This window comes from Lotus japonicus, chromosome 3, assembly GCF_012489685.1.
Source record: "Lotus japonicus ecotype B-129 chromosome 3, LjGifu_v1.2".
Classification (NCBI taxonomy): Eukaryota; Viridiplantae; Streptophyta; class Magnoliopsida; order Fabales; family Fabaceae; genus Lotus; species Lotus japonicus.
Genome location: NC_080043.1, coordinates 76,143,602 through 76,275,125, shown reverse-complemented (window position 1 = coordinate 76,275,125; position 131,524 = coordinate 76,143,602). Strand labels below are relative to the sequence as shown.

General features: G+C 36.4%; 10 protein-coding genes across 23 annotated transcripts in view; 7 read left to right on the top strand and 3 right to left on the bottom strand.

Annotated features, from left to right (window-relative positions):
- Positions 1–33,706: 33,706 nt before the first annotated feature.
- LOC130744742 (stem 28 kDa glycoprotein-like) lies at positions 33,707–34,987 on the top strand. Its single transcript, XM_057596902.1, has 2 exons — positions 33,707–33,930; positions 34,709–34,987. The coding sequence occupies exons 1-2, from the start codon at positions 33,707–33,709 to the stop codon at positions 34,887–34,889; spliced, it is 405 nt and encodes a 134-aa protein (XP_057452885.1). The 3' UTR covers positions 34,890–34,987.
- A 4,797-nt stretch (positions 34,988–39,784) lies between these two features.
- Positions 39,785–42,239, top strand: LOC130744741 (uncharacterized). The gene is made up of 3 exons (XM_057596901.1): positions 39,785–40,487; positions 40,641–41,507; positions 41,707–42,239. Exons 1-3 carry the CDS (start codon positions 39,785–39,787, stop codon positions 42,237–42,239), a joined length of 2,103 nt encoding a protein of 700 aa, XP_057452884.1.
- Positions 42,240–50,808: 8,569 nt separating this feature from the next.
- On the bottom strand, positions 50,809–51,261 carry LOC130744740 (uncharacterized). The gene has a single exon (XM_057596900.1). The coding sequence runs from the start codon at positions 51,259–51,261 to the stop codon at positions 50,809–50,811; it is 453 nt and encodes a 150-aa protein (XP_057452883.1).
- Positions 51,262–61,518: 10,257 nt separating this feature from the next.
- LOC130745972 (protein IQ-domain 26-like) lies at positions 61,519–65,102 on the bottom strand. Of its 5 annotated transcripts, none has more exons than XM_057598443.1 (4): positions 64,770–65,102; positions 63,236–63,641; positions 62,426–62,632; positions 61,519–62,331 (listed from the first exon to the last, which is right to left on the bottom strand). In XM_057598443.1, exons 2-4 carry the CDS (start codon positions 63,626–63,628, stop codon positions 61,747–61,749), a joined length of 1,185 nt encoding a protein of 394 aa, XP_057454426.1. In that variant the 5' UTR covers positions 63,629–63,641; positions 64,770–65,102; the 3' UTR covers positions 61,519–61,746. The 5 variants fall into 5 exon arrangements, with proteins under 5 accessions (XP_057454426.1, XP_057454427.1, XP_057454429.1 ...); XM_057598444.1 differs by having other exon boundaries at positions 64,775–65,102; XM_057598446.1 differs by having other exon boundaries at positions 64,780–65,102.
- A 2,724-nt stretch (positions 65,103–67,826) lies between these two features.
- LOC130744739 (uncharacterized) lies at positions 67,827–68,678 on the top strand. The gene has a single exon (XM_057596899.1). It carries the CDS (start codon positions 67,827–67,829, stop codon positions 68,676–68,678), a length of 852 nt encoding a protein of 283 aa, XP_057452882.1.
- A 7,133-nt stretch (positions 68,679–75,811) lies between these two features.
- On the top strand, positions 75,812–82,232 carry LOC130745971 (nuclear poly(A) polymerase 4-like). 4 transcript variants are annotated; one of them, XM_057598442.1, is made up of 12 exons: positions 75,812–76,385; positions 76,476–76,553; positions 78,131–78,238; positions 78,450–78,512; positions 78,606–78,767; positions 79,090–79,203; positions 79,308–79,370; positions 79,499–79,828; positions 79,928–80,092; positions 80,231–81,043; positions 81,504–81,580; positions 81,678–82,232. In XM_057598442.1, exons 1-12 carry the CDS (start codon positions 76,272–76,274, stop codon positions 81,700–81,702), a joined length of 2,112 nt encoding a protein of 703 aa, XP_057454425.1. In that variant the 5' UTR covers positions 75,812–76,271; the 3' UTR covers positions 81,703–82,232. The 4 variants fall into 4 exon arrangements, with proteins under 4 accessions (XP_057454425.1, XP_057454423.1, XP_057454422.1 ...); XM_057598440.1 differs by having other exon boundaries at positions 80,231–81,061; XM_057598439.1 differs by having other exon boundaries at positions 80,231–81,061; positions 81,675–82,232.
- A 3,748-nt stretch (positions 82,233–85,980) lies between these two features.
- On the top strand, positions 85,981–92,436 carry LOC130745970 (hexokinase-1-like). The gene is made up of 9 exons (XM_057598438.1): positions 85,981–86,335; positions 87,128–87,278; positions 87,442–87,624; positions 88,544–88,618; positions 88,746–88,901; positions 89,020–89,118; positions 89,192–89,322; positions 91,411–91,492; positions 91,731–92,436. Exons 1-9 carry the CDS (start codon positions 86,067–86,069, stop codon positions 92,067–92,069), a joined length of 1,485 nt encoding a protein of 494 aa, XP_057454421.1. The 5' UTR covers positions 85,981–86,066; the 3' UTR covers positions 92,070–92,436.
- A 3,973-nt stretch (positions 92,437–96,409) lies between these two features.
- LOC130745968 (auxin-responsive protein IAA26-like) lies at positions 96,410–100,080 on the top strand. 7 transcript variants are annotated; one of them, XM_057598434.1, is made up of 5 exons: positions 96,410–96,600; positions 97,075–97,485; positions 98,075–98,361; positions 98,853–99,048; positions 99,745–100,080. In XM_057598434.1, exons 2-5 carry the CDS (start codon positions 97,145–97,147, stop codon positions 99,797–99,799), a joined length of 879 nt encoding a protein of 292 aa, XP_057454417.1. In that variant the 5' UTR covers positions 96,410–96,600; positions 97,075–97,144; the 3' UTR covers positions 99,800–100,080. The 7 variants fall into 7 exon arrangements, with proteins under 7 accessions (XP_057454417.1, XP_057454416.1, XP_057454418.1 ...); XM_057598433.1 differs by having other exon boundaries at positions 96,411–96,600; positions 97,063–97,485; XM_057598435.1 differs by having other exon boundaries at positions 96,466–96,600; positions 97,063–97,485; positions 98,904–99,048.
- An 18,353-nt stretch (positions 100,081–118,433) lies between these two features.
- Positions 118,434–122,706, bottom strand: LOC130745967 (uncharacterized). The gene is made up of 7 exons (XM_057598430.1): positions 122,388–122,706; positions 122,082–122,295; positions 120,562–120,728; positions 120,314–120,438; positions 120,047–120,107; positions 119,347–119,395; positions 118,434–118,742 (listed from the first exon to the last, which is right to left on the bottom strand). Exons 1-7 carry the CDS (start codon positions 122,541–122,543, stop codon positions 118,663–118,665), a joined length of 852 nt encoding a protein of 283 aa, XP_057454413.1. The 5' UTR covers positions 122,544–122,706; the 3' UTR covers positions 118,434–118,662.
- Positions 122,707–129,619: 6,913 nt separating this feature from the next.
- LOC130745966 (lysM domain receptor-like kinase 3) overlaps positions 129,620–131,524 on the top strand; it is an 8,031-nt gene continuing 6,126 nt past the window's right edge. The window contains exon 1 of the mRNA XM_057598429.1: positions 129,620–130,797. Coding sequence (XP_057454412.1) covers positions 130,194–130,797 — 604 coding nt within the window. The 5' untranslated portion in view covers positions 129,620–130,193. The remainder of the gene's footprint in view (positions 130,798–131,524) is intronic.

Below are 131,524 nucleotides of genomic sequence, written 5' to 3'. Positions count from 1 at the left end.
TAGGCTTAAATAACGCTTTGGTCCTTGAAATTGTAAAGGGAATCAAATCTGGTTCTTGTAAAATTTTCGCATCAAATTGGGTCCCAAATTTTTTTTTTAATCTAATTAACTACTTTTGCTTAATTTTGACCGGTCAATGGTTCAGTGACAAGCTTAGTCAGCTAAGGACGGTCACGTGGACTTTTTCACATCAATTTTAGTCCCTTGAAAAGTATTTTAATCAATTTTAGTCTCTGTTCTTCCACCTTCATCTTCTTCCTCTTCCACCTTCATCTTCTTCCTCTTCCACCTTCTTCCTCTTCCTCTATAACTCAAATCCCATAAATTCAAAAGGAAGAACAAGGTGAATGTGATGAACATATAGTTTTTTTAGGGTTTTGAATTTCTAGATTTAAGGATTTGAGTTATGGAGGAAGAGGAAGAAGGTGGAAGAGGAAGGTGGAAGAACAAAGACTAAAATTGATTAAAATATTTTTTAAATGACTAAAATTGATGTGAAAAAAATCCATGTGGCCATCCTTAGCTGACTAGGCTTTCCACTGGACCGTTGACTAGTCAAAATTGAGCAAAAGGATTTAATTAGATTAAAAAATCAATTTTAGGGACCCAATTTGATGTGAAAATTTTACAGAGATCAGATTTAATTCCCTTTACAATTTTAAGGACCAAAAGAGTATTTAAGCCATATTTTTATCTATGTTTCATTAGATTTTTCATGATTTTTGTTGTGTTTTTTCTCATATCAAATTGCTTAGAAGACCTTTCTGGAATTGATTTTTGATTATAGTTCCACATTATTAATTAGCATTTGTACGTATGCTGTTTTTTTCTTCTTCTGGCTTAAGGGAAGCAGTTGCATCCTATGCCCATTTCTTTATCCATAAGTATTGTATAATTTTATTTTGTTTATGTATGCATTGTTTTACATTGTGATACTTGATAGGTCTTTTAAGTTTCAATCCCCAGATCAATGTGTATAACAAGTCTTCGATTGCTAATTAGTATGATGAATGAAAAAGTAAGATGTTGGGCCTGATGGGTTCTTTTAGTGGCAAATTATAAAGACGTTTGTGGCAGTTCAAAACTGCCACGTTATATTTTTATAATCATTTTCATTTGCGGCGGTTTCTTAACCCCCGCCAAATGCAATGGTTATCTAAATGTACATATTTATTAGTGACGATTAAATAGTCACTATTAATATTACATTTGTGACGACTTAGTTTTGTCATTATTGGGTATAAATATTAGTTGCGATAGTATCGTCACAATAAAAATCAACATTAGTGACATTTGAAAATATTGTCACTAATGTATTAGTGACTCGAGTATTACTCGAGTATTAGTGACGACTAGTGACGATTACAAATTTCGTCATAAAATACTCATAGTGACGATTTTTTAAGCTCTTAATGACGAAAATGATGGTCACTAAAAGCATTGTTTCTTGTAGTGTGTGAGATGGGGGAGCGATGGGAGAAGGGAATGAGGAGAGAAAAGGGGGATGCAGAGTAGGTGGAAGATATATAAGGGGGTGAGGGTACGTAGGGGAAGAGGTGAGGAGGGTGAGGAGTGGAGGAGGGAGAAGGGGTGGTGGTGCAAGGAGAGCAGTGGGGGAGGAGAATGTTGGTGGGGTGGGAGAACCGGAGGGCATGGAGAATGGTGGACCCAAACTCTAATCGAACTCAAATCTATTCTTACTAATCTACTAGTATCTTAAGTGGCATTACATGTGTAATTTCTTTCTGAGAAAAAATTTAAACAATGACACGTGTCAAATTCACATGGTCTTCCCTCAAACTTGGATAGAAAATTTAACGTTCAAGACTAATAATAAAAAGCATTAATTTTTAGGGGTGTAATAAGAAAATTGCAAGGACTAAAAATGAAAGTGAGGTGTTGTTGTGTGCTTGAGGCCTTCAGAAACTTTCCTCTCCTCTCCATATTCTCAAAGCTACCAGATTGACCCCCATTTTGGTGTTGTTGAAGTCACGATTTGGGCCTCCCTTGATAGTCGCACATTACAACTCTGGCAGAGCCGAGTTATTAAAATGGAAGCGCTAATTAAATAGGAAGTTAAGTCAGAATTCTCTCCGCTCATAAGTTTCCCGACACCACATTCAAGACACAAATAACAGCCAAGAGCTCTACTAAATAAGCATCCCAGGGCCTTCAAAGCTAAAGAAACCATCAACCCACTCGCCATGATAAGCTTTTATATATTTATAAGAAAATTTGATAAGTTTGTTGAAATAAGTTTAAAATAAATTATTAATAGGTATAATGGTAAGTATTCTCATAAACTATATAATATAAGAAACTTATGAAAATAATTTCTAAACAATTTAAGTATTCTCATGAGTTATTTCAAAAACTAGCATAGACGTTTATGCTCAAGTTATTCCAAATGATAAGTAGTTAGTAATTTGTAGTGTGCATCTCATGTATATATACTTAAAGTAAAAAAAAAATTAAAATTGTATGAACACGGACAAATGCTTTTGAATTTTCAAGGAGCAGAGAGATAATTAATTATAATATACACAAAGCACATGGGTCACTTTTTAATTATTTTACACACCGACGAATTATGAGATGTGCCTATATAAAGAACAAAACCCTTTCCTACAAAATGCAAACCTTTCTTGAGCTAGCTATCAAGAAACTAGAAAGCACCCATACATGAGGATGAAGATACTTCTTGTCCTCGTTGCTACAATTTTAGCAACATGTCATGGCTCCTCAGACCATGGGGCTTCCTTCAAAGTCTTCTCTCTCCGGATTAAAACTGGCTCCGGTGGCCATTACATTCCTGATGTATCTTGCGCTAGTTGGAGGCTTGGTGTGGAATCACACAACATCATTAATTGGAAAACCATTCCACAAGAATGTGAAGGATATGTATGTTAGAATTTTGGGTCACAAATGTAACTTTTAATTGTGTTAGGGCCATTATTTAATTAGCCAAAACTAAAGTGGTCTATTTAATATTGATCTTATGGCTAAGGGCATATGTGTTATGAAAAGGTATTGTGCGGATACCATAAGGCAATATTCTAATTTGATGGGGCCAAATTAGAAATATTGAAAACAGAATTGTAACTGATGCAGTTACTTATAGGGTTATGGTCCCCAATTGTAGACACAACAACGTAACAACGTAAAAAGTTTCTCCTCATCCCCATCAGAGGAGAACATCAGGAAACCCTAAGGGTGATCTACAATTGGAAGATCACAACCCCAGATCCTTCAGCGATTCCCATGGCTCATTCAGGTACGCTTCCGCTCTAGATCTTCATCATGTTTTTCGGGTATGGGTTAATCAAGTGTGGTTTAGGATTATGCTCCTATTTTCTATATGGGTAGAAAAACATGTGGTTAGGAACAAATCCTTATTTGTTAGAAACCTACAACTGGTATCAGAGCCACCCATGCCTGATTCATGTATGACTTTGGTAATTCTAAAAATTAGGGTTTCAATTTTCGGTAATTGATTCTTGTTTGCAGTGTCGGTTTTTATGAATTCAGTCTTTTCCGATCATAATCTTTGTCCGGTCATGAGTTTTCTTAAATTAACCTTCGCTGCAATTTGTTCATACGGTCCAAGCAATATGTGATTTAAGCTTCAATTCTATTTTTGCCATTGCAAGAAACCATCGATTGATTATATAAGTGTGAATTTAGATTGAAGTCGAAACTGAATTTGAATTGATGTTTTGTATAACTGACGGGAATTGTATTCAGATTGCCATTTTGTTTTATAATTTCGTATGGTTTGATTTGAATCAAAATCAATATAAAAACGAAAACTGCATGTCTGTTGCTCTCTCAGGATATTAAATTGATACTATAGTATTAGTATTTGTTAGTATATTTTTGGGCAATAGAAATTTGTTTTCAATATGGATATATGGAAACTATATGGAAAATTATTAGTGTGTTCAAATTTTGGTTATGGTTTGTATTTTTATACAATTGTTTGATATTTTAAATGAGTCAATTAAAATAAGAAAGTCACAAAAGTGACATCTTTTTATGGAGATTGCTCATAAGAAATATTAAAAGTTTGTGCGTGTGTATGTTTATTCATGCGAGTATTAATGGACCCCAAAGGAAAAGTTAATGCTTGGCTGGATTTCATACACACCTGTGATGATAAACATGTGATAATTTTAAGGGTTTACATGTGAATGATAAATCAATCCAAAGAAGGGTTTGTTATTTGACATGATTTATTATCAATGTTTGATCATTACAACAAGAGTACCACTAGCAATTAGTATTACTGTCAAAAGACATGATATTGATGGTGCACTAGGTATCTTGAGATGGGTTATGCCATTATTTGAACGTATTGATGATTCAATTTTTCTTAATGTGAGTATATTTATAGCATTTGTTTTTGTTCTATTTTCAGCTACTATCGGTTCGATATCTGCTAATCTGAATTCGGTTCCGATCCTTGATGGAACAAATTTTAAGGATTGGAAAGAGAACATGGAAATTGTTCTTGGCTGCATGGATCTTGACCTTGCACTAAGGGTGGAGAAACCCGCTTCTCCTACGGAATCTAGTACCTCTGAACAGAGGAAAGATTATGAGAAGTGGGATCGCTCCAATCGCATGAGTCTTATGATCATTAAGCGCGGCATTCCTGAGGTCTTTAGGGGTACTATCTCGGAAGAGATAAAAGGTGCCAAAGATTTCCTTGCTGAAATTGAAAAGCGCTTTGCAAAAAGCGATAAGGCGGAAACAAGTACTCTTCTTCAGAACTTGATTTCCATGAAATATCAGGGCAAAGGAAATATAAGGGAATACATTATGGGCATGTCAAATATTGCTTCAAAACTTAAGGCGCTAAAGCTTGAGCTGTCGGATGACTTGCTCATTCATTTAGTATTGCTTTCTCTTCCTGCACAATTCAGTCAGTTTAAGATATCTTATAACTGTCAAAAGGAGAAATGGTCTCTTAACGAGCTCATTTCATTTTGTGTGCAAGAAGAGGAAAGGTTGAAGCAAGAAAGGAAAGAAAGTGCTCATTTTGTTAGCACCTCTAAAGACAAGGGCAAAAGAAAGAAAACTGTTGAGCCCAAGAATAAAGCTGCAGATGCTCCAGCACAAAAGAAACAGAAAGAGGATGATACCTGTTACTTTTGCAATGTGTCTGGGCATATGAAAAAGAAATGTACTAAATATCACGCTTGGCGTGCAAGGAAAGGTACATTTTTTGCTTTGGTCTGTTCTGAGGTCAATTTAGCTTCAGTACCTAGAAACACTTGGTGGTTAGACTCTGGTGCAACTACTAACATCAGTGTTTCAATGCAGGGTTGCCTAAGCTACCGGAAGCCAAATGATGTTGAAAGATACATCTATGTTGGAGATGGCAAGACGGTGGAGGTGGAAGCTATAGGGCATTTTAGATTATTATTGTGTACTGGATTTTATTTGGATTTGAAAGACACTTTTGTGGTACCGTCATTTAGACGGAATTTAATTTCAGTTTCTAATTTGGACAAATCAGGTTATTCATGTTCATTTGGAAACAGTAAAGCCGAGTTGTCTTTTAATTCAAATATTGTTGGAACCGGTTCACTTATTGGATATGATAATCTGTATTTGCTGAGCACTGTAGCCACCTATAGTGAATCCCTGAATGTGGAATCACGTGGTACTAAGCGTAAAATTGATAATAACGATTCAGGAGCATTATGGCACAAGCGCCTAGGTCACATCTCTAAAAATAGAGTTGAGCGGCTAGTGTCAGATGGAATTTTGGATTCCATTGACTTCACAAACTTTGATGTTTGTGTTGAATGCGTTAAAGGTAAACAGACCAAAACAAAGAAATTTGGTGCATATAGAGCTACAGGCGTCTTGGAATTGATACATATGGATATTTGTGGACCATTTCCAACACCTTCTTGGAATGGTCAACAATATTTTATATCATTCATAGATGATTATTCGAGATATGCATACTTATTTCTTATACATGAAAAGTCTCAATCATTGGATGTGTTCAAATCATTTAAGGCTGAAGTTGAGAACCAACTCAACAAAAGAATTAAGAGTATCAAATCTGACCGTGGTGGTGAATATTACGGTAGATATGATGGTTCAGGTGAACAACGTCCAGGGCCTTTTGCCAAATACCTAGAGGAATGCGGAATCGTCCCACAGTACACCATGCCAGGGTCACCTAGCATGAATGGTGTGGCTGAAAGACGAAACCGGACTCTTAAGGATATGGTAAGGAGTATGATTTGTCATTCTACTTTGCCAGAGTCACTCTGGGGAGAGGCACTAAAGACTGCAGCTTACATTCTAAATAGAGTGCCAACTAAAGCAGCTGCCAAAACACCTTATGAGCTTTGGACTGGGCGAAAGCCTAGTTTGAAACATTTTCATGTATGGGGATGTCCAGCTGAGGCAAGGCCTTATAGGCCAAATGAAAAGAAATTGGAATCCCGAACAGTGAGCAGCTACTTTATTGGTTATTCTGAAAGATCCAGGGGCTATAAATTTTATGATCCCAAATTAAAGACAATTTTTGAGACGGGAACAGCCATGTTCTTTGAGGAAATTGAGTTTGGAGGGGAGAACAAGATTAGGGACTTTGCTTTAGAGGAAGAGTCAGTAACAATTCCAAAACTGATTCATACAGTTGCTTCTGATGAAGCAAGTACGGAACCTCTACAAGACATTGTTGTTGAATCTCCTCCTACTCAAGATGATATGGTGGTTCATGAAGAACAAACTCAAGATCCTCAAGAACAAGTGTTACAAGAACCAATACCTTTGCGGAGATCCACTAGAGAAAAGAGAAATGCTATTCCAGATGATTACATAGTCTTTCTCCAAGAACATGAGGAAAATAATGGTATGATGGAAGCTGATCCAATCAACTTCCAGCAAGCCATGCAGGATTCCAACTCTGAAAAGTGGATTGAAGCAATGAAGGAAGAGTATAAGTCCATGCAAGACAATAAGATTTGGGAACTTGTCCCATTACCGGAAGGTGTGAAACCCATTGGTTGCAAATGGATATTTAAGACCAAGCGGGATTCTAATGGTAATGTGGAGAGGTATAAGGCTCGTCTTGTGGCTAAGGGTTATACTCAAAAGGAAGGGATTGACTTTAAAGAGACTTTCTCTCCGGTTTCATCGAAAGACTCTTTTAGGACAATCATGGCTCTTGTTGCACATTATGATTTGGAACTCCATCAAATGGATGTCAAGACAGCGTTTCTCAATGGAAACATTGATGAGACAATCTATATGGTGCAACCAGAAAACTTTGTGTCAGGAGACCCAAAGAATACGGTTTGCAAATTGACAAAATCCATTTATGGACTAAAGCAGGCATCTCGTCAGTGGTACCACAAATTTCATGAAGTAATTCTCTCATTCGGTTTTGAGGTGAATGTTGTTGAAGATTGTGTGTATCACAAATTCAGTGGGAGCAAATATATTTTCCTGGTTCTGTATGTTGATGACATACTGCTTGCCACTAATGATATAGGCATGTTGCACGAAGCCAAGAGATTTCTATCAAGAAAATTTGAAATGAAAGATCTTGGTGACGCTTCCTTTGTATTAGGAATTCAGATACACCGAGACCGATCTCGGGGTATTCTGGGATTGTCACAAAGGAGCTATATCGAAAAGGTACTTAAAAGGTTTGGCATGCAGAATTGTACATCAGGGGATACTCCAGTTGCTAAGGGAGACAAATTTAGTCTCAGTCAATGCCCAAAAGGAAACTTAGAAATTCAGGAAATGCAAAAGATTCCTTATGCATCAGCTGTAGGGAGTCTTATGTATGCCCAAGTTTGTACGCGTCCAGATATAGCGTTCATAGTTGGGATGTTAGGCAGATATTTGAGCAATCCAGGAATGGATCATTGGAAAGCAGCCAAAAGGGTTATGAGGTATTTACAGAGAACAAAAGATTATATGCTCACATATAGGAGGTCAGACCAATTGGAGATCATTGGATATTCTGACTCTGATTTTGCTGGATGCCAAGATAGTAAGAGATCCACTTCAGGCTATATCTACATGTTGGCTGGTGGTGCAGTTTCTTGGCGTAGTGCCAAGCAAACTCTCATAGCTTCATCCACCATGGCAGCAGAATTTGTAGCATGTTTTGAGGCATCTAACCATGGGATTTGGCTGAGGAATCTTGTCACTGGGCTGCGAATTGTGGAAGGAATTGAAAGACCGCTTAAGTTATACTGTGACAATAAATCAGCCGTCTTATTTTCCAACAATAATAGGAGCTCGACCAAGTCAAAACATATTGACATCAAGTTCCTAGTTGTTAAGGAAAGGGTACAAAGTGGACAGATTTCTATAGAACACATAGGGACAAACTCCATGATAGCGGATCCTCTTACAAAAGGTCTTCCGCCCAAGGTCTTTCATGAGCACACTGCTCACATGGGTGTTTTGCAGTGTGAGGAATGCTTAGTTTAGTGGGAGTTACTCATATATAAATTTTGTGTTCTATGTTTGGTATTATGCATGCATACTCTAGTATTTGGATATTTTTTGGTTAATTATAAAGTTTGATATTCTGTTATTTATGCTTTGTACAATAAGGTTATTGAATGATCTCACTAAAGTAAAGTAGGACCAGTTGAAAATTGACAAGTACAGGCCACCTTCTTGTGATTTTCATGCTGCACATTTCATAATGAATCTATGTCATTTAGTTATGTCAGTACTAGTAATCATTGATGGGTTTAGTTATGATTGATATAACGAAAATCACTTTGGTTCTATGCACTGGCATGGCTAATGGACGAGATTATTTGGATATGCTTAAGGTATATAATGGCATTTTTGAGCTCATAAAGTCTAACACATGTGTAGAGTTACATATGTGACCAGTGGGAGATTGTTAGAATTTTGGGTCACAAATGTAACTTTTAATTGTGTTAGGGCCATTATTTAATTAGCCAAAACTAAAGTGGTCTATTTAATATTGATCTTATGGCTAAGGGCATATGTGTTATGAAAAGGTATTGTGCGGATACCATAAGGCAATATTCTAATTTGATGGGGCCAAATTAGAAATATTGAAAACAGAATTGTAACTGATGCAGTTACTTATAGGGTTATGGTCCCCAATTGTAGACACAACAACATAACAACGTAAAAAGTTTCTCCTCATCCCCATCAGAGGAGAACATCAGGAAACCCTAAGGGTGATCTACAATTGGAAGATCACAACCCCAGATCCTTCAGCGATTCCCATGGCTCATTCAGGTACGCTTCCGCTCTAGATCTTCATCATGTTTTTCGGGTATGGGTTAATCAAGTGTGGTTTAGGATTATGCTCCTATTTTCTATATGGGTAGAAAAACATGTGGTTAGGAACAAATCCTTATTTGTTAGAAACCTACAATGTAGGGAACTACATGATAGGCCAACAATACAGATCAGACTCCAAAATTGTGTGTAAGGAAGCCTACTTTTATGCTAAGAGTCTCAATCTCACTCGAGATGGCAAGAACATTTGGGTGTTTGACATAGATGAGACTTCACTGTCTAACCTCCCATACTATGCTGAACACGATTTTGGGTATGCTCTTTTCCTCCGATTTATACTTACACTCTTCATTTTTTGTGTTAGCATTTAGTTATGATAAGGTTTTTAGTTCTTATTTCTTAGTTAAGAACTAAGAACTGAGTTCTTAACCATTGGAGGAGATGACGTGAAAATCTTAGTTCTTAAAAATAAGAACTAGGTTCTTATATAAGATGTTTTACTTTTTGAGTTCTTAGCATGAAAAGTTAATTTTTTCTCTCTCATTCATCAATTGATTTAATTTAGGTATTGAATTAGCATTTAAATTTAAATCAAAATTATATGAAAGTAAAAAATATTACTACTATAATGATATTGTGGGATCAAATGAATAGTGCTAAGCAGTGTTATAAAACTCGGACCGGACCGGCCGGTTCGACCGGTTGAACCGGGAACCGGACCCCTGACCGGTCCGAGTCATTAAATGGATCAGCCATGCAATTCAACCGGTATGAACCGGTTTGGACCGGCCGGTTCAAGGGATAAACCGACGACTCGGTCGGTTTTTCTTTGGACCAGTGAGTTTTTTTTTTGTCAAAACTGTTTTTCCTTGTGATAAATATAATTTAACAAAAAGTATCCCAGATAGGATTGGAACTCAGTCCCATGAGAATGTAGGCAAGATACATAACCACTTGACCAAGTTGCTCTATGGTCAATCTTGTACACATTAAATTATTAATAATGTATAATTATAAATGGAAAACACACAAACTATAAAAATTTATCATACCTAGGAGTTGAACACAGGACCTAGGGGGAGGAAAGCTATCAAAATTTCCACTAAGCCACTTTGCTTCTTATAAAGAAAATGCTTATTATTTTATATATATTCTATGCTAAGGTTAGTTTTATAAATTATATGATTTTTTTAATATGAACCGAGTCAAACAATCGAACCAGTGACCCAGTGGTTGAACCATTGACCCATTGACCCAGTGCCTCGACCGAGTCGATCACCGGTCCGAGTTTTATAACACTGGTGCTAAGAACTAAGAACTAAGAACTCATGGTTGGAACATGAAATTCTGGTTCTCGCACAAGACAGATGTCGAACGCGATGCTGAGACAACCGGTTCGACAACTGACTAACAGTAACAACTGATATGCAGCACAGTATTAAATCAACAAAAACAATAAAGAACATAGAGAATTGTTAACCCAGTTCGGTGCAACATCACCTACATCTGGAGGGCTTCGCCCAAAGAAAGGAAATCCACTATATCAAGATTTAGGAACTAAAGACACTCATGAACACCTCAGTTCATAGTTCTTTTCCTAATCTACCCAGTGTTTTTCTACTTAGTATATCCACCTAAGTATGAGAGCCCCTCTCACTTTCTCTCAATCACTGCCACAGTGATTGGTAACAACAATCAACACATGTTTGAAGAGATTACAACTCAACTAAAACAAACCAACTCTATGCCATATGAAGATCAATGGAGGCAGTAGAGTGGTGTACAAAATAACAGAACAAGGACTCACAAAATACAATCCTAAAACCCAATCTTGGGTGCCCAAGGCACCCTTTGCAACTAGGGTTAAGCCTCCTTAAATAGTCGTTCTTCTGGTCTTGATCTTCAATGGGCTTGCACGAAGATAGAGTCCATAAAACAGATCTGGAACAAATCTTTTAAACCAGTAACAAATCTTATCAAATAAGATTTGAACAAAAGATAACATCTTTCACAATTTAAACCAAATCAAATCTTCTTCAACAGATTTGATTCCACTATATTATATTTCAGATAACAAATAGAAGCTTCTTCAATAACCCTAACTTGATTATCACGAAATCAATCCAAAGCTTCTAGAAAAACCAGTCAAACACACAGCAGATCCGCAGGGACAAATGTCACAGCACGATGTTACAACATCTGCTTCGACATCAGGTTGTTTTTGAAAAAATGCAGACAACCAAAAGTAACAACAATCTCCCCCTTTGTCAAATTTTGTCTAAAACAACTTGAGATTCAGAGAAGATAAGCATAGCTCCACCTCAGCAGCGGAACTCCCCCTCAAACGGTGCACATCATTGGGTTGCATATCAGAGGCACAACATAAACAGCAGCAGATACATGAGATCACAAGACCATATCTATTTATTGATCTCTCTTCCTTGGCATTGTCCATGAAACCAGAATATATTCCCTGGAGCTCACCCAACAGAATACGGTGTCTGCTCTGATACCAATTGAAATTTTGGTTCTCGCACATGACAAATGTCGAACGCGATGCTGAGACAACCGGTTCGACAACTGACTAACAATAACAACTGATGTGCAGCACAGTATTAAATCAACAAAAACAATAAAGAACACAGAGAATTGTTAACCCAGTTCGGAGCAACATCACCTACATCTGGAGGGCTTCGCCCAAAGAAAGGAAATATGTAACGCCCCAATTTCTCAACTAAGGAATCACATTAGTTATCTAACAAAATCTAAGGACTATTTCGTAATCCTAAGAAAACACGATATATTTTTTTCTTTTTCGAGACAACTAAACATAGTTGAATACATAACATAGACTTTATTAAACAACCCGTTCCCGACATATAATAATAGTGTCATACAACATTGTAAGCAGGTTACCAAAATAAGTACGCTCACTGAAACAGTGGCGAAAATAAGGTTTAAACAACAGAGTTTTCAGATGGAGAAAGAAACGCAGACATAGTCCACCAAAAAGGGAGAAGCAACTGCTTCATCCATCTCTACTCGACCGCCCACGGTCACGGTCTCCAACTCGAACGACTAAGCTTCAGCGGAAGGCTCACCATCGCCTAATAGCGTTAAGCGCCCAAACAACAAATAGCAAATAGAAAGGGTTAACTCCATGCAACTACCATGTATAAAAGAGAAAATCATGCTATTCGAACTTAATTACCTAACATGGTAAATAAACTAGCAACATAACTAAATTCATATATCAACAACTTAACATATAACATCAAATCAGATATCAAAAACTTCAACAGTATAATATCAATTCAGATATCAATAAACCAATAACTAAAATCCAACAGCATAGGGTCAGGTGTTAGTTCCCTATAATGCAACTATATGCTACTACCAAAATGGATCGATCAGCAACGTCTCTCAAGACGGGACGATCACGTGGGACAATCACCACCACACCGCCACTTAACGCCACTACGGACGGGACAATCACGTGGGACAATCACCACCACACTGCCACTTTAGGACATCCCGAAAGATGGGACGATCACGTGGGACAATCACCACCACACCGCCACTTTATAACGCCTTAAAAGACGGGACAATCACGTGGGACAATCACCACCACATTGCCACTTTAGGACATCCCGAAAGATGGGACGATCACGTGGGACAATCACCACCACACCGCCACTTTATAACGCCTTAAAAGACGGGACAATCACGTGGGACAATCACCACCACATTGCCACTTCAAGACCAAGCCCTATATGCCAAGTCAATCAACAACAATGCCCAAACCAATGATTTATTCAGAGTAACCACATGTTATTCCTATTATTCACGAACATAACTCAATTCAATTGCATACCAACTCAGTTCAAAGACAGAAACCAGTAAACGGCCGAAGCCTCTCAGAAAACGGAGACACACGTCTCAATAAGTTTACTCGGCCGAAGCCTTCAGAAAACATTTGGCACAAGCCTCAGAAACAGTCAATATAAGCAAGCATACAACATTGCAAGCATAATAATCATAATCCAATGTCAATCAATATAAACATCTTCATCCCAAACGCAGGCAGCGTAATAAAAGCATGCAAGACTCAAGGACACTCTAAAACTGAGTTACCCTTACCTTCGTGAGTAGAAGTTGGGCATGGAAGTTGTGAACCTAGAACAAGGAAACACAATCATCAACACAAGCCCTACTAGAAGTAACACTATCTAATAAGGCTAATCGAAACCGGAAGAAAGCTTTTAAAGCTTCAGAGTTCCTCTTAAGACACGAATTGACAATAGAACTTCGTTCGCTAAAACGAGCATAACTCGAGCTACAGAACTCGGAATGACACGAAACCAACGCCAAAATTTCGACAATCGAAAGAGCCACGCAATGGCTCAGGTCATAGAGGCCCAAAAATTATTTTTGGACACGGTAACTTAAGCAATAGGTTTCGGCCACTATGTAAAATAGGGTTTCCGAACTTTTTCTTCGATCTAAATCGATTCCTAGGTATTCTTAGGCGATAACTAGGCCAGGGAAACTCTCAGAAAAATTATCGAATCGAAAACTGTCGCAGGGGTATTTTGGTCAATATTTTTAGCTCGAAAACTCAAAATCAGAATTTCGAAAAACAAATTAGATGGGGTTGATACCAACGACGATTATGACGACTAATCTTACTAACGCTAAGCTCAGTCGAGGGTTTTAAGCCCAAAGGTTGGAACTTTAGCCAAAAATGGGTATTATGAGCAGAATTGAAACTCAGCGGCAATTCGGCGAGAATCGGCGAAATGTAATCCGCTAAACATGCTCATGAGCACGCAGAGAATAGGTTTAGATAGAAAGATGAAGTTATTTGGATAGTTTTGCAAAAAGCTCAAAACTTGGAGCACAGAAAAGCATAGAGAAAAGCGCTAGAATTTACGATCAGAAGTAAGGATTATCATCAGTACCTTGAGGCCTACGAGTAACAGCGAACTGTGGGACTGTAAGACCCAAGTTTTTAAGTTATGCTAAGTGAATAAAATCTTATTCACGATTAGGGTTGATGTATTGTGAAAGGAAACCTGAACAAGAGTTTACTAAATGAAATAAATTTATGAAGGGGAAAGTTCAGGAAAAGTCTAAGGATTGCATCATGATCGATAAAAGTTATAGCACGATCGATATACGCTTAGACCTAGGGCGAAAACCCTAGTAAATAGCTAGTTTACACTTAAAGTCGCGATGGAAGCTAATTCCAAAAATCTTCAGAGAAATGTTAGAACTTCTCTTAATCCATATATAACAAGCGTTTCAAGGCGAAACCCTAGGATCTACGAACGTCCGATTCCAATCATCGGAAGTTTGCCGAAACTAAAACCCTGATAGTTCAAGAACCCTAGAATCAACCGACGATGAAGACTTTTTCTATTCGGAGCTTCAAATGAAGATTCCACACGCGTACACCCATTTCTCTTGATGATTTCAATCTTTCTTCAGAAGGAAGTTTTCTCTTCCGACATTCGATGCAAAAAGTAACTTTTCGGGTAAAATAGTTTTACACCGACTTTGCATTAGTCGCCTAAAATACAAGGAAACCTCTTTTTAGTTTTGGAATTCTTTCGCCAAAACCTATCTTAGAATTCACAGAGAATGAAGCCGGAAAAATCGGAATCGCGAAACTTTCCTTTTCCCGTGTTTTTCCATCCTCTATATATAGCAAGAAAGATGAGAAAAATCACAAAAGTTACCCATTTCTTCCCACCAAGGCCGCGAGCTTCACAAGAGGAGGAGGAGAAGAGATTTTCTTCATTTCTTGCTTGATCGTTGATTCAACAATTGCTACTTGAAGGTATCGAGGTATAGTCGCTAATCCTTACCTCTGATCGTCGTTTCCGTAGCTTTTCACTATGTCTTTCTGTGCTCATAATTTTGAGGTTTTTGCAAAACTATCCTGAATACTTCATTTTTCTATCTAAACATCTTCCCTACCTGCCCAAGAGCATGTTTAGCGAATAATACTGCGCCGATTCTCGAAAAACTACCGTCGAGTTTCAATTCTGCTTCAAATACCCATTTTTGGACAAAGTTTCGTCCTTTGGGCTGAAAACTATCGTCTTAGCTTAGTGCTAGTAGGATTAGTCGTCATAAACATCGTTGGTGACGTCCCCATCCAATTTGCTTTTCGAAATTTCAGTTTTGAAATTCTGAGTTAAAAATATTGACCAAAATACCCCTGCGACAGTTTTTGATCCGATAATTTTTCCGAGTTTAGAATACCCTTAGTTACGACTAATGATAACCTAGGAACCAAGTTTGATCGAAGAAAAATCGACCCACCTAATTACCAATAGTGGCCGAGAGCTATAGAGGAGGAGGAAAATTTCTTTTTCAAAAACTTGTCCTTTCGCGCTAGATTATCGTACCTCGGAGTATGTACTACTTCGTGAAACCTTAGTGAGTATTGATAGCTTAGTTTCCGATAGATTTTGATGGAATTCTGTGGTTTTACTTTAAAGGTTCATTTGAAGAATTTCCTGAAGATCAAGGAGTTGATTGTGTAGGAGCATTCGAAGAGAATCCTGGAGAATCTACAGGTGAGGGCTTCTCACTGAATCCTTAGTTAATGCTTAGGTGTCGATGCTTTCGACTTGATTTACTGTTTATGCACTTGTTTGTGTTTGACTGGAAAAATGTTTTCTGAGGCTTCGGCTGACAATGTAGATGATTCATCTACTGACTGTTTTTGAGAGTGACTTACATGTTATGTGCTAAGTGGTTAATCTAGGATGTGTGATATCTGCTTATATGCTAAGTGCTACGTGGTTATTCAAGAATGTATTGACATATATGACATGTTGGTTGATTGTGCTGAATTAACTATGCCTTTTCATATATACTGTGGTACTAAGGAGTGAGAATAACGGGCAGGTCATGCCGATTTTTTTTATGAGAGTTTTGAGGAAGTTTGACAGGACGAACGAGGATTCGGGCCTAGTTTTGTTTCTATGGATCGAGACTTTCTCTGGAAGTTATTTGGGATTAGGAGATCCTTAAACTTATAAGATTTACGATAAGACAAAATGGAGACTATTTTATAAGGAAAACTCATAAGACATTAATCAACCTCTAAATCTTTAAATAATGATAACAATCTCGAAGGAAAGCTTAGGAGTCAAATCTTAGTTCTGGAAAACGAGAAGTGTCGTCGGATCCAAGTGTTGAGAAAATTATAAGTTTTGAGTATGTTGGTGCTCTTGTGCTCTGGGAGCAGTTGTGTTGTTGGGCTATCTGAGAGATAAGCCGGGAAACAGGTAGTTTCCGAGTATGTTGATACTCTTTGCTCGTTGAGCAGTTTTGACCATCGGATGGAGATGAGTCGGATGATTTGGAGATCATCATGAGAGAATGTGTTGTTGTAAAGAAGTGTCTTTTGTCGCAGAATCGACTTTACCTTAGGGTAAGCTTTTAGAAACATTAATTTAGCTAGAACGCGTGGCGACGTGTCGAGTGAGGTCGGAGACGTTGTTTGGCTAATCATTTCGCATTCATGCACCATTAATGAGGTATTAACACGAGACGGACTTCGGACCTCGGTGGATTCCAAAATGGTCATAAGACCCGGATTTCCGCGTAAGAGCGCTAGTAGGCGACTCTTAGTAGCAGACCGAAATGGCAGACCTTCGGATTTACTGCTGATCTGACTACCGTTGTTGTTGGAGTAAGAGGCACGCGGGCCGAAATGGTCCCACCGTGGCTGGTGTTAGGGCTGATCTGTTGATGTCCATCCGTTCCGGAATGCATTTGGTTAACTGGGTTAACCGTCATCTGCATTTCATGCAACATGCATACTGACTTAGTTGCTGAGTGTGATTGATAATTGTTAATCCTATTTGAAGCATGTTAATTGTTATTACTGTCATTTATATTCATTGTAGAATATACAACCCTAGGATGCTATCTCTAGCTATAAGCCTAAGTGGCTATTCTCTTATCTGTACCTATTGGGTTTATTACTTACATAATTCTTTGGAGTTGACCATCGCGTCTTCTGTGTGTGCTTTGGCGGACTACGCCTATTGTCAGATGTCTTTAGCGGATTGGTTCACGATGGTCCACCCTTCGGGGGGGACTAGATATGAGATGATAGATCAGGATGACCCCGGCGTCTGGGTGGTTGACCCCGCTAGCCATCGAGCGACGTACTCGGGGAGGATCATGGAGGATCGCGTGGACAGTGGAGGACACTTGATGGAGGGTGTGCTGAGGAGGTGCACTGTCAGTTTCAACTTGCCGCCCGGAGTGCACTGCGGACCAGGATTAGGAGCACCACCATCACCGTCATCTTCTGATGATGAGGACCCCTCAGAGGAGGAGCCTGTGGGAGTGACTTCTTCAGAGTCCAGTTCACCCACCGTTGCTATAATAGATGATCATGGTTCGGGCCCTAAGCCCGTGAGTCCAACACCGGAGCGCATCGCGGTTCCGAGGGGAGGACGGATAGTGTTTGTAGACTTGGTCGTTCTGGATTCAGATTCAGACGACGATCATGCTAGCATGTAGGTTTTAGTGCTGGTGTGAGCTCCTCGAGATAGGATTAGTGTAGGAGTAGAGTCTTAGCTCTGACTGTCATTTGTTTCTTTGGGGACAGGGTAGTTTCCCGCCTATAGCTTTTTGTGTGGTTTCTTTACGGGGATCACAGAGAGTTGGTTGGACTTAGGAGGTCTTGTTTTAGGCCGTTTGGGCCAACTTATTCTCATTTTTGAAGGTGTGTGTTGCGGACACTCAACCTTTCCTGTTGGTTTGTACATATTGCCTACGGGCGTTACTTTCTTTTACTTCCCGTCACTGGAGATTTACTCGTGACGTGGTTTGCTACTTACAGCGGGGGCTGTAATTATTATTGTATATTAGTTCTGTTATCTTTTGTTGTTGAGTTTCATTTCTTTCAGTTTATGATTCTATTATCAAAAAAAAAAAATATTCACGTTTTTCCGCATTAAGTTCTTTTGGTTACTAAAGTGGCGCCACCGAAATCGGGGTGTTACAGGGACGATCAGGCAAGAATCGGCGAAAAACTCTTCTCCTCCTCCTTCCTCCTTGGCCGCGGGTTTGGGTGGGTTTTGGGGATCTTTGTTTGTTTTTTTTCATCTTTCAAGCTACAACATATATATAGTGAATGAAATGGAAAGATATTTTGTAAAGATCAGATAAGGATGGATTGGTGGAGGGATAAGGATGGATAGATATTTTGAGAAGATATTTTGTAAACCGGTACATATTTGTTTAGATATCGGAGGATTTAACTCATAGAGTTAAGATAAAAATATAAGAGTAATATATTATATAAAAAATTATGGGGAACTCTATGAAATGATAAAATATAAATTTGAATCACTTTGAGCAAAATAAAATGATCTATGAACCAAGAAATGAGTAGAAACTGAGCTAAGTACAATTTATAGGAAATGGAAAACGCGGAAAAATGAAAATTTCGCGATTCCGATTTTTCCTGCACATTCCTCCGTGAATCCTAAGATAGGTTCTCGCGGCGGAATTCCAAAACTCAAAAGAGGTTTCTTGGAATTAAGGTAGACAATCCAAAGTCGGTGTAAATCTATTTTACCCGAAAAATTACTTTTTGCAGTGAATGTCGGATGGGAAAACTTCTTTCTGAAGAAAGATTGGAAACATCGAAAGAAATGGGTGTACGCGTGTGGAATCTTCGTTTGAAGCTTCGAATAGAAAAAGTCTTCATCAACCGTCTATTCTAGGTTTCTTGAGCTATCAGGGTTTTAGTTTCGGCAAACCTCCGAGAATTAGAATCAGACGTTCGTACATCTCAGGGTTTCGTATCGAAACGCTTGTCATGAAAGGATTTAGAGAAGTTCTAACATTTCTCTGAAGATTTTTTGAATTAGTTTTCATCGTGTCTTTAAGTGCGAATTAGTCGTTTACTGACGCTCTCGTCCTAGGTATAATCGAATACTACTTGTGCTATAAACTATATCGACTATAATACTATTCTTAGTCATTTCCTGAACTTTCTTCTTCATAATATTACTCCAACCATCAAACGAAAGTCAAGTTCCTCTCAAGCTGACACAAAATCCTATGCGTGAGTTGGAAATTAATTATTTATTTAATTCTAAAATCCTGGGTCTTACAAAATCCACTATATCAAGATTTAGGAACTACAGACACTCATGAACACCTCAGTTCATAGTTCTTTTCCTAATCTACCCAGTGTTTTTCTACTTAGTATATCCACCTAAGTATGAGAGCCCCTCTCACTTTCTCTCAATCACTGCCACAGTGATTGGTAACAACAATCAACACATTGTAAGATCAAGTTTTGATCTAGTAGTACAACTCTATGTTTTGATGATTACAAGTTAACCTTTTGATATGAACAATTGTGGTACTCTAACGTGTTTTTCTGAGTGTGCTATTTACAGGCTCTGACCCTGACTCAATTTCACACAAATCAGAAGCACTGTGTATAAAGGGTAACCCAAGCAACGCTTTCGCATTCACCATGTTCAGTATGAACAGTGGAAAAGCTTCAGAAGATCTGAAGCTATACAAACTCTGATGAGGACTCAGTCGCTAGAAGCTCTGATGATCCAGAAGTTCTGACAACCAAGAAACACTGAAGGTTCAGATGTTCCGATGGTGTAGAAGACTCTGAAGATCCAGAAGCTGAATAGTGGAAACTCTGAAGTCCAGAAGCAAGAAACTCTGAAGGCCATGTTCTTCCCTCTGAGTTCAGAATCAGAAGATACAATGGTCAGAGGATCTGTGCTATCCCTCTGACTCTGATCAACCGGCTTCACAAGTTCCAATACGAAGCATTCCTCTGATCAGAAGTCTCCTAGGTTAAAAGGTCAAGTCGCTATCCTAGTACAAAAGCAAGTGTACCTTCCTGACGACCTACCTAACGTTCTCAGCCACAGCAGAAGCTGGATTTTCCAGAACTGCCCTCCAACGGTAGCATTTCCCATGCAACGCTCAACCCTAATCCTTGGAGTATATATAGAGGCTGAAGATTGAAAGAAGCGGCTAGAAGAAAAAAATATACAAGAAGCAATACACACGCGCAAGATATATTCTAAGCTTTCTTTCATCTTGTAATTTATTTTAGTTTACACTCAGCTTATTCAGAAGCAAACCCTTGTAAACACCAACCTCAAACAGTTGTTTGATTTTCCTTTAGGAGATCAAGGTTGATCGGATCCTAGAGAAGACTAAGAGAGTGAATCTTAGTGTGAGCTAAGTCAGTGTAATTGTTAGTCACTTGTAGGTTTCAAGTGCAGTTGTAACTCTTACCTGATTAGTGGATTGCCTTCATTCTAAGAAGGAAGAAATCACCTTAACGGGTGGACTGGAGTAGCTTGAGTGATTTATCAAGTGAACCAGGATAAAATCCTTGTGTGCTTTTCTATCTCTATCTTTTGCACTTAGTTCTCGAAAAGATTTGTTAAAATCTTTAAGGTGGTAGTTTTGTACTGAAAACGTTATTCAAACCCCCCCTTTCTACCGTTTTTCATACCTTCAATTGGTATCAGAGCGCAAGTTCTGATTACCACACCTAACAGTGTTCAGTGATCCGGGCCGGTGTGAAAAACAATGGCTGCCACCACCAGTGAAACTCAAAGAGATGGTTACAACGCAAAGCCTCCTATGTTCGATGGTCAAAGGTTCGAATATTGGAAAGATAGACTGGAAAGTTTCTTTCTGGGTTTCGATGCAGATCTCTGGGATATTATTGTGGATGGCTATGAGCGTCCAGTTGATGCAGATGGCAAAAAGATCCCAAGGTCAGAGATGTCTGCAGATCAAAAGAAGCTGTACTCACAACATCATAAAGCTAGAGCAATTCTTCTAAGTGCTATCTCCTATGAGGAGTACCAGAAGATTACAGATCGTGAGTTTGCTAAAGGCATTTTTGATTCTCTGAAGATGTCTCATGAAGGAAACAAGAAAGTCAAAGAATCAAAGGCATTGTCTTTGATCCAAAAGTATGAATCCTTCATCATGGAGCCAAATGAGTCCATTGAAGAAATGTTCTCCAGATTTCAACTGCTTGTAGCTGGCATACGTCCTCTCAACAAGAGCTACACAACAAAAGATCACGTCATAAGGGTCATCAGGTGTCTTCCTGAAAGTTGGATGCCTTTGGTGACTTCAATAGAGCTCACGAGAGATGTTGAGAATATGAGTTTAGAAGAACTCATCAGCATTTTGAAATGCCATGAGCTGAAGCGCTCAGAGATGCAAGATCTGAGGAAAAAGTCCATAGCCTTGAAATCCAAATCTGAAAAGGCTAAGGTTGAGAAGTCAAAGGCTCTTCAAGCTGAAGAAGAAGAATCTGAAGAAGCATCAGAAGACTCTGATGAAGATGAGCTGACTCTGATCTCCAAGAGACTCAACCGCATCTGGAAGCACAGGCAGAGCAAGTTCAAAGGCTCTGGAAAGGCAAGAGGAAAGTCTGAATCCTCAGGTCAGAAGAAGTCATCAATCAAGGAAGTCACTTGCTTTGAGTGCAAAGAATCAGGGCATTACAAAAGTGACTGTCCAAAATTGAAGAAGGACAAGAAGCCAAAGAAGCACTTCAAGACCAAGAAGAGTCTGATGGTGACATTCGATGAATCAGAGTCAGAGGATGTTGACTCTGATGGTGAAGTCCAAGGACTCATGGCTATTGTCAAAGGCAAAGGAACAGAGTCAAAGGAAGCTGTTGACTCTGACTCAGAATCAGAAGGAGATCCAGACTCTGACGATGAAAATGAGGTATTTGCTTCCTTCTCTACCTCTGAACTGAAACATGCTTTGTCTGATATCATGGATAAGTATAACTCCTTGTTGTCTAAGCATAAGAAGCTGAAAAAGAACTTATCTGCTGGTTCTAAAACTCCTTCTGAACATGAGAAAATCATATCTGATTTGAAAAATGATAACCATGCTTTAGTTAATTCTAACTCTGTGCTTAAGAATCAAATTGCAAAGTTAGAAGAAGTTATTGCCTGCGATGCCTCTGATAGTAAGCATGAATCTAAGTATGAAAAATCTTTTCAAAGATTCCTGGCTAAAAGCGTAGATAGAAGCTTAATGGCTTCAATGATCTATGGTGTAAGCAGAAATGGAATGCATGGCATTGGCTATTCTAAACCAATTAGAAATGAGCCTTCTGTGTCTAAAGCTAAATCCTTGTATGAATGCTTTGTTCCCTCTGGTACCATATTGCCTGATCCTGTACCTGCTGAAGTTGCTAAAAACCCTCTTAAAAAGGGATCTTTCTCTATGACTAAATATCATGCAAATATTCCTTTAAAATATCATGTTGAGACACCTAAGGTGATCAGAACCTTTGGGGTAACTAACAAAAGAGGACCCAGAAAGTGGGTACCTAAGGACAAGATTATCTATGTTGCAGATATCCTTGATAGCTCCACTGAAACACCAATCATGGTATCTGGACAGTGGATGCTCGCGTCACATGACGGGAGAAAAGCGTATGTTCCGAGAGCTGAAACTTAAGCCTGGAGGCGAAGTTGGCTTTGGAGGAAATGAAAAGGGTAAAATTATTGGTACTGGTACTATTTGTGTAGATAGTAGTCCATGCATTGATAATGTTTTATTGGTAGACGGCTTAACACATAACTTATTGTCTATAAGTCAATTAGCTGACAAGGGTTATGATGTTATATTCAATCAAAAGTCCTGCCGGGCTGTAAGTCAGATCGATGGCTCTGTTCTGTTTAACAGCAAGAGGAAGAACAACATTTATAAGATCAGATTATCTGAGTTGGAGGCTCAGAATGTGAAGTGCCTTCTGTCTGTTAATGAAGAGCAGTGGGTATGGCATAGACGGTTAGGGCATGCCAGTATGAGAAAGATTTCTCAGTTGAGCAAGCTAAACCTTGTCAGGGGCTTACCCAATCTGAAGTTCGCTTCAGACGCTCTTTGTGAAGCATGTCAGAAAGGCAAATTCACAAAAGTCCCTTTCAAGGCAAAGAATGTTGTCTCAACCTCAAGGCCGTTAGAACTTCTGCATATCGACCTGTTTGGACCAGTGAAAACTGAGTCTATAGGTGGCAAGAGATATGGGATGGTTATCGTTGATGACTATAGCCGCTGGACATGGGTAAAGTTTCTAACCCGCAAGGATGAGTCTCATGCTGTGTTCTCTACCTTCATTGCTCAAGTGCAAAACGAGAAGGCTTGTAGAATTGTGCGTGTCAGGAGTGACCATGGTGGAGAGTTTGAGAATGACAAGTTTGAGAGTCTGTTTGATTCCTATGGAATTACACATGATTTCTCTTGTCCCAGAACTCCTCAACAAAATGGTGTTGTTGAGAGGAAGAACAGAACTCTTCAGGAGATGGCTAGAACCATGCTCCAAGAAACTGGCATGGCTAAGCACTTTTGGGCAGAGGCAGTAAATACAGCATGTTACATTCAGAACAGAATCTCTGTGAGACCAATTCTGAATAAGACTCCTTATGAATTGTGGAAGAACATAAAACCCAACATTTCTTATTTTCATCCTTTTGGCTGTGTTTGTTATGTTCTCAATACTAAGGATAGATTGCATAAATTTGATGCTAAATCTTCTAAGTGTCTATTACTTGGTTATTCTGATAGATCTAAAGGTTTTAGATTTTATAATACTGATGCTAAGACTATTGAAGAATCTATTCATGTTAGATTTGATGATAAGCTTGACTCTGACCAGTCAAAGCTAGTTGAAAAGTTTGCAGATTTAAGCATTAATGTTTCTGACAAAGGCAAAGCTCCAGAGGAAGTTGAGCCAGAGGAAGATGAACCAGAGGAAGAAGCTGGTCCCTCTAACTCACAAACTCTGAAGAAGAGCAGAATCACTGCAGCTCATCCTAAGGAATTGATTCTGGGCAACAAAGATGAACCAGTCAGAACCAGATCTGCCTTCAGACCCTCTGAAGAGACCTTGCTGAGTCTGAAAGGATTGGTGTCCTTAATTGAACCCAAGTCCATAGATGAAGCTCTTCAGGACAAGGATTGGATTCTGGCCATGGAGGAAGAATTGAATCAATTCTCCAAGAACGATGTTTGGAGCTTAGTGAAGAAGCCTGAGAATGTCCATGTTATTGGAACGAAATGGGTATTCATAAACAAGCTAAATGAGAAAGGAGATGTAGTCAGAAACAAGGCAAGGCTAGTTGCTCAAGGCTACAGCCAGCAGGAAGGAATAGACTACACTGAAACATTTGCTCCAGTAGCAAGACTGGAGGCAATCAGACTATTGATTTCTTTCTCAGTAAATCACAACATAGTTCTACATCAGATGGACGTAAAGAGTGCCTTCCTAAATGGTTATATCTCAGAGGAAGTCTATGTTCATCAACCCCCAGGTTTTGAAGATGAAAAGAAACCAGACCATGTGTTCAAATTGAAGAAATCACTCTACGGTCTGAAGCAAGCTCCCAGAGCATGGTATGAGAGACTTAGCTCATTCCTTCTGGAGAATGAGTTTGTAAGGGGTAAAGTAGATACAACTCTCTTTTGCAAGACTTATAAAGATGATATCTTAATTGTGCAAATTTATGTTGATGATATTATATTTGGTTCTGCTAATCAATCTCTATGCAAAGAATTTTCTGAGATGATGCAGGCTGAATTTGAGATGAGTATGATGGGAGAATTAAAGTACTTTCTGGGAATACAAGTTGATCAAACACCAGAAGGAACGTATATCCATCAGAGCAAGTACACTAAGGAACTTCTGAAGAAGTTCAATATGCTGGAATCTACAGTGGCCAAGACCCCAATGCATCCAACATGCATTCTGGAAAAAGAAGATATAAGTGGTAAAGTATGTCAGAAGCTCTATCGTGGCATGATAGGTTCACTTCTATACTTAACTGCATCTAGGCCAGACATATTATTTAGTGTTCATTTATGTGCTCGTTTCCAATCAGATCCAAGGGAAACCCACTTAACTGCTGTTAAGAGGATCCTAAGGTATCTGAAAGGCACCACTAACCTTGGCTTGATGTATAAGAAAACATCAGAGTATAAGCTTTCAGGTTATTGTGATGCTGATTATGCTGGAGATAGAACAGAGAGAAAAAGTACTTCTGGAAATTGTCAATTTCTGGGAAGCAATCTAGTCTCATGGGCAAGCAAGAGGCAATCAACCATTGCTCTATCAACTGCAGAGGCAGAATATATCTCAGCAGCAATATGCAGCACTCAGATGCTCTGGATGAAACATCAGCTGGAGGATTATCAGATCCTTGAGAGCAATATCCCAATCTATTGTGATAACACTGCTGCAATTTCGTTGAGCAAGAATCCTATCTTGCATTCAAGGGCAAAGCACATTGAGGTAAAGTATCACTTCATTAGAGATTATGTGCAGAAGGGCGTACTTCTTCTGAAGTTTGTTGATACTGACCATCAATGGGCAGATATCTTTACAAAGCCCTTAGCTGAAGATAGATTTAATTTTATTCTGAAAAATCTAAACATGGACTTTTGTCCAGAGTGAAGATAGATCAGAACCTCTGACTATGATACTTCTTGATCAGAAGATGTCTAGTCCAGAAGGTAACTCAATCAGAGTGTGTGTGCCCACTGGTACTGACTCTGAAGCTGAGACAACAACACGTGCGTCAGAACTTCTGATGCATAGTTCCTTGTGCCCGTGTGACAGTCTGTTGTGATTGCGTGTAGATATGCTTATCTTCTGTGTGTGATTGTGTATTTTACTGTTACTGTCTATCTTTAATTTTCAACCGTTGATCTTAAAGTGCTTTTTGAATCAACAACGGTTATTTGATAAAACCCACTATACACACACGTTCTCTCTCACTTCCGGTTTTCAATCTCGCACTCCCTGCTTTTCAAAACCGCCTCCTTCGTGATTTCTCTCTCGATCTCTCTTCATCCTTCAAACTTCATCTTCTACCTCAAACCTTCAACCTCTTCAAAATGGTGAGACAAACCAGAAGATCTACTGCAGATGCACCTCAGTTTCCTCACATGGTAGTCGGGTTGGCAACGGGTCAACGGGGCTCTGAGAACCCAGCACAAGAACAAGCTCAAGCTCAAGAGGAGATTGTTCCTATTGCAGAACGGGGCTGTGCCGTTCACTGTGTATTTCCTCCTGAGGAACTCCAAGTCCTGGCAGAATGGAGATTCAACCTCGACAACTTGGCTGCAAATGGGTTTGATCTTCGTCCTGAAGTCCAAGCTCAAGGTTGGGGAAACTACTTCAATCGACTTCGAGGACCGGTGTATGAGAAGCTAGTAAAGGAATTCTGGAAGCACGCTGATTGTGATGACACTCAGGTGGTTTCTTACATACTGGGTAGGAAGATCATCATCACGGAGAAGTCATTCGTGAATCTGCTAGGTGCAGAAACTGCTCATGGGTATCGGTTCTCACTGACGGAATCGAAGCTGAAACCCAGAACCAAGGACATCGTCAACAAGGCCCTGTACACCACTTTCAAACCGGGCAAGACGAGCTACAAAGTGATGGACCTTCACCCCAAACTCAGGGTCTGGCACAAGATCCTGCTCAACTGCATCAATCAACGACCAAAGGGCAGTTCTCCAGACTACATCAACTTCAATCAGAAGGCGATGCTGTTCTTCATTCAAGACAAGGAGAAGATCTGCCTTCCCTACTTCCTGTTCTCCTATTTGAAGGAATGCATCCGGAAGTCTCGCACCACCTCCTCCATCAAGTCAGCCATCAAATATATCCCTTTTGGGAGGCTGATCTCAGACTTTCTCATTGAAAGCAACTTGGTGCAAGATTTGATCAATGCTGGTTGCACAGAGGACTTGAGCACAATTGTTAGCGATGTCTTCACTGCCAACTCTCTGAAGAAGATGGGTTTGGTCCAGAAGAAGATTGCTCCTGCTCATGAGGACACATCTTCTGAGATCAGAGGAAGAAGAATGCCTCTGAATGACTACCCTCTGTGGACTCAAGCAGACCATCCTGAAGCCATCAGATGCTATGTTGAAGACCTCAGGGCTCAAGGATTCGAGATTGACCTTGATGATTTCGTCAGCAGACTTCCACCAGCTCCAGAGTTTCCTTCTCCTCCCAAGAAGAAAACCAAGAGGAAGATGATTCTGGACGAATCCTCAGAGGAATCTGATGTCCCTCTGGTCAAGAAGGCGAAGAGCAAGCCTGATGATGATGATGGTGATGATAGTGAGGATGGTCCTCCAAAGAAGAAGCAGAAGAAAGTCAGAATTGTGGTGAAGCCTACTCGGGTGGAACCAGCTGCTGCAGAGGTCAGAAGGACTGAACCTCCTGCCAGAGTGACTCGATCATCAGCACATACAAGTAAGCCTGCACTTACCTCTGATGATGATTTGAATTTATTTGATGCACTCCCAATTTCTGCCTTACTCCAACACTCTTCAAATCCCCTCACTCCTATTCATGAATCCCAGCCAGCCGCACAAACCACCTCTCCACCACATTCCCCAAGATCTTCATTCTTTCAACCTTCTCCTGCTGAAGCACCACTCTGGAATTTGCTTCAGAACCAACCCTCTAGGTCAGAAGATCCAACCTCTCTCCTTACCATTCCATACGACCCATTACCTTCTGAACCCATCATCCCCAACCAACCAGAACCCAAACCAACAGAACCACAACCCAGAACGTCTGATCACTCTGCTCCCAGAGCATCAGCACGTCCTGCTGTCAGAACCACGGATACAGACTCTTCATCAGCCTTCACACCTGTATCCTTCCCCATCAATGTCTTTGACTCTCCTCCCTCCAATACCTCTGAATCACTTAGAAAATTCATGGAGGTTAGGAAAGAGAAGGTATCTGCCTTGGAAGAATATTACCTTACCTGTCCAAGCCCTAGGCAATATCCTGGCCCTAGACCTGAACGTCTAGTTGACCCAGATGAACCTATCTTGGCCAATCCTATCCAAGAGGCAGACCCCTTAGTCCAACAGGCTCACCCTGTCCCTGACCAACAAGAGCCAATTCAACCAGACCCTGAACCTGAACAATCAGTATCTAACCAATCCTCGGTTAGATCACCTCACCCTCTGGTTGAAACTTCAGACCCTCACCGTGGAACCTCTGAACCCAATGCTCCCATAATTAACATTGGTTCTCCACAAGGTGCCTCTGAAGCTCATAGCAGCAATCACCCAGCCTCTCCTGCACCCAACCTCTCCATCATTCCCTATACTCACCTTCAACCCACATCTCTCTCTGAGTGCATCAATATTTTCAATCATGAAGCCTCCTTGAGGCTCCGCAATGTGCACGGTCAGACTGACCTCAGTGAGAATGCTGAAAATGTGGCTGATGAGTGGAACGATTTGAGCACTTGGCTGGTGGCTCAGTTTCCCGTTATGCTGCAGCTCCTGCATGCAGAGGGAAGTCAGAGCATTGAGGCTGCAAAGCAAAGGTTTGCTAGGAGGGTGGCTCTTCATGAACTCGAACAGAGAACCAAGCTTCTTGAAGCCATTGAAGAAGCCAAGAGACAGAAAGAACAAGAAGAAGAAGCTGCCCGTCAAGCAGCAGCTCAGGCTGAACAAGCCAGACTTGAGGCAGAACGTCTTGAAGCTGAGGCTGAGGCAGAGCGACTTGCACCAGTTCTGTTTACTCCTGCTGCTTCTGCTTCCATTCCAGAACCTCACGCTGCTCAGAACGTTCCTTCAAGCTCTACTCCGACAAGCTCATCCAGACTCGACATCATGGAACATCGTCTTGACACTCATGAATCCATGCTGATTGAGATGAAGCACATGATGATGGAACTTCTGCGCCGTACTGCCAAATCTTAGTTTTTTAGGATCTCTTCTTTTTCTTCCTTTTCCTTTTTATTTAACGTTGTTTTATTTCAACTCTGCGTATTTACTTACTTTAATTTGTTCATTTGTGATTCTATATGCATATATCTATATATATTTGTGGCACATATGTTTGCAAAACCTGTTTTATTCATAATTGTTCTATGTTTACATCATAACTCTTTCCATCATACATTATTCCCTATATCTAGAATGGAGGATCCTTCCTCATTCTTCTGCATTCTTGGCGCTGCTCCACTCTTTCCTTCTCCAGACGATCCAATGCATACTCTATGTTGCCAAGTTTGATGCTTAGATCATCTTTTTCTAGACTATCTTCTGTCGTCTTGAGTCTCTTTTCCACAGTCTCCTTCTCTTCCAGCAGATTCAGCTCCCGCTGGCAAAGCTCCTGAATCTCTTCCACGAAGCAGAGGAACTCCTTCAGATCTTTCTCCATCTCTGGACCAAGATCTTCTTCAAGCAGTGTCTTCGTCAGCTCTTGTATGGTCTTTGTACCATCGGGATGCCTAATATTGAGGAACATATCTTCCTCAAACGCCTTCCTTCTGAGCTCTTCTAATGCCATTCTGTATGATGCCATTTTTTTTCTGAATATTATTCGAGGTGTGAAGCTTACCTTTCTCTCCAACGTTTTTATAGGCTTCACTTTCTCTCTGAAAGTTAATGCTCTTACAGTTTCTCGAGGTTAAGTACTTGGTAACTGACCCTTCTATTTCCTCACTTGACCGGTGGTAAACGTTCATCCCTTGCATTAACTCTTCTATTTATTATCGCCTCACTCTGATTCTTACATCGTCTTCATTTTCTTTCAACTTAGACCTTCTCTAAGGGGGAAGTACCTTGTACTTCAAGCTAAGTTTTTCACACCCCAAGCTTTTTGCTTATGACAAAAAGGGGGAGTAAACCCAGTTTTTGATGTAAGATGTGTTAGTGTGACTTATTTTTCTTTTGGAGATTTTAAGAGTTCCACCTTCATGACCATAGATGTGTCACTGGGCAAATACAAGGAATACATTTCACTTCTTCTGAAGTGATTCTAAGTTGACTCTGATACCCAAGACTCTGATACCTTGTCCATGACTCTGATCACTTATGCGCTCTGATTATTCGTTTTTCATCTATGTCATAAGCTTTTCACTCTGAACTCTTATATGATTTAGCTCAGAATCTAGACTTTACTAACGTTTTCATCAAGTATTAGATTCAGGGGGAGCTAAGCTCAGAATCAAGCAGTAACTTGAATTCAGAATGAGCAAGATAAACTATTCACATCAGGATAAGTCTTATTCTATATCTCTAAACTCTGAGTGAATTCAGTTTAATGTTTAAGAATTGTTCATCAAAAATCTTAGTTTTGTCATCATCAAAAAGGGGGAGATTGTAAGATCAAGTTTTGATCTAGTAGTACAACTCTATGTTTTGATGATTACAAGTTAACCTTTTGATATGAACAATTGTGGTACTCTAACGTGTTTTTCTGAGTGTGCTATTTACAGGCTCTGACCCTGACTCAATTTCACACAAATCAGAAGCACTGTGTATAAAGGGTAACCCAAGCAACGCTTTCGCATTCACCATGTTCAGTATGAACAGTGGAAAAGCTTCAGAAGATCTGAAGCTATACAAACTCTGATGAGGACTCAGTCGCTAGAAGCTCTGATGATCCAGAAGTTCTGACAACCAAGAAACACTGAAGGTTCAGATGTTCCGATGGTGTAGAAGACTCTGAAGATCCAGAAGCTGAATAGTGGAAACTCTGAAGTCCAGAAGCAAGAAACTCTGAAGGCCATGTTCTTCCCTCTGAGTTCAGAATCAGAAGATACAATGGTCAGAGGATCTGTGCTATCCCTCTGACTCTGATCAACCGGCTTCACAAGTTCCAATACGAAGCATTCCTCTGATCAGAAGTCTCCTAGGTTAAAAGGTCAAGTCGCTATCCTAGTACAAAAGCAAGTGTACCTTCCTGACGACCTACCTAACGTTCTCAGCCACAGCAGAAGCTGGATTTTCCAGAACTGCCCTCCAACGGTAGCATTTCCCATGCAACGCTCAACCCTAATCCTTGGAGTATATATAGAGGCTGAAGATTGAAAGAAGCGGCTAGAAGAAAAAAATATACAAGAAGCAATACACACGCGCAAGATATATTCTAAGCTTTCTTTCATCTTGTAATTTATTTTAGTTTACACTCAGCTTATTCAGAAGCAAACCCTTGTAAACACCAACCTCAAACAGTTGTTTGATTTTCCTTTAGGAGATCAAGGTTGATCGGATCCTAGAGAAGACTAAGAGAGTGAATCTTAGTGTGAGCTAAGTCAGTGTAATTGTTAGTCACTTGTAGGTTTCAAGTGCAGTTGTAACTCTTACCTGATTAGTGGATTGCCTTCATTCTAAGAAGGAAGAAATCACCTTAACGGGTGGACTGGAGTAGCTTGAGTGATTTATCAAGTGAACCAGGATAAAATCCTTGTGTGCTTTTCTATCTCTATCTTTTGCACTTAGTTCTCGAAAAGATTTGTTAAAATCTTTAAGGTGGTAGTTTTGTACTGAAAACGTTATTCAAACCCCCCCTTTCTACCGTTTTTCATACCTTCACACATGTTTGAAGAGATTACAACTCAACTAAAACAAACCAACTCTATGCCATATGAAGATCAATGGAGGCAGTAGAGTGGTGTACAAAATAATAGAACAAGGACGCACAAAATACAATCCTAAAACCCAATCTTGGGTGCCCAAGGCACCCTTTGCAACTAGGGTTAAGCCTCCTTAAATAGTCGTTCTTCTGGTCTTGATCTTCAATGGGCTTGCACGAAGATAGAGTCCATAAAACAGATCTGGAACAAATCTTTTAAACCAGTAACAAATCTTATCAAATAAGATTTGAACGAAAGATAACATCTTTCACAATTTAAACCAAATCAAATCTTCTTCAACAGATTTGATTCCACTATATTATATTCCAGATAACAAATAGAAGCTTCTTCAATAACCCTAACTTGATTATCACGAAATCAATCCAAAGCTTCTAGAAAAACCAGTCAAACACACAGCAGATCCGCAGGGACAAATGTCACAGCACGATATTACAACATCTGCTTCGACATCAAGTTGTGTTTGAAAGAATGCAGACAACCAAAAGTAACAACAGAGCAAAATTTGCATAGAGTTGCTTAAGCACATGTGGCAGTACGAGCCCACATAAATAGTGCTAAGAACTAAGAAATAAGAACTAACATTGGAGATTCTCTTACACGTAAACAAACGGATTCTGACAACATATAATTAACATAAATGTTAATAGCGGTTTTTAACAACCACAAATATTGGTGAACGTTGAAAATCCTTCGTTATGCCAATTGTATGCCAGCAGAATGTCTAATCTGTCATAGCAGCTTTAATTTGGTATGCTCTTTTATCTTTCGACACTTTTGTGGTTCTGGCTTCGGTGGGTCAGTGAAAAACTGAACCACCGTGATACAGTTTAATATCCATCGTTAGATATATTATTAAGAAAATAAACGGTTTGGATTAAAATTCATTTTACAGAGATACCCTTCTTCTTTAATTTCCTATTTTCTTCCTCTTCCATGGTATTACCTTCGCCGCTTCATGTATAGTGTCTCCGGTGTCGGGTGGAGCGGCTCGATTTGCAAATTGCGACTAACTGCATAACTGATTCTGAAAATATTATCCTTTCCACCAGATCCCCTTCTCACTGTCCTCGCCGTCAAGTCACAACCTCCGCAAGGGCAACAAATAAAGCCCCTTCTCTCCACCCTAAACAACAGTTCAACCATCAACCTCAAGCTCGAGCCTCAATCAATGCAAAACACCCAACATCCTTGAAATTCCCATCAATTCACAATTGCATGTTCAGATTAGAGCCATTTTTCAGATCTCTGTTGTTAGCGGTTGCAGCAGAGGAGAAAGGATAAAGGGAGAAAAATGGAATTTTCTTAGGAATTAAGGGTATTTGTGTCTTTACAATGAAATAATTGAATTGCACCACCGTGGTTCATTTTGTAACTGAACCACGGAAGACTTCGTCTACTTTTGTTCTTCATTTTTGGTTTTAGCACTTAGTCACGTGTGTTAAATATGCATGGTCCACCACCATATAAATACCCTAAATATAGAGGAGAAAATGAAACCAATGCCAACAGTTATCAGTACATTTTCATATGTGTCATTTATTGTTTATTTAATTTTATGTGGACTATGTCTAATTTCAATAGAGTGGTAGGCCCCACAGCAGTGTGAACGCCAAAAAAACACTCATTCCGTCATTCGCATTAATTTTTCAACAGTCATAAAAAGTGAAAATACATTATTTCTTAAGAAAATTATCCACTATTTTGGCATTTTGTGTTGTAAATCAATCTCCGTTGATTAGATATGTGTGGCACCAGGATGAAAGATATCTATGACAAAGGGACAAAATATATATATAACATGGTGTGTCTGCTTCATTAATTATTCTAGCTAAGAGGAGGCTTGTAACACATTTTTTTAAAGACACATTCACTATAATTAGTTTATTAATTTTCCGATAATATAATTGTATATTTATTGAATAATTAATTTAATGACAGATTGGAACTATATAAGGAGACGGCGTTTAATCTATGGGTTGACCGTTGACCGTGCTGCCGCACCTGCACTGCCGGAGTCTCTGAAACTGTACAACAAACTCTTGTCTATTGGCATCAAGGTTGCATTCTTAACAGGAAGACCATTGGCTCAAAAGGATATTACTGCTAAGAACTTAAAGCTTGCTGGGTTCTACACTTGGGAAAAGCTCATTCTCAAGTAAGTACTCTTTTTTTTCACATTACTATTCTAAAATTGTTTGGGTTCTGTTCATCCTTTAGGGTATCAAGAAAATAACAACAGGAACCAAAATTATTTTGAAAGGAAGTTATCTTTTTCCAACTTTGAATCTTAATAAGAGCACATACTCAAGAGATGGAAAAGAATTTTACTATTAATCATATCATACATGTGTACAACAACAACACAAAGTTTTGGTTTCTTTACTATTGACAAAGAAAAATCTAGTTCATTAAAAGAATTTTTTCAAAAACCTTGAGGCTTTATCCACTGTGGATCAAGAAATTAAAATTTAATTAGTTCACAAGTTAAAAACTGATGTAATTGAATTTTAACATATAAGGAATATATTGTGAATAACATATATATAAAATCTTAGTTATTAAAATATATATAGTTCTTAAGTGAACCAGTTATTCAAAAAATAGTGAATACGTTTTTAACATGAAATTGTTCATTAGCTTAATGCCACCAAATCTTTGGATGAGCTCATGCTAAATCTTTGACCCTGAAGCACAAACACCTATAATATATATGCTGCAGCTGCAGTATGCCTAGTGATAAAAAAGCAATACTCTAGCCTCAATTATTGGTTGAGTTGGTGAAAATAATGGAAACTATAAGATAATTAAAATGAAATTAAAGATTAAAGATTAGAGGATTAATTCTAATATATAGAATATCACCAAACAGGTGATGTATCAGTTTTGCATGCTTTTAAGTTATTCCAATCATTTAATATAATATTCGACTGCAGGGAACCATCAACATATTCTGGTAAAACAGCAGTTACATACAAATCAGCGGAGAGAAAGAAACTGGAGGAAGAAGGATACAGAATCATTGGAAACATTGGAGACCAGTGGAGTGATATCTTAGGAACCACCACAGGCAACAGGACTTTCAAGCTGCCTGATCCCATGTACTACATTAGTTGAGGACTTGACGTCTCTCTAGCCTAAGGAATAAGAGCGTATATTTTGATACGCATTAAAAAGTATGAAGAACAACTTAAAAAATAAGATATTTTGGTGCACTTTTTACTAAAGTAACAACTTATTACTCTAAAAAAAGTGTTTTAAAATGTGTTATTTTTTCGTTTCAATGCTTTTTAACGAGTATCCTTTCATTTTATGTTTAATCCATTCCCTAATGTTTTGTCAAATAAAGAAAGGGACACGAGCTAAGTGACTTGTATGTTCTATTGTGGTGTGTGTGTGAAGCCACACGAAATAAAGAATAATTTCTTGTTCATGAAACAAATCTCAACCTATGATATATAAGAAGAGAAGAAAGAGAAATGAGAGATATGATCGATATATGATGTGATAGAAATAAAAAGGTAATATAAAGAGATTGAGGGTGAAAATAAAATGAAAAAGAAAGTAAAGTGTGAATGAATCAGTATTTCTTCACAAAACAGGGGAGTGAAGTTTTGTCTTATGTGGTTTTAAATAACAATAAGATTTATCATTTTTTTTTGTACAAAGATGCTTAAAGAAATTAAAAAGAAAAGAGAACAATACTAGCCCCTCAAGAATGAGGTGTCGCGGTAGTCATTCGCCAACAAGGACGGACGGTCAACGGAGGATGCTAAAGAAAGCTCAATCAAAAAGACCCCTGCGCTCCGTCTTTTGCAAGATGATATGCCACTGCATTCCCCTCACGAAGAGTGTGCTTCAACTCTACTCACCATCACCAATCATGCATAAGAAGGCTTTGAATCGAACTAATGATAGAACCATAAATATGAAACTGATAATCCCCGTCTCGGAGCAACGAGAGAACAACCAAGGAATCTGTGTATAGGACAACCCGTCTAAAACCACGGTCCCAACAACTCACCAAGCCAAACAACACCGCTAAAAGCGTGGACCACTGGTGGACCCAAAAAGGAGTGGATGTAGGAAGTTATATTTTTACCCTTTTATCATCCAACCAATCCTAACCATTCAATGAAAGAATATTCTAAGATTCTCAAATCTAACGGTGGTAAATGATGGACCATTGGTGGACCCAAAAAAAAGTTACCCACCATAGTGGGCACGTTAATTTTATGTTTAATCCAAATATTTTCTCAAATGAAATATGGAGTTGTTAGATAAGGGGCACGAGCTAAGTGACTTGTATGTTCTATTGTGGTGTGTGTGTAAAGCCAAGACACGAAACAAATAATATTTTTTTGTTCTTGAATCATGTCTCAACCTACGAGATATATGAAGAGAAATAAGAGAAATGATGTATGATATGATAGGAACATAAAATAATATAAAAAGAATGTGAGTAAAAATGAAATGAGAGAGAAATTAAGTAAAGTGTGAATGAATCCGTACTCCTAAACAAAATAGGGGAGTGAAGTTTAGTCTTTATTCTTTCCCTCCCTCCACCCACTCCACACAATCGAATTCGGGATTTGAGGTTGGAAGTATGAAAATTCCAAGACACTCCAGATATAACTATTGGAAGTTTGGGAGAATTCTAACATACATGAATCCCAAGATAACAAGCCCAAAACAGATAAACATTTCATAGATGAAAGGCTTAATACATCAGAAGGCCCCTGTATTTGTAAAGGAAATCAAATCCAAGGCCTAGAAATTTTTTGCATCAAATTGGGTCCCTAGAAAAAAAAATTAATTCAATTAAGGCCAAAGTGTGCCAGCTCTCAATTTTATCCCAGTCATCATTTCCACGTGGCTTTTATTATTATTTTTTAATTTAAAAAATAATTAAAAATTATTTTTAATTCCAACTCAGTTAAATAATTAGAAAAAATTAATACATTAGAAGACCCCTGAAATTGTAAAGGGAATCAATCCCAGTCCTTGTAAAATTTTCGCATCAAATTGGGTCCCTAATAAATTTTTTTTAATTCAATTAAGGACAAAGTGTGTCTGATGCTGAAGTGGCTAAATTTTAACAGACATGGCATTTCCATGTGGCTTTTATATTTATTTTTTAAAACCTAATAATTCCAACACATTAAAAATAAACTTAATCTTAATTAAAAAAACCAAAACCCCAACAACAAACACAGAAAAGCTTCCAGCTCTGGAAAATTCAGACCGGCCCAACATTCTCATTGACATGAACATAAAAAACCAAAGATAATGATGGACTGAAGATACCCAGTAAACGGAAATGGACTAATACAGCAGTAAAAGCTTCAAAGTTCCAATTTTTATTCTTTAATTACAAGAATAATGATGGGATGAACAAGTAATGAAATTTGAAGACCTGAAAGTGAAATGAAGCAAAAGAAGGGATTCCCAAAAGAAGCTAGCTTTTTAATAATCAACGAATACCCATTTACCCAAACTGCAAGATCTGAATGCAGAATTAGTAACTAACCTATTAATCTCGTAATCGTTCCAGATGAGGAATCAAGCACAAAGAGGAGTCACTGATGAGGAATGAATTTCTGGGTTTTGGGAAAAGAAGAAAAGCAAAACAAGGGGGGAGAGAGAGGGGGAATCGATGAGCACCGTTCGGGAGCAGCGTTAGAAGAAAACGCAGCGGAGAGGAGAGGCACGAGACAGGATCTGAACGACGACGAAGAGGTATTGCTCTGTTTCGACGCGGTGGCGCGGTGGAGGAAAGAGGGCATAGTGGCAGAACGCGTTACTCTTGTAGCTTTCCTTAACCTTCTTCCCCTCGCATCCCACTTCTTCTACTGGAAACTCAGATCTGAAAAAAAGCTTCACTTTTGTTTTCTTAGCTTTGAGTTTAGTATCAAACAATGACCAAATCTGAAGCTTAGTTTAAGGGTCGATGGTTCCACATTAGCTCATCATGTTCTCCATCAGATCTTCTATGTTTTGTTTGAATTTCCACCAAGCACGTCGTGTGGTGGTAGATCTATGAGAAAGATGATACCCATTAGATTAGTTTTTTTTTTTTAATTAAGATTAAGTTTTTTTTTAATGTGTTGGAATTATTAGGTTTTAGAAGATAAATATAAAAGCCACGTGGAAATGTCATGTTTGTTAAAATTTAGCCACTTCAGCATTTGGAAATAAAATAAAATGAAAATATTAATTGGTATTTAAAAAAAAATTATAAAAGCCATGTGGAAAAAAAAATTAAGACACATCAGCGGCTCACACATTTTGGCCTTAATTGAATTAAAAAAAATTTCTTAAGGGCCCAATTTGATGCAAAATTTTTACAGGTCCTGGAACTGATTCCCTTTATAATTCCAGGGGCCTTCTGATGTATTAAGCAAAAAAAAATTAAAAACTTAATAAATAACCTAATCTAATAATCTAACTAATAAACTAATCTAACCTAATCTAATTCCAAATCTAATAATCTAACCTAATCTAATCTAATAATCCCCATAACAAATCACCAAATTGAACCCAATCCCAAATTCCAAATTGAACCCTAACACGATTGAGAGAGAGAGCGAAGAACACGACTGAGAGAGAGAGCAGAAGAACACCTTGATAACATCGAAGAACAACCACCACCATCACGATAGAAGAAGGCGAAGACAACGAACTCCAACCGAGAGAGCGAAGAAGAAGGTGAAGATCAACAAACTCGAAGAAGCTGGTGCTGTATTTAGAAAGGTCGAACCAGGTATTACGAATATAGTTGTTGATTTGCGTATTAAAATGTTGTTTGGGATGTTCTTACTTCTTGTTGGGGATGAATGGTTGCTTACTTGTTCTTTGTTGGGGATGAATACTTGCTTAGTTGTTATTGGTTTGAATACTTGCTTAGTTGTTATGGGTTTGACTACTTGCTTACTTGCTATGAGTTTGAATACTTACAAGTTAGGTTTTCTTTTGCATGAATGTCAGAAGGTTTGATCAAAACCAGAATCCACCATAAGGGTCATTTCAGAGGCATACCTTTGAGATATGTTGGGGGAGAGTCCACTGAAATTGATGGGGATGTTGATTTATTCTGTTACTTTTCCATCAAATCTACTGTGAAGGGACTTCTGGGATATCCTGATGATGAGTACAAATTGTGGTGGTCCTCAGAAGTGAATTTAGCAAAGGGCTTGAAGAAGATACTTGATGATAAGGATGCTATGGAAGTTGCTAGGTATGCAATGGATACTAGGGGGGTGGTTGATATATACCTGGAACATACTGTGGAATTGCCTGAAGTTATTAGGAATGAGATGCAAAAAGAAGATGCTGTGTTGGATGATGAAGATGCTGTGTTTGTGGAAGTGACTGAAGTGGAAGTGATTCCTATGACTCAGGAAGCTCCTACTGTTGCAGTGCCTGAAGTGGAAGTGCCTGAAGTGAAAGTGACTGAAGTGGGAGTGATTCCTATGACTCAGGAAGCTCCTCCTACTGTGCCTGAAGTGGAAGTGAATCCTGCCACTAAAGAAGGAAAGGGAAAATGTCTTGCTGACAGTGATTCTGATGACATTAGGATAGTATACTCTAGTGACAGTGACATTGAATGGAGCGGTGCTAGCAACATAGACAGTGAGGATGAAATCTGTAAAAACCTGCCCAATGATGGGTTTGATGATGTGGATGAACCATTTGATGTACAACATGATGGTGATGGAAGAGATAATGTGAACAGAAATAGTGGGCCCAACAATGGTGTTCAAGATGGTGATGAAAGTGATAATAATGTTGGTTTCATTCCCTCTGAAGTTGCAGCCCAACATAACATTGATATGGAGTATGAGAGTGATGACCTTCTGAGTGATTATTCTTGTGATGAGGAAGATAATGGTTCCAGGGTCAGATACCAGAGGTTCAGGCAAGAGGACTTTGACAAAGACTATAAGTTCAGACTGGGAATGGAGTTTGCTTCCACATAAGAGTTTAAGAAAGCTATCCTTGCACACTCTGTGATGAATGGGAAGGCTGTGATATACAAGAAGAATGACAAGAATAGGGTGAGGTTTGCTTGCAAGCAAGAAGAATGTAGATTCATTGCATACTGTGCCAATATAAAAGGGACTTCAACATACAGGATTAAGACACTTAATCCTGATCACACATGTGGAAGAACATTCAATAATAGGGCAGCAACAACTAAGTGGATTGCAAAGGTCATTGAGGACAGAATGAGGAATTCTAATGGGATAATGCAAGTCAAGGAGATTATTCATGAGATGAGGACAAGGTACAGTGTTGGTGTCAGTTGGGGGACTGCTTGGAATGCAAGAAAAATTGCTAAGGAGGCTGTTGAGGGAGATGCCCTAAAGCAGTTCACCTTGATAACATCTTATGCAGCTGAGCTCATGAGGGTGAATCCTGAAAACACAGCAGCTATCATTCTGAGATATATTCCCACCACACTTCAGCCTAGATTTGGTTGTTTTTATATGTGTTTGGAGGGATGCAAATCTGCTTTTAAGCTCGCTTGCAGACCATTTATTGGGATTGATGGATGTCACCTCAAAACCAAATATGGTGGCATCCTTCTCATTGATGTGGGAAGGGACTCAAATGATCAATACTTCCCACTGGCATTTGCAGTGGTTGAAGCTGAGTGCAAAGAATCTTGGAGATGGTTTTTGAACCATTTGATGCGGGATATTGGGGATAATGGTGAGAAAAAATGGGTGTTCATCAGTGATAAGCAAAAGGTAACCTAAATTAACATATTATATTTACAGCCTATATTTACTTCTCTTATCTGATTGTGCTGCCTTACTTAACTTACATTACAATCTGATTGTGTTGGCTATGGGTTGCTACAAGTGTTTGCTGAGGACTTTCCTGGTATAGAGCACCGCTATTGTGTGAGACATTTGTACGCAAACTTCAAGCAGAAGTTTGGTGGAGGAACTGAGGTTAGAGACCTGCTGATGTGGGCATCCAAAGCAACATATAAGGAGCTGTGGGAGGAGAAAATGCAAGAAATCAAAAAAATCAATGAAGCTGCTTACTGGTGGCTGATGGCAATCCCTACGATACATTGGTGCAGGCATGCTTTTTCTTATTTCCCTAAATGTGATGTAACCATGAATAATTTGGCTGAGGCTTTCAACTGTACCATTTTAGTTGCTAGGGACAAACCCCTTATCACAATGTTTGAATGGATTAGGAAGTATTTAATGACCAGATTTGCTACTTTGAGAGAAAAAAGTAAAAAATGGAAGGGTAATGTGATGCCTAAACCTAGAAAGAGGCTAGATAGAGAGATAAAGTATAGTGGTAATTGGGTAGCAACTTGGGTTGCTCAAGGTCTATTCCAAGTTGAGCATGCTGGTTTTGAAGACCAGTTTATAGTTGATATAGATAAGCAATCATGTACCTGCAACTATTGGGAATTAAATGGAATTCCCTGTAGACATGTTGTGGCTTGCTTCAATGATAAGGGTCTTAAGCCTGAGAATTATGTGCATCAATATTACCTTAGAGCAACTTATGAAATTTGCTATGGGCACATGATTTCCCCAATTAATGGTGAGAATAAATGGCCAAAGATGAGTCAAGATGACATCCTTCCTCCTGAGATTAAAAGAGGGCCAGGAAGGCCCAAAAAATTAAGGAGAAGGGAACCTGATGAACCAGATAAGAAGAATCCAACCAAATTGAAAAGAGGAGGTAGTTCTTACACATGTGGTAGGTGCCACCAAAAAGGACACAACCAGAGGAAGTGCCCTTTGCCTCCATCATCTCCACCACTTGATGATGAGCACATTGAAGAAGAGAATGAACCACAAAGAGAGGATCTCTCACAGGTAATAAAATTAAGCCATGTTGCATCTGATTATGCTTTTGTTGTGTAAAAATGTCTACAAATGTCTTTGTTTCTGTACAGGTCTTTGGCTCTATTACATCACAAGATGTGTCTGCTTCTGCTCCATCAACTCAAGAAGCTCCACCACCTCCACTGCCGCTTCAAGAGCAAAAAAACAAGCTCCACCACCTGCCACTAGAAAAGCCAAAAAACAACCAACACCATCTCAGCCTGCTGCAGCTGCCATAGCTACAAATCAAGCACCACAACCACCTCCAGCATCTCCAGCTGCAGCTGTCAGAGCTAGACATCAAGCACCACAACCACCTCCACCATCTCCAGCTGCAGCTGCTAGGGCAAGACATGAAGGACAACCTGCTGCTAGATCTGCATCACAACCAAAGAAGCCTGCTGCTACTAAGCCCTCCAAGCCTGCTGCTCAGCCCTCAAAGTCTGCTGCTCAGCCCTCAAAGCCTGCTGCACAACCCAAGAAACCTGTTGCTGCTGCTCCTAATCAAAGGGGAAAAAAGAGAGGGGCAGACAATGAGATTTTTCATTGGATTCCAGGAGACCAAGGAAAGAAGAGAGTTATCAAAAGGAGAAGATGGATCTGAAGAAAAAGAGGAGCACATGATGCTGCAGGACAACAAAAGATTCTCATATCTGTCTTTTTTTGTAATAGTTATGTTAGATATAGTTATTTAGTGGAACATGGGACCACATCACCAACTATTGTAATGAAATGCTTGGATGACATTACTTTGGCTCCATTACTTTTGTATTAGCTTTATGGCTCACATTTGCTATGTTCAAGACTCACATGTTTTGAGGTTGTGTTTTCTATAACAATTTGGCTTTTGTTTATTAAGCATTTACTTTACAATTATGCATCATGTGCATATACTGCAAAAACAGGGCAGCAAGTATACTTTATTGTGTGCATGAGTTATGGAACATTGCAGGGGAAAACATAACAAAATTGAAGACCATAATTTATGTTCAAAACAACCAAAACACATTGCATTAAATCATGCTGGATGTTGCATTCATTACATAGGACCTTTTGCATTCAATTCAATCCTGGCAAAATACAAAAGCCATACAATGCAGACAAAAGAAGTTCAACTTGGACAACACATAAGAACCTAAGCCCTAAATCCATCACACCTCATTCCTAGAAAAACTTTGACACTGCTACAGCCAAAGTAATGCCTAAAAAGAACAAGAGCACATTAATCTTCAATCCCTCTCTTTCCAGCTTCATCTTCATCATCTCAATTTTGTTGTCCTTCTCATTCATGTCTTCACATAACTTGACAATTGCCCTGTGCACTATTTCCTTAACATCTTCCCTCAAACTAGCAATCCTTTTTTCCATAATGTCATTTATGTCTTCATTCAGATTTGAAGAACCCTGCATACCATCTTCAGCAGCAACACCTCTATCCCATTCGAAAAAACCACAAGTCCCTTTCTCCTAGAACAATTGAAAAATCAAACATTACAAGCAGAACCATAGGTCAGATGAATGATTATACATGAATCAGTAGAGAAGAAATTACCTTCCAATCAGGGCACCTCCAAAATAGCTTTCCTGTGTTATTCTTGGAATTGGATCGGTAGAGAATTACCTCTTTCCCACAGCCACAGGTCTTGCATGAAAGTGAGGGTGAAGGACAAGATGTGGATGAACGACCACTGAGCCTTGGGTTCTTCGATGCTTCGTGGTTCTGAGAATTCATCTCAGTCGACCCAACAAGCTTCGTTCGCTTCTCTTCTTGTCGTTCTTCACCCTTCGCTCAGCTCTTTCCTCCCTCCTGCAACTCTCTCGTTCGTGGAGCTGTTTCTGAGAGTCTCTCAATCGTGTTCTTCGTTCTCCTCAGTTAGGGTTCAATTTGGGATTGGGTTCAATTTGGTGATTTGTTATGTAGATTAGGTTAGATTATTAGATTTGGGATTAGATTAGGTTAGATTAGTTTATTAGTTAGATTAGGTTATTTATTAAGTTTTTAAATTTTTTTTCTGATTATTTAACTGAGTTGGAATTAAAAATAATTTTTAATTATTTTTTAAATTAAAAAATAATAATAAAAGCCACGTGGAAATGATGACTGGGATAAAATTGAGAGCTGACACACTTTGGCCTTAATTGAATTAAAAAAAAAATTCTAGGGACCCAATTTGATGCAAAAATTTTCTAGGCCCTGGATTTGATTCCCTTTACAATTACAGGGGCCTTCTGATGTATTAAGCCTAGATGAAATATTCTTTCCCATTTCTCAATTTCCTAAAAATAGAATGACATATATATTGTTAAGTATGTGAACTTGGTTTGAGGAGAGAAGAGAAGAGGTGAATGCAAAGTATGTGAGAGATTTAGAAGGGGGTGAGGGTGGGGAGGGTGATCGGTGGAGGAGAGAGAAGGGGTGGTGGTGATGGTGGTGGCGCAAGGAGAGCAGTGGGGGAAGGAGAATATTGGTGGGGTGGGGAAGGGGGAGGTGGGATGGAGAATGGTGGACCCAAACATTAATCAAATCCAAATATATTCTTACTAATGCACTAATATTCTAAGTGGCATTACATGTGTAATTTCTCTCCGAGTCAAATCCACATGGTGTTCCGTCAAACTTAGATGAAAAATTTAACGTTAAGAACTAATAATAAAAATCGTCATTTTTTAGGGATGTAAATCACACAAAAAAAATTGCAAGAACCAAAAATAAAAGTGAGGTATATTTAAAAGACCAAAAATTTATCCAAGCCATTTGTTTATTTCTAAATGATTCATCTTGTGTGAATGAAAGAAATTCATTGGTCAACCTCTGCCACGTAGCATGCTGACTGTGGGGTGAAGAATCAGTCTCACGACTACTAGTTTTTGAGATTTTTTGCTTACTTAACACTAAGCAATATATCTATTTTGGTAATAAAGAAAATAAGGTGTTTTTAACTTGTCAAGAGATTAAATATTAAAAGTTAAAACACTTTATCTCCTCTCTTTTTTTTGTCAAATTGTGGGCTCATGGTAAAAGACCTCCACAGTGAATGGCAGATCCAAAACATACGGTATCACCTCGGACAACAGGCCAGCCAACGGCCCACTAGAATAAAATTAACGGGCTCGGAATTTTAATTAACATACATCGTTTGTGACATTTCTAAGCGTAATTATTGGCCCTCTCTTTATTGGATTCACAAATCTTTGACAAAAAAAAAGTCACATTAATTACATGACAAAAATAATAGAGAAAAATGCAAATTAGCTCTGTAACTGAGAGACTCATGTGGTGATACAAGGTAGCGTTAGATAAGCCACAGAATATGATATAAATGCATGTAGGCTTCGCACGATACGTATCCCGATACGATACGAAAATCAACCAAACAATACGTATCCCATGTATGTATCTTTTTGTGTTCGTATCGTGACCTGTATCGCACATATCGCATGAGTATCGCACGATACGTATCCCGATACGATACAAAAACAGTTTTTCAAATGTCGTTTCATCTTACTCCCCTAGAAAAATTAGGGAGTGAGCATTTAATTTCATTAAAAATTAGTAAATTGCTCTAAAAAGTGATGTTTTCTTTGATTCTTTCACCCTTTCACGTTCAACTTCACTTCAGCAGCCCTTTCATGTTTCACGTTCAACTTCAGCAGCCCTTTAATGGCTTGGAATTAGGGAGTGGGAATTTAATTTCATCTCTTTGATGTTTAGTACTTTAGTTTGGCTTATGGCTTGGAATTAGGTTGAACTTGAACTTTGTGAGACTATTTTTCTACTTATGACTTGGAAGTTGGATCTTTGATTATTTTGAACTATATTTAGATGATATATTAGTATATTATTTAATTTATGACTTAATTTTTTTTGTGTCCGTATCTTACGATACACGTTACGATACGATACGCGACACGGAATTAGGGTCTAGCGATACACGATACGTATCTCGATTTGACTACCTTGAAATAAACTAACCGTAGCTGCCTATGAATACTCTCTCCCTTTTTTTTGTTTAATCTTCTACTGTTCAAGAATACTAGTGTTTTTTTACCTGCGCGTTGCACGGGGAATATGTCTATTGTATTTGATACATCGATTCATATTTTAAATTATAAATATTTAAGATGCTAAGAATCTAAGAATAATCATAATAAAGATGTAGATATTTAAAGAGCACAAATTTTGAAAAACACAAAAGTTAATAAACCAAAAGCTTTAATTTTTGCATATGTGAGGTATAACTGAATTTTGTTTGTGAAGATGTATACTCGTGTTGCATAAAGGGTAATGCTTTTGTGTTTTAGATATATAACAATACATAAATATATAATTATTTTTTAAATTATTAAAAATACACTTAAGTTATAGAAAATGAATTTTATTTTTTTTAACTCGTACAAATTTTCATTTTCATGTAAAATGTTTCTCCCCGTGAGATCTCGTAACTCTAATTTGTTAGCACTAATAAATTCATGTCATAATTTTATAGTACATATGTATTAATATTTTGTATTCCTCGTACTTTTCTTACTATCAAATTATTATAGTTATATACTTATATAAATATACACTTTTAAAATTTTGAAAATAATACTAAAGTTAATTGTATTAAATTTATTCTATTAAAATAATATCAATTAATTAGTTTAGAATATAATGATTGTATAAAAAAAGTATAATGATATTTTTTATATAAAACAAAATCTCACGTAGATAGCATTATAGTACTTTAAAATTAAAACATACAATTGAAAATTATACGCAAATACAAACAACAACCGTTTTTAGGTTTCAGAGCAGACTTAGATGCAAATCATCTTACTCAATGGATTCTCATTTATTAGAGAAACAAAATCTTATAAATTTCATAAATCAATATAGATTTAAAATTTTCAAATTAGCCAAGATAGATTTGTTTTGGAAATGAATTTTAGGTGCAGAAATTTCTCCTCGTCATTTATACTCCCTCCGTCCCCTATTATAAGTCACTTTTTGTGAGTTTTTTTTTGTCCCAAAATATAAGTCACTTTACAATATCTATGCAACATTAATTTTTTCTCTCCATGTTTACCCTTGTAGCATTTAAATAATTTTCCTACTTTCCAATATTTTTCTTTATTATCGAGGTCACTTTCATTTATATCTACTCAAAAAACTTCCAAAACTTATTTTTTATTGGTGGAAGGGGGTTTTCAAGATAGTGGAACATTAATATGGAGAGAGAGGTAGATGAGATTCATTGAATTATATACTTTTAAATGTGGTCAGGTTAGGAAAAAAGATACAAATTTATTGTAACTAACTAATTCTAACCACTTTTCTTAATCCTAGAGAATTAGGTAAAAATGACTTATAATAGGGGACGGAGGGAGTAACTGAATGCATTCGGTTGGTATCCCATTTGATTTTATTTGAAATTTGACATAATATCAATCAATTAGTTTAGAATATAATGATTGTTTAAAAAAATATAATGATACCTTTTATATAAAACAAAATCTCACGTAGTAGCATTATTGTAATTTAAAATTAAAACATATAAATTGAAAATTAAACCCAAATACAAACAGAAATAGCTTTTAGATTTCAGAGCAGCTTTAGATGCAAATCATCTTACTAAATGGATGCTCATTTATCAGAGAAATAAAGAAGTTAACTGTATGGAGAAATCCTTGGGGTTTTACAAAATCTCACGTTACATATACATAAAGAAATCTCTAAAGTTAAAAAGAAGATTTTACAATGATAGTTTTTATATAAAACAAAATCTCACGTTTCATATACATAAAAAAATCTCTATAGTTAAAAGTAAGATTTTAAAATTAATAATGATTGCATTCACATTAATAATGGTTGATTTGCTGGAGTAATATCCTTTCACCCTCCATAAATGTACATCAAACCTTATATGTAGTAACCTATGAGCTCTAGTCCGCACCTAATGAGAAACTCTGCCAAATTCACCTAGCAACCATCAAATCTCTGCGTGTCCATGGTAGCTCTGTGGTCCCTCAGCACCAGATCAGCTCAATTTTCCTGGAATTCACAGTAAATAAAAATATGACAAATTAAGAAAAAATCAAGAATTAAAGTACCTAAAACCTAATCAAATCTAAAATTTAAAAATGTATTAATTAAAGATAGATAAAAACTCTCAAAATCTAGCAAATTACAATAAAAACTTATAAAATCATAAATTAAATAAAGACCTAAAATTCAATAAAGACACCATAAAAATTAATTAATACTCTCAAAATAAAATAAAAGATCCAAGATAAAATCAAGAAATAAACAACTTAAATCTTAATCAAATCTAAAATTTAAAAATGTGCTAATTAAAGATAGATAAAAACTACCAAAGTCTAGCAAATCACAATAAAAACTCATAAAACCCTGAATTAAATAAAAATCCGGAAATTCAATAAAAATACGATAAAAATTAATTGACACTCTTAAGGGAATATGTAACTATATGGTTTAGAACTTATGAAAAGTGCTGGTAGACTGGCGGTATGTTTTTCATGGGAATTGAAAACCTTTTACCATGTACATTATGAGAGGGAAGATAACGTTTGGCACAAAGAAAACTTATATAAGAACAGAGAGGGAAATATTGAATGGTAACATATTAACCATGTAATCAATATTTTAATTGTAAACATAAACGGGATGCCAATCATAAATAGATAAATATTTTTAATTTAAATTCACTTTAAATCTTTTAAAATATTAATAAAACATACAACAAAAAGTTCATATGCAAACAAATAAATGTTCTCAAGATTTAGCTTAAGCAAATAAGGGACCATAAAATTCTAAAGAAAATTCACCATTCTAGAAAAAAAAATACAACCTAGCAATAGGATTTAGCAATTCCAAATTAACACTAACCTATAGGTATTCAGTTGTAGAAGAATCCCACCAAAACTATGAAAAATCTAAATTGCAAGGTGAAATGAATCACACTACTTTTCCACATACCTCGATTAATTAAAAAATATATATTTTCTATTGTTTTATATGCACAATATTTTTTTTATTGATCTCACCTTGCTTATGTTAGTCACTAAGACTATGTTTGTATAAATGTTCACATACATTCAAATGCACATATATCTCAATCTTTGTCAGTAGTACATGCCTCAAATTAAAGTACGTACTTATGGCCATTAACCTTAAGATTTGGATAACACACTGCAGTAAGATCTGGTTAGCCTAATTCATAAGCTTACAACATCAAAGAAACTTTTAATCCCCCCTTAAAAAGTGAGAACAGATGGAAAACAATTCACCTTTCATAACCAGTGAGAACGGATAAATGTTGAAATAACATACATAACAATGAAAAAAAAATAAATGGGATGTTCATCTATCAATGTTAATTTTTTTTATCAACAAACACATTAATACATGAACATTACAAAACAATAATAATGAAACATAGAATGGGTTAAAACATGCTTTGGCGAACAAAAGACACTTCTAGAACTACATGAAAGAATCATTAAAATTGAAGAAGAAGGACTACCAGAGATATGAGGAAAATGATATGCCTTTGACTTTTGAGTGATAACAATTCTTAGTCTACAAAGCCACAAAGCATTGTTTTTGACATACCTGGAACAAAGAGGCTGAAGCAAGAAGTGAGAAACTCGTTTTTGAGTTTGAAGAACATGCACTCTCAAATCTCAATTGTGATTTCCCTCTGTAACCATAAAAAAAAAAATTCTCAATTGTGATGGGGATAAATTTATAATGAAAAATTTAATTGAAGTGAAGGTCCATGTTGTTTTTGAAGCATATATGATATGAGGTTTGCCATGGTTGAGATGAAGAAGGGAGAAATAGAGAAAATTGTGTGAGAATTTTGGAGATAAAGAACGTATCAAGGTTTTTTTGCTCTTCTAACCCTTTTTATTTTCTAATATAGATTGATATTGATACTCTATATAAAAAACAATATTTTTTAGGAAGATTTTTTTTAACAGAAACTATCTAACAAAGATACATAAAAACAAACAACATAAATCCTAATCAAATCTAAAATTTAAAAAGGTACTAAATAAATATAGATAAAAACTATCAAAATCTAGTAAATCACAATAAAAAAACTCATAAAATTCTGAATTAATTAAAAATCCGAAAATTCAATAAAAATACCATAAGAATTAATTAATGCTCTAAAAATAAATTAAGATTAAATCAAGAAATAAACAACCTAAATCCTAATCAAATCTAAAATTTAAAAATAATTTTTTATGAGAATGACACGTGGAATTTTTTTAATGAGAATTAACGTGAGAACGACACGTCACTAAATCAGCCTGACAGACGTTCTTCTTTTCTAATATACTAGTGTTTTTTACCCGCGCGTTGTACGGGGAATACATCTATTATATTTGATAGGTCAATTAATACCTTGATCATTAAAAATATAATAAACAACTGATGAAATAGAAGAGTATGAATTGATGAGCAAAGTGGACAAAAAGTCTTAAATTAAAACCCTTGTTGCATAGATTGAACTTCGTACAATTAAATAACTAATAAAAAAATTGGTTAACCAAATCTCAAGCTATATTTGTTATGACATGATTGATGTAGTTTTTATGTTTGATTCTAGTGTTTTTTTACCCATGCGATGCACGGGGAATAAGTATGTCGTATTTTATACGTAAATTAATACGTTTAATTTTTAAAATATAATAAACAAAGATGAAATATGAGAGTCTGAAATGCGAAGTATACGATTGATTAACTAATAAAAAGATTGGTTAACGAAATCTTAAATTGTACAAAACATATAAGGGGACGAATTTATCGTATTTGATACATCAATCAATACGTTTTTTTTTATACGTGGGTCAATACGTTGATTATTTAAAATATATTAAACAACAGATGAAATTGAAGTGTATGATACGTTGAGCATAGTGGCGGAAAAGTCTTAAATTGAATCACTTGTTTGAAATTCATTCGGTTGAATAAATAAATAATAAATAAAGATGAAATAGAAGTGTTTGAAATGCGAAGCAAACGACTGATTAACTAATAAGAAGATTGGTGAACGAAACCTCAAATTCTCCAAAACATATAAGGGGACGGTTTTACGGTCTCTAATAAACAGTAGCCGAGTTACTCTGCAGTGAGCGTGATTATGCGCGTCAATTTCCGCTCACACGTTCTCAAAAACTTCTTTGTAGACAACATTGCGCGTGGAGCTCGAAACTACCCCTTGCTCATCCACAATAAGCACCTTAAGCCCTTTTCTAGACTTCACCCTTAAGAGAGCGACATACAGCTGTCCATGAGTAAACACATGCCTCAGAAGGTACAAACCGACATGAGAAAGGGACTGGCCTTGACTCTTGTTTATAGTCATCGTGAAGCATAAAGTCATCGGGAATTGCCTTCGAGAGAACTGGAAGGGAAGACCAGAGTCAAAAGGCGTTAAGGTTATCCTCGGAATGTACTCAGTTTTACTTTTACCCAGCCTGATTCTTGATAAAACAGTCACAACAATTATATACTGAGTAAGATGAGTAACTCTCAACCGGATCCCATTACACAGACCGACCGCTTGGTCTATGTTTCGCAGAAGCATGATCGGAACTCCAACTTTCAACATTAGTATGTGGTTTGGAATTCCCAAAATATTAAATTCCACTCATTATGAGTTTGTCAGCAATTCAGATAAATAATTATCAAATTTCATAAATATATCAGCTCATTAAATTATTTAAATAAACATTTTTTTATAGAAATGTTGTAAACATTTGTAACAAAATGATTAGATCAAACATAAGTGTTTAAAGTAATGTATGACTTGGACTTAAAAACAAAAATCTCTCGTACAGTTAAAACTATAACATGTAGGAAACACCAAGTTCATATTTAAAATTTGGCTTTATGCCTCACTAACAGCACACCAGATTCAGTCAAAGTGTCAAACCACAAATATTGACCAAATATTCACAATGCAAACTCATGGCCTATCTACCTAAATAATGTGGCAAAGTAAAAAGGGACCTCCAGCCGAAAAGAATCATTTACATGCATATGGTATTATTATACATATATACCCAGCTCAATCCATGAAGTTTTTTGAATTTTCCCCCTTCTTCAGAATCTTCTTGAACTTCTCAATCTTTAACCACCGGCCAGAAACAACATACAGGCTAGTTAACAGAAGCCGGTCCCCAAAACTCTCAAGATCAGTAAGTGCTATTTTTCCCCTACCTGGATTCATAAAAAAATTTATCCATGCATCCTAGAAAGAAAATTATACATAGTATCTAAAATAGGTGTTTTAAGTAAATTACTGTTAAGATTGCCGAAGATTTGAGCTCCACCGATACAAATCACATCCAGATGTTACATCTATCAGTTGTTAGAGTCAAACAAAAATGCAGGCAGTAAACTGGTAAGCCTTGGAAGGGGAGAGGGGAAAATCACATTATAACAGTCATGCATTGCAATGTATGTACACATTGAATTGAAATTAATTTTACCATAGCTTTGATATAATGTTGGTGTTATGATTCTTAATTCTAAATTTTTCAATGAAGGACAATAGCATGATATCAATTTTGAAGTGAATATCCCACGGAGTTTGATAATCTGAAACAAAACTTTATTTCTATTCCCCAAAATTGCTCAAGAAATTGTGAAAAACAACATAGCACAACTTCTTCTACACCATTAGATAAAAAGTCTATCATGAACTTAGTGAAAGAAATATTAGACACTATCAATTCTAAGACTTAAAGATGACAGGACCCAACACCTTTAAGCAAGAGCAGTGCAATAGAAAGAGCAGCCTTTAAATATTGATGCTCACCTTTAAGACCAAGTATATTGTCCCAAAACAAATATCTCAGTGCATTTCCGATTGTTCCCTGCAGAAACCATATCAGCAAAATCTTCTACAGCCTACCTCCATGAATTTCTCTCTTGAATTTGAGTGCTAACCCAAATTTTGCACAGTTCATAACTAAATATAAAGGTAATAATGCAGCAGAAATTATATATCATGTCACAGACAAATCCATGAACGTTAGGTTTTCTCTGTGTTTGGACTGCATGTACAAACTTACACCTTTCTCCATATTGACAATTGAAACATGAAACCAAACCAAATCAATAATACAATCTTGAACATGTTTCAGGTTATACTAACACATTCTTCAAATCTCAAAAATGCATGCGGTGACAGATTAAATCGGGAGAATGAATATCACTTACTCTTAGATAAAGACAGTGCGCCCTTTTTCTTTTTAGCTGGATTGTTTGAGCAGTTTTGGTTGCTACTGCACTTTGGACAGAACCAATCCTCCTCAGGAACTTCTGGCAATGGAGGATCGCAACAATCAATAAGTGTACCAATTCCACAGCCAAGGGAGCCACTTTCATCACCACAAATCAGCATTACATCTCATCAGCAAAATATTTCTTGTGATTAGGAGCTTTATCCCAATCTTCCGCCGATCTCATTCAGCTTGGCAACCAAGTTTCCTGGTGAAAGCCTCTTCCCGTTCACTGATACAGGAACCCCATACTCTATCCCGATTTCCACGTATCTGCAACACGTTCAAAATAGCTAAAGTGTGTGAGCAATTTGGGAAACTACGTGCATGTTTGTAAATTCTTCTACAATTGATTTTATTAGAAATTCAATCAAGGGGAAAAGCTTATGTAAGTAGCTTCTGGGCATCAAAACATCAGATTTGTAACCTATTGCAGGGGTATTGGCCATCGTAAGTTTTAGGTTAAGGGACAATGAAATAAGCTAATAGTGCAATTTATCAAAAGGAGAAGAGATGATTTAGAATGATAGTTTGATGGGTATATATAGGGGAGAATATGGCTGATGTAGTATCTTAGAATAAAAAGATCAAATCTTTTAAAAAAATATCTATCAAGGAGAAGAGATGATTTAGAATGGTTGTAATCTGATTGGATTTTATTTGAAATTTCAAACATATCAATTGAAAATTATACCCAAATACAAACAACAACAGCTTTTAGAAACAAAATCTTATAAATTTCATAATGATACATTTTATGTAGAAACAAAATCTTATAGATTTAACTATATATATAAATCTTATAAATCAGCCAAAACAAATCTATTTTGGCTAATTTGAAAATTTTAAATCTATAGATTTTGTTGATATTCTGGAAACAAATCTAATCTGTTTCTAAAATTTTTAAATCTAATATGCTTGAAAACGAATTTATAGAATTTATATTACTTTTTGTATCTAATCTAAAATCTAAAGCAAATATATTACTATAGATTTGCTGGAAACTACATAAAAAGTATAGATTTTAGATTAGATTTGTTAAAGATTTTAGATATTAGAATAAATTTAATATTCTAAACTACATAAACTTTCGATTTCAGCAAATATTTTATGCACTTAATTTTAGCAATATAACTAAAACAGCTATAAGAATAACAACTATAATTTTAATCATGTTAGGAGATGTCTATAAGTATGTTAAACAACTACATAACATGTTATAATACTCATCAGTCACATACTCACAATTATAACCCAAATATAAATTGAACATACCGATACAGGTCCTTTCTCTCTTGCAGGTCTTTCATCAGCTTCTTATAATGATTTTCTATGTACTACTTTGCAACTGCAACCTTCTTTTTGGTCACACTTGAAGGTGCTTCTTACTTTTGTCAAACAGGAAAATAAATGGCAGTGAATTAATGAGCTTAAGCACTTTTAAGGAAGTGATTAAATTTAACAGAGAAAAAATGGAACAATATACCATAAAGTTCAGAAAATGCAAACAGCCCTTCAGATTACAATAGTCCATGCAATTACAATATGAAAACAAATAACAGCCTTTGACCAGATACATTTAGCAAAACTGATGAGAATAGAAAGTGAGAGAATAAAGGTTGTACCTCCAGCTGCACATTTCTCAACATTTGAAGACCTTCATCATGGTTAAGACCTGTTCATATAAGATGCAATTTATTCATTTAAATGGGAATAAAGTAAAGCCTGATTAAATTAATTTGCAATCAGTCAACCATGAATGAAATATGAACAATATATGTAATAGAAAGCACTGAAAAAAATAGGGCAGGAAAAGCTGAACAGAAGTGTCATGAACTCAGAAGCTGAAAGAAACCCCGCGATTAATATTTGATCTGAGAATATTCAGATAAGGAACCTGCGACATCAAATCAACCATATATGTTATACATGTCATAGTTCTAAGAAAGTAAATAGAGTAAGAGAAATAGAGAATGTAATAGTGAAGTGCTGCAATTTACTCACACTCAATGGTCATCTGTATCACTGTATGTAACCATTCCAGCAATGGCTCTTGTGCTGGCCCTAGATGTTTTCCGCTAATATATTGTTGCAGAGAAGCATTTGGCCTGCAGCAAAAGAGAATCTCATCAAGGCATAAAAGAATGAGGTCCAAGTTCTCAAGTGCCTCTGAGGATCAAGGTGGACAAAAACAAACTTCCATTTAAAGAATAACATGGATAAAATGAGGAAAGAAACTCACACACGGTTGTGAGAAATTAAACAAAATTGAAAACGTTGCAGAGGCATAAGGAACCTGTCAGCATTAGTTATATAATAAAATAAGAGATGTGGGGTAAAAGGGATATTGGAATCATGTACAGGAACAAACAGTCAAAGAAACTTTGCAATAATTAACAAAAATCAACTCGTAATTACCAACAGAATTGCAAAAGTGCCAGGAGGTCCATGCTATGTTGTAAATGAACATCTGCATTCCATTCAAAATTGTTAATTTAGAGCTTTAATTATAGATGGCCTTTTTATGATTTCACAAAAAGAAAAATGCTTACATGTACATAGTGAAAAAACAGTCCAATTGAAAGCAGCCTTGCCTCATTCAAAATAGGAACCAGAACGGGCATAAGAAGAAGCTGTGACCATCAAAGTTTAATAGTCATATGCGCAATAAACTCAAAGAAACTGAAGATTGATAACCGGATAAAAGAAAAGCCAAATACATCTGACAACCAAAATATAGCCACATAAAACTTACCTGCGACACAGTCCCAGCAATCCTGTTAATAACCATCAAGTCAGCAAAGGCTTGGGAGCAATCCATTCCTGCAATGGCAATCAATTGATTTAAAAAATTTGGGGGTTTTCAACAAAATCAAAACTTTCGCAAGCTTAAACAAAACCGTGTTCCTGGGTCGCTTACAAAAAGAGAAATTGGGACTCATCGTCGTTGGTGGAGGAGAGGCGTATGACGTAGATGATAACCTCCTTATCGCCGTAGCTACGCTTGAGGACAGGGCCGGTGGAATCCAACGCGCCATTCACGATGCTGAATGGTGATGGAGGACTCACTCTCTGCCATGGAAAGCAAACAATCAAATTCAAATAACGCATCATGTCACTCCAATTGAACTGAATTGAATTGAAAGAAAGAAACCGGCGAAGCACGACCCCGAGGTTGGAACAGATTGGGGAAGAAAGGTGGTAGGTGCGTAACAAACTCAATATGAAGAAGATGATGAGCCGTGCAATTGAAAAGATATAGTGAGCCTTGCAATTAAAAAAAGAGGGGATGAAAAGCATTAGGTTTAGCTGTTAAGGAGAAATGATATAATTTTCAATTGACATATGTTTTAATTTTATATATTCTAACCTAATTAATTGATATTATTTTAGAAGATATAATTTTCAATTGATATATGTTTTAATTTTATATATTCTAAAATAATTGATTGATATTATTTTAAAAGATAAGATTTGGTCTTTTAATGTATTTTAAATTTATTTTTAGAATATATTGATTAATTTTTTTTGAATTTTTGAATTTTTTATTAATTCGGGATTTTATGAGTTTTTATTGTGATTTGCTAGATTTTGTTAGTTTTTATCTATCTTTATTTAATACCATTTTTAATATTAGATTTGATTGAGATTTAGGTTGTTTATTTCTTAATTTTATTTTAATTTATCTTATTATTTATTTTAAATCCAGAAAATACTTTATTTTATTTTAGATTTACTTTTAGAGTAAATTAATTAAATTTTCTTAAATTTTTGGATTTTTAATTAATTCAGGATTTTATGAGTTTTTATTATGATTTGCTAGACTTGGTAGTTTTTATCTATCTTTATTCAGTACATTTTTAAATTTTAGATTTGATTAGGATTTAGGTTGTTTATTTCTTAATTTTATTATGGTGTTCTGGTGAAAAGCATTAGGTTTAGCTGTTAAGGAGAAATAAGGTAAGGAAAAATCAGGGCACATGTGGCAAGTGGGGCCAAGGAGAAAGAGCTAACGTGTAAAATATTAGGTGAGAATTAATTTGGGAGCGACACGTCACTAACTTGGCCTGTGAGAGCGACACGTCATGCTAGAAGTTGTTCTTTTCTAATATATATATTGATATATTGATATTGATATTGATATTGATATTGATAATATTATTTTTCAAATATATCCTTATATTTATCTAATAATTTATATAATAATAAATTATTCCCCTGTGGCAACGATCTAAATGGCAGCATAAACACTGTGTTTGGTTGGGGAAGAAAGGAAAGGAAAGGAAAGTGGAAGGAAAGGAGGAGAAAAGAAAGGAAGAGAAAGCAAAAGTGAGAGAAATTTTTAAGTTGTTTGATTGGATGGAAATGGAAGAAAAGAATAGGAGGAAAGAAAACTGTAATTTTGTAAGATGACTTTTTTGCCCCTGCTTAAAAACTAATAATTCGTATAATTTTAAAACTTCTAGTGCCATATAAAAAAATTCCAGCACAAATTTGCAATGTTATTTTTAATTTTAATAAAAAACTCAGATAATTTTACACAATGCTTTTCTACTATTAAGATTTTTATTATGAAATTAAAGTGGCTAAAAAATGAGCACATAACCTGTTGAAGTACTACACCAAATGTGGCTAAAAAATTGTTCTAAAAGTCTGCATATTATATTTATAAGTTAAATAAGGTCTGATATATTTTGTACATGCAATGGCCACATGTATCAAGCTGTAGAAGTAGAACCCATAAAATGGCTCCAACTTGAGGGTAGTTTGGTATATTTTATGAAAATTGCTCCAACTTTCCACTTTTCTGCCCAAATCGGAAGGAAAGTTTTTTGCTATGGGACCCACAAAAAGTTTTCCTTTCTTTTCTTCTTGCAGTGATACCAAACAGTGGAAAACAGAATATTCTTGCTCTTTTCTTTCCTTCACTTTCTTTTCCTCTCAGATTCTTTTGAAACAAACAAAGCTGACGAAAGCAACAGCGCACTTGGCCAAACAAGATGAACCTCCATTTCCTTGAACTAAGTGCTCCTGCTGCAGACAATAGTATATAAAAACCCTCTAAAATCTCTTCTGAAAACCCTCTTTATCAATGTTTGAAACTTTGAATATATATATGTTTGATTAAGGAAGCACTTAATAGATTAATCCATTTTGGCCATTTCTCAACGTCTCTTTCTGTCTGTTCAAACACTGGCAGTTGTGAAATTTAATAAAGATTAAAGAATGACATTTTACTAAATTACTATATCCCTCTCCTACAAAATTTATTGGTTAAGGTTATAACATAAAGAGTAAGTTAACAATTATATTATGTTCAAAAAAAAGTTTACAATTATATTATTGATTCTACATTTTGATTAAATTACCCATATTGAAAATGTTTTTTTTTCATCTTTGAAAGACAAATTACACCGTACATGAATCAATCTCTAATACATGGTATAACAATGTTTTTTCCTCTGTTTGGTTCTTTCACACGAAGAAGAAGAAGAATGAAAACAGAAGTGAGTTCATTTCACTTTCCACTTCTTTTCTTCTCTTTCTTTTCTCTCACTTTTCTTTCTCAACCAAACACACCCTTAATGTGATGAGAAGAATACAAAAATAAAATCATAACTGGATTTATATTATTGGAGCGTTCAAGAATCAAGATGGGCGAAGGGAGAGGACCATATCTACACACTGCACGAAAATATCGAAGATGATGTATGCATGAGGCCACAATTATTCTGTTATAGAACGTACATTTCCCGTATTACCCTTTAGATAGTTGAATTTTCCAGTCTCACCCTGAACCTGAAGCACGTGAGCCACCACATGGTGTGATGCATGAAAAAAGAAATAGCTCGAAATTCCACAACAAAAATGTTCTCAAAACCCATCAGTCAAATGAAACCCTAATCATTGCTGATATGAAATTTAAGATTCAAACACCCCCTTCACAGATTGAACTCCATTTCCACGCACTCCCTCAGCGCGTGTTCATCACGTGATCAAAAAATTTGACTTTTTTATTCATTCATTCAATTTTTTCTTATGGGGATATGTACGTTCAAACTTGATTGTTGATTTCGAGCTCATGACATCCAACAACAAAGGCCTCATTTTAGTTTCTTTTTTTTGAAGTAATTGTTGCGTAAAGAGTAATTTTAAAATTTTATTTATTTGTTTTCATAAATGTTGTCCTAAGTTGATAGGATTGTGTTTGAGTTTAAAAATAGCTTATGATTGCTGCAAACAAAAAGCATTGATATGTTTGTTATTTAGTGTAAAAAATAACTCATGGCTACCACAACAGGAATATAATCATATCTAACTTTATGATTATGTTACATGTAAGGGCTTCAAAGGTGAAATGATCATATCTACTTTATGATTATGTTACATGATGTAACTATGTAAGGGCTTCAAAGGTAAAATGAAACAATATAAACGACATAAGCTTGATAGCATAAGGGTTGGAATTTAAAAATAACTATTGCCTTCAAAAACTCAGTACATATTTTTAGAATAATTTTGGGTTACATACATTGTTATTCTATATGTAAAATAAGAGTTAAATGAATTTGGTTTATTTTTAAAAAATTAATAGCTTTGAATCTTCAATGTTGATGTGGTGCATTTTATTTAAACTCTCACTAGTGAATTTGGTGAAGTTAGTTATCATGTTGCATTTTATTTAAACTTTTACTAATACATTGATGGTTAAAAATTACTTTGAATGTATAAAAATTGCCATAAAAGATGACAGAGACTAACCTTACGTATTTAATTAAAAAGATAACTAAAAACTATGAAATTTTTGTGGAGAAATCAAATTCAGTTCACATCTATTTAACTATTCACTAAAAACATATTTAACTCAATAATTGCCCAAAATCATATATGTTCACACGTACTGTTTCAACATTGCTTCAAATATACACATTTTTTGTGGTTTGGAGCTATTCGTGTGAGCGTCAGAAATGTATTTTCACATTTTTAGTAACTTCATGAGTTCTGACGGTCTAAAACTGAAACCACTACAAACTCATACATCGACAGTGCTCCATATATACGTATTTTTTGTAGTTTGGGGCTACCCGTGTGAGCGTCAAAAATGTATTTTCACATTCTTAGTAACTTCACGAGTTCTGATGGTCTGAAACCGAAACCACTACAAACTCATGCGTGGATTATATGTACAACAACACGATGTCTATATTAATAAGTAATTAATGAGCACCCCCTTCAACTATACAGTTAACCACACACCTAAAATCAATGATAAAAGTTTCACTTGAAATAAATAAATAAATACACCCTCCGGTCACTATTATAAGAAAAAGTTAGTTTTGTAGGTTCATTTAATAAATGATGCATGTGACCATTTTAATGACTACATACATCATTTATTGAATGAACCTAAAAAACTAACTTTTGCTTATAATAGTGACCGGAGGGTGTAGCTAACAATGAAAGTAAAGACAGAAGAAAAGAACATAACTTGTGGTGTCACCGTCATTGCCACTTGACTACTAGTTGAGCCATTTCCCGCAATTTAGAGAGATTCTTCCAACTTGAAGGGCATAACTTAACAAGTTGTTACTGCCAAGTCTTCACACAATTAGCTGGCAATATCAGTAAGAGCATTGAAAGAGTTAAAAACGTTTCAAAATTTGGCCAAATTTATTACAGCTAATAATTTTTCTGAAAAATCAACTAACGTTCGTCCACCGTTGATTGCCAAACACTTGAAGAACTATCAATAGCAAACTGTTTTCTTCATTGACAAAGACATCTCAACCAGTAGGAGTGAGTGAAACTGTTCCCAGGCTTCAATAAGATGTCCTACAAGGACCCCATAACTTCGTTTGGAGTTTGTGAGCTACCATAAAGTTTCACCAAACAAGCTTTCCTTTTTAGTGCAATGAAGACAACAGATAGTTTTGTGCATGTTCGTAAATGGTTCTATAATTGAAATGAGGAGATATTTCTATAAGAGCATGTTTGGATTCATGGTTGAAATCCATGATAAGCCAAATTCACGGTCGGCAGAAGCATTTTCCTTTTTAGAACTGTCCATTGTAATTTTGGTTTCATTTGGTTTTCCATCGTCTGTCGAAACGTGCAGCAAGAGGGAAACCCCACAATCAATTATGGTAGAGTAAATAGATGTTTGTCAATCATTTTGAAGAATTGATTACGTACCTAAAATCAATTTTGATAGAACTTTGGGAAAATAGCTTTTGTGTTGAACATAATTATGAGATTTTACAATTGAATTTCAATATTTCCCCGAAAATACTTTTTCATAAGTACCACATAAATCACTTTACTTAACACTCACTTTTACTATAATCAATTCTACCCAAATTAGTTTTACCAAAATCAATTGTGACAAACACTAATCCAAACTTGCACTAAGTAGCTTCTTGTGCCATGAGTGATTCTGAAAAAAGAGAAAGTGATCCAATCATGTTGCTATTGAAGTTTCTGTCAATTGGTCCTTACTCCTTAATCTTTATGCATTTCTATAGCAATGCACAGCAGTAAATGCTATGAAACAGTTTCAAACCAGAATCCAAAACCAGCAATTAGTGTACCAAGTTCTGTTCTTAAAGAAAAAACAAGCCAAATTCTTTACTAGATGTAAATCACTTGGTACAAGAGAAAAGACATGATTGAAAAAGAAAAAAAAAAACTCTTTCAAAGAATGTACACACTCCAGCACAAGTGGAAAAACACATTCCAAAGCACTAACATCATCTAGACTCAAGTTTTTTCTCCTTTTGATTCTCCAGCTGTGACAGGGCATGGCTGTGTCATAAATTCCAGGATTCTATTTCATCCTGAGTTTGCAAATGAGATGGCCTTTGCATTCTAACACCACTTATGCTATTTCTCGCCGCCATCATGTCATTGAGCGAAAGCCTCTTCTTGGCTTCAGGTCTTTGCCTTGGAGCACTGTGAGACCTTAGCTTTGCCTTAAATGACTGAGTATTGGACATGTAGTTAGGAAAATGGGAGTAAGGCCTGAAGAAAGTGTCTCCACAAACACTCTTGGCCGGCGTAGCTGGAGTTTTAGCACGCACGAAATTTGCGAATCGAGGGGTGTTGTGTGCTGTGGAGAATTTGCACTCATCAACATTGAAGTACCAATCGAAATCCTGAACATGCTGGCAATCAGGAGCCGGGGATCGGCCGGGGACTGGACAAGGAAGAGGCGACGAGATCCCGTGACAGGGCAGGTCCTCTCCACACTCAGACATCGTAGTGGTGAAGCGCCTCGATCTTGATCTAGTCTTGTAAGTGTCAATTTCAACAATTTTGGGGCTCTCATCAAATGTTTCATAAGATGTAGGTAGCCTTTTGCTGTGGAATTCACTCCTTGTTTCCTCAAATCGCTCCTAGCAGTAAAAGAAAGGACAAATGAGCAAACAAGACATTGTTTGTTGATACAATACAATATAGCAGAACAAGAAAACCAGGTTTTATTATTACCACAGATTTTCTTGCAAGAACTTCAGGTAGAAATCTATTTTCTTTGCTCATGGAACGACGAGCTCGCTGTGTTCTAACAGCAGCTTGAGCTCTTATTAGAGCTTGCATACTATGAAGAGTTGCAGCAGCCCTCTTCCTAACTAGATAGCCTCTAACAAGAGCCTGTATCTTAACCAATCCTTTCAGTGCTCTAAGAGCCTTCCGCGCCTGAAAGTAAACAACATCAATAGCATGATTAGAAATCCTTACTACAACTTTCTAATGACAAAATCAAATCGAACTCTGGTAAAGTAGCTTGTGTGACAGAATTGATTTTGAAGAAAAATAAGCTGATCCAAACATGTTATAAGTTTGAATTGAAGTAACTTACTAAAAATCACAACATAGATCAAGACCTTAAGGCCTTAATCAAAACTAACTAGAAAGCATGAAACTTAATAAGGTAGGTAATGAGATTAAGCATTACCTTTCAAACTGTCAAATGTTTAAGATGATTTCAAATAGGATCAAATAGTTTTAACAGGATTTGAATATTAACAAGCCAAGTCAACAAGAAGGTCAAAAATGGAAAGTGCAGATGCTAGTTGTTTCACAGAAATGGAGGGGGGACACTGTTTCATTAAGAATCTAAAAATAACTTTCTCACCTTTTGAGACCAGACAAATGAGTAAGAATCAAGCAAAGAAACTAACATATACCAACCAAAACCAAACACATTTTTCCAAGACACTCAATTCAACATTTGCAAAAACTGAGGAAGAAAAAAAACAGACATACCCACATGAGATTTGAAACATTAAAGAGACATACCAAATAGCCTCTGAAGAAAGTTTGGATCTTGACAGCACCCCACTTCTCTCTGCTTCCACTGAACAAGGAGTCTCTGCCCTGACTAGTCAGCCTCACCACTGCCACAGCCGCCTGAGCGGCGGCGACAGCAGCATCTGCGGCGGCGGCGGTGGCAGCAGCCACCGCAATGGCATGCTTGTTTTGCTGGCTCTCTGATTCAGCAATATAGGATCTGAGCCAGGGATTATCAGTGGCCGATGTGGGACTAATGTTTGGTGATGCAGGCACATCTTTCCCTGACTTTGCAAAACTCCACCTTCTCTTTTCTTTCTTGTCAGGAGCCAAATTGCCACTGTGGTCTTTCTCCTTCTTCATCCCCAACAACCCCTTCAACCATCTACTAGCTTTTCCCATTCTCTCTCACGATCTGGAGTGAGAAACAGTACCAAAGTTATTAATCTCAAAAAACAATGTGAGAGTATTAGTGGGGTTTGCCTTAAAATGTGAGTGAGTGAGTGAACAAGTGTAGCAACCAAGTGAAACCAAGTGGAGCCTAAAACGAGGGAATGAATTGGGTAAAAAAATTTGAATGGAGGGACAAAACAGGTGCAAGTGATGAGAGCAGGATGTGGAGGAAAAGATTAATAATAATGAGAACCAGGTTGTGACTTGTGAGAGAAAAAGAGAATCAAAACCTTAAAATTAAAATAAGTGGGAAAAATTGGATAAAGATGGAGCTTTTTTTGAAAATTAACCTCTGACAACACCTCGTGATGAACTGCATTACAAGACAAAAAGATGTCACAGAAAGCTAGCAAAGAGAGAGAGAGAGAGGTAAAAGTAAAAAAAAACACACACACTCACTCAATGACTCAAAACCCCATTAGAAAACATGCAAAAAAAACATCACCAAGAGTTAAGAGACAAGAATTAGAGACAAAGCAAAAAGGTGAAATCATATGAAAAAAAGTGCTAATAATAATCACCCCCAAGATCCAGACCAAAACCAAACCAGCTTCTTATTATCTGATCTTGAATTCAAAAAAAGAGAAAGAGCGCCGAATTCTCTGTCTCTATTTCTCTCTCTCTCTCTTTCTAACTTTGTGGAGCAACGTGTACTACTGCATATGAAAGATACCCACTGACAAAAAACTCCGTGAGTGAACTTGTTTGGGTTTCAGACTTTCAGGTTCAAACCCTACATTGAGTAAAGCATTTCAAACACCCCATTGAGTTTCAAACACCCCATTGGGACTGAGAGTTAAGCTCTGCAAGCGAATAACACCACTTTTTAAAGGCTAAAACTTGATCCATCGTACGATTGAATTAAAGGCTCTTACCAACCAAAATGGATTCTTTTATATCATCTTTTTTGTCCCAGCTAATAAGCCAAAACTGGGTCTGCCATGGTTTTGGTAAAAAGAGATCTTTCTGTTTCAGAATCTCATAAATCATAATAAACATTAACAGAAAAAAAATATGCTAAGTATAAAGTGTATAAAGGTTCCTCCTACTTTCCCTGACCAATTCATGATTCCATTGCTGATTTGCTTACCTTACCTTACCTTACTACCCTTCTCTCTGCTGCAAAAGTGCTGCAGTTTCTTCTGCGAGCAAACCTGAGACGATGCCTTCGTGAATAGTGCCTTTCCAAATTTCCAAATGGTATCGGTTGAGTTCAGAAGTTAATGGGAATTTGCACTACCAAAGCATTGAATTCAATTCTTAGCTTCACTACTAGTAGTAGTACTATTACCAATTTTCAAGTGCAAACTCTTTGGGATGCTCGAAAATTCGTTTTTGTTGGCTGAGCAGAATTAATGGCATGTGATGTGATATTTGTTCTTGCAATTGATAACCTTATCTTGATCGGATTTGGAAAATTCATCATTGGGGTGTGTTGTGTTTCAAATTTTGAATTGAAATGTGTGTTTTTTGTTTATGTCCATTAAGAATCAATTGGGAGTTTTCCGTGACTTTGGTTGATGCCGATGGTGAGTTTCTTTTTTCTTTTCTTCAATTGTGCATGATTTCAATTCTTTCTATAAAGGATTATAAATAGAAATCTCATCCAAATACTACCAAAAACCAATTAATGTCATAAGGTTAAGTTATTGTAAAATAAATTAAACTATTATGTAAGAAACACATGAATCGCTTTATATTATTATTTCTAACACGTCTCTCACGTAAAAGTTCGTTTGCGCTTAAGCGTGATAATGCACATGTTCATATACTATGTGTTTTAATTCAACTTTTATTATAAGAATTGAGAGCAACAATGGTCGAACTATGTACAGCTTGATCATATAAACTTTAATACCATGTCAAATAATCAATTATTCCAAAAGTTTAAACTATAGGATAAGGACCACATGAATGATTTTATATATTTCTAACTCTTCTCGTTACGCAAGAGTTCACTTAGACTTAAAGTGTGGACAATGCACAAACCCACTAATCAATTGCTAAAATTTTACTTTTTATTATAATAATGGGGGCAACAATTATCAAACTCTACACCACTTAGTCAAAGGCTTTCGTACCATGTTAAGCAACAAATTATTCTAAAAGCTTAAATTATTGAGTCAAGATCACATGAATAATTTTATATTATATTTATAACAGAAGATATAAACAAAAAATTTAATATGCGAAAATATAAGAGAATACTCATATGATCTTAATCGAGTAAGCTTAACAATTTTTTTTTTTTGAATTTTTAACCTCATGTGTTTATCTACTAAACTAATCATGCTCTAGTCCAATATGACCTATGTGGAAGACGAAGTTCTCCCTATAAAGAATTTAAGGTAACTTTATTGACAAAGAATTGATAGGAAGACATTTGCTTAAGCTATAAAAACAACTTTATACCACTTGATCTCAATGGTACTAGAAAGCTTAACTTTCACTTTCTCTTCCATCTTGTTTTCATTGTAAGACTATTTCCACAACCACTTTACGGACCACAACCATCACAATACTCTGCGCGTAGTGTATAAAAACACAATACACATGTATTTCAAATTATGGGTTATAAATTAGGGGAAATTACATTAAACTCCCCTAAACTTTATCATTATTGCACTTACATCCTCTCTATTATTTAACAAGACACTAGCTACCCTTATTTTATTTGTAACATTGCACTAACCTCTCTTGAGGTTTATTATAATTGCATTGACCTCCCCTAAGATTTATCATTATAACACTCGACATCCCTCTATTATTCGAAAAGATATTTAAATGAGGGGAGGTCAATGCATTTTACAAACTAGAGGGGAGGTCAGTGCAATACTGTTAAACCTAAAGGGAGGTGAGTGCAATTTTCCCTATAAATTATACATTCCGCATTTTTGCGAAAGATTGATAGATTAGGATGGTGGGAGCCCGTAAAACGATAGTGACCATAATTTCACCCTTATTTTTCCTTTTATTTCACTCTACATATATTATGTTACATCACATATCATTTTTCTCTTTTCTTTTCTTAATTATGTTACGTGTAAGTTAAAAAAACGATGTCAAGTACTGGTATGGATAACCTAAATGATACTTTATGGATTAAAATTTCCTAAGTCTTGGGTTCAAATCCTACTGGTACCTAGATAAAAAAAAACGCTGTCAAGCATTGTTCATTCATAAAAGACAAATCAAACTCTACCCAAAAAAAAAAAAAAACTCTACCATAAGGACCCATTATGGGCCATTAAGTAGGGTTTATCATAAAGTGACAAGGCACTCTCTTTAGAAACATTTTCTCCGAAGATTTGGCCGACGGTTGGAATGGTAATGAATTGAATTGAATATGCTCTTCTGTGTATAAAATGAATAAAGGATTGATGTATTGGAGTAGAGTTAATGACGAAAGGATCATGTTTTGTTTCAGAGAAAGGATCATTCTTGATGCAAGATGAATCTGGAAAAGAAAAAATTTCAAGCATTTGAACTTTCTTAACCTTATTTTGTTTCGGTAACAACAAGGGTTTGATTCGGGTGATATATGTCCAATTCAAGTTAAATAATGCTTTTTGTCGAGTTTTGTAAATTGAAATTAAATATTGGGCTAACTCCACCATAATAATATAGATCTTTTAGCTCAAACATAATTATTTTAGGTAGGCACTTAAAATTAAACAATACCTAAACTAAAATCTCCTCAAAATAATAGCTTCAGCACTTATAAATTCATCTTTAAAGAATTCTTAACATAAAATAAAACTAGTGTTTGCATAGAAAATACCATATTGTTGGAGCTTCTTTTTGTATGTTCCTTCACCAGAGGAAAAATATTAATTTTCAAATAAACTTATAGTTCAATTTTGCCTTTAACTTCAACCTTCCAAATCATCATTAAGTTTTTATGACATAATTAAATAACCGAGTAACAATTTCGTAAATGGTTAAACGTCAATAAAATCAAAGGTCCAAAACTGAATTCTTATATCTCAAGCTCCAAAACCGAGGAACAAATTCTAGTTATCTCTAGAAAAACATTCATACTACAAAGGAGATTATCAATGAAGGGACAATTTGGAAAGTGGGGGATGGGGAAAGTATAAACATATGGACTGACAAGTGGATCGCAACAACTCACAGTGGCAAAATCATGTCTAGCAAACCGAGACTGTGCAAATTGGAGAAAGTGAGTGAGTTGATCTGGCCAAAAACCAGAATCTGGTTCGTGTCCCACCTCAACATAAACATCCCAAATGATATCCCAGGAAATTTTCTGAACTGGCTAGAAAGCATCCTTGAACATCCTGAGGAAGACACAATGGCTGAAATTTTCAATCTCATTTGGGCTATTTGGTGCAGACGCAATGCCTGGACCTTTGATGGGCAACTTTGGGATATAGAGAAAACTCTAGCTAAGGCAGCTTGTATCGGTGTAAGTGAACCGTCCCACAATATTTCCCCTCCTGCTAGTTCCGAACCTATAAAGTGGAAGGCACCACCAAGCGGGTTCTACAAACTGAATGTTGATGCAGCAATAAAAACAAACATAGGCATAGGCCTTGGAGCAATTATCCGAAACAACAAAGGGAAAACCATGGCTGCTGCAACCTGGATGATTGAGGAGATTGAGGACTCAGCCCTTGCTGAAGCGGCTGGTGTCAAATGGGCTCTGAAATTAGCAAAAGACCTGGGCTTTGATCGAGTGTTACTGGAAACAGATTCACTTCTTTTTGTAAAACAGTGGGAAAACAATCAGTCGGGTATTTCGTACTTAGGTGATGTTGTCAGAGAATGTAAATACATTTCTTCTGCTTTTAGTTTGTGTACTGTCTCCCATGTGAAAAGGGCTTGTAATGTAGTGGCAGATTTTATATCCAACCTAGCCTTTACCCAACAGGAAAACTGTTGGATAGAAGAGGATCCTCCAGGGGCCTCTATTTTGATTTTTGCTGATGTACCAATTGCAGTTTCTACTGCTAATGAACGAAGAGACAGTACTTAAACTTCAAAAAAAAATATATATCTCAGGGTCTTTGTAGAGGCTTTTATACTACCTTAGGATTTTTAGTGTTTTTTTATTGGTCAGGAAATGATAAGAGCAGGATATGATAAGAGCAGGATATATTTTTATCATATCCTGCGTTTGAGGTGCACAGGATATTGATAGGATATGATAGAAATAATGAAAAATGTATCAAATTTTCCTTTGAAATAAAAATTCATAATATTCATAAACTGATATCATATCCTGTCAGGATAATTTCTATCCTAACTCCCCCTTCAGAATAACTTTTACACATGATAGGCATGATAGGATAAGGAACATGATAGTGTTATCCTATCATGCTGGCGCAACAAACAACATATTACAGCAGGATAGGATTAATGCTATCATATCTTGTCTGCTTATCATGTCCACCAAACGGGCCCTTAAAGTTTTTAAATCACGACCCCAGTCAGATGTTTCAGCTAAATTGATTGATTGAGTGTGCATGTTTGTTTTTAATTATTTATCTTATGCATGGTGTAATTAGTTGGTGAGTAATCTCACATGTTGTGAGTGTAATAATGCAACTCTTTGAGTATTAAATAAAATTTCAACCATTGACAAAAAGCATACTTGATACTACTATTTGAAATATTGAAAGACTCTTGGAATTTGGATTGATATATTTTTGAAATGAGATGCAAATCATTAAGAAGGAGAAATAGGCCATGAAGTTAAAACATCGGGTTAAACATACAAAAGAAAAAGTCATGAAAGCAAAATTATAAGTTAAGTTATGACAATCATGAATCATAGAAGCAAAATTAAAGTAGTTGATACTACTATTTGAAATATTGAAAGACTCTTGGAATTTGGATTGATATATTTTTGAAATGAGATGCAAATCATTAAGAAGGAGAAATAGGCCATGAAGTCAAAACATCGGGTTAAACATACAAAAGAAAAAGTCATGAAAGCAAAATTATAAGTTAAGTTATGACAATCATGAATCATAGAAGCAAAATTAAAGTAGGGGTGCCTTTAGATGAACGCTTATGAGCTCGAACAACGGAAGACAACTGTCTCAAAGCAAACTTGATGGTAATAGAGATCATAAGTCATACTCCCTCCGTTCCTTATTATAAGGCCAATTTTGAGTGTTTTTCTTGTTCCTAAATATAAGTCCATTTACAATATCAATGAAACATTAATTATTTTTTCCCAAAACTATCCTCATATTTAATATGGAAGAGACAATGAGATTTTGAAATAATAACTTGGAGAGAGAAATTTATAAGAAATTAAATAAGGTTAATCTATAAAAGTGAATAAATTCTTTTACAAATTTATTACTTGTAACTACTTTTCTTAATCTAAGAGAATTGGGTAAAATGGACTTATAAATAGGAACGGAGGGAGTAGATAACAACCCAACGAAAGCCAAAAGCTGGGCCAAGACCCATATGGCAACTGCCAACACCAAATAATGACAATCTCGAGCAATGAAACCAAGGTCAGCCATGTTCAATGCAAAGAGAGAGGCATTAAAATGGACCTTAATTACATCACCAAGAGGACAACCAAGAGAGAGGAAGCAAACGCTATTTTTTATCCCAACCATAGAGTGGGTAGTCTTGGACCACCATTTCTTCATAGTACTGGCCCTATTTAACAAATCCCTTAAACAACACGAGCTGCTTCTCTGACTCCTTGCTCTTTTAGTGGAATAAATGGGCTGATGATAGAGTAGGAACAGGCAAACAGCTCAGTTCTTTGCATTAATTCTTTAGCCCAGAAGCTCCTTCCTACGGCCCAATTGCTTTCACCGTCCACATCATTTGACCAAAAGATAGCTGTTGGGAAAGAAAAATAACATTAAGGGAAATTAAAGAACTCAATTTGTATTTTTTCATATATCGTTGTGATATGTACTTTATACAACCAAAGTTGTGAACTAGGTGTGGACCATGTGGTTTACTATATTTTTGTATAGAAAAACTAGTGATACAGTAGTTTACAAGAAACATAAATAAATTCCAAGAAAAATGGTCCAGGGAATACAATAACTATTTTGGTCAAACAATAAAGATATAGAGATAGCAGAACAACCATAACAAATGTAAACGTATCACTTCTCAACTTTCTGGACTAAAGAAGCAGTGAATTAATTGTTTGTGATATTATTGCATAATAAAAAAGACATTAAAAGACATTAAAAGACATTATGCAATAAAAGGGCCTGCATTGCATTAAAGATTTAGGAAAAACAGAACACGTGGTCGTTGACCAATTTAATTAAATTAGTTAGATGTACTATTCCCATTGTCTATATTTATAAACTTACTTCTATCTATTTCTTTAAAATTAAGAAAAAATTGTAAAAAAATTATTAATTTTGCTTATTGCCATTAATTTTTCTCTCTAAATTAAAAACTTTTCCATTTTCACAAACTTTTTCCTATTAAATATGAGGATGAGTTTAGAAAATACATTACTAACTTTTAAAGTGACTTGTATTTAAGGGAAAAAAATCTCATAAAGAATGACTCATATGATTGTAGAATCGACAAGAGCTTTTAAAGTGACTTCGTAAGAATTCACACATGTGAATGTGGAATAAATCGGAGCTTAATTATATCTTTTGAATTTGGTAATGATTGTCACGCATATATATGTTTTGCAGATATTCTTTGAACATAAAATTTAGTGTGATTTTTAATCACTGTGATTTTTAATGCGTGTCATTTGGATTATGCTAAAAAGTGTATGCTTATACATCATTACTCTTTGAATTTGATCATTACTCATTCATGTGCAAACCATAACACAAGTGTCGCAACACTGCCTTGCCCTCAATTACTATGAGGCAATTAACTGTATTAACAATTAAGTATTAACCTCATGTCTTTGGCTTGTCACTTCTGTGATCGAGCTCTGACTCTCCGTCTCAGGGTCTATAAGAGCATCTCCATCCATGAGTTCTTATTTTGGATTCTAAGATATAAACAACTCATAAGAACCTCATACAAATTTCGCTCAAACCACAATTCTTATTTTACTTTTTGTTGGGACTCACAAAGTCACAATCTCCATATATTTTACTTTTAGTTTATGAAGATAAAATATAAATTTGTAATCTAAAAACTAAAAAAAGCTTTTTTTTTTTTACGAAAAACTGATTCATTCAACTAAAAATTATACGGAAGAATATCCGACAAAATATAAACGTGGAAATAAGAAGGAAAACCTACAAAGGACAAAGCAACATCCTCATTTTGTAGAGAGAATTTGGCTAAACTATGTGCTAATTTATTAGCACCCCTAGCTAAATAGCTAAAAGTGATGAGATCAAAAGAAGTAGTAAGCCTTTTAATACATGCTATGATGAGCCCCAAATATGAGTTGTGGGTATTGCTATCATCAAGAGCATTAATCACTTGCAAACAATCTGATTCCACCCACAACTGTTGCAACCCCCCCTTTCTATAGCTAATTTCACCCTATTTTGAACACCAAGAGCTTTTGCAACGGAGGCCCCTTAATCCACCACCTCCCTCTTCACACAGGCCACCACCATGTTGCCATCAGAGTCCCTTATCACCGCCCCCGTGCTGCAAATTCTATCAGTCCTCGTTGCATCGAAATTAAGCTTCATTATTCCTACCCCAGGTGGCTACCAACTCGGAGAGCGACACAACACCCGATCCCTATCCACCCCGTTCGCCAAACCAACACCTTGGAAGTCTAGAAGCTCCTTCATTGCCCTATTAACATCGTCCTCCACCGTAGTATGCACCCCTTCGAAGCACAACAAATTCTGACACCTCCACATGCGGTAAAGCAAGACACAACACATTTATGCTGCTTCCTTCGGTCCCCTCACAATCACCTCAGAGATCTAGGCCGGGATAGAGAGCACATGATCTCCTTCCCAGATAAAGCCCATCACCGATTCAAACCACACTTGCTTACACCACAAATACCAAGGGCATGATCCACAGTCTCGGCCACAAGTGAGCAACGAGGACAACATATGGGACATTGCACCCCTCTTTGACTCAGCTTCTCTCAAACAGCGATTCCCCCCCCCCCCCCCGAATGACCCTCCAAATAAAGTGGGCATGGAGAGGCATAATATTGAGGCTCCACAACCTCTTCCAAACCTCATCTGTAATGCATTCGAACCAGTAGACAACTCCTCAGCCTCCTAAAAAAAAAGCTGCTTGCAAAAGCAATTGGACCTTATATCTAAGAACTAAAAACTTTAGCTCAACCTTCTCTAATGGGGAAAATATAAGAACCAGTTCCTAATTTAAGAACCTATAATAAGAATCCTATTAGAGATGCTCTAAGAAAAATAAGAAGAACATGCATGTTGAGCCCTAACACTACTTCAAAATTTTGAACAACGATTGCATAATTCAATGTTTTGCATGTATGGAATATGGATCTACAATGAATATTCAACAACATTTATGTAAATAAATGTCCTTAAATCAACATATTTGTGTCTGTCATGATAAATGTATAAATAATATCAAAACCTATTACATAACAACTAGAAAGTCGTTGAAGGATAACTAAGAGCTAGAAAACATATGAGTTGTGGAGATAAAGGTTCAGGGACCAATTCCTAGATGATATTATTTATCTTTTCGATGTAAAAAAAATATAACTATTTGAAACATCATATCCACAAATAAATCACTTTTAGAACAATCCACCATCCGATGACAATTCATGTAAATATAATATAAGCCTAACTACTTTTTTTTTCTTTTTACTATTTAACATGTATAAACTTATTTCAGACACTCTCTCAACATTTGACTTTCCAAGACTCTGACATTTGTTATTATATGAGGAACTAGCTTACTTATAACCAGACCAACTACAAACGCCATGTTGTCTTTTTTTTTTTGGTAGACAACATCAACTTCATTAATCATAAAAAGAGGGTACATCAGACACCAAAGTCAGTAACAATTCTGAAGGATAATTCTCTAGCCACACATGGCTTAGAGACCTAAACAATTTCCTAGCAAGAAGATATGCAACAACATTACACTGTCTTTTAACATGAACAAACTTACGTGAATTAAAATTGGGTTCCAAACTCAAATAATCCTGCACCATGATGATAAGTAAGATGAGTTATCCAACCAAGACTTCTAAGCTTGATAAAGAAGCAAGCAATTTGTTCCCAACAACACACTTCTGAAGCCAAGCTCGTGAGCTAATCCAATGGCCCATCTACAACAAAGCGTCTCCGCCAACAAGGGAGACGTCTCAACCCCACTGACCTCTGTGGCTGCTGCCATAACATGACCCCTATAATTCCTCGCCACAAAGCCAAACCCAGTCCCCTGCAAGTGTCTAACAGAGGCATCATAATTTACTTTAATCGTCCCCATCTGTGGCAAACTCCAGCCTTTTGGCTGGGTTCCATCATGATCCCCAACACCTATAGACGCAAGCAGCACCGCCGCATCCGTCCCAACCATCCCATACCCCTCTTCGCTCAACAAAAAAAATTCAATGTGCGTCCTCAATCACAAATGGTACTGGAATCAGAACACCCATGGACACTTGCTTATTCCTTATATTCCATAGTGACCAAGCTAGAGAAAAAACATCATTCAGAACCTCGTCCTCACCCACCTGCAACCATGAAGATATCCATTCATGGAATGGGACTGGCGTATCAAGGACACGAATGCTCAACGGACTGGAGATCCACACCACTCGAGCCAGTGGACATGTAAGGAGAAAGTGCGACACTGTCTCATGGTCTTCATTACACATGGGACAAAGACTATCCACCGCCACACCTCTACGAACCAAGCTCGTCCTTGGTGGAAGCACATCGTGACATGCCCACCAGATAAAGCTTTTGCACTTTGGAAGAGCATGAGCTGCCCAAATACCTTGCCAGATGATGAATGAACCAGTGGAGGACGAAGACATGGATCTCGTTGCCCTCTCGATAAGCCAATTATACCCAAATTTCACATAAAACACTATGTCTGCAGTATGAGGCCACATTTAAACATCTCGATGTCTCCTAGCAGATATTGGAATTTTGAGTATCTTTGCAACAACAACAGGAGGAAAAACCATGAAAACCTTGCCTCTATTCTATGTGGTGTCCAGATTCATAAGCTCTGCTACCTTCGTTACTTGTGGACTCCCTGGCATGCCTTTGTAAATCGTCAGATTATCCACCTATTGTATCCATTTATCCTCCCAAACATTATGCGCTCTCCGTTCCCCACCCATCAGCAACACGCACCATCGAAGGAATCACGAGCTTGGAGGATACTTCTCCATGCAAAGCTCGGTCTGAATCCGAGTTTAGCAGATCGTAAGCATGCATTGTGATAATACCAAGCCTTAAAGACCCGAGAAGCTAAAGTAGACTCAACCGTAGCAAAACGCCACCATTGCTTTCCCAAGAGAGCTTGATTAAAAGCTTTCTACATTCAGAATCTCATACCCCATTCTTTTTAGGGATTGCCAATTTGTTGCACCTCATCCAATGGATCTTCCTAGAAGTCACATCGTCACCCCAAAAGAGCCTATTTATCATAACTTCAATTTGAGCACACAAGGAATCAGGTAAAAGGAAGCAACCCATGATATACGAAGGAATTGCCTAAACCATAAACTAAATAAGTACTTGTCTACCCGCCTTAGAGAACGCCTTCACTTTCCAACCCTTAAGCTTCTTCTAGTCACAATCCTTGACAAAATTAAAAATTTGCGACTTCAATTTACCAATAACGGCAAGCAAGCCCAAATATTTATCAAAGTTATCAACTTCCTTTATATCCATTAATTGAACTAGGCCATCATGTCTGTGTATTGGCACATTTCGGCTACATAAGAGCTGAAATTTGTCAAGATTCACCGTCTCCCCGAAACCTTCCTCATAAGACTTTAGGATCCCACTAATATGAGAGGCCTCCTGGTTGCAATCTCTGAATGTTTTCACTGAACTAATCTTTTATCTTTTAAAAAGATTTCGATATGATATTTAAAAAAAAGCCTTAAAAAAATAAAATAAGTGTGATATTATCTTTGTCCTAAAAAGCCAAGAAATCTTACGCAATTAATAAATTGCATAAATATCTAAGGAAAAAAAATCAAGGAAACGCGGTAACCCCACCATAACCATTGCGTTGTTCACCTCACACCGCGCTTTCCCATTCTCCTTCCTTCCTCCCTCTGCACCTTCCTCACTTCTCACCGCGCCGTTCCTCTCTTCGATTCTCTATCCTTCAGATCCGATTTCCCATCTCATTCTCTCCGTCAATTTCCCTTTTTTTTTCGTTCTTAACGATCTAGGTTTTCAATTTCCCTCTTTTGACTTGCCACCCTCAATTTTTCCCCAATTTTCTTTATGATTTCTGCGATTGAGGGTTCTGATTTCCTATTCAGATCGGTTTTTCGTTCTGGGTTGCTGTTGAATTCTTGATCCGTTTTTTTTTATTCTTTGGTTTTTGGTTTTCTGGGATTTGATTTATTCGAAGATTATATTAGTCTACGGAAAAAGAAAATACAAAAGATTGTTTCTTTTTCGGTTTTGGCTTGTGGGTTTTTAAGATCATGGTGAATTCTGAAGGATTGGGTGGGTCGGCGAAACAATATGGTGTTACAAAGCCCATATCAATGGCCGGTCCCACTGGTTCTGATTTGCAAAGGACTCTGGAGTTGGAGAAGGTTAGCTTCATTGATTTCTCAATATGTGTGTGTTTATATACCTTGTTTATGAATCAATTTTGCTGATAAATTCTTTGCTGGTTGTGCAAGTTTGTTGTTGATTCAGGGCTTTATGAAAGCAGGGAGGAAGCTTCCAAGAGAGAAGAAGTTCTTCACCGACTCGGACAGGTAGCAAGAGAATCATAGAAATAGAGAGATCATGTGTTTTCTTTGGATTAGTATAATTGTTTGACTATGGCAATTTGTGTTAGGATACCAATATTGATTATGGAGGCAAACTAAGAGGTATAGGGCTAAATATGGAACCATATGTTTGAATTGATCAGCATGGATGTTTTTTTAATTGTGGCACATGTGAGCTTAGTCTAATTGTGTTATTGTATGCTAGTTCAATCAATATCATCGTTCAGAGTGATTAGATACTGGCTTTTAATCTTTTATCATTTGAAGAAGCTATTTTGTTTCCCTGTCCCAGGATGTTGCATGGCATTGATTGATTGTTATTTAGAAATTAAGCATGAGAGTATTACAATGGATGAGTGGAGACAAGATCGGATCAGGAATGGAAGTATTAGAGAAAAAGTTGCAATAGCATTTATTGTGTGAAATGGTAGAGGCCGCTTGCCGTAGGGGGTTGGGCATGTTTAGAAAAGACATGTAGAGGCCCTTATAAGGAGTGTAGATCAGATAAACGAAAATCCTATAGTTAGTGGTAGAGGGGGATTAAGGGAAAAATTGAGTTAAATCCATAGTTATCGATCGCGCAGAATAGCGGCGCGATAGCGCTGTCGCGTCGCGGCGGTTCCCCGCGATTCAGATCTGATCGCGTCGCGGAATGGAGTCGCAGCCGTCGCGGGTGGGATCACGGGTCAAATCGCGTTGCTCCAGGCTGAAGATGGGTCGGATCCAAGGAAAATCCCCAAATTGCCCTTAAAATTATAAAATTAGGTTAAAATTTGAGGGTACTTTTGGGATTTCTCTCTTAATAAGTGAAACGCGCGTTTCACTCTTCTTCTTCTACGCGTTTCTTCTTCCTTCAGCTCAGCCACCTTCGATCAGAAGTCCAGAACCCATGGCCACGACCCAATCTGACAAGCACCGTCCAGGCTCCGGCGACCACCACCCCTGTTTCCCTTGGGCCTCTGTTCTGTTCTGAGTTGCTCTGTTTTTTATCTTCTATTCCTCTATTTTTCTTTCCTTTCTTTTCCTTCTTATTTATTATTCTGTTCTCAAACATACTTCTCCAGTTCTCCTCCTCTAGTAGTCCTCTCTTCTCTATCATTTCATCATGTTATGAATTTGAAGTTATATTTATCACTTTTTAGTAATTATATGTATATATTAATATTAATTATATAATATTATATGTGAAAAATCAAAATAGCAGTCATCCCGCTATCCCGCTATCCCACTTTTGGGGTCGGCCGCTACGCGCCGCGATCCGGGATTGACTACTATGGTTAAATCATGACAAGGATTTCATTTTAAGTGGTCTGTGCTGTCACTAGAAAAGATTTGCGATATAGGATATTATGGCATTTTTTTCCTATTTAGCTGACCCATTCTAGTGGGAAGAGTTTTTGCTGTTGTGTCCTGCCGGTAGTAATTGTCATGAGTGTGATTGAACTCACCGTGTTTCTTTATTATGCATCACTAAAACGTGTAGAACTGATCTACTCTATCTATCCAGGACCCACACAGCCTTCAGGTTAAGTTTTGCTAATAATTTGTTTTCTTTATTTCAGGTAGTCAAAGATTGGGTGAAGCAACTTACCCGCATAAGAGGATACACTGATCAAATGGTTGAAGATGCAAATGCTGTCATTTTCACTTTTGGTTCTTATCGCCTTGGTGTGAGTTTGCTTGCCCCTTTGTTTGACATTGACATGTTCATGTTTTGATTTATTGTTGGTGAAGTATACAGTAGTGGATCTTTCTACACTGTTCTGGGAATATAGTAATCGAGGGATACTAAAAATTTTCTCCAGTCAGTCTTCACAATATTTGCTGTATTTGCTGTTTTATTTAATTAAGCCCTTTCTTTTTAAATGTTGTGTACTGCAGGTTCATGGGCCTGGAGCTGACATAGACACTTTGTGCATTGGGCCGTCCTATATAAACCGGGATGTATGTTGATAGAGAATTTTTTTTGAAGTTCGCTTCATCAATTCATTTTTATTTTTCGTGTCTGATATCTGATCTTTCATATTTTTTCGTCAGGATGATTTTTTCTACACATTGCATGATATCCTAGCTAGCATGGAAGAAGTTACAGAACTGCAACCAATTCCAGATGCTCATGTCCCAGTGATGAAATTTAAGTTTGATGGAATATCAATTGACCTACTTTACGCAAGTGTTTCCCGCTTGATTGTACCGGAAGTAAGTGAGCCATTTTTTACTTACTAATTTATAATACGGGCAAGGTGAATCTTAAATGGGTTTTGATTCTTCAGTTTGTTTCAAATGAATCTTTTAGTGCTAAAACTTGCTTGCTGATTTTCAGTATCCTTCTTAATACACTATTGGAAACATGTTGTGTGGATGTTACTTTTCAAATGTTCTTTGTATTTAGTTGGTCTTGATGTAATTAGGGGTCCGAAGTTTAACTCTATCTGTGTGCTAGTTACCTGTATCATGTTTTTGTTTTCGATTATGTCATGTATTTTTTTGGAATTTTGTTTTGTTTCCTGTTTATGAACAGGACTTAGACATATCCGATGTCTCTGTTCTACACAATGTTGACGAGCCTACTGTTCGAAGTTTGAATGGCTGTAGGGTTGCAGATCAAATTCTAAAGCTTGTTCCAAATGTTGAGGTATTTTTTATTGTTTGGTGCTTTTTTTCTTTCTTCGTGAAGTTGTCTATTTTTTTATATTATGTGTCTCAATTTTTTGAACTTCTCTTTTGATTATAATATAGCATTTTCGAACCACACTTTGTTGCTTGAAGTTTTGGGCTAAAAGGCGAGGCGTGTATTCCAACGTAAGTGATCCTCTCCTCCCCAAAACAAATCATCTTATATGTCATTTGTTTGCTTTGAGTATCGACTGATACTGTTAATGGCTAGTTGAAAACACATTCCTGTTGTTTTTTTATATGTTCATTTTCAGGTGACAGGTTTTCTCGGCGGTGTTAACTTGGCCCTTCTTGTAGCTCGAGTTTGCCAGTTGTATCCAAATGCAGTTCCAAGCATGCTTGTCTCTCGATTCTTTAGGGTTTACACCCAGTGGCGGTGGCCAAATCCTGTCATGTTATGTCCAATAGAGGAGAATGAGCTAGGGTTTTCTGTATGGGATCCTCGTAGAAATCCTCGTGATAGAACCCATCACATGCCAATCATTACTCCTGCCTATCCATGCATGAACTCTAGTTATAATGTTTCTACAAGCACACTTCGTGTCATGATGGAGCAGTTCCAATTTGGCAACATGATCTGCGGGGTAATAATTACTCTTGTTGAGTTTGCTAGAAATGTTTTGGAGATTAATACCCTTTTGCCATTTATAATTGATGCCTATCCTTTTGTTGAACAAACCCAGGAAATTGAACTGAACAAAAATTGTTGGAGTGCGCTATTTGAGCCATACATTTTCTTTGAAAGCTATAGAAACTATTTGCAAGTTGACATAATTGCTGCTGATGTTGATGACTTGCGCTCTTGGAAAGGTTGGGTGGAATCTCGCCTTCGACAGCTGACTTTAATGGTACGTTCATTCATTTACTGTGGCAAAATTAGGACAAATTTTAAGGGTTCTTTACATTATGATTTATACAAACTGTGAGGATGGACATGAACTTCATTTTTTAGTGCATCAGTTGTTGGGTTTGGATTTTGTTTGCAGATTGAGCGTGACACTTTCGGGAAGTTGCAGTGCCATCCTAATCCTCATGAGTATGTTGACACGTCAAAGCAGTGCGCACATTGTTCTTTCTTTATGGGTTTGCAGAGGAAGCAAGGGGAGGTTGTTCAAGAAGGCCAGCAATTTGATATACGTGGGACTGTTGAGGAATTTAGACATTCAGTTAACATGTACAATTTTTGGAAACCGGGGATGGACATGTATGTTTCTCACGTTCGTAGAAGACAAATCCCATGCTATGTGTTTCCTGATGGTTACAAACGACCTCGACCACCAAAGCCAACATCACAGCTGGATATTTCTCCAAAATCTTCTCATGAAGATGAGGTTTCTGGGTCTGAACATAGTGAGAGAAACCATAAGAGGAAGTATGACAAGGTAGGTGTGAAGCAGGATGGTATACTTAAGAAGCATTCTACCAGTCCTCCTGTGAATAGCTTGAGTAGACCCAACTTGTGCCAAGGTCTTGGTGATTTGTCTGTTGATGCTGTATCTCATAGTCCAGAGTTGAGAAATGTGGAGAGCCTGTCCAACAGTGGGCAAGATGATTTGGGTAGAACAGTGTCTCCTGAATCTGAACCTGAATGCGCCTCAAATTCTAGTGTGATTACATCAAGTGATGGTGGTTTTTCTGAAGACATGGGTTCTGTATCAGTGGCAGGTTATGTTGAGGATGGCACCAGGGGTGTTGAGGTGACGATCAATGGCAGGTTTGAGGGTACCACTTTTGGAAGAGATTTTGTCACTCCTGTGAAAAATACAGTGCCGAGTGGAAATGGAGCATTACAAGACACGGTACAGGAACAGTTGGAGGTTTTAGCTTTCAATTCCTTTTCAAGCTTTTATAATATCTCTTTCTCTTTTCCTTTTTGATTGACTTGATATATTTCTCCTGTTGTCTATTTAGCAAGTTCTTGCCCGTTAGTCAGCTCTTATTTGCCTTTTAGTGTACTGATGTGCAAGGTTTTCCGTGAAGCACTGGAAAGCCAAAATGAAATGATTTTATAGCTTCTGTTGATGCCTGAAATTTTCACAAATTTTGACTGACCTATATTGCATAGGTTTTATTAGCTCGTCACAGTTGCTGTATTGTCTTAGTTTAAGACTTGGGTGCAACTGCGTGTGTTAAAAGCTTCGGGCATCTATTTTTATGACATCCCAATTGTTTTGTTGTCTTGGCTTATCATGGCAATTTGGCAATTTCCGAGTACTGACCATATACCTGTCTGTTTTTTTTGGGCTTTATTCTGAAAAGCCAAATGCAGTGCTAGGGACGATTCTTGATTCTAACGGAGGAGTTCACTCAGAAGTGGTGCAAAACCCGATGATAAGGCATGTTCTTGTTTAATAATTGTCGTTTTTAGAGCTTGTTTGCATGTATTTTGTCTTTATGCTGTCTCTTCTCTTGTGCTTTGATCTATAACAGTAGACTGAGCGTAGCATCGACGGTGTGACATACAAGTAGGACTAGATGACAATGTCGGGAAATGGACACATCTCACAGTGGAGAAAGAGGAGAAAGCCAGCAATACTGGTAAGTATCAACTTAAATGGTGGCTTCATTTTGCTAATTTTTTTCAGGCTTGCTTGCTTGATCATTCAAGCTTGCAAATTGGAACTGATTGGCATTAAACTAAAGAGCTCGTGGGACCTGGGATTTCCATTGTACAGTTCGCAAATTTTGTGCATTATGGTGTCTGTTGACTCTGTACTAACTTCAATGGAGTTTGTTAGGATTATCTCTGAACCTTAGTGGGAATGGCTTCTGATGCACTTTGCTATTGTTGACCTTTAGGGTTTTTTCTTTTTTTTTCTTTTTCTTTTTAGAGGGTGGTGGTGTTGGTTAGGTGAGGGCAGTGTTGGCTAGTGTTTGTTTTCTCTTGTAAGTTCAGTTATGAGCTTTGCACTGATTGCTGTACTCCTTTTAAGAGGTTTTCGTATGAACTGAACCGTGATATGACAACTACAATCTCAACCTTGTGTCTATGCTTCTTTTTCTTTTTTTGAATGGATCCTTCATTGAATTAAGAAGAAACAAACATAGAAGTCAATATATCAGCGTTAATAATAGACGGGCATAGTTAATAATAGACGGGCATAGGAACCTCTTCCGCCAAAACTTAATTAGCAAAGGAATTGTTCATGACTAAGTAATTTGTCGCAGAATTACCGCTCCTATGGATTAAAGAAAGACCAAAATGATAAAAAACGAATGCAAAAGATTGACAATCTTGAATAACTGAAACTAATTAAGATCCACTCCAAGGTTTCTTCACCCTCAAGAGGGCAGCAAAGAGCCTCCGCAAGAACAGGAGATAACTTACGAAGAGGGCAGCAGCCAACACCTCTCGAGAGCTATCCCTCGCAGCCATCCCAGACCAGCATGCCATCAAAACAATTACAAACCTGGTCGCACAATATGGGTATATCTAGTATGTAATCATGTTTTACATTAAAATATGTTGTTTGGAAAATGTGCAGAATTTTAAAAATGGTAGATTTTGTTGGGGGCAGTTAAACTTGATTGCATAATGCAGCAGAGAACTTTGAACAACGCTTGCGCAGAAAGAAATTGTAATGTTTTCCCTTGCACCTGAGCATATATTATTTTTGGGTGCCCACTAGGGTGGACAAGTTTCAAACTGGTCCACCGGTGGACCATCATCATATGCCGTTGAATCTGAGAATCTTGGAATATTCTTTTATTGGATGGCTAGGATTAAGTGATGATTAAAAGGATAAAAATGTAAATTTAAGATTCACCCCTTCAACTGTTCTTCTCAAAATTATTTGTGAGAGTTAGAAAAACTATATTTCTGGGTTTGGGAATGTTGACAGCAGGTTTCTTCTTGGAAGGGGTGAAGAAAGGTTGAATCATATCATAGACAAAGAAAGAAGAAAATGAAAGTTAACGAAGAATCTGAGTTAAAACAAAAAAAACCTCATCTTTTTCCTCTTTCTGAAACTCTCCATCTCCTCTAAATTGCAAAATCCACCATCACCATTAAAAATCCCAGCATCCTCATCATCCTCTTCTTCCAACTACATTTTCCCTTCATCTTTTATTTCCTCTTTATCTACCCACCACTTCCACTCAAATCATACTCCCATTCCTTTCTTTTTTCTTCCATCAGAAGAACCATAAACCAAAAAACCCAGAAAAAATATTTTGTTCCTCCTTTTGCTGGATCTGTTACCAAACCCATTATTAATTTTCAATTTCCAGAAAAAATTCTCTCTTTCTTGATTCATCTTTAATCCCTCATCTTCTTGTCTCTTTTATGTTTCTTCCATCTCCCTTCAATCCCTCACTGAACCCAGGTTAACAAATCTGACAAAGAAGAGTGGATTGGGGATATTCTCCCCTGCAACATTGTTCTTCTCAAAATCTGCAATATCAGAATCGGTCATGTTCTTCGCCATGGCCAAAGCATTGTTGCACATGTGCTCCACGTGAATCTCCCTTTCTCCAGAGCCTTCCTCACCTGCTTGTCGGCTCCGTCGTGGGAGAATCCGTCTAAGCAGGTTACCTAGTTGGTTATGGCGGAGAAGATGAGAGTTTTGAGGTCATCTGTGTGCTGGTAGAAAGTCTTCTTGTTTGGGTACAGTTTGAGATCGTTCTGCGCCTCTTTGAGCTCGTCGAGGGTGCGAGTGAGGTTGTTACCGTCACCGATGTCGACGTTGCCAGAGAGGATGAAGGATTTGATCTGGTGTTGTGGGTCTGGTGAAGAAGGGGGAGAAGGATTCAGATCTGGTGAAAGGGGAGAAAGATTTAGGGTTTAATTTTTTTATAGTTAAATTACTAAAAACACCCTTGGTCCACCCAGTTTGAAACTTGTCCACCCTTATTTTTGTTGGTTTGACTATTTTCCTACTTCTGTTGTCCGCACTACATTATATAACTCGAGGTCCAGATCCAACAGTCTCTTGAACAAGACTTCGTAGGAAAATATATATTTCCTACCCAATCATTTAACATTTTTAATGTACTCTTTACTGTTGAATAAAATTTATGTGTTTCATCAATAAAAAGTAATCTTATGATATAATATAAGGTTATAGTTAATTTAATAAAATTCAAATAATTGTTCAGTCAATAGTAAAAAAAATAAAAATTAAGAATATTTTTTTTTTTGAATCGAATATATTATTGATATTTATCTAATATAAATATATAGCATTTGGATCCTTTTATATTATATGACGTGACAATTTTATAGAGAATATAGTGTATCTCTTTTCATAAATATTTAAAGGACTCACATATTTAATATATAAAGAAGATATAGTCACAAAATTTGAGGGAACATGAGAGAATATTTACATGAAATGACTCTGATCCATACTCTATGCGACAACTTATAGTATGTGTACTAGGTACTCGGTACAAAATAATAAGAGGTAATGTAATTTCTGAACCTTGAATCATTAGTCTAATGTGTCAGTTGTGAGAATACCTTGGAAAAAAAAACGAGTTGAGAAATAAATTATTCAAATATTAATTTGTTAGTAAATTAAATGACAATTATTTACTTTTAAATTATGATAGAAGTGAAAATTGTCAAAATTCAGTTTTCTTTTTTAAATTAATAAAATCTATTATAAATGAAGAGAATATATTCTCCCTATATAATTCGAACCAAGAGGAGAGATAATTTGTATTAATATGCTAACAACTAACATTTGCCTATAAAAAAATGGAATGAACTTCCATATTTAGATATAAATTAAATTAAATTGTTTCTTTAAATAGATACTCAATCAGTCAAAATTATTTGTATGGACTTTTTATTTATTAAATTAATATTCATAATTGATAATTTTTCATTATATTGAATAAGATGAGATATTTTAAATTTTTGATTAAAGAAATTTAAAATTGTACTTTTTTTATGAAAGCACTAAATCAATTGAAGTATCCAGGGATTGCAAAAAATTCTTAATAGTGTTATCTAAAGAGTAAATCATAATCAAAGAAAACTCATGCCGGCCAGGTGTGGGAGACCTAGGCAAAAACCAAAAATAAAGAAGGCAAACTAAATTACTTTATTAAATAATATTTTTTAAGTTTATCTAAACAACAAATTTTATAAATGAGGAAATTCAATTAATGTAATTAAATTTCATTGAATTTGAAATTATCAAATCCCCTATCTAAGCACAACATTGAGAGTGAAACTAATTCTTACATATCCTCTTGAATGATACATTTACAAAAAAAAAACATTTCTGCCTAATTTTCACTTTAAAAGTTGAAGATAAAAATAAAAACCATTGACTAATTACGTTTTTATTTTATACAAATGTCAAACTAACTTATTCACTCACCATAAAATCAATCAATAAAGGAAATAAAAGATATGAAAAAATATTAAAATCTCACAATTCCTTGTCCAAACATAATAGGATTCTAACATAGTTTGGGGGATGAGGCTAGCGTGGGCACAACTTTACTTTTGACACTGTCTTGTTCCAAAACCGATTTTTGTAATGTTATTTTATTTGCGGACAATTTACGTTTGTTTTACTTTACACATGTCACATCATCGAAAATCACGAAAAAATCTCAGTTAAGCTTAATCACAGTACCTAACAGTTACTAACTCCTACCTAATTACTTTCATTAAACAAATAATTAACAAATCAATTATTACATCAATTTCGTTATTCCATATCCTAATTAACCATAACAGTTTATATTTCTTCAGATTTATCTCAATTTTGTCAAATCCTTATTACTATATATTTATATATTATGGTTGCATAGATTGAAAGAGTGTGTTGTTGTGTTGAGACATTTTTTATTTTTGCAATTAAAATGAAAACGGGGAAGGTGGCGACGGTGATCGGAGCTGCGACGGCGTGCGCGGTGGCGGCGGTGGTGGTGCAGCGGTACGTGAAGAAATCACGGCGATGGGGGAGAGTAATGGCGATATTGAAGGAGTTGGAGGAGAAGTGCGCCACGCCGATGTGGAAGCTCAGGCAGGTTGCCGATGCCATGACGGTGGAGATGCATGCCGGTCTTGCTTCTGAAGGTGGTAGCAAGCTCAAGATGCTTATCACTTACGTTGATAATCTACCAACCGGGTACTGCATTTTTCTTGATCCAATCCAATCTACCTTGATCTGTTTCACTCCTTGTTGTTAGATCAATCTTAAGTTCTTGACCCCTTTTCATGATTCCATATAAAAAAAATCTTTTTGATTTATTTATTAAATTAAAGTAGTAGTAGTTTTTTATGTGTAGATTTATCTTTTTGGTCAATTATTCTATGTGTATGTTTGATTTGGCTTAGTATCTCAAGTTATCAATGAAGAAGTTAGAATTTGTCGCGTTGAGTTTAACGTGGATCAGAGAAGTTATGATTTTTTTATGTCGAACTATTAAATTAAAGTAGTAGTACTGTAGTAGATGTTTAGGTGGTAGATTTATCTGTTCGGCGTTGTATTCTATGTATGTTTGGTTTGACACTTTGACGTAAACATTGGTTTGATGCAAACATGATTTTACGTATCTCAAGTATCAACAGAGAAGCTAGAATATGTTATGTTGAGTTTTACGTGGATCGGAGAAGCAAGTTGGATTTTGACACGTTGAGTTCAAAGTGAAATCACATTGAACTATGGAATCCAAACAGACACTATGTCCATTTACAAGCCTTGGATGAAAATCTAACTATCCTGGCTCATTGATTATTCAAATTCAATGTGATATGTATGCGGTTTATTGCTTTGTTCTCTGAAGTCTGTAAATTGTTGTGTTGCGAGAGCATCAAGTCAGTGAAAGTTCATTATATCTGCGGTTTTCATTATATTTTGATATGATAGACACAATGGACAAATGTGGTTGCTCTAATTCTTCTCTCTGTTTTCAATTAGCAATGAGGAAGGGCTATTTTATGCATTGGACCTTGGAGGGACAAACTTTCGAGTGTTACGCGTGCAACTGGGAGGCAAGGATGGTGGTATTGTCAGTCAAGATTTTACTGAGGTTTCAATTCCTCCTAATTTGATGGTTGGGACATCAGATGTAAGCCCTTCTTTCCTATCAATTTGAATTTCTTCTTTTTTTTCCTATCCACTGTTGATTACTCTTTTTCCTATCAACTGTTGATTACTCTTTTTCCTAAATTTGTAATTTTTATGGCAATCTTATGATAAGCATGACCAATGAGAAAAATTTGTTGATTCAGGAACTCTTCGATTATATTGCTGCAGAACTTGCGAAATTTGTTGCCCAAGAAGATCAAAAGTTTCAAGTTCCTCCTGGTGGACGGAGAGAACTAGGTTTTACCTTTTCATTTCCTGTCATGCAAACGTCAATTACTTCTGGGAACCTTATCAAGTGGACAAAAGGCTTCAACATAGATGATGCAGTTAATCCTGAATCCTGATTGCTTTGATGCTTCTACATTTTTTCAGATTCATTATCTCATTATCTTTGGACTACACTCCAGAACATGAAGTTGTGATTATTGATTCTTACATCTCCGATTCGAAATCCTTACTTTGCATTTATAATTGCATCACCAACTAATATAATAATTTTCTTTTTTTAATCACAAATTAATATAATATCCTATGTATTATGCTATGAAGGATGGGTACTTTCATTTTGGCTGCCGTACCCATACCGGGTACTTACCCTGTACTGGTACTCGTTGGGTACTTTATTATCTTATTCTTTCTTGGCCGATACTCTCCTACATTTTTTGATAGTAGATAAATTACTAAATTCATATTTCCTTTCTTGCACTGTGCACAAATTTCCATTTTCCCGATATGCTTGGTTTCTTACAACAATTTAAATCATAGTTTATTTTTTAATTGTAAAGGTGTTTTGGCTAATTTGTTGAAAATATAATCTCCTTATATCACCGTATTTCATCAGTTTTATCAAAGATCATGTACCTCGTACCCATATCCGTACCCCGGTATGGGTACCGTACTGTATCAGTGCAACCTAGGTATTATGTCATCTTGTGCATTACACTATTTTACTGAGGATAAATCACAAATATAAATTATTAGCTTAACTTTCAATATTTGTTAGTAAGATCACTATTTCATTTATCTTCTATATCATTTTCCATTTTTGCAGCAACATAGTTGAACTTCAGAACTTGTTTATCTGCTGGTGGGTGACATTTGGTGCTGAAAGTTATTAATAGCTATTAGAACTTTTGCATTTACTTGTTACAAATGTTGCGACCATCTATTTGGAGAATCACCAGTTTGTACTCTACTATTCTTTCACCTTTACATTCGTACTTAGTTCTATTGTTCTCTACATAGGTTGGCAAGGATGTTGTGGCAGCACTGACAGAAGCCATTCAGAGACAAGGCCTTGATATGCGTGTAACAGCTTTGGTAATTGAAGTCTAGGACTCTTTTGCATAACATTAAAACACTGGACTTTTAGATATCTAAGAAAATCCCTTTTCAGGGTATTTTCTTTTAATCTCTAGACTCTACTTATATTCAGTATCTACACTAGGTCAATGATACAGTTGGGACATTAGCTGGAGGTCGATACACAAACAAGGATGTTATCGCGGCTGTTATTTTAGGCACTGGAACAAATGCGGCATATGTGGAACGTGCTCAGGCAATACCAAAATGGCATGGTACTTTGCCCAAGACCGGAGAGATGGTGAGCAGTTCTTGTCTTACTTTCCTTTGGTTGAGTAGTTTTAACCAGGGCTACAGATTAGTTGATGTGAACAGTAAAATAAATATTGAAGCTTCTCTGAATATGTGAATGACTATAGGTTATCAATATGGAATGGGGAAACTTCAGGTCGTCACACCTTCCATTAACTGAGTATGATTCTTCATTAGATGCTGAGAGTTTAAACCCCGGTGAACAGGTGAGTTTGTCTTCTCTGCCTTAACAAACGAGGCAATACAACTTATTTCCTGAAAATTTCAACAATATTTCAGATTTTTGAGAAGATAATTTCTGGGATGTACTTGGGAGAAATTGTTCGTAGAGTTCTGTGCAAAATGGCTGAAGAAGCTTTAATTTTTGGTGACACGGTTCCTTCAAAACTGAAAGTTCCATTCATATTAAGGTACAAATGTTTTCATTTTTTAGTAGTCAATCTTTTATTGAGATTTTTTTGTTCATTCATTATTTTTCTTTCTATTGCATCCCCTCATATATTATTTTTGAAACTTGCTGTTTATGGCAGTAATTGGATTCGAGTGCTTTCATAGTTTACTATGAAGTTGGATATTATCTGTTTCCTTCCCTTTACGTTCTTGCCTAGATAAGATTCTTTGGTTTCAAAGAATAACAAAAGCAATGTAGAAACCTGCAATGACACAAATAAGGAGGAGCAATATTTTTGTGCCTGGTTATTCATTTGTGTGAAATAGCTTCTATGCGGAATCATTTAGCTATCGAAGCAAAGAAGGTGGTTGTTTTTCAATTGCTTGTCACTGATTGTGCAAAGGATTCTTTTGCGCTATTCTCCTGGACATAAAAGGATACTTTTTGCTGTTGTGCTCTCTTTAAGAAACTTGCAATGTGGGTAGAGGGAAAAGCTTTACAAGTAGTTGTGCAGTAGATTAGGTTTTCACTGCCACCCTAGTAGAAAACCGGGGGGGGGGGGGGACTTTCACATTACTCCTCCTCAGCCACTTGATGCAGAATCGGATTCTTGGTGGTGAGTGTCCTTATAACATTGATACTGTTTCCGTTGATTTAGTGGAGAGATTTCGGCAGGTGAAAGGATTGAGAGATTTGACTTCCTGTGCTTTATTTGCATTTTTTTGGTGTCTCTGGTTAGAGCAAAATGCTTGGATATTTAAAGAGAATATGCTGACCTTAGACCTGCTATGGGAATGATAGTTTTGTGGACTCTCTTTAGTGTTCAGAATATGACATCTTTCAGGGTAGCTTATCACATTACATGTGGAGTGATTGCATAGATTATGTACTAATGGTTTCACTTGTTTTTTTTGTTTAAGGAGTCTAAATTATCTTCCTTTTTTTTCCTTTGTAATCTTTCAGTCCTTCTAAAAAGATTTCTTTTAATACAAGGGCACATACCATTTTGGGGCCACTCTTAGCAGAATATATGAAATTGGTTAATCGTAAGGAATTTATCAAACTAATATTTCAGGGTCACTTATAAACTTAATCAAGGTTTTTTCTCACGCTTCCCTCCTGCTAAAATTTGTAATAGACTGTGTGACAGTGTCATTAGTCCTTTGCATCATGCAGGGCCGGGCTTCTGCAATATCTGTTTAATTTACGTATATGGATATTCTATCCTTTAAACAATGATAAGTCAAATGAAATTATGGTGTGATAGATTTGACAAGGAATTTGTTCAATATCACAGGACACAAGGGATTTGACTTCAGTTCAGAGTTTTTACTTCTCTAATTTCTTTCAGCCTCTCCAACATCAATATTATACTCGAACCTTTTTATCCCAATCATTGTCTATATATTGATGTTATTTCATTCGTGGCAGACATTAATATCAGTTACCAGAACTATTTGCACATGCTCTAGGGCAATTTATACACCAAAAGCAATGGGTTATGCAGTTCTTTATCTTGTTTATAAAAATCTTCCACCCTCAAAGCTATACTCTGCTAGGTTGCAGTTTTGATTCCCTTAACCTCAAGTAACCCATTGCTATCAGAGAAATAGAATCTAGGGCAAACTCCACTGGCTATAGAAGAGACACAAATATGATGCTTTGCATCTTAGTATGGCTTTTAGTATTAGAGGATGCAAAAATGGTCTTTTTTGAACTTCAGCAACTTAGATTTGCGAAAGGAATTATGTTGCTGGCTTGCAAGCTAAAATATTATAACAAGGTGTATTCTTTAGCATCCTTTAGTAATCTATATTGGTTTAAATAATTCTTTAGCAAGCTGTACTTGTCCTTTAAGTTAACTGTCAAAGAGACAAGATAGAAGATGGTGAAAACTTTGAACGTTCACCGGTTTGTCCATCCAAGAAAACATTTTAATGTTGATTACTCTTGGTCCTGACTTAATAAGAATCTTAAATTAATGTGCTTCTTATGTTTGCTGGTATTATCATTAAAATGTGTCTTGATTGTTCAGGATACCTGACATGTCTTAAATTAATGTGCTTCTTATGATGTATTATCATTAAAATGTGTCATGGTTGTTCAGGACACCTGACATGTCTGCAATGCATCATGACTCATCTGCTGATCTCAGTGTGGTTGGAAGCAAACTGAAGAGCATTTTGGAGGTATATAAATTTTCTTCTATGTTTGGATGAATACTTTCCAGAACGACTTTTTCATACCTTCTTTATGATGATCATGCTTTGAAAGCTGTTTAGGAGTCCAAACTTCACATATTAAATACCTTCAACATTTTAGTTCTTTTTAGACTTGAGATTCTAGTTAAGACCAAGACTTCCAACTTTTATAATTCATGCCGGTAAACTTTTATCAACTTAACTTTGTTGCCCTTTTGATATTTAGATACCTGGTACCCCTCTGGAAGTGAGGAAGGTGGTTGTTGAGCTTTGCAATATTATTGCTACCCGCGGTGCTCGTCTTTCTGCTGCTGGCATCTTCGGTATCCTGAAGAAGTTGGGAAAAGACACCATCAGTGATGTTGAGGGTCAGAAGAATGTGATAGCCATGGATGGTGGGTTGTATGAACATTACTCTGAGTATAGCCAGTGCCTGGAGAATACCCTTCATGAGTTGGTTGGTGAAGATGTCTCAAAAAGCGTTGTGATTGAGCACTCCAATGATGGTTCAGGAATCGGTGCTGCTCTTCTTGCTGCCTCTCATTCCCAGTACCTTGAAGGTTAATACTAATGATCATCATATTGGGGGTTTGTATCAATTCTTTTTGTGGAGGTCAATACCAATCCGTTTAAGCCCATTTTTGCTATATTTGCTTGGTTCCATTTCTCTTCATATATTTCATTCTTTGAGAAGAATCCTGCAATTCTCTCCTGTGGTGTAAGCCTCAATTCACATCATATTTCACACCACCTGTGTCTACATTGTTGTTAGGATAGGATTTCTTTTGTGACTAAATTATTCGATTATTTTCAAGAAGTTATAGTGGTAGTTGGATTTTTTTTTTGGTCGAATAGTTGGATCAAATATGCTATGTGATGATACACTGGTTTCTCAAGGTTAATTGATGGTCCATTTCGGCCTTCAAATGCTATTATTTAGATTTATTAGGTTGCCTTTTCTCTTTAGCCTTTCTATCCCTCCTTTCTTTTGTGGCTATTCAAGGGTTTTGGTCAACATTTGATTATGTCAATAAATTGTGAAAATTAGAACTTTTAGGTCTCAAATTTTGGAAAAGATGTTACAGTAAAGAACTAAAGATACTATAATTCTTTAAATTTACCCTCATAGATACATTTCTTTCCCAATAGATTCGTCAAAAAATAATCAATGTAATTTTAAATATAAAAATTAATTTAAATGGATTTGTTGCTCAGGGGGAGGGGGAGTCTTCTGGACTAGTCTGTCGTCTTCGGAAGTCTTTATCTGGTCTCAAGCAATCTCCTAGGGCTTGGTTTGGGAGATTTAGCACTGTTATACAACAGTTTGACATGACACGAAGTGAGGCCGATCACTCAGTTTTCTAATGTCACTCGGCGGCTGGGAGTATTGATTGTGTATGTGGATGACATTGTCATTACAGGCAATGATCATCATGGAATCACACAAGTAAAACAACACCTTTGTCATTATATCTAGACAAAAGACCTTAGCAGACTTCGTTATTTCTTGAGCATAGAGGTTGCACAATCCAAACAAGGGATTGCGATTTCACAAAGAAAGTATGCTATGGATATTTTGGAGGAGACATGATTGTTAAATGCCAAGCCAGTTGACACTCCTATGGATCCCAATGCCAAGCTTATGCCAGCTCAGGGGGAGCGACTCTCAGATCCAGAAAAATATAGGAGATTAGTTGGAAAGTTGAATTACCTAGCTATTACTCGTCTAGACATTTCATTTTTTGTTAATGTGGTGAGTCAATTTCTTAATTCTCATTGTGAAGGGCATTGGGAGGCTGTGATTCGCATACTGAAATATATTAAAGGGGCTCTAGGAAAAGGTTTATTGTACGAAGACGAGGGACATACATAGGTTGTAGGATACTCAGATACAGATTAGGCAGGTTCTCCTTCTGATAGGAGATCCACCTCTGGGTATTGTGTTTTTCTTGGTGATAACTTAATTTCCAGGAAGAGTAAGAAACAAAGTGTAGTGGCAAGTTCAACTGCAGAGGCTGAATATCGAGCCATGGCTGCAGCTACTTGTGAACTTATATGGCTCAAACAGTTGCTGCATGACTTGAGGTTTGGGGATGTCTCACAGATGACACTTATTTGTGACAATCAGGCAGCCTTACATATTGCCTCAAACCCAGTGTTTCATGAAAGGACCAAACACATTGAGATTGATTGTCATTTCATCAGAGAGAAGATTTTATTTGGAGAGATCAGCACTAGATTCGTCAATTCAAATGATCAGTTAGCTGATGTTTTTACTAAGTCTTTGATAGGTCCTCGAGTTAATTATATTTGTAACAAGCTTGGTGCATATGACATATATGCTCCAGCTTGAGTGGGAGTGTTAGATATCTTGTAAATAAGTAGAATATCTTCTATTAATTGTAGATAGGTAGAATAATCGTGCTGGGATCCTCTCAAGTGTAAAAAAACTTGAGTGTTAAGTTTTACCATCTCACCATTAACTTTTGCGTAAATAATAAATAAAAAAATGAAATAAAATTAATTTAATTGTGAGATGATGAAACTTGACACTCTCAAGCTTTTTTACACTTGAGAGGATCCAAATCCAGAATAATCATGTAATTAGAGAAATAAGATATTTTGTATTTATTGTACATTTATGGTACCTATTATATATAATGAACTCCGCTGTGTAGTTCTAAGACACGGATTCACCAATTCCTCTTGTCTCTTTTCTTGTCATTCAACAGTTACTTTCATTTGTCAATCAATCCAACTTTTTTTTTCAATCCACAACTTCACAGCTTCACGGATAATGAACAATCGCAATCTCTATGTGCAGCACTTAATGTAGCTTTTATTATTTTATGCATGAAAAACATTCAGGCCCTGATGCATTATTACAACCAAAAAAATTGGTGGTTGAAAATCTTTAATTAATAGTATACAGATTAAAAAGTATGAAAAATATAATAAAAATTAACTATTTATATTGGACTAAGGCTATGTTTGGCATGTTTAGCTGATAAGCTAGCTGAAAGCTGAAAATTTAGCTGAAAGCTTATAAGCTAGCTGATAGCTGAAAGCTGATAAGCTAGCTGAAAGCTGATAGCTGAAAGCTGAAAAGCTACGTGATTGAAACAAAAGTGTTTGGTAGAACTAGCGGTTAAACAAGCTGAAATTGTAAAATGACATAAAAGGACATACTTGTATAATTATTTTTATATTTAACATTACTTTATTTTCACACTAATACCAATATGATTTTAATATTAAAATTATTATCACTTTAAATATTTTTATTAGCTACAGTTATATATCATCTTAAAAATATAATATTTATTTTTATTAATATAATATTTATAATACTTGTGGTGCGCAGCGGTGTGGCGGGAATGGTGGCGGAAACTGCATACGTAAGTGTAAGGTGAAAATAAGTTTAGTGTGTTTATAAATATATAAGGGTAATGGTAGAATTTTAATAAAATAATAAGGATAAAAATGAGAATAAATTTAATAAGCTATAAGCTTTAAGCTATAAGCTACCTGAGATAGCTTATAGCTTAAAGCTTTAAGCTACTAAAATAAGCTCCTTCACCAAACACTTTTGAAGAGCTTTTAAGCTAGTCAAATAAGCTTTAAGCTAGTCAAATAAGTTATAAGCTAGCTGAAATGGCATGCCAAACATAGCCTAAGCCTCATATAAATTTTGCCTAATGCCTCAATTACTAGACACGGCCAATAAGCTTGGAGTATAAGTTTATTAGATGAATGAAGAGTTTCAAACAAAATGTTTAGGGTAATCAATACTACCTCATTTATATATTTTAAGGATTTTTTATTGTGGAATTAAAATAACATATGTAAGACCAAGTAACCACCTAAAGAAGTGTTCTAAGTTCTAAGAAAAAAACTCGAGTAAGTGCTTAGCTTTTTTTATTTTTTTAATATTCTTCTCCTAAATTTAGCTATCATTTCTTATAATACAATATGCATAGGATAGATTTTATAATTATTTCTGATTCTATTTTAATTGTGTTGATTAACATTAATCAATTATTTTGTTTTCGTCATATGTAAATTATTCATTTTATTCTTATACCTGTTTTTATGATGGATGGTATAATATGCTTTTGCTATTAACTGACCTATGATGTGATGGTTGAGTTACATACCATGACTAACAACATCTTCATTGGACATCTTATGAGTTGGTTCTTAAATTTAGAACTCATTAGTTTGCTGATGTGGAGGACTTTGGTGCTTAAATTTAAGATCTGTTGTTTGTGGCAGCAAAAAATTGTTTCTCTCTAATGTAAAATTTATAGATAGAGAATATAGTGAAATGAAAAATATGGTAGAAATAAAAAATATAAATGAGGTATTATGAGACCCATCGAAAATAAAATAAGAACCGATTATTGGAGCAAAATCTCAATCAATTCCTCTTACGACTTCTTAAATCCTATATGACATTTGATAAGATCCCTTACCATTGAAGATGTTCAAACATGAATGGATTAGTGTTACGTCAAATCGTGGTCAGCATGCTCATACATTGTACGGGCGAGGAGGACATGAAGACAGAAATAAAGAGGGAAAAGTTAGAAGAGAACAAATTACAGGTAAGACAAAGATCATGGGATCTGCATGTTTCTATAGCATATCATGCAAGTTCTCCCACTTCTAAAAGTGGAAAAAAAAGAAAAAAAAAAGCAATAGTTTCCATCCCATCCATCAATTCAATTTTCTTGACATGTAAAAGTAGATAATTAATTAATGTACTTTAACTTTGAATAAGCCTTCAATATGTGTTTATATCCAAGTCCTTTCCAACCAACTTAACTGGCACTTAACAGCTTTCACATTAATCATCATTATTAACAAAAGGGAAAGACTACTTGTGTTTGTGGGAACAAGCTAAGGACTTGAGTGTGTTAGTGTCCCTCTATTTATTCGACCTTTGAACTTTGACTCCAACCAAAAGAGAAAAAGTTGAAAAGGTTTAGAGGGCATGTTTGGGGTATTGTGCTATATCAAGTAATGTAATCTGCAATGTCAGCACTGCGTGGCTCCCTTTACTTCCTGTGCTAAACAACCTAACCATGTTTCAGGTTACGTGCGTTTTACTCTATTTATTTCCCTTTCTGTTTTGGTTTGTTTTAGGCAATGGGAATCTCACTAGTTTGATCAATCTGTGCACTCTTCTTATGTACCCTCCTTCTCCTTATAAAGAGGAAAGAATTTGAAAATCCTTCTACAGTTAATTTAAAAGACAATCAATTCTGGGACGAAATTTTTGTGAGTAGCTTCAAGGTGTCAGAACTGATTCTGAAGAAAAAGAAGCTGATTCAGATATGCTATAAGTATGTAATAAAAGATATAATGCAAAGCTAGTCAACAATTTCATGCTACTATGTAGTTCCCTCTAGCCTCTACTTTGGCATTTGAATGTGTCATCTTTTTATCTTGGTGGGGTGTCTCTTTAGATGTGATGAATTTTTATTTTTTGTGTTGAGCTGTTCAAGGTTTTTCACTGGCTGGTACCTAAAAAGGTTTATTGGTTCTTGTGGTAGGTGGTTCTTCAGATATCAAAGGTTCAAAGCTAATTTGTTTCAATCTAGAAGCTTGTAAGAAAGAAGCAGAACTGCAAGCAAGATGTGGAATGAAAGCCAAAATTCTTCAGAGGAGAGGAAACTGGAGCTTAGACTTGGTCCACCTGGTGAAGAGCCAATCAATGAAAACATGAAAAGTGTTAACAGAGAAAGAGGAGAATCACCACTCACTCTTGGTTACTCCACATGCCATCAACAACATAGTCCTCACCAGGCTAAAGCTAAAGCTTCATCATTTCTTCAGCTCTCATCAAGCCCACAGAACATGCCAGTGATTAGAAAGAACGTTTCACAACCCTGTGGTGAAGACTTGCTGAATGCAGAGAAGAATACATTTTCAATATCTTCTGCAAATACAGCAGTGCTCAATAGGTCCCAGAAAAGGTACTTTTGCTTTTATCTTGTATCTCATATTTAGAACATTTTTTCAGATTATGAATCTTTTCATAATTAATTGCAATACTTTTCTGCATATTTGATTGAATAGCCATAACAATCCTCAAAAAGGGGAAACTTTTAGCTTTGAAACCTTGGACTCTTCACTGATTGTATTTGTTCTGTTATGCTTCCTTGCCATGTTTGATTCAGAGATGCCTGCATTTGATTGCTGATTATTTTTGTTGCTAATCATGTTCCTTCATTGTATTGTGTTTTATTATTTTCTTTGGTCCCTCCTAGTGAAAAGTTATTTTTGCTTGTTTGTTTTTTCAATAGAACCAATTGTGAGTAGAAGTGCTAATAGCATGTTTGGATCAATTTCTCTTTTATAAATTTTGAAAATCAGAAGCTACTCTCCCCAGATTCTGGTTTTCGAATAGATTGTATGATTTCCAAACATGCACTAAAACTGTGAAATTGAGTGATTGTAAGCTTATGCTAATATGCTATTTGTCTTTTTTTTTTTTGTATAGAGCTTATTATTTTTACTGTTAATTTTGATGTCTAACTTTGCATATGGAACCACCTAAAACAGAACTGCTTCTGGTTCAGTAGTGGGTTGGCCTCCAATTCGTTCGTGCAGGAAGAACCTTGCAAGTGGAAGCTCTTCTAAGCCGCCTTCCGGGTCCCGACAACACCAGCATCATGTGGTTCCAGACAAGGTTGCTGGTAAGAAACCTGTTGAAACCTCTGATAAAGCTTTGTTTGTGAAGATCAATATGGATGGAGTTCCCATTGGGAGAAAAGTGGACATCAATGCTTATAACAGCTATGAAAAACTTTCCTATGCTGTTGATGAGCTATTTAGAGGCCTGCTTGCTGGTAATTTTCATGGCTTTTCATTTCAATTATCGCTAAGGTCTCACATTGACTAAAAATATGACTAAATAAGTTTATATATAGGGTAGACCAATCTTCACCGCCACTAACTTTTGGAGTAGAATTAGACCTGATCCAAATTGTAATAAAATATTGAAACCTGTGTGGTCAATTTAATTACACTGGGTGTTGACATAAACAAAGTGTAAAAAATTGTTTCTTTGAAGAAAGAAAGATAGTAACTCTTGAAAAACATTATCCTTTTGTTATCCTTTGACTAACTAGTAAGCATGTCATTAAATTCATGGCAAAATGTGAGCTAGCTTTGAAAAATAAACTTTTAAACTTGGTGTAAATGTCAACCTTGCTACAGTGCTATTTAGTATGCATTGGCTTATTTCATAGTCAATTTTTCACACCAATTTGATTTCTGTTATTCTTTTGTTCTGCTTATTAAATTCACTTCCAGAATTTGAAAATGAAACTTGATGCAGAGATGAATTTATCTGATATTGTCTTTTCCCACTGCTGTTTTGCACCAAAAGATTCCTCAGCTGGTGGAATTCACAACAAGCTGCAGAAAGTGGAAGAGAAAGGCATAATGGGTTCTTTGATTGGAAGTGGGGAATATACTCTTGTGTATGAGGATAATGAAGGAGACAGGATGCTTGTTCAGGATGTGCCATGGCAGTAAGAATCTTACCAATGTGAATCTGATGCATTTTTATCTTAGTCTATTCAATATTATATTCCATGACTATAGTTTGAGGGCCAATGCCAAATTAACCTTTGTTTTGAAAACTAAAATGGCGCTTAGTTGTTGGATTTCTTGTGCTTAGCAATTACTATTTAATCTGTGTGTACTATTCACCTTTTTTGCTGTGCCTGTGCATAAATACCAAGCACTACATCCCATGCAATCTCAGGTGAAAACACTTGAATGACTGACTGGTTTATCCTTGAAATACAAATAAACTGAGTGCATGTCCGGTCCGCTTATTTTTCCTGAGAATCAATTTTGGCATCTGAAAGCTACTTATAGAAGGGCCTCTGCAGAGTTGATTTTGGTTTTAGAATCAATGTCGAAAGATTTCCAAATGTGTACTTAAACCAAAATTAATTATGAGGAGAAGCTTCTGGTTGCCATAGGCTGATCCAAACATGCTTGAGCTTCTTCCAGAATCACTTTTCTCCTAACATGGAAACATGTAGATTTTTCAAACACACACAATAAATAACTCTTGCAATTGGTTTTTCCTGATGCTATTTTGTAATTCTTTCTTTTATGATTTGGTTATTGTTGCTTGAAAACTGTGATTGGCAGCTATGGTTATTATTATATAATTCCTTCTTACCAATGAATGTGAATGGTTGGCAACTTGGCAGCATATTCGTATCAACAGTGAAGAGGCTGCGGGTGTTGAAGAGTTCTGATCAATGATTGAAGAAAGGATCATGTTCTCTTTTGGTAGTAAACAAAGAGTAGATACACCACCACTTGACTCGGCAATGAAAAATGAAGGATATGGGGAATTAAAGAGTTGACATTTTGGTTCTTTTCTGTATTGAAGATTAAGGAATGAAATGTTCAACTTACAAGAGGTTAAAGCATCTCGAATGCTAGATTATTAGTTCTTAACACTATTTATGTAGCTCATACTCCCACATGTGCTTAAGTAACTTTTACCGATTTTGCTTCAATCACGGGTTCTTAGTTCTTAATTCTTAGCACTATTCATTTGGTCTCACCAATCACATTATGTATATTTTTTTATTTTCGTAAAGCAATAAAACAAAATTCATAAAGTAATAAAGCAATTTGAATGAGAGAAAAATCATTTTTTATGCTAAGAAGTAAGAACTCATAAAGCAAAGTTGCTTATAGAGCATCTCCAATGCTAGTTCTTAGTTCTTAGTTATTAGCACTATTCATGTGGGCCCGTACTGCCACATGTGCTTAAGCAACTCTTTGAAGATTTTGTTCCAACCATGAGTTCTTTGTTCTTAGCACTATTCATCCGGTCACACAATACCATTATATTAATATTTTTTATTTCCATATAATTTTGATTTAAATTTAAATGCTAATTCAATACTTAAATTAAATGAATGAGAGAAAAAAAAAATTAATTTTGTATGCTAAGAACTCAAAAAGTAAAACTTCTTATATAAGAACCTAGTTCTTATTTTTAAGAACTAATAACTTCACGTCATCCCCTCCAGTGGTTAAGAACTCAGTTCTTAGTTCTTAACTCAAAAATAAGAACTAAGAACCTTGCATTGGAGATGCTCTAAGGACTAGTTCTTATTTTTAAGAATTAAGAACTCTACGTCACCCACCTCAAATGCTTAAAAACCTAGTTCTTAGCTTAATACACTCACCTCTAAGAACTAGTATTGGACAGGGTCGTGGGGGACTTTAGGCAAAAAAAGGTGGCTGCCTAAGGCCCCCAAAAAATCATTTTTTTTATAGTTGTAAATGACCCAAACAACCAAATAGTCTTTTTTTTGGGTACAAAACAGCCGAATAGTGAGCATAAGCATTGGATTTGAAGAAAAACACATAATTAGTAACTGAACGTTTTGTTTTTTTTTTGTTGAAAGAAATTAGTAACTGAACGTTGTCAGGTTGGAAATTGCAAACAGAATTAAACGGTTGATTTTTATTTTATATCAATATATAAGATTCATTGGGAATCCCATCAGAAATAAAAGGAAGTTAGCCAATTAAAAAGGAAAGTTACATAATCAATCAATCAATATATATTAGAAAAGAATAACTTTTATCAGACTCATTTAGTGACGTGGCGACACGAGATTAATTCTCATAAAAATAATTTCACGTGTCAATTTGTTAGATAACAAATTTCACGTGTCAATTTGTTAGATAGCTTTTGATTTTAAATCTGAGAAACTTTTTCATAAAATTTTAAAATATTTGCCCTAATTATCTAAGATTTACCTAGATTAAATAAAAAATCAATAAAAATACCATAAAAATTAATTAATAAAAACTATCAAAATCTACCAAATCACAATAAAACCTCATAAATTTTTTAATTAAATAAAAATCCGAAAATTCAATAAATATACCATAAAATTTAATTAATACCCTAAACAGTAAAATTTTTCTTCACCTAAAATTTATTTCCATAACAAATCTTGAAACTGACTTTTTAAAGGTAATTTTAAATCTGAGAAACTTTTTTCATAAAATATTAAAATATTAAAATATTTTTCATAATTATCTAAGATTTACCTAGATTAAATAAAAAACTAAAAATTCAATAAAAATACCATAAAAATTAATTAATAAAAACTACCAAATCACAATAAAAACTCATAAAATCCTTAATTAAATAAAAATCCGAAAATTCAATCAAAATAACATAAAATTTAATTAATACTCTAAAAATAAAATTTTTCTTCACCTAAAATTTATTTCCATAACAAATCTTAAAACTGATTTTTTAAAAGGAATTTTAAAATTTTAAAATATTTTCCCTAATTATCTAAGAATTACCTAGATTAAATAAAAATCCAAAAAAATACCATAAAAATTAAATAATAAAAACTATCAAAATCACAATAAAAACTCATAAAATTCTGAATTAAATAAAAAACTGAAAATTCAATAAAAATACCATAAACTTTAATTAATACTCTAAAAATAAAAATTTTCTTCACATAAAATTTATTTCAATAAAAAATATTGAAACCGATTTTTTAAAGGTAATTTTAAATCTGAGAATTTTTTTCATAAAATACTAAAATTTTAAAATATTTGCATTAAATATCTAAGATTTACCTAGATTAAATAACGTTAAAAAAAACTAGGTTAAATAAAAACTAAAAATTCAAAAATAATACCATAAAAATTAATTAATAAAAACTACCAAATCAACTATACCTTTGTGGTTAGGGACATCACTACTGTATCCCGAGCCGGATTAGTCACTTGGGGCCCCTTTCCCCCGTGAAGACTGGTGGCCAATGGATCAAAAAATCACAATAAAAACTCATAAAATCCTTAATCAAATAAAAATCCGAAAATTCAATAAAAATAACATAAAATTTAATTAATACTCTAAAAATAAACTTTTATTCACATAAAATTTATTTCCATAACAAATCTTGAAACCGATTTTTTTAATTAGAGCTAACTGAACCATGTTACTGATGCTGCTATGCATTCATTTCTAATATTGCAGATGAGTTTTGCTTCAATTGTATTTTGCGTTGGTCTTGAAAAGCAACGTTCTCCACCTTCTTCTGTAAAATTAGCTACTGATTATATCTATTATGCAGACATAATTTTTTTAATCATATATGGAGTTGATGGGAGTTGCTTTCAGCATCAATATGTAAATACAGATGTTAAAGATAAGTTTGACAAAACTTTTCTATCAATAGTGTTGTCAGTTCATAATTAGTATAAGTAAGATCAAGAAGCAATTTAAAAGCACATAGATTCTGGAATGGTTAAACTTGGTCAAGTTAGTCAAGCATTTACTGATAGAATAGAATATTCGTTGTAGTAATTTCTGATTATTCTCCTGTAATTACGTTGTGTCATTATTAGATAGTTGACCATACGTTATAACTCATGTATATATATTATTCACAAATCAATGAGAAAGGTACCCAATCAATTTCTCACATGGTATCAGCAGTTCAATTTTGATCCAAAATAAACCTAATTTCTATTTTCTCTCTCCTGCGCCTGCTCTTCTCTGGTTTGACTGGTCTCCCTCTGCTTTGACCAGCCGCCAGACCCATCTTCTTCCCGCGTCGCCGCTCCGCCGCGCCACCAGCCCTGTCGCTGCGCCCCAGCGCCGCGCCGCGCCATGCGTCCCTGTCAAGCGACCCAGACCTGCGACCCAGCCCGCGCACAGGTGTTTCTGCCTCACGCGATCCTGACCCGCGACCCAGACCCGTGCCCCGCTCTCTCTCTCCCTCGCGCGACCACCGCGCGCCTCCAGCCACGCCGCCTTGCTCCTCTGAATCGCGCGATCCGTGCCCCTGCACCGCGCGCTAGGGGTGTTCGCAGATTGGATTGGATCGGTTTTGAGGAGAAAAATCATCCGATCCGATCTCATCGGTTTTATGATTTTGTCATCCAATGGATTTTTTACTAAATTCGAATCCGAACCAATCCGATCCAATCTATAGCGGTTTGGATTGAATTGGATTGTTCGGTTTTTGTTTCACTTTTTCATACTTTGAAATTGTGTTGTATAAATTTTAAAAATATATAATATATGATAAATACAATGATACATAATTTATAACATTAATATAACATTCATAAATTATAACATAGTCAACATATTTTAAAATTATGATTATAATTGTTTACTTTGATGCATGTATATAGTAAACTTTGATGCATGTGTGATATAATCAATATATATATATACAATAAATATGTACTATGTAAGTGTAAATGGAATGATATATGTATAACTAAAAGTATACATATTTGTGAATGTTCGGTTTGGATTGGATTGGTTCGGTTTTGGAAATCAAATCCGAAATCCGATCCGATCCAATAAATAATTTCGGTTTTTTCAATTTTCAGTCCGTTCGGTTTTCGGTTTGATTGGATTTCGGTTTTTTTGGATCGGTTTGTCGGTTTTGTTTGGATTGGTTCGGTTATGAACACCCCTACCGCGCGCCCTTCTCTCTTCTAGTCGCGTAGCTTCCCGATCTACACCCTCCGGTCACCGCCGCTCCTTCAGCCCACGTTCTCCACCGTCGTTCCACTCTCTTTCAGAACCATGTCAGACTCCGAGAACAGTGATACCGGCAACAGCGTCTCCAAGGCCAAAACCGCCACCGGTGCCAAACAAGTGTTTCACCCCGCCTTCACTGTATCCAACATCAAGAATCACATTCTTATTGTTCTTGAGATGGAGACAGATCAGTATGGCACTTGGGCAGAATTGTTCCGCATTCATGCAGACTCCCACAAGGTTCTTCATCATATTGAACCTCCCACGGGGAAGGCGCCACCGACTCCGGTCACCGACGATGAGAAGGACTTATGGAACACTCTTGACAAAAAGGTTCTTCAATGGATTTACTCTACTATTTCCTTTGACCTTTTGAACACCATTCTTGTACCAGGTTCAACTGTTATGGGAGCCTGGAATGATTTGAGAGACGTTTTCCAGGACAATCAGAATGCTCGTGCTACCACTCTTGAGCAAGAGTTTTCTACTACTCGCATGGATAACTTTCCCAATGTCTCTGCCTATTGCCAGCGTCTAAAGACGCTCTCTGACCAGCTGAAGAATGTTGGCGCTCCTGTCAACAATCACCGTCTCGTTCTTCAGTTGGTCTCTGGTCTTTCTGATGCTTATCGTGGTGTTGCTACCCTGATTCGGCAGAGCAATCCTCTTCCTACTTTCAACCAGGCTCGCTCCATGCTCACATTGGAAGAATCCAGTATGACCAAGATGGTGAGTCATAGCTCTCATGCTGACATGCACACGTCCCAACCGAGTCATTCAGATGATTCTTCCCAGCATAGAAACCGTCGCTCCAACAACCGCTCTCGTTCCCGTGGAAATCAGGGTCGTAGCGGAGGACGTTGTCACCGTGGTGGTTCTCGACCTACTGGTCCCCCAAGTGCTCCCAATGCACCTCCACCGTGGCCTTATCCTTGGCAGCAGCAACTGTATGCTGCCTGGCAACAGTGGGGTTATTCCACACCGCCCTGGGCTATGCCTCCATGCCCATATCCCACCACTCCGTGGCAGCGCCCCACCACTCCTCTGAAGCAACCAGGCATCCTCGGTCAGCGCCCACAGGCGTATGCAGCTACCACATCCTCTCCAGCTCCTACCGACATAGAGGCTGCCTTGCACACCATGTCTCTCCACCCTCCGGACAATCAGTGGTATATGGATACTGGAGCGACATGTCACACCACGGCGTCACAAGGTAATCTCTCGTCTTACTCTAATTTGCGTAATTCAAATCAGATTGTTATTGTTGGTAGTGGACATGGGATTCCCATTCACGGTACTGGCACCACGACCATACCCACCTCTCACCAACCTCTTAACCTAAACCGTGTTTTGCATGCCCCGCAAATTATTAAAAATTTAATTTATGTACGACAACTCACTACTGACAATAATGTCTCTGTCTCATTTGACCTGTTTGGTTTCTCTGTCTCTGATTTTCAGACAGGGATCCCTCTTTTTAGATGTGATAGTTTCGGCGATCTCTATCCAGTCACTACTCCCACCAATTTTGTCGGTCTCACCTCCAGTCTCTGGCATCGTCGACTTGGACATCCTGGAGCCTCTGTTTTGAATTCCCTTCGCACAAATAAGTTCATTTGTAGTGAACCTTTTGATTCGTCTGTCATTTGTGATTCTTGTGTTTTTGGCAAGCATGTTAAGTTGCCATTTTATGATTCCAGAACTACTACATTGATGCCTTTTGATATTATTCACAGTGATTTATGGACATCTCCTGTTTTGAGTTCTACAGGTCATAAGAATTATGTTCTTTTTTTGGATGATTTCACAGATTTTTTGTGGACTTTTCCCATTTCTCGCAAATCACAAGTGTTTGACATGTTTACCTCTCTTGTTACTCTTATTAAAACCCAGTTTAGGCAACCTGTCAAATGTTTTCAATGTGATAATGGCAGTGAATATAATAATGAGCTTTTTCACAACTACTGCAATGATCATGGCCTTGTTTTTCGCTTCTCTTGCCCCCATACCTCATCTCAAAATGGGAAAGCGGAGCGGAAAATACGAACCATTAACAATATGATTCGCACTCTCCTTGCTCATTCTTCTGTTCCTGACTCCTTTTGGCCTCATGCACTTGAAATGGCAACTTATCTTTTGAACATACTTCCTCACAAAACACTCAAGAATCAGTCTCCCACACAATTGTTATATCATCGTACTCCTTCCTATGCACACCTTCGGATATTTGATTGTATGTGTTATCCTTTGTTTCCTTCTGCTACTATACACAAGCTACAACCTCGCTCCACTCCGTGTGTCTTTTTGGGTTATCCGTCCAATCATAGAGGTTACAAATGTTTTGATTTGTCGAACAGAAAAATTATAATTTCGCGGCATGTTATCTTTGATGAGACCCAATTTCCTTTTGCCAAACTACACCCACCTCCTCCTCATTCTTATGATTTTTTAAATGATGACTTACATCCTTATATAGTTCATCAGTGGAAGAATCAGTTACATCAGCCTGTTGCAGATGAGCCAGCCACCTCGGCCACCAACGTTGCCGACCAACCAACATCTTCCATCAGCCAACAGCCACCCACTACTTCTATCCCAACTAGCCCCCAGCCCCTGGCCTCAGCACCAACACCACCACAACCACCGCCTCGACCTAATCCCCCTGCTAGGACCGTCACCACTCGTAGCATGACAGGTATTGCTAAACCCCGAAAGCTATTCACCCTCTCGGCCTCTATATCTGATCCTGCCATATCTCCTCTACCCAAGAACCCCAAACTTGCTTTGTCTGACCCGAATTGGCAATCCGCAATGCAACTTGAATTTGATGCTCTTATTAGAAATAAGACGTGGGATTTAGTCCCTCGACCTTGTGATGCTAATATTATTCGTTGTATGTGGATTTTTCGGCATAAGAAAAAATCTGATGGCTCTTTTGAGCGTTACAAAGCTCATCTTGTAGGTGATGGCAGGTCACAGGTTGCAGGTGTTGATTGTGATGAGACTTTTAGTCCAGTGGTGAAGCCTGCTACAATTCGCACTGTTCTCACCATAGCCCTCTCCAAGTCTTGGCCCATTCACCAACTCGACGTCCAGAATGCCTTTCTGCATGGTGATCTTCATGAGACTGTCTACATGCATCAGCCCCTCGGTTTTCGTGACCCACATCATCCTGATCATGTCTGTCGCTTGAAAAAGTCCCTCTATGGCCTCAAGCAAGCTCCCAGGGCGTGGTACCAACGTTTTGCTGATTATGTAGCCACCATTGGTTTTCGCCATAGCACTTCAGATCACTCTCTCTTCATCTACAGACAGGGTTCTGACTTGGCATACATCCTACTTTTGTAAGATCAAGGTTTGATCAGTGGTTGCATCTCTATATTTTAATGATTACAATTAAGGTTTGTGATGATGAACAATTGTGGTACCCTAGCGTTTGTCTCTTTGAGTTGTGACAAACAGGTTCTGATTCTGACCCAAGCCGATTCCATCAGAAGAAGAAGAACCAAGGGTTACTAAAAAGAGAGCTCTAAAGCTTATCATGTTCGTTCAGAACAGTGGCAAATCCTTCAGAAGTTCTGAAGATAGAAGCTCTCAAGAGGTACTGAAGAACCGGAGTCAGAAGCTCTGAAGACCAGATGTTCCAGAAGGAACGGTTCTGAAAGAAGAAGACTCAAGTTCTGAAGACCTGTAAGAAGTTTGCTCTGAAGACCCAAGCTATTCTAGCTCTGACGTTCAGAAGTTCTGAGGAACTTGTTCAGAAGCAGAAGATGCAAGGTCAGAGGATCCAAGCTTCCGTCTGACTCTGATCAGAAGCTTCACCAACGTCCATCTGAAGCACTCCAGATCATAAGTCAGCTGGTGAAAGGACAGGTCACTGTCATAGTACACATCGTACAGTCTCAGTCTGTCCGCCACCTACCTCGTTCAGCCTAGCAGTCTGATATTACAAGATTGCCACTCCAACGGGCAAAACCCTAGCAACGGCTACACCATATGCCTTGGAGTATATAAGGGCTGAAGATAGAAGAAAGAAGTTAAGAAACTTTGCTGATATTCGAACCAATCTCTTAGCAATATTTCTTCACTGTTCTTAAACATCTGAGTTTACCATTAGCTTTTCAGAAGCATTTCTTGTAAACCCGAAACCTTTTACAAACACTTTGTAAAGTTCCTTAAGAGACCAAGGTTGGTCGGATCTTGAGAGGACTGAATCAAGGTTGATTCAGTGTTTAGCTAGTCTTGAGAGGATCGGTAGATCAGCTTCTTGAGAGAATACTAGTGAGAAAATCAGTGTATTGTTAGTCACTTAGCAGGTTGCAAGTGCAGTTGTAACACTCATTGATTTTAGTGAATTGCCTTCATTAGAAGAAGGAAGAAATCACCTTCACGGGTGGACTGGACTAGCTTGAGCTTTTATCTCAAGTGAACCAGGATAAAATTCGTGTGTGCTTTAATTCATATTCTCTAGCACCTAGTTCTTATCCTTGAGTTTGTCAAAACGCCAAAAAGCGAAGCTTTTGCTTAAAAACTCTATTCAAACCCCCCCTTTCTAGTGTTTTTCGCACCTTCAACTTTATGTTGATGACATCATCCTCATCACTTCCACTCAGGATCTTCGACGTCAGATCATGTCTCTCTTGGCCTCTGAATTTGCGATGAAGGATCTAGGCCCTCTGAGCTATTTTATGGGCATTGCCGTTCATCGCCATCCTCATGGCCTCTTTCTAAGTCAGCGTACTTATGCCTCAGAGATTATTGAGTGTGCTGGCATGGCGTCCTGCAAACCGTCTGCCACTCCTGTTGACACCAAACATAAGCTCAGCACCTCCTCCGGCACTCCTTATGAGGATCCCACTCTATATCGGAGTCTTGCAGGTGCATTACAGTATCTCACTTTTACTCGCCCTGATATCTCTTATGTTGTTCAGCAGGTTTGCCTTCACATGCATGCTCCTCGCACGGATCACATGCTTGCTCTCAAACGCATCCTGCGTTATGTTCAGGGTACTATTCATTTTGGCTTGTCTTTGACCCCGTCTCCCATTCAGAAGCTCATTTCTTACACTGATGTTGATTGGGGTGGATGTCCTGACACTCGACGTTCCACGTCTGGATATTGTGTATTCCTTGGTGACAACCTCATCTCCTGGTCTTCTAAACGGCAGCCTACTCTTTCCCGTTCCACTGCTGAGGCTGAGTACCGGGGTGTAGCCAATGTTGTTTCTGAATCTTGTTGGCTTCGTAATCTTCTCCTGGAGCTTCATTTTCCGCTTCCACGGGCCACTTTGGTGTGTTGTGACAATGTTAGTGACATCTATCTCTCTGGTAATCCTGTGCAGCATCAGCGTACAAAACATATTGAGATGGATATTCATTTTGTTCGGGAAAAGGTAGCACGTGGTCAGGTACGAGTTCTTCATGTTCCTTCCTGATACCAGATTGCAGATATCTTCACCAAAGGTCTTCCCCGTGTTCTTTTCGATGATTTTCAGACCAGTCTAACCGTCTGTGACCCTCCCTGTTGTTACATTTTGTCTGCATTTTGTCAAAAACAACTGATTGTCGAAGCAGATGTCGTGGCATCTGATTTCGTGAAGCTAGGACATCAGTCCTTTGCTTAAGTTTGATTTTGTGGGCCCTTGAAGATCTTATGAAGATATGTTTTTATAAGTTACTTGAGGTTCAAGTAGCTGTATCAGAAGGTTTTTAATTGTGGGTTGCTTTTGTTGAAACAATCTTTGTTAAAAGATTGATTTCTATCTTATCGTTTGAATTTTGCAATAATATCTTGGAGATTCTGTTTTGATTTGTTGTTGCAATCTGTTACTTCAGCTCAAGTAAACCCTAGTGCCTTTGCTGTTGCTGCTAAAGTCTATAAAAGGATGAAGACCTAAAACGTGAAGACCACCGAAGCTAATAGAGAGAGATCAAGTGTTTTAGGGTTTTTCATTGTTATTTGTCCTTGTTTCTTGTGAACAAACTTTGCTCCCTTATTCTATAAAGTAAAGTTGTGTTATGTGTTCTTTGATTCTTAAAACTCTGATTGTTGATTGTTTGTTACCAATCACTGTGGCAGTGATTGAGGAAAAGTGAGAGGGACTCTCATACTTAGGTTGAGATACTAAGTAGAAATACACTGGGTAGATTAGGAAGTGAACTATGAACTGTGGTGTTCATGAGTGTCTGTAACTCCTTAATCTTGAGATAGTGGATTTCTTTTCTTTGGGTGCAAACCCTCCAGACGTAGGTGAAAGTTTTTCACTGAACTGGGTTACCAATCATCTGTGTTCTTTTTATTATTTTGCTGGTTTTGTTACTGTTAGTCGATTGTCGAACCTATTGCCCCAGCATCGCGTTCGACATCTGTCTTGTACGAGAACCGTAATTACAATTGGCATCAGAGCAGGCACCCTATTCTGTTGGGTGAGCTCCAGGGAATATATTCTGTTCTCAAGGACAAAATTATGGATGCAAGAAGATCAATCTATATGCCACCAATTTTGGATGGTACCAATTATGACTACTGGAAGGCTCGAATGATGGTGTTTCTCAAATCTATGGACAATATAACATGGAAGGCAATAGTCAAGGGGTGGAAACATGCTGTGATAGCATCCACAACTGAATTGAAGCCTGAAGAAAAGTGGACAAAGAAAGAAGATGACGAAGCTCTTGGAAACTCCAAAGCGTTGAATGCTATTTTTAATGGAGTTGACAAAAATATGTTCAGGTTAATCAACACATGTACTGTGGCTAAAGAAGCATGGGAGATTCTCAAGTCTGCCCATGAAGGAACATCAAGAGTTCGTATGTCAAAGCTTCAGCTTCTTACAACTCAGTTTGAGACTGTGAAGATGAATGAGGATGAATCCATATATGAGTTTCACATGCGTATAAGGGATCTAGCCAACTCTTCTTTTGCCCTAGGAGAACCCATGTCTGAAGAAAAGTTAGCAAGAAAGATTCTCAGGTCTCTCCCCAAGAGGTTTGATATGAAGGTAACTGCCATTGAAGAAGCCCAAGACATCAATAACATCAAGGTTGATGAACTCATTGGTTCCTTGCAAACCTTTTAGATGTCTCTTAATGGTAGATCTGAGAAGAAGGCGAAGAATATAACTTTTGTGTCCAACACTGAAGAAGATGAAGATCAGAGGGAGAAGGACACTGATGCAAACATTGCAGAAGCCGTATCATTACTTAACAAAGCGTTGAAGAGTTTGGGCAGAATGTCAAATACAAATGTCCTGGACAATGTGTTGGACAATGTGAAGAATACTGAATTTCAACTCAAAGGCAAACATGAGAATGATACAACCAAGGCTATTCATGTAAAGGCTCTCATAGGGAAGTGTTATTCTGATGCTGAGTCAAGTGATGGTGATGAGGAAGAACTAGTTGAAACCTACAAATTGTTGCTGGCTAAGTGGGAGGAATCATGTACGTATGGTGAGAAAATGAGAAAAGAAGTCAAGGATTTGATTGCTGAGAAGAAGCAACTTCAGAGTAATAACTCCAGTTTGCAAGAAGAAGTAAAGACCATCAGCAAGTTGCGTGAGGAGAATGAGAAACTTCAGATCACTAATCCAAAACTGCAGGAGGATGTAACATTACTGAACTCAAAGCTTGAAGGTATGAAAAAGTCTATTCGTATGATGAATAAAAGCACTAATGTGTTAGAGGAGATTTTGGAAGTTGGGAAAACAGTTGGAGATATGGAGGGGATAGGCTTCAGCTACAAGAGTGCAAATAAGTCTGCTTCATCTGAAAAGCAAACTAAGCAACCAATGTCAGACCCAATGTCGCATCATTCTGTACGACATGTGTACCCTCAGTTCAGAAAATCCAAGAAATCTACTTGGAGATGTCATCACTGTGGCAAACTTGGTCATATAAGGCCTTACTGTTACAAGCTATATGGATATCCTCAGTCTCATGATCAACCAAGGACTAATCCACAAGTAGCTTCATCAAGGAAAGAGTGGAAACCTAAAGAAGGAGTTAGAGTCAAGTTCTTCGGCGAGGAAGAGATGTCTCCACAGCCATCTAGGGTGAATAGATCATATTCAAAGGATGTTGCTCTTCTTAAATCTCCGAGTTCTGGTGTAGATGTTATGAAGGAATGGAGGAAGAAATTTGTTGCTGCAAGTTCTCTTGAAGTCTCAAATGCACCAGCAACTGTTCATGCAAGCATAGGTGAATCTGTAAGTGCAGATTCTAATGCTATTGTGCCTAATGTGATTCATGAGATATCAGTTGAATCTGTTTCTGTTCCCAATGTTGAACCCCATGTTGAGACATTAGTTGAGACTACTTCAGATGTGAATATGGGACCCTCTGCTGGAAATCCAAACCCCATTGTTGACACATCTGAACTTGATTTCCAAATCCATCAATCTACCTTGGGTTCTGAACCATCCATCGGTTATAAGAAGTCAGTTATTGAAAATGTTCATGAATTGTTGTCATTCTGGTCTTAGAAGTGATGGTTTGTTTATGCTGTGCTACCTTTGCCAAATTTGTGTTAAAAAGGGGGAGTAGTTTGGTGAAGAATCTGTGTTGTTTCTGTTGCTGTGAAGACTATGTGTGATTTGCAAGTGTTACCTTTGGTCTGTAATAAGTTGAAGACTCTTTCAAGACAAGGCAAGTAACTGGTTGTGTAGCACTCCAAGTTGCTACTGGTTTACTAGTTTACACTTGTTGGATAGTTAGTATGTTCTGCTGCTATGTTCTATGTTCCAACTATGCAAGTTGTTGGTATGGATGCATCATTTGAGGGGGAGTTCTGCTGCTAAGGGGGAGCTTTGGTTCTCTATGTTTACCCTCTCTGATCTGTGAGTTGTTTTAGACAAAATTTGACAAAGGGGGAGATTGTTGTTACATTTTGTCTGCATTTTGTCAAAAACAACTGATTGTCGAAGCAGATGTCGTGGCATCTGATTTCGTGAAGCTAGGACATTAGTCCTTTGCTTAAGTTTGATTTTGTGGGCCCTTGAAGATCTTATGAAGATATGTTTTTATAAGTTACTTGAGGTTCAAGTAGCTGTATCAGAAGGTTTTTAATTGTGGTTGTTATTTGTTGAAACAATCTTTGTTAAAAGATTGATTTCTATCTTATCGTTTGAATTTTGCAACAATATCTTGGAGATTCTGTTTTGATTTGTTGTTGCAATCTGTTACTTCAGCCCAAGTAAACCCTAGTGCCTTTGCTGTTGCTGCTGAAGTCTATAAAAGGATGAAGACCTAAAACGTGAAGACCACCGAAGCTAATAGAGAGAGATCAAGTGTTTTAGGGTTTTTCATTGTTATTTGTCCTTGTTTCTTGTGAACAAACTTTGCTCCCTGATTCTATAAAGCAAAGTTGTGTTCTGTGTTCTTTGATTCTTAAAACTCTGATTGTTGATTGTTTGTTACCAATCACTGTGGCAGTGATTGAGGAAAAGTGAGAGGGACTCTCATACTTAGGTTGAGATACTAAGTAGAAATACACTGGGTAGATTAGGAAGTGAACTATGAACTGTGGTGTTCATGAGTGTCTGTAACTCCTTAATCTTGAGATAGTGGATTTCTTTTCTTTGGGTGCAAACCCTCCAGACGTAGGTGAAAGTTTTTCACTGAACTGGGTTACCAATCATCTATGTTCTTTTTATTATTTTGCTGGTTTTGTTACTGTTAGTCGATTGTCGAACCTATTGTCCCAGCATCGCGTTCGACATCTGTCATGTGCGAGAACCGTAATTTCACTCCCGCTTCGACTGCGGGGGTGTGATAGAACAGAATATTCGTGGTAATAATTTATGATTATTCTCCTGTAATTACGTTGTGTCATAATTAGATAGTTGACCATACGTTATAACTCATGTATATATATTATTCACAAATCAATGAGAAAGGTACCCAATCAATTTCTCACATTTACAAATTCATGAGAAGGACCACCTCAATCTCTATTCTTTGATTCTTCCATTACTTTTAAGTTTCAAGAATTCCAAATAAACAGAATAAAGAAATCTGCAAAGAGTACTCTAACTTCAAGTTCACCCCCACCAATCTCGCATTTTAATCTCCACATCTTCAAAGCTTGGTTCAAATGCGTGATGCTTTTCCAGAGGCAATGAGCATGAGCCAACATGAATACAAAATGACTTTGCTGATTCGAAACATAAGGTTTTTTGCTGGAGCAGGCCTCTCATTTATGAAGATATAAGAGCATGTGCCACAATGACCTTTAGATTTAGATTTTGGCAAAGATGGAGAACTTTTTGTAGTGACATTGAATTGTCTAAAAATGTCAAAAATGAATTCTTTGAGATTGTTCTGAATTGAAACAAATCCTCAATTTTGAAGTGTTGGATAGTTGCCTTTGTAGCTGATATTTTTTTAGATATAATATGTCATGATGATTTAATATGTATTAGTTGAAAGCAACAAAAAAGATGTTTATATCTGATGGAAGAAGAAGGAAATGGAGGAAGAAGTTTTTCAATTTTCGATAATTTTAGTCAAATGTGTCTCTTTAAACTTATTGATAACTTTAACTCGACCAATGAACTTTTCATTTAAAATTAACACTGAAACGGTATGGCGGTGATACTGTTGATGTGTCTGATGAAGTTTGTGGGTGGTCACGGCTATAGCCTATAGGGATATGTGGCCTGATTGAGTTTGTCTGAGCAAGACCACAACACTGACCAAGTGAGTATTGATTATCATGATATTATAAAGATATCAAGTTGTGTTATTATTTGATTCTGTAGGTACCTGCAATATTGACTCAAACTTAGGTGACTTGGAATAAACACAATAATGTCATACTTTATGATTTATCTTTCACAATCTTGATTTGTGCTACTATCACATTCATTTTTTTTAGATTAATATTATGATAATTTCTTATATCTATGATTTGTGCTATTGTCTTCATCAATGTTCTGAAAACCGAACCGGACCGGCCGGTCCGACCGGTAACCGGATTTATAGCCGGTTCGGTTTGGCATATTAGACCACTTGTTACAGAACCGGAAGTCAGACCGGAGAACCGGTAAAACCGGACCTGAACCGGTAAACCGGACGGTTTACAATTTGAAAGAAAAAATAGAAAAAAAAGGCACCACCAGCAAGATTTGAACTCACAACACATAAGTGCCAAAAGTGGCATTTGCCACTAAGCCAGATCCATCTTATTGAAATTAATTGCAAAGAAATATATTTAGCATATGATTTAACGGACGTTTCCCACCAAAATGAATTTTCTACCCTTGGGCTTGCTTGCACGTGTAACAGAGAATCAGAGATACTACTACCTTTTAAACAAAATACACATGTTAACTATATGTTAGCTTTTTTTTTATTTGGATATATTGAGAGATAAGTACACTATAAATATTAAAACACATGTTATTATATCATTTTTTTTATTCTAAACATTGGGTTCACTCAAAAAAAAAAGTTAAACATCACTTGCCATTTATAAACGTAACTTGCACAAACTTCCGAAGGTACCACCCGTTTTTCTTTTTTTTAATATTACTCAAACATAGAATATTTGTTAATTTTATAAAACTTAATATATATTATTTTGTTTGCTTGATATCTATTATAATATTACATGTAATTAAATTTAAATCTAGGTATAAATTTAAAAGTTACTATAATATTAGTAATAAATGATATTTTAAATATTATTTTACTATTAACGGTTCAACCCCGGTTTGACCTCGGTTGAACCTTTAAACCTTAAACCAGTACCTTCACCGGTTCAATGATCGGTCCGGTTTTCAGAACATTGGTCTTCATATTCACGAAGAATGTAAAACGAGTTCCTGTTGATCGCAATCATGCTTAGAAGAGAAGTCTGTATGTCCATTTTGCTTAGCATTTCTGACTCTTCTATTTCATTTGTTGTTTAATATATTTTTAATAATCAAGGTATTAATTGACGTATCAAATACAATAGACATATTCCCCGTGCAACGCGCGGGTAAAAAAACACTAGTATTATTTTTGAAAATAAGTTACATCAATATCATCTCTTTTAAAATTATTTAATATCACCATTAATATAATTTAAAATATTTATTTATCCTAAAATATAAATTCCTTTTATTCCTTAATTTATTCCAATTTTCTCTTAATCTTTCACTCTCTCCTTGCTTTAGACTACAAACGTTTACGCTCCTGCTCCTCGTGGTTTACAAAAAAAAATTCTCCTCATTTCCTTTTCTTCATCTCTATTCTCTTGAAGGTTAAAAGCTTGGAACCAATTGATCTTTTAAATTCTAAAAGCTTACAAACCACAGGCGCCTTTCATCTCTATCTCGTGGCGGTGGATTGGTGGAACGATTTATTTCACTAATCTCTTTGTGACTCTGCAGTCTGCATGCTTTTCAGGTTCTATTGGTCTGTACTTCTGTAGTTCTGTTCATCAATAATCCTTTTCTAAAATATATTTTAGACTTTAGGGTTCAGTTTATTTATATTTATTTAGTATTTTATTTAAGCCCTTTTAAAAAATTCTTGTTAAAAAAAGGCCACTTTAACATTTTCGCCAAAATGTTTGCACATGACCGTGACATTGGAGATTTAGTGCTTAAAATTTTCAAAATAAAAGAAAGTTACACTTGTGAAAGTTTAAGTTCTAAAAATAAAAATGACTTTCAATTCCAGAACTTAGTTATAAAAATGCAATTTAAATTGTGATTTAAAGTTTTAAAGTTACCAGTTTCAAAAAGTAAAATGAATTAAACTTCAAGTTCTTGAAATATAAACGCCTAAAGGTGTGATAAAGAGTGTGTTTTGTTGTTAAAACAAAAGTGTGTTTTGACTAAAATGCATTTTAGGATTCTTTTTAAATTATATAAAAATACCTCATGTTTTTTTAGGTAGCCGGGCACTTTTTTTTTGGATCCATAGTAGTTGGAGCACTTCACATAAACACCAATTGGGGCTCTGTCTTTTTCATGCTTTATGTCGGACAAAAGATCTGCTGGAGGGTGGGTGGGCTAGGCATTGGCCCATTACAAAATTTGTTTCACAACACTAGTTGTATGTGGAGTGATATCAAAACTCACTTTAACATTTTCTTTTCCAACATTCTCTTAATTATTGATTGAATTTGTGTATCACCCTATTAGAAGTGAGACCTATATAATTTAGTGTACCCAACATGAACAAATGAAAGAAAGAGTATTAGAAAGGGATTTGGATCATAGGAGTCACTCATGGTAAGAAATTCTCAACTAAATAACAAGTACCTATATAAAGCAGGATTAGATGGTTATAAAGTAAGGAGAAAAGGTTGTAAAGAAACGGGTGGTAAAGGAGGCGAAGCAAGGAAGGAGAAAAGTATCCATCCCTTCAAAATGCTCATTTAATTTTATTAAGGTATACCCACAACGCATGCTACCAGAAATTAGGTGTTTAGCAACTGATTTTAGTGACGAAAAAATTTCCGTCGCTGTAGTGACGGATTTTGAAACCAAATTCAAGATATCTTTGACCAACGTTAAGTTGGACTACCTAGCGATGGTAATAAACATCACTCCAAATAGAAGCTGAGACATTCACAAATCCTGTTAAAGATAATAGTACACAACTAGCAATATTCCTTCTTTTTCTATGTTTTTTTCTATTCCCAAAATGTGTCCTCATGGATTTCATATATCCCCATTATTTGTTGACAAATTCACAAGCTCGCAATATACTGATGTTTAGTTTATAATATTCTCAGGACTTAAGATATAATTGAAGAGTGCAAGTGCTGTTTCATTTCATGTAACATGTTAAGAAAAAAATTATCAAACATCAACCTGGGGTTATAATTACAGAATTTCACATAAAATGTCTAGACCACTTCGAGCGCAAGAAAGACTGAAAGAGGGTCATGAATAATTTGTGCTTGAATGTATGACAACTTCTAGCATCGATGAAACACAAGTTCACTGACAAGGGGATGCTGCTGATAAAGCAGGAAAGTGACCGGAGGCTGTTAGATGGTATCATAGAGTAAGGTGCTATAGAGAAAGATGGCATTGAAGCTCTTGACATAGACAAGGCAAGAAAATCATACAAGTTGTTGTGTAATTTGTCACTATAACTTTAACTATAAAATACAAAGTAATGGATAATTTAAACAACAGTCGCATACCAAATGTCCAACTTACTGATATTACTTAAGCACAAAAGCCCCCATTTTTTACAATAATTTGAGCTTATGAGAAACAGAAAAGGAAAGGCACTTTATAGTAGTAGTTGATATTGCACTGGGTTGTAAACTTGTAATCTGTGTTGTAATGTGTCACAAAACTGAAGCAGATAATTGAAGCTGTCAACATTAAGTAAGGATAAGAAAGAGAAGTGACAATATTTTTCATTCACTTGTGCGCTTTTCTTTTCTTGTTTTAAAGGTATGAAGATTCTAGTTTCTCATACACTAAGCTAAGCAAGCATAAAGCGTAATGGAAGACACAACCTGTTATCATAATTATTGAACAATTTTTTTGTAACGAAAGAAAGAACGGCGTGTATTTGCAATTTACTTCATCCTGAATTTAGAAATCATTACTAATCATTCACTCTCTGCTCCGCTTCTGATCTCTTTCTTCAAAGAGGTAAACATGAAATTCCCTGAATATAGTGCTTCTTTATCTGCCAATTCAAATTTCATGACTTATTAGACCACAACATTAAAAGAAAAGATAACATATCCATATAATCTTCAGAATTCTTTCATAGTTCCACAGTTAAAAACTACCATGGAGGAAGTATTTGAGTTCAAAATAACTGTCTTTAAGACGTCAGAAGTGACATGATTTAAATATTTAATGACTTGATGGAAACTCTGTATGCTTCTCAACAAAGTCATCATAGACGCAAGAAAAGAAGGATACAATTATGCAGGTTGAAAATTGTCTAGCTAAGAGTGGGGATGAAGTCCATGAAATAGTAATGTTAGAAAGTTTAGATATGTATAGATAACTGGCATATGGTTATAAATAATTGAAAAACTTCTATGAAACTAGGAAAATTGATCAAAATTTTATATAAACATTAAAGCTGAGTTTCTTGCAAAATATACTTCTATCTGTGACATTGAAACACTTCTTAAGGGCAGGTTTTCAAACAAGACTCATGTAGAGTAATAGGGAGCTTTTCAGCTCACTTTAGCACCAGGTTTACAGCAGCAAGCATTAGCCAATCATTTTTTGTCCAGATCAACAGTATAACACACATAGAAACACACAGGAATTACCTGTTAAAGTCATGCAACTTACTTCGCGGCGAGCATACCTGGCCATTGCCTGTAAAAAAAATTAAAATTCAGTATCAATGTGTATGTATACAATATAAATGAGAGAAATAAGGAAACAGTGTGGAAAGAACAGAAAGCATGAGGTATTAAATTGTAAAATGAAAGGCAATGGAAACAAGGGAAAGGAAGATGGTGATGACCAGGAGTTCAATAGGCTGAAAAATGTAATTTTTTGAAACAGTTCTAGAAAGAGGCAAATCAGCAATCAATACAAACAACAGGAAGCTCTAGCAACAGAAAAAATCCTACACTCAGTTGTATCTACTTCATGAAAGTCACATTTAAAAAAAATACTTCATGAAAGTCATCACGACATGCTCCCTACTTTGGCAAATACACTCCAATATAACGGTAATATGTCAAAAGATACCAATTATAAATGCCAAAATCCTTGAAAAGTAAAGCCAAGCCAAAATGTTAATCAAAGCAAAGGAAATGGTCAGGTAAACAAATTAACTTGAATGGTGAATGGTTAATAGGTTGCATGACTTTATTTACCAGTTATCCCTGGGTCCAATATCTAGGCTTATCTTGACTATTCAGGAATGATCACATTCCCAAAAGCATGCTATTAGAAAAGTCACGCACAATATTTTTTTTCAAATATAATTAAAAGTATTGCATCACATAGAAGACATACATGCACTGATTTAGATGCAGCAGCATCTGGTGTTGAAGAACCATCATCAGAGAATATATTCCTGAAAATAAAAATAAAAACCAAAGATAAGGATAAACCACGAATAAAGCAAAACTGACTTCTAAAGAAAGTAGGCAGTAGAACTTTGTCTTCACTGGCCCAATATCCAAAACAGAGATAAACAGAGAAAGAAATGATTAAAAGTTTCCAACTGTCAGCAGGTGTATAAAGAAGAGTGAAGAGGACTGAATTCAGATTAAAACCTACCTCCAAATAACATTTGAGAAATCAACTGGTTTAGCTTCCGGAAGCAGGGCAGTATCATAAGCAACAATGTTCCCATAAAAGATCTTCTCGAGATCCTTCATCCACTTAGCCAATAGTAGGTTAACCTGCAATTTCAAATTAAATGAGCATAATTCACCAATAGAGACTAAGTCCTACATGTCCTCAAACTTGAGGGAAACATGTAAAAATGGAATTCAAGGTAAAAATATGATATCTTTTATACTCACTCCAGCTTTGGACACTCTTAGCTCCACATCATGATTGTAAATCTCATAAAGGTACTGCCCAAATTCAACACCCTCGTTTCCCTCTTGCTTTAAGCGACGCAAGCATAACCACATATGTAGAATAAGTAAAGAGTATGTCGTTTTGAATGTTTTCTCCAGGTTAAACGCTGCAAGCAGAAGAGTTTGGTTTAGGGTGACAATACCTAACACTATTTTGACAATCACTTTTCCAAATCAAACTCACTCTACACAATAATTAGTTGACTGACTCTAACTGCAAACAGCTAATCTGAGAAAGTGGTATATCCAGACACCTGAGACACACCAAGGTTGACAAAGTGAAACTTTTCCTATCAAGCAAGAATTCACTTGTCTTTCCTTAGATACTTGGAACTTAAAAGGTGAGATGATAAAATCAAAAAGAGGAAATAACATCTTCGCAATTCAATACAACAAATTCAATACACCAAATGGCCACAAAATTACATATTTTAGTTTAATCAAAATCTCTTGTAATCAGAAAATATATTCTGAAATAAAAATAAACATTATCAACCGAAGTAATACATAACACATAGGCACTTGGACAACTATCTCTTAAATCTCTAAAAATATTCACCAGAGAAAAAAAATGCAAAATAAGATTGAACCATATAACAGATGGAAGTGAGGTGAAAATTCGGGTCCCATAATACACGTGGAGGAGAAATTCATGTTCAAAATTGCATGCACAAATCCACCAAATACTAGTCAGCAAGAATTAAAAACAGCAGAGAGGAAAAGCTACAGCTTCTCACCGATGTCTAACAAGTAAAATATCAGAGAAACATATCAAAGTCTTCATTCAAACTACTGAGACAAATGATACACAATGATTGTGAAACTACACAACCCCAAACCAACCTAGAACAGTGAATTGGTGGAAATGTGATAAGTACATAAGAGATTGGAATTGATTGAAATAGAAACAAGAGAATTTCCCCTCATAAGTCACATAAATTCTAGATGCTCGAGAGCCAGTTCTCTACCTACCAATTACTACAAAATTCCCTGATATCCTAAACTATCTCTAACACTCCCTATATTTATAATTGCCCATAGTCAGTTTAACAAAACATAACTGCACATAACTAACACATAACCACTCCTAACTTCCCTGACATATAACTAACGAGTAACGACAACTAATTAACATCTCTTAACGGCCCTAACATATAACTAACAAATAACTGCTCCTAACTGTCCTTGTCCTACTTGCTCTCTCACGCCCCCTGCCCTACCCCTGGTCACGCACCCCAGCCACTGTCGCTGGCTTTTGGTTCTTGCGGTTGTACTTGCGGTTGTACTTGCAGTTGTAAACCTAAATAATTAGGGGACACTCCCAGCTCCCAATCAGAATGATAAAAGACCAAGGCATTAATGTAAGTCTTTGCGCGTGGCGTGCATAATCATAATCATAATCATATCATGTAATTGGTGCAAATATGAAATATTTTGGTATAGGAATGAGGAAATGGGACCTTCATAAATGGGAGGTTTATCAACTTGCGAGATAATCCTTTGATACACAACATTAGCCCCTCGAATCGACCTGCTTTGCTTACTATAAAACAGCATAAGTCTGAGAAAAAACCGCTTGATGCCCTGATAATCCGGTTCCTCAACCCTCATCAGCGAATCGCGAGGCAGCGCAAGCGAACAGGGCTTAGACCAAAACATTTTATCTAGGTTAACCTGTATGTAAAAGCAGCAGCAGCATAAAATGATAACAAGTTCATTTCACAGAGTTGAAGCAAGTAATAATGGAGGAAGAAAATGAATGTTACCAGGGGTTGTTGAGGTTTGTCATCGTCTATGGTCGGTAATGGCGCAGCTGCAACCTTGGCGTAGGTGTGGCGCGTGCCGGCGTTGGCAAATTTTGTACCAGTGTGAGATCTGAAGATGGAGATTGGAGTGATTGCTTTCCTCCATCTTTGCAACATTCCGAATCAATCACGATCACGATCACGATCACACAGTTTTGACGATGATGCCAAGGAAGAGTGAGCTGAGATGAATCACGATGGGGGAGGTCAGGTGAGTTTCTTGGCTATGGCTGCCTTTACAATTCAAACACCTAGGGCTGTAGCCTGTAGCACAGCACAAAACAAGTGGATTATACATAATGTTTCAATTTTTGTTGATAGTAATGGTAAAAAATAGTTACTCTTTAATTTACTGCTTGCTTGCGTGCCGATAACAGTGGTAAAAAATAGTTAATGTTCCATTCTTGGAACTAGACTCTTTCGAAAACCTTTGATTTTCACATCACCAAATTGTGAGAACAATTTCACAGTTTTTAATTTAGTCTTAGGGACAGGGCTGACCCTGGGCCTATGCCCAAGGCCTCCAAAAAGAAGGGGTCCAAAAAAAAATTCACATTAAACTTTCCCCAAAAAAACAATTTAGTTATAATAATTAATGTTCAAGATCTTATTAATGACTTTAGCTGGTCTAGTGGTTAGTAACTGTTTATGTTACTTGTACTAACATAGTGGTTTTGACAGTTGTATTTCCAAGAGATATTACTCTTTATTAGGGTAGGAGTCCATTTTTATTATTTGCCCAGGGCTTCCAAAATGTCGGGATCAACCCTGCTTAGGGCAAAGCAGCCGATCATTAATATGCATGTTTCTTTTTCCTTCATTTGATTGTCACAAAATGAATTGCCTTGTAAAGGCTTGATACATGATGAACCACGTAACAGCTGCTAAACCCTACACTTTCACCGATCAAATTAAATAGAACATGGTTCATTAGCCTTTCTTTTTTATTTTTGGGCTTGTATTAGACATGAACATGCCTTGGACTGGACTGGGTTTTTGTTGGTCGTTAATTTGGACTAGGATAGGTAACATAGTAGTCGAAAAGAATAATAAACAGAACTCAAAGCTCACATCCTTCTTTGACCAAAAACAAAAAGCTCACATCCTTGTATTGAACAAAAAAAACACATCCTTGCCTGGTAGGATGGTAGCTTTTTTTAGCCACAAAGATATGACTTAAAAGTTACTTTTAAGTCAAAGCTTAAAATAAGAGCTTAAAAAAAAGGTAGAAGTTGTTTGACAATTTTTAAAAAAACAATAGCTTAAAAGTTACTTTTAAGTTAAAAGATGTTTGGTGAATTTTCTTAAAGATTTGAATTTATTTAAATATACATCATCCAAATCTTCACTCTTATAGGATTTTTTTCAAAGATTAAAACTAATAACAAGGCATATGCACAATGCATCTTCATTTCCTTTAGATTCACACAACACTTCCGGTTTGATGGAAGGCACTAAGAAGCTAAGACAACCCCAAATGATAAATATTCAATAAAACATAAAGGTCTTTGCTCCTGGACATCAAGGAAAACTGAATCGCAGCACACCGTTACTGTCATCATAAATTGATAAGAATACCAATGAATTCAGCCCACGGCATCAATTGGCAAGCAACAACCTAAATAATGACTCCAGATCCCTCCTCCATTTAATTGCAATTTGATCCTTTGTGCCAAACAAAGGCTGTTCCAGGAGACCCTATTACTCTTGACGGTTATATTGCAATCAAAGCCCTTCGCCCTCAGCGATTCCTCCTAAGGATTAAGACTCCTTGCTCTTTAATCGCTACTCCTCAGACTCACCTCACATAGTTGGTGGCTTGGATTAAATCCAGAAGATTACATAGGCCGATCTGGAGGCCATATTTGAGGGTTTTCGATCTCCTCTCTAAGATTGCATACTAGAAGAACGCTCATCTTGAGAAGATGATGGTGTTTCATCTTGAGTAGACATGAGCAATGACCTAGATTCGTCCATGGTAGAAACAGTCTAGTCTGAGACAGCACCTTTTGTTTTCCTTGAACGAAGAATATACGACCTTGAACAGATGAGAAACATACGGGATAAGTCATAAGTCACTTATAAGTTAAAAGCTCCTCTCAATATATTTTTCTTAAAAGTTACTTATTTCTATTTATTTCATGTTATAAAAAATAAGCTACTTAAAATTTTAGAACTTTTCTAAAATTGTGTTTGACCCAACTTTAACTTATAAGTAACTTAAAAGTAAAAAAAAAACTGGGTCAAACACTACCCTATTAGAGAAAAATCACTTTATAGACCCGCTAATGAAAGCATTAGGACAAGACATAATGAACCACCATTTATTTCCCACATAAACCGCTTAAAAATACCTGAAATCTTAGAAACCAAAGGGCACCAAATTCCTGGTGTTGCCAACACCAAATGCAACGGTTATTGAGGTCTTTTTCCCAATGATTACTAAAGATCCGTTCAGATGGGTTTTGGTGTTGGTCGCAGATCTTAACTTCCACAGTCTTGTTTTTGAGACTGAATGCTTACACTTTCGATGTAGAGAAACATTCATCTAAGAGCATCTCCAATGTAAGGTTCTTAATTCTTATTTTTGAGTTAAGAACTCCATTGGAGGGGATGACGTGAAGTTCTTAGTTCTTAAAAATAAGAACCAGTTTCTTATATAAGAAGTTTTACGTTTTGAGTTCTTACTATAAAAAATTAATTTTTTTCTCTCATTCATTTAATTTAAGTATTGAACTAGCATTTAAATTTAAATCAAAATTATATGAAAATAAAAATATGGCTTAAAGGGTCCAAAGGCCCCTGAGATTACAAAGGGAATCAAATCCAGGACCTGAAAAATTTTCGCATCAAATTGAGTCCCTAAGAAATTTTTTTTAATTCAATTAAGGCCAAATGTTGCCACAGCTCAATTTTGTCCTAGTCACTTTTACCACGTGGCTTTTATAATTATTTTTTAATTTAAAAATTATTTTTTTAATTCCAACTCATTTATTTAAGTAGAAAAAAATTAAAAACTTAATAAATCCCTAATTTAAATAAAATCCCTTAACTAAATAATTACCTAAATAATAACCTAATCTAATAATAACAAAAAACATCAAACCCAACAAGAAATTAACAATCCCTTCAACATCAAACAACACAGATCTAGGGTTTCACTAACAATTCACAAATCTTCATCCTCACCCCAACAACTGTTATCTTCTTCCTCAACTCCCAAAAAACTCATTCTTCTTCTTCTTCTTCTTCTTCTTCTTCTTCTTCTTCCCCACCCTCACCCACCCAACAAACCCAGACAACCAGAACCCCACCACCCTCAATCCACATGCAAATCCGAGTTCAGTCTCACCTCACCAACCTAGATCCAGTCTAGATCGAAGCATATCCGGACAAATTGATGCAAGGAGATGGCAAAGGTGCAGCAAGGAGAGCTTGGGTTTGGCAATGGCAGCAAAAAAGGGTTGGGTGTGGTGGTTGGGGTGGGTTTCAGTTTTGCTGATTGCTGGCTAAAGAAGATGAAATTTGGGGTGGGTAGATAGTGGTGGTGCGTGGGTTTGGAGGTGTTGAGGTGGGTTGGGGTCTTGTTTCTGGAATCTGAATTTTTGGTGTGGTTATGGGTTTTCAATGGTGGGGGTTGAAGAGGTGAGGAAGGTTGCAGAGAGTGTTTTGTTTTATTTTTAGATTTAGGTTTTTATTTACATTAGAGATTTTATTAAGTTTTTTATTTTTTATTTATGCTTTAATATATGAGTTGGATTTAAAAAATTAAGTTTTAGGAAATTTTTCAATTAAAAAAAAATTAAAATGCCACGTGGAAAAGCTGAGTAGGCTAAAATTGAAGCCACTTCAGCATCAGACACACTTTGTCCTTAATTGAATTAAAAAAATTTTCTTAGGGACTCAATTTGATGCGAAAATTTTCCAGGTCCTGGATTTGATTCCCTTTGTAATCTCAGGGGCCTTTGGACCCTTTAAGCCTAAAAATATTAATATAATGGTATTGTGGGACCGGATAAATAGTGCTAAGAAACTACTCCCCCTGTTCCTATTTAACTGTCCATTTTGAAGAAATTTTTTGTTCCTATTTAACTGTCCACTTAGCATTTCAAGAGAGTATTAAATGATGTTTTTACAACAAATGTCCTTGTCAGTACAATAAATGAGGAGAGATAACACATACTTTAAAGGGTAAAATAGAAAAATAATCTTCACTTTTTTTTTAAAAATCAACAAAATTAATCACACCTTTAATATGTGTGTCTTCACTCAAAGTGGACAGTTAAATAGGAACAGATGGAGTAAGAACTAAGAACTCATAGTTTGAATAAAATCTGGAAAGAATTGCTTAAGTACATGTGGCAGTACGAGACCACATGAATAATGTTAAGAACTAAAAACTAGCATTTGAGATGCTCTAAGAGTAATTCATTTTTTTTTATAGGCAAAATAATGTATTAAAGGAAGTACATGGGGTAGTCCAACCCTTATACTTCATGAAAGAAAAGAGTAAGAAACTCAAAGAGTAATTCATACTTTACTAAAGTTGTTCACAATCAACTTAAGAGAATCACATTTGTGTAGACCGTGTTGATTTTGGTTCGTCGAGTCAAACAATAAGCTCAAAGATTCATTTTGTTGCGTGAAACCACCACCAAACCCAAAACTGTCCTTTTACTTTTCTTGTTATTGCCAGCTATTATTAGCATTGCTAGTGCCTTTCTTTTTCCGTAGACATGCTTATTTCCCATATTATCCTCATCCCATAAATACTTTTTTTTACTACTAATGGTTCACTTAACAATAATGAGATTTTTTATACACCTTAATTTTTTTTTCTATCTCTTTTATCCAAATCATTTCATCACACTAAAATCATTTATCTCTCTTATCTTTTTATTTCACTCTAAGTGTTTACGATTAAAAGATGTACACCAAACATTATTGATTTTTATATCGTATTGTATACACGTTCTAATGACTTGTCTAAATTATCCAAGTAGATATGAGGTAAAATTACCTTATATCACCTTATATATCCAACAATATTTTAACATGTGTTATTAACTAAATTTTTCTAAGACACACGTAAAAGTGTAATCGAATTACCTACCTTATTATAGTGATTTTACTCTAGATTTATATATTTAGAATGATAATTACCTCACATTCTAATTTAAATTATGAAACAATATTTTATTTAGGGATTATGGGTCTGTGCAAAAATCATAAATGAAACTTAATTCAATTCATATTCATTTTAGTGTACTAACTCCGGTCCTATTTATAAGAATTAACGAGAAGAAAAATCTTACTCTTTTTATAAGAGTTAAATAAAAGTTTGGGCGATATTCATTTTTTTTTCCAATGATGGTTTTAATAGTATATACTCCCTCAATTTTGAAATGATTGTTTTTCAAGGGTCATGCACACACTTTAAAAATTCTTAATTGATTTATAATTTAATCAAAACACATTTATTTAAAGTTAAGTTATATTAAATAGAGAGAAATATAATTATTGGTTAAGTAATTTGTGATAGTTGTGATATGTGAAATTAAAAAGTAATAGGTGAGAGATATAATATTAAGTGAGAGTGTAGATGGAAAAAGATGTGATAATAATTTTGAATTTCTAAAGCAACAAACGTTTTGGAGTTAAATGAGTGTCACATATGATAGATCACATTAATACAGGTAGATATTTCTACACAAATTATTCTCTATACACACTGCCCATAGACTAAACCATCAGTTACATATTTAAGGAGCTCAATTATCTATCAATCGTATTGAATCTAGTTAGAAATATCACTTTTATCTTGATTTAGGTAATGTTTCTTTTTGTTTTATAAGGTTGTCTAAATCACCAATGAGGGTGACTTTACCCATTCTTATAGACAAATTGTATTGTTTATAAACAAGTAAATAAAATATGAAACTTCTAACCCACTTATCTTAAATATCATTGGTTCGTCTTAGACTATAAATTTTTTATCCAATATTAATCTTGGGTGATTTAAACATCTTTGTGGTTTAGATATCAACATAAAAATTAATTTATAACATACTTATTTTTTCTTAAAATAATTTTGACATGAAAATTTATTTACATAAACTTATTTTTGTTAAAAGATTTTTAATATGATTAGAGTAGATTTTTCAAGACATGCATTGTTAGCTTATGCCGACAATGAATCACAACATATCAGTAAAAAGAATACTAACTATTATTTGAAATTTTAACTAAAACAAAATATTTATTATGATGTGCCATAATTTTATTGAATGACTTCGTAAATAAAGTTAACTAATAGGTGTACACACTTTTAATCCTTCAAACATATCATTAGGTTAGGTTAACTTCGGATATTCCCTAATTTCAATGTAGATAAAGTCAGCATCCACTTCAAAGAAAAAAAATGAACATAACTATTCTTAACAAAATGAAAAAAAATGAACACCCGTGGATACCCGCGGATAAAAACCCGCTATGGGTAAAATTACCCATGCCTACGGGTATCAACGGATTTATTTCATGGATATTTTTACTATCCATTTATTAATGGGGCGGGTACGGATATTGATGTATCCATACCCACGGATACCCACCCGATATATAAAATACTAAAATATATTTTATATGTATATACATAGATGTATATTAAATATCTAATGAATTTGTGTTTGCGTTATAGTTCTCTTTCAAGTAAACTTATACAATGGTAATGGTAAAAAGAAGCCCTTAGACCCAACAAAGAGTAGAAAAGAAGTATTTTCCTTTACACATTGATTGACCGTATAGTCCAACGTTAAATTTTATATTTAAGTATAACTTTCTTTTGAACAAATATATGTGAATTCATTTATCTTCATGGGTGTCGGGTGCCCATAGATATCCACGAATAGTTTAAAATTCGGTTAAAACCCACTAAATGGATTTCCATGTGGGTATAGAGCGGATATATATATAAATTTTTACATGTGAAGCGGGTGGTGAGTATATACTATCCATATCCACCCGTACCGATTGACATCCTAATTTCATGGTGGTTTATCTTCACCTCACATTAATTATGATATCCTACACAAGTACACATCATGTTCTTTGAGTTGGGGCAAGGGTGTTAGAGTCAAAAGACAAAACATCTCTTCATAAACAAAAATATCCCACTTCCTAATCCAGGTGAGTGATTCTGAAAGAATCCAATTTGCATGTCGCTTTCTCTTTTTACTGTCTTCAGTAAGCAGTTTACCAGACTGAGTACAACTCACAAATGCTCTGTCTACAACCCCTTCATTCCTTTCTTCTTCTCCTCTTCCCCTTCAGATTCAAACCCCCATAGTAGCATACCTACTCCTTCACCTAGCTTCCTAAATTTATCACAACACATACCTATTTTTCCCCACTCCATTCTCCAATCCAAACCATTATTCTAGGATCCTGGTTTTTCCTTTGTTTTGTAGCTTCCTATATTAGTCTATTTTGTCATCTTTCACCAAACTCTTGAAGGGACATCTCAAAAAAGCATGTTCTTTTCAGCTGGATGGAGCTGTAACTCTGAGTCAAAATCATGATTGTGCCTTTTGGTTTTTAGTTTCTGATAAATCTGGATTCTTTGTGTACTTGGGTGTTCTGTTTTCCTTTAAAATTAGATCAAGTTACGTCCTTTGTTTTTCTCCTTCTTCCACTATAGCTTCATCAAGCTCGTGTTTTTCCACTATTTTCCTTGACCCTTTTGCTGAAAGTTAGTATTTTTGCTAAGCAATGATTCCTTTAGCAAAACCCCAATGGAAGTTTCTCCTCCTTTTTCTGGTTTTCATTCATTTCAAGAGAACCAGTTCTTACCCTATGGAACCCATGAACTGTACGGACACAAGCCGTGTCTGCACTTCTTTCATGGCCTTTAAGCCTCAACCGAAGCAGACACTGGCGGAGATACAGAGCATGTTTGATGTGTTGCCTGGTGACATCACTGTTGAAGGCAATGGCTGGGACTACATGTTCATCAGGAAGAATTGTTCTTGTGCTGCTGGTATCAAGAAATATGTGTCTAACACCACCTTCACTGTGAAATCTAATGAAGGGTGGGTGTATGATTTGGTAATGGATGCCTATGATGGGCTTGTGATCCTTCCTAATACCACAAGGAGGGCAAGGAATGGTGCTGTTATCTCTCTGAGGTTGTTCTGTGGCTGTTCCAGTGGACTTTGGAACTATCTGATGAGTTATGTGATGACAGATGGGGATAGTGTCGAATCTCTGGCGAGCAGATTCGGGGTTAGTATGGGCAGCATTGAGTCTGTAAATGGCATTGGTGATCCTGATAATGTGACTGTGGGCTCACTTTATTACATACCTATGAATTCGGGTTAGTCCTTCCTTGCAATCTTCTTCAATCCTTTTTTTGGAATGTGCTTGTATGTGTTATTGATTTTTAGGTATGTGCATACCTTTTTGAGAGGGAGTTTTTGGTTCTTTTCAGTTTTGGTTGAGGATGCTTTAGTTGTGCATTGCTTTGTGAAGTGGGATATTGTTCATTTTAGGACAACTGGGTGGAATGTGAGAATTGGGGCCTACTTGTATATTGTGTTTGGAAAGCACTAGTACAATGGTGTATCTATCCCTCAAAACTGCGTAAATCATGAGCCACTTACTTAGTAGTTTTTCGAGTTTATACGCTAATTTATCCATTTTCAATGCTGAATCAAACACCCACTTTACTTAGTAGAGTAATTTATGAGGATTCTGTAATTGGGATTTGGGGAGAAGTGACTGAATATAGTGCTTTTTGAGTATTCTAGTTTAGGTGTTCTTTGATCACAGTGTGTGTTTGGAAGTCTGGTAGATTTCCATGTTGGGAGTTCTGCGGTTAGATGCTCCATAATGTCTTCTAGGCAGAAGCTATAAAATGTAGCTTATGGAATTACTGTGCTTTGGATTGCGCCCACTGTCAATCTAAACACGCTAGCTTTTGTGGGAGGAGAAGTGATCCTTAAGCATTTAAAAGTGAAACCAAACATGCTAGGATTGGAAATAGGAGCTTCCCCGTGATTAATTGGAACTTCAAGACATGGTATGAAGAAGTTAGCAAATCA

Bases quoted from the DNA above. Each gene is read 5' to 3' on its own strand.
- LOC130744742 (XM_057596902.1), top strand. From the start codon at position 33,707: ATGACAGATTGGAACTATATAAGGAGACGGCGTTTAATCTATGGGTTG. The intron at 33,931-34,708 runs GTAAGTACTCTT...ATTCGACTGCAG, and splicing joins TGGGAAAAGCTCATTCTCAA to GGAACCATCAACATATTCTG.
- LOC130744741 (XM_057596901.1), top strand. From the start codon at position 39,785: ATGAATGGGAAGGCTGTGATATACAAGAAGAATGACAAGAATAGGGTG. The intron at 40,488-40,640 runs GTGAGAAAAAAT...GGTTGCTACAAG, and splicing joins GCGGGATATTGGGGATAATG to TGTTTGCTGAGGACTTTCCT. The intron at 41,508-41,706 runs GTAGGTGCCACC...GTTTCTGTACAG, and splicing joins AGGTAGTTCTTACACATGTG to GTCTTTGGCTCTATTACATC.
- LOC130744740 (XM_057596900.1), bottom strand. From the start codon at position 51,261: ATGTTGAAAGTTGGAGTTCCGATCATGCTTCTGCGAAACATAGACCAA.
- LOC130745972 (XM_057598443.1), bottom strand. From the start codon at position 63,628: ATGGGAAAAGCTAGTAGATGGTTGAAGGGGTTGTTGGGGATGAAGAAG. The intron at 62,633-63,235 runs GTATGTCTCTTT...GTTTACTTTCAG, and splicing joins CTTTCTTCAGAGGCTATTTG to GCGCGGAAGGCTCTTAGAGC. The intron at 62,332-62,425 runs GTAATAATAAAA...TTTTACTGCTAG, and splicing joins TTCTTGCAAGAAAATCTGTG to GAGCGATTTGAGGAAACAAG.
- LOC130744739 (XM_057596899.1), top strand. From the start codon at position 67,827: ATGTCTAGCAAACCGAGACTGTGCAAATTGGAGAAAGTGAGTGAGTTG.
- LOC130745971 (XM_057598439.1), top strand. From the start codon at position 76,272: ATGGTGAATTCTGAAGGATTGGGTGGGTCGGCGAAACAATATGGTGTT. The intron at 78,239-78,449 runs GTGAGTTTGCTT...TGTGTACTGCAG, and splicing joins TTGGTTCTTATCGCCTTGGT to GTTCATGGGCCTGGAGCTGA. The intron at 79,371-79,498 runs GTAAGTGATCCT...GTTCATTTTCAG, and splicing joins GGCGAGGCGTGTATTCCAAC to GTGACAGGTTTTCTCGGCGG.
- LOC130745970 (XM_057598438.1), top strand. From the start codon at position 86,067: ATGAAAACGGGGAAGGTGGCGACGGTGATCGGAGCTGCGACGGCGTGC. The intron at 86,336-87,127 runs GTACTGCATTTT...GTTTTCAATTAG, and splicing joins GTTGATAATCTACCAACCGG to CAATGAGGAAGGGCTATTTT. The intron at 89,119-89,191 runs GTGAGTTTGTCT...ACAATATTTCAG, and splicing joins GTTTAAACCCCGGTGAACAG to ATTTTTGAGAAGATAATTTC.
- LOC130745968 (XM_057598434.1), top strand. From the start codon at position 97,145: ATGTGGAATGAAAGCCAAAATTCTTCAGAGGAGAGGAAACTGGAGCTT. The intron at 97,486-98,074 runs GTACTTTTGCTT...CACCTAAAACAG, and splicing joins CTCAATAGGTCCCAGAAAAG to AACTGCTTCTGGTTCAGTAG. The intron at 99,049-99,744 runs GTAAGAATCTTA...GCAACTTGGCAG, and splicing joins GTTCAGGATGTGCCATGGCA to CATATTCGTATCAACAGTGA.
- LOC130745967 (XM_057598430.1), bottom strand. From the start codon at position 122,543: ATGTTGCAAAGATGGAGGAAAGCAATCACTCCAATCTCCATCTTCAGA. The intron at 120,729-122,081 runs GTCCCATTTCCT...TTCTGCTTGCAG, and splicing joins TAAACCTCCCATTTATGAAG to CGTTTAACCTGGAGAAAACA. The intron at 119,396-120,046 runs GTATGTCTTCTA...TTTTTTTTACAG, and splicing joins CTGCATCTAAATCAGTGCAT to GCAATGGCCAGGTATGCTCG.